This window comes from Sphaerodactylus townsendi, linkage group LG01, assembly GCF_021028975.2.
Source record: "Sphaerodactylus townsendi isolate TG3544 linkage group LG01, MPM_Stown_v2.3, whole genome shotgun sequence".
Lineage (NCBI taxonomy): Eukaryota > Metazoa > Chordata > Lepidosauria > Squamata > Sphaerodactylidae > Sphaerodactylus > Sphaerodactylus townsendi.
In genome coordinates, this window is record NC_059425.1 from 33932116 (window position 1) to 34066794 (window position 134679).

Sequence of the window (134679 nt, forward strand, 5' to 3'; positions counted from 1 at the left end):
CCTGGTAGTCAATTGCAAACAGAATGTCTTTGATGATCAGTATGAAAGTTTGTTGATCTGTTTATGAGAGTTCAACAGGTTGTTTCACTATATCCTAATTCACCATTCAGGGCAGCTTTTTGCATGCGTGGCTTCTCAGACAAGCCAACTGAGCTCTATTACCTCCCCATCTGGATTGCAGAAACTGCTCCGCTCAGCAGGCAGTTGTTTAAATAAACAGCTAGATCAGTCACAAATCATATTAGCCAATCATCAAAAAATGCTGCTTCCATACAATTCTGCAGTGTTCAGTTAAGCAGTCTTTAGTGATGCCAATCAGCATTAATCAGCAGCATCTTTGTGATGGTGACGGAAAGGCCGCTTTGATTTTCACTGTTAACACCAGATAGATTCCATCATTGCATCTCCTGAAAGGAGACAGCTTGCGGTAGGCAACTGTCCTCTATACAAAGCAGAAGTCATTGGTCTTCCGCTCTCTAAAAAATGGAAACCCCCCATTTTGGGTGTTTATGAGTCAATATGAGAAAAGATTCAGGTCTCTCAATGTGGCAGGGCCCCCTTCTTCAGCTAGCAGCAACCAGGAGGGACAGTTTGCATATATCCATTAGAGTATGTATAAGGATCTATTGTTGTTATGTATTAGGATCCATTAGTGAAGGATCTATTGTTTTTTTAATATAAAAAACAGGACATAAAAAATATGTCAGACTGAAGCACAGCATTTTGGAAGCTGTCCAAATCAATTTAGCCAATGTGTAATCATGTCCCTCCCCGCCTCCTCCCAGTGCTAGCATTTGCCTTATGTGCACAATTAGTCCATGTTTTTCGAGCTATGTGGTCTTTAAAGGGCTTTTGAATCTTTCCTTTTATCATTCTATTATACATGCTATTTTATTATTGTTAAGGTGAGGTTGACATTTCTGCTTTCGTCGATCATTAAGGTTATTATCCATTTAATCGATGTAATAGGATAGTTCATCCATCACCTACGCCCAAGCTCCTCCCCTGCTGTTTACTAAGTCCTCCATAAATACTGAGCTCCATACCAAACCACTCATCAGAACTTCCAGGTGATTCCTCCTTCTCTGAATCAGCTGCCAGTTTGACTTGCTTGAGTTCCAAAACACCATGAAGACCTTCGTTGTTGCTGTTGCTTTACTTTTCCTGGTCTCTGCTGTTTCTGCAGGTAATGATGAGGGGAAATCTGGTGGTGTGAGTATGGGGAGGCCGGCTCAGTGACTCCTAAGATCCCTTTGGACACTGAGCTTTCTTATTTCCCAGTGTCCTCTGGGAATTATGTTCCTGCAAAGGGGAATGGAGGTTTTGTTCAAGTCTTCTATCACCTTAAAATGTATTGGATCTGCCATTGTTAAAGCCTTTATATTTTTTAAAAAATAATCCTGACTCCCAAAGAATTCTCCTCTCCATAAGGGTTATATTATTTATTTATTCATTTATCTTATCAAATTTATATACCGCCCTCCCCCATAGGGCTCAGGGCGGTGTCCAACATCAATAATAAAACATTAAAATCAGCTAAAACAATCACTCCCCCATAATTAAAAGAACCGTATATAAATTGCAGGCGGCTTCAAACTCCCACCCCTCCCCCTTTCTTGTGCCCACAAGAGGCCAGATGTTTACTATATAGCGGAATATAGATGTTACCCCGGCTGGCCAAATGCCTGGTGGAACAGGTCCATTTTACAGGCCCTGTGGAAACTCTGTATGTCCCCCAGGGCCCTGATGTCACTTGGGAGCCTGTTCCACCAAGTAGGGGCCAGGACTGTAAAAGCCCTGGCCCTTGTAGAGGCCAGCTGGACTGCTTTGGAGGTGGGGATCACCAGCAGGTCCACCTCTGAAGAGTGGAAGGGCCTAGAGGGGTGATACAGGGAGAGACGGTCCCTTAGATATGCAGGTCCGAGATCGCGAACCATCTCTAACCATGGAAGGCCCGGACCTGGATGGCCCAGGCTAGCCTGATTTTGTCAGATCTCAGAAATTAAACAGGTCAGTACTGGCTACTACTTGGATGGGAGACTACCAAGGAATTCCTGAGTTGCTATGCAGAAGAAGGAAATGGCAAACCACCTCTGTTAGCCTCTTGCCTTAAAAACCCTACTGGGTTGCCATAAGTCAGCTGCGAATTAACTGCGCTTTCCACACACGCAACCATGGAAGACACTGAATTTTATCTACAAAAGATTCTGGTAGGGAGGAAGTCATTTTGAATCCTGAAGTAAAGCTGTACTGGAGAATATATATTGGCTAGGTTGGTGATTTGCTAAGCAGAGAAAAATGTTTGAATGGGGATCACAGGGAGCTGTCCAGCACCAATAATCAAGAATGATGTTTTGGTTGTCGAAGGCTTTCACGGCCGGAATCACTGGGGTGTTGTGTGGTTTCCGGGCTGTATGGCCGTATTCTACTAGCATTTTCTCCTGATGTTTCCCCTGCATCTGTGGCTGGCATCTTCAGAGGATCATTGTTTTGGTTTCCAGAGAGCTGGATTGGGACCATTTGTGAAAGCAAGTTCTTCTGGCTCTTGGAGAGGTCCCAAGGCAGATTGATGTTAACAGTTCTTTATATTCAGTAAAGGCCTCCATAGCTTGGCAGCCCCGGTCAACATTTAAGTCTCATCATTTAGCTAAGACCTAGCAAGAATGTAAAGGTGGAGAGTCATGGCTTGGAATTTGTCACTGCTAGACATCCTCCTTGTATGGTTTCCTTAACAGGAGCTTATAGACAAATCAGGCCCCATCAGCAGTTGAGAGACATCAAGCTAGTCATCTATTCTTCCCCCTGTACAATGCAGGAAATTCACAGCGGCCTTCCCCGAGTAGGTGGAGCTACAGACAGAGGCGTAGCTAGGAAAAATGGAGCCTGGGGCAAAATCTGGGTTTTGCACCCCCACCATGACAAAACAATAATTGTTTGCGCTAGGTCATTTCAAAGGGGATTGGGGTGGGGGCTAGGAGAGTTGGCTCTACCCATAGATTCTGTGGTCCATAGGCAAAGCAGGCTGGCTGAGGGTGGGGTGGGCTGGAGAGCTGGCTCTCCCCATGGATTCTGTGATCATGGGCAGAGCAGGCTGGAGCACCCCCCTCTCTCTGAGAGTGAGCCTCTCAGAGAGAGGAGAGCTCCAGCGTCAGCATTTGTTTGTTTTTTTAAGTTGAGAAAGTGACCCTTTCTGAAATCCCCCCCCCCCCCACTGAGGCTGGAGTGCTGGAGGCATCTGCTGCGGGAGGGAAGGCTTCTGTCGAACCCCTGCAGGCCCGGCTGGGCTTTTGGGGTGGCGAGGGGAAGGAGGCTTCTGCCAGGCCCAGGCCGCACCCCCTCCCCCACATGTCACTTACCTTTGGTGCTTTGGTGGTCTCAGGCAGCCTGGCAGGGCCAGGCCTCCTTCCCTCCTTGGCCTAGCCCCTCCCCAACAGACTGCTCCTTCAGCTGGTTCTGTCAGGAGCAGTCTGTTGGTGTGGGGCCAGGCCAAGGGAAGAATGGGGAGGGGCGTGGGGGTGATTTTGCGCCCCCACATGACTTAACTGGGGGATGCCTGAGTCAATTGTCCCCAGATATCCCCATCGTAGCTCTGCCAGTGGCTACAGATTCAGTTCTTTGCTTGAGGACTCAGGAGCAGCATGAGCTATTAATCCCTCTTCCTTTAAGTACCCAGTAGAGCATAGGTGTCAAACTCGCGGCCCTCCAGATGTTATGGACTACAGTTCCCATCATCCCCTGCCAGCATCATGCTGGCAGGGGATGATGGGAATTGTAGTCCATAACATCTGGAGGGCCGCGAGTTTGACACCTGTGCAGTAGAGGGTTTATTCTCTGACTACATATTGTGTGAGCTAGGAATATGGTAGATTTCTGGGACAGGCTCAAACAGGCCGTGTCGGTAGACAGACAATCAGTATCACTCCCTACTGGCTCGGATACAGCAATTGAGGAACCTCACCAGTGAATCAATTAAAGGTCATGATATAATTATGGATTTTGAGATACTCTCATCATCTCCTAATTCTGGACTTTCCCTCATGCAGGCTGCAAAGACTATTGCGACTCCTACATGTGCAGAGATCACAAAAAAGGTTGTGATAAAGGCTACTACCCGAGAGAAAGCTGCCACTGCAGCAGTCTGAAAAAACCTAAGCGATATTGCTGTGTTAAATACAAAAAAGCATACGTCTATGAAGGATACAGTTCCGAAGAATGAGCTGTCAGAGAAGCTAAGAAGAGGATCTTCGAGGGCACAAGTCATCTCCCCAGCCCTTGGCAAAGCCGTTTTGGATGCTTCCTCTCACCAAATAAAGAAGTGATCTTCTAAACAGTCATTTTGCATTTCATTCTTTAGAGTTCTGCTACTGGTTTGTCTGCGAAGTTGGTTTTCAACTGAATAATTTATTGTGTGCTGTTAAAAGATCATAAATACTTCTTCCACTCACTCTAAATTTTATTCTTTGGCAACCTTGCTAAGGACACTCAAGCAGAAGGTTGATGTTAAAACCCTCTGTTGACACATTTAAAATAATAACAGTATATTCATAACAAAACAACTTCATCTTTCTCCCCACCCAAGCTTGCTATTTTCCACAACAACCACGTCCCCTTTGCTGCAAATGTCCCCTTTGTTGGGGGGAGGGATGGTGACAAACGAGAGGAAGATATTGCTGGGTGATACACTGGCATAACTGCAGGACCACCTGGAGAGTGATGTCAGTGTGTCCCTAGTTATGTCACCAAGTCGCCGAGAAGGGCCCCTGTTGCTGGTAATCCACACCCTGCCCCACTGTTTGCCAGGCCATGCCTAGCAATCCTATTGCCATGCCAGAAAACACAAGTATGTCTCCTTTGTAACTAACTCCCCCATGAATAAAGCTAGCTACGGCTTATAATCAAAATATATCAAATCAATGTATTGTTCAGGCAAGGGCTCCGAATGGAAGTCCATGGCCCTGGGCAGGCTCTGTGAAATTGAGCAATATTACTCATTGGTGTTTCAAATCCATGTTCTTTTTTAATAGGTTCCAGGTTTTGTGGGTTTGTTATTTTCAATGGTGGACTAATTAAAGGATCTGGGGCAGCTGCTTTTAAAAATAATGACAACAAATTTGCACAGAACAGAATCATCCCTGTAATCTAAAGACCTCCTCAATTTCAAGAATGTCAAGGGATCCAGTTCTACTGGATTCCCCAGCCATACTACTCACAGATTTAAAAAAGGGTTCTACCCCAAAAAAGGGACGGAGGGAAGGAGAAGCAGTTGGCCAGAATGGCTGCTCTACCATTATTCCCTATGGAGTATGAGGTGGAGTGGTGGCAGTTTTTCAACCAAATGGCACAAAAATTGCAAGGAAGTTAGTGCTACCTGTCAACTAAAGACCACCCAGGTTTCGAGTGAACTGAATCAAGGGTTCCAGTTCCACAGGCCCCCAGCCATCCTCCTTTTGGCTGAAAAATTAGCCTCCACAAAAGAGGGCAGGAAGTAGGAGCCAGCCCCACTCACTGCTCTGCTGCACCCTGTGGCAGCCTGGAACTGCTTCCACCAGCCCTAAGCCTTTCCAGGAGCCTATCAGAGAGTGGGGGGAGTGGGGCTCCTGAGTGGGGGGAGGTCTGCTGTGAGCTGGTGCCCTGTGTGGCTGGGGAGGAGTGAGCCCTTTAAATGGAGCAATTTGTTTGCCATGAGTCAGAAGTGATTTGATGGCACTTAATGCACACACACACACATATAAACTATCCACCAGTTCTCCTCTGATTTGACACTTTTTTTGCTTTCATGTTGCAGCAAACCTATGATGATGACCTTATAGAGTTTTCAAGGCAAGAGACATTTTTATTTATTTATTTATTTATTTATTTCGATTTATTATACTGCCCCATCCCCGTAGGGCTCTGGGCGGTGTACAATACAATGCACATATACAGATAAAATGCACGTATACAAGTAAAATAACTAAAACCATTAAAAGCAGCAGTAAAATAAAACTTCATTGAAAAGATTAAAACTAACATAGTAGTCCATGACAGATCCATTTCAAAACCCTCTTTCAGGGGAGATCAGCAAACCCAGTGTGGCGAGGCACTGATGCTGAAAGGCCATGGAGGCACTAATCAGCGGCTGGATCCTCCAAAGACAAGCGGAACAACTCAAAGTCTTACAGGCCTCTGCGAATTTGAAATGGAGTCCCATGATTGGTTCTTAACTGGTGGGAGAGTGTTCCACACCAGGCTGGGGCCAGGAAGCTGTAAAAGCCCACAGCCCGTGTAAAAGGCCAACCCATTATCATCGAGGGGCGAGGGACCACCAGTAGATTGGCCTCGGCCGAAGAGAGAGAGCATTATAGGGCTGTAGAGGCGATCACGGTCCCGAAATCTGAAGGTCCCAGGCAGCGTAAAGGCGCTAAAAGGTCAGCACCAACACCTTGAAGATGGTCGAACTCTACTGGGGCAATGCAGCTGGCGGAGCAGAGGCTGAATATGATCCCAGGTGCCACAGCCTGTAAGCAGACTGGCGCAGCTGCATTTTGGACCAGTTTTAACCTCGAGATCAGGCAGGCGCCGAGGCGTAGAAGCCGAGTTACAATAGTCTAGTCTGGAATGACCGTTGCATGGATCACTGTGGCCAGATGGGTCTGGGAGAGGGCCAGCAGCGGGCCTGGCGAAGGTGGAAGAAAGCAACCCGAAGGTTATATGGGCCACCTGGATCTCCATTGATAGAGACGAATCCAGGTGGACCCCCAGGTTAGCGTCACCGGAGGGTGGTGCCAGTGAGCCCCCCACCCGGCGGCTGAAACATCCCCTCTCCCCTCCGCGGCCCAGCCAAGGATCTCCGTCTTGATGGATTTGAAGTTTAACCTACTCTGTAAGCCAACCAGCGACGCCTCCAAACAATGCTGTAGAGCTGCGGTGGCTGTTCCCTATCCATCAGCAGAATGAGCTGAGTGTCATCTGCATACTGATGACAAGACACAGCCCCAAACTCCGTACCAGCTGAGCAAGGGAATTCAGATGTTAAACAACAGCGGGGATAATAATGCCCCTGGGGTACGCGAAATCAGCGGGCACTTCCGGAGGCCTCATCCCTGCACCTCACTTGCTGGAGTCCACCCGGGCAGAGGCAATCCACTGAAGAATTGATTGCCCACGCGCCAGAGGCAGCCAGGCGTTTACGGTCAAAAGGTCATGAGTGGAGCCATCAGCGCTGCGGTAAGATCTAGCAATAATACCAGCAGCGCCCGATCGCGCCAGTCGTCAAGCTGCATGCAGTGTATCTGTGGCGGCGAGAACAGTCTCCGTCCATGCCCAGCCGCAGGAAGCGGACTGGAAGGGGAGTCGAAACCCGATGTGTCATCCAGGGAAGCCTTGAGCTGCTCAGCACCGCTCTCTCAATTACCTTCCCAGAAGCGACAGATTGAAATGCGGTAGGTGGCCCGAATCCCCTAGGATCTAATGATGAGATGCTTTTAAGGTGGGTGGACCACTGCCTCCCTTCAACCCATCTGGGAAAACTCCTTGCTCAAGGGAGTTATTGATGATACTCAACAGATGGGGTCGTAGCTCCGCCTGGCAGGCTTTCACAAGCCAAAGAAGGCAGACGCGGATCAGAGGACAGGTAGTAGGTCTAACAGCAGCTGGGTCCTGTCTACAGCGGCTTCATAGAGTAGAAAACTGGGGCCAAACGGGCCAAGCTGGCAAGGGAGTCTCGATTCACTAATTGCCTTATGCGTGGGTGGGAAGGTCATGAAGCTGACGGCAGCTGCTTATCCGCAAAGAAGCTCATAAATGCCTCACAGCTGATATCAATTGGAGTTTGATGACCTCTCACATGACGAGGTCAATGACAATTATCGAAACAATTAGCAGGCTGCAGAGCTAAGCGGGCCAGCGATGGAGGAGAGAAAAGGCCACCGGCTTCCTTGCGTCGCCATCTCCTCAAACTTTCATAGCGTCCTATAAGATGTTGGCGCAGCTTAAACCATTGAGATTTTCCCTCCTGCCTAAACCTGGAAAATTCTAAAGACCCACTTCGATTTAGCCTTAGCAACTCCTCCGTATACCATGGAGCGTCGGCTTGAACAGAGGGCGCGAGGGCAACAACATGGGCCATCGGAGAGCGGGCATTCCAGTCCTCCACCTGCTCATCGGAAGTGTGCGGCGGGTTCGGGGTCGAAAAGAGCATTCAAAGGAAACCAAAGTGGATCCATAAGTCTCGAGCGTGTAAAAAATGGAAGCCGTCGCCCTGGAACCCGGTGTTAGCGGCAAAGTCCATCCGGTTCGAGGCATAGTGGTGGACCATGGCACTCTATTGATAGAGGATGCGACCAGGTTCATCCCTGAGCCAGAGAGACCAAAATCCAGCGTGGTAGGCCTCATGGGTGGGGCCAAAGTTGATTAAGGAGGGCTAAGCGTCATGCATGGATGATGACACTAGGTCGGCATAGAGGCGGCGTCGGCGATGAATGTTGAAGTCACAAAACAATAAGTTTGGGAACATAGCCTTGCGATCGACACCTCAACGTGATGGGCTGCCTCCCACGATCGCTAAATGACGGTACACCAAGAGAACAACCAACCTCTCGAAGACCCAGCCACTCTAGGCCGACACTCCATGCCAGCGTGATCAGGACAGGGACTGCCCTAAAGTTAGACTCACGGATGAACAAATGCCACCCACCCGGCCCTGTGTTGCATTGATGTCGGTGAAGGCCACGAAACCGGTAGCGACAAGCGGCAGTCTCACCAGCGCAGGTTTGGTGACACCTACCAGATCCACCTGCGCGGGCACCAAAATCTCGAAGATACCATGGTCTTGTTGTTGATGGACCTGGCATTGATTAGCACCAATGACAAAGCAGAGTATCCCTGATCCCAACCACCATCGTTTCTTGGGATAGGTCGGAGGTCAGAAGGTGAAGTGACATAACTGTATCACCGTGCATCGCTTCTATCATATGGCGCGCCTACACTTCAGTATCTGCCCGTCCCATCAAAGCGGGGATCCCAGCCCAAAGTTGGTGCCCCCATAATTATGCAACTTCCCTTTATCTAAAACCTAACTAGTCTCAGCCTAACCAACCCTGGTTAGAGGTGGTTTGACATTCCATAAAAACCCTGGACTTCCGTAGGGGTCTCCCATGAACGTATTAACCGGAGCTGACCTGTTTAGCATTTGAGATCTAATGAAATCAGGAATAACCTAGACTATCCAGGTCAGTCCTGTAAAAGGACCTAGCCAATTACTTGTCTCTTCATTGGAAAATTGGGTTTCAGCAATCCAAGAGCTGTGGAGTACCTTACTTTTCCATGACTATCTCAGCCTTTTCCTTTTCCTTTCTCTCTCCCTCACCACCACTTAGATTTTCCTTCTTTCAGGGATTATGCAGGTAAGCAAACAGTAAGGATGTAAACATGTACTTATTCTTTCCCTTGTTTATTTATTTTTGCTATTTGCATGGTCATGCTTTTTTTACAGTAGTATGACAAACATCTGAACCTTTGTTTGCCACTGTTCTAGCTGAGTGCCCAGCTATTTATTCCCATTGTAAAATGGAACTGGTGCTTGACTTCCCTCCTTTCAGGGGCAGGAGGTCCAGTGTCAGACCAATCCTAGGGCCTGCAACATCAGCATCCTGCTAATGACGACATAACTGTGGAAGGGCTGGCATCAACAAACTCTGACATTGGGGCAGATGCTGGCACCTGGTCTGTTAAGGCATTTGCAATCTCAGATCAAAGAGGATCAAGATTGGTAGCCATAAATGGACTTCTCCTCCATAAATCTGTCCAAGCCCCTTTTAAAGCTAAAATAGTGTAATAGTTCCAGCTCTCCTCGGTGGCCTGTCACAATCCTCTGTAATGATGCCTGTAATGGTTGCTTTTGGCTCTTCCCTTACCCTGGTTTGTGCATGAGGTGGGTCATACTAACATCCTGATGAAATTCTGATATTGATTGGGTACTTCCAGTGATGAGATTCAAATAATTTAACAACCGGTTCCATTGGTGGGATTGAAATAATTTAACAACTGGTTGTTTAACAAGCACCATTTTAATAACCAGTTCTGCTGAACTGATGCAAACCTGTTGAATCCCACCACTGGGTACTTCCATGTATGGCAAACATGGAGTCATTGTTATCACACTGATTTGTGATTGGTGGTTGTTAGTGAGGAGAGGAATCAGTAGGGCTTGTAGAAGATCACAAAAACGATTTAAGATCTTGCAGTCAAAGATTAAAGAGGAGGAGGAGGAGGCATCAGTCTGACTCTCTTTCAGACTGAGAGAAATAGAGGAAGAATTAGAGCAGCATGGAGGGGGGAGGAGGATCAGAGTGAAGGCCTTGATGAGGGGAGGATATAAATATAACAAAATGAATAAATGAATAATGTAAAAAAACCTCTTCTTCTAAATAATACCTCCAGAATTGGATGAGACAGGAATAGTGTTCTTACAAGGAGTGAAATTTCTTTTTCTGAAATTCAAAATTTTGGATTTGTCCATTGATTCCTCTTATTCTGCTTTTTCTCTTAAAGAAGAGAGACTCCTCACGTTTGACTTTCATTTTTCCTTGAAGAGAAATCAGTGCATCGCTTTGTAACTTAAGCCTATACATATTACTGTCACACACCACAGGGTGGTGCTGTAGCAGAATAGGAAAGTTTTGGAAGACATTGCTTGCCTCTCAGCGCTCATTTTTGAAATTTTGCAGAATTTCCATTCCTGCCCTTCTCCAAATTTTTCTTTGATAAAAACTGGTTAAAAACTGATTCCAAATTCCTAAAAAGAGGACTAGAAAAGGATTGTTACATAAGAACATAAGAACAAGCCAGCTGGATCAGACCAAAATCCATCTAGTCCAGCTCTCTGCTACTCGCAGTGGCCCACCAGGTGCCTTTGGGAGCTCACATGTAGGATGTGAACGCAATGGCCTTCTGGGGCTGTTGCTCCCGATCACCTGGTCTGTTAAGGCATTTACAATCTCAGATCAAGGAGGATCAAGATTGGTAGCCATAAATCGACTTCTCCTCCGTAAATCGGTCCAAGCCCCTTTTAAAGCTAATAAATCAGTCCAAGCCCCTTTTAAAGCTATTGTTGGATTTCAGGGAGAAATTGGGTAAAGGATAATTAAGGAAATCGACTTCTTACCAATTTCTCTTACCTCTAGCTAGGAAGCATCCTGAGGGAAGATGGCAGAGTTAGACTACACCACAGTTCCATACAGATACTATTAGAAAGATATTTGGCTACAAAACTCAACCGCTGTGTGAATTAATGTCATTGGGAAAGAAAGATGGTTAACAATTTGTAGCAGTGACTGAGTATGGTTAATGTCATAGGATTTATATTAGAATAGTGCAAGGTCAGCATACAGGATAGAAAAGAAGACCTTGATTCCCAAGGATTCCCAATTAAATAATTTATCCATCATGTGAGATTATAAAAGGAAAATCTTGTTGGTGGCTTCCACCAATTATCTTTCTAAAATATTGAAGAACCAAGTTAAGACTTGAGAAGATTATCATAAGCAATTAAAAGGATAATGCTGTTAAGGTCTGCCAGGCAACTGAAGGAAGGGTGGAGGCATGTGGGGCATGTGGTGCTGTATGCCATCATACCACTTCCATGTAAACCTGGAAGTGACATCAGGTAGCTCTAGGGAACTAGGTAAATTCTATCATAAAACCATAGAGTTTCCAGGAAATGCTCTAAAAGGGCACCTTAACATTTATCTGGGTTCTTACCCTCTGTAGCTAATATCCTGGTCACACACACACCAATTTTTTAAAATTATCCTGCTCCCATTCGGAGCATTGGCAGAGACAAACGCTGCTGGCAAAAGGCCTTTTGCCAAGTTGGAGGCCTGGCACCTCTATGCTATTTGCTTTAAACTATCATGCGGATGGATGATGAAAAAAAGAGTGGTGGTTTATTCAATTAAAGCTTGACAGAGCACCACTGGTGTTCAATGGTGTATGCATGTTTTTTTAATAGTGTAACATACCAGCAGGTGAAGGGGGTATTCATGGGCTGAAGGCTCTCAGGAAGTGGACTAAAGTTGGCCACACCCCCTAGGAATGCCCCAGAAGAATGCTGGCACACTGGCAGCTTCCATAATCAGGTGGCACAGGGCTGCATAGCACCCCACCACTGGCTTTAGTGCCCCTCTAAACAATGTAGGCACCACTTACATGCTCTAGACTGCCACCCCCATCAGCAGTGGAGTCACACCGCTTCCACTGACCACTCTCCCTCCCATGGATTGCACTCTAAAAGAGATACATTTCTTTGTAAGTACTATCTGTCCACATGATATTATTGATTATTGATAAGAAAACAGAAAGTAAACAAGGGCAGGTTTTAAGCACTACGTAGATCAATTAAGATAGGAAATGGAAAACAAACAGCGCTTTTTTCCAAGCAAGTAATGAATCTGCACCTGAGGTTCTGGTAATTAACAGGTTACTCCTATGCAGAGTTACTCCAGTCTAAACCCACTGACTTCAGTGAACTTAGGCAGGAATAACTGTTCCGGGGTTTCCCTGTAATCACTTTCTTATAAATCCACCCTTAGGAAAATGTCAGAATGATCAGGAAAGTATGAAGAATTCTAGTTTTAGGACAGGAAACTACTCCATAAGATTCTGAATTACCTTGGCTGGAATCTTCCATTAGCAGAAACTCCAGAAAAGAGATGTTAGCTCATCAGTTTGGCAGGGACTATGGTTCCAACTCCAGGTAGAAACATTTCTCAAGATTTGGGGGTGGCGCCTGGGGAGTAAGCTCATTGGGGCATGGTGCCATGGAATCTGCCCTCACAAACGCCAATTTCCTCCAAGGTATAATTACGGTATGTGAACATCAGTTGTAATTCTCAGAAAATTCCAGGCCCCACCTGCAGGTTGGTAACTCTACCAGAAACCCTTTAAGGAGTGGTGCTAGTTTCTCAAGGATTTCCAGTGCTATCTCTGCCCGGTTTAACCTCTATGATGGTGAAGCAAGGCAGGAGAATTTAGGGAACTGAAAGGATGATTTGGCAGCTGACTTCAGCCCCAGAGGGAACTGTTGGAACGACATTTACTTCCTTGCTTCAGTGCAGCTGACAGAGCATAGCAGGGAGAGAGCTTGCTCAGAAGGGAGGAAGCCAGGGCCACTGAGTCTCTCTGTAATCATGTTTTACAGGAGGGGAATTTTCCTGTGGGATGGAGAGCTGCAGATGTTTATATGGAGATCTACTAGAAAGAAAACACCTCCCAAGCTCCATAGGAATGTAATTTACATCTCATTGTTCACCATGTTCCTTAACTAGGGCAGCAGCCTCTTCATTTTCACTGTTACCAGATTGTTAACAGGATGGGTGCTGTGTGGTTTCCGGGCTGTATGGCCGTGTTCTAGCAGCATTCTCTCCTGACGTTTCGCCTGCATCTGTGGCTGGCATCTTCAGAGGATCTGATGTAGGGAAAGCAAGTGGAGTATATATCTGTTGGAGTGTCCAGGGTGGGTGGGGAAACCTTGTCTGTGAGTCACAAAGGAGGCAACCAGGTCAATAGTTGAGGGCATCTGAATAGAAGTATGAGTAACAATGAAGACTATAGCCTGGGAGTAACCCTGTAGATAGCAAGGTCACTGGGTAGAAGCATCTGAATAGAAGTATCCACAGCCTTTGTTTCCTCTTCTTGTCTATGAAATGGTAAATCCTGTGTTTGTGGTGGAGCTGGTTTGACACAGTGCTTGACCCTAGTATTTTTTCAACACTGGCAGCCAAGTTCTTGTTCATTTTCATAGTTTTCTTCCTTCCTGTTAAAATTGGTCCAATGTGCTTATGGATTTCAATTGCTTCTCTGCAGCCCAGTCTGACGTGAGTGGCTTTCAGAGTGGTCCAGGATTTCTGTTTTTTCAAATAATATTCCTATGTCCAGGTGGGGTTTTGTAAGCCTGTGATTTCTGCTATTGCTGATTTTTTCTGGCTGAAATAGTCTGCAGTGCCTTCGTGTTCCTTTTTGTCACGATGTCACCAATGCGCTCGCGTTTGAGTGGATTCCTATGTAAGACTTTGTCCACAGCTGCATGGTATCGCGATAGAGCTCCTGCAGTAGCTAAAGGATCCCTCTTATCCTTTGCTGAGCATTAGCATCCTGTTGAATTTTCCTAGTGGGTCTGTAGATTGTTTGTAGAGTTGTGCTTCTTCATCGAAAGTTTTTCCTATCACGATCAGTGGTTCCCTTTGATGTATGGTAAGAACACCTTCCCTCTAGATGGCTCTCTTTATCTTTTGTTCATGTGGCTTTGTTCTTCCCAGTCTTGCAGCCCCTTCTGATTTCTGTATTAGGAGTAGCCATTAGCCTGTAGAGCCCTGTTTAGGTGGATTCAATTCATCTTGTAGGAGGTGAGGTTCTACCAGATTTACTGTTTTAGCGATATTGCCAAAGTTTTTTTATGGTGCACTCCTTTTTTTGCCCTAGTGGATGGTGGATTGGAGTTTTTTTGTGTAGATATCTGTCTTGTGTGAGTGGGTTTCGCAGTATACTTGTGTTGTCCCAATCTTGCGGGTGTCCCATAGCCAAACCAAATAGCAATTATTGGGACGCACTGGTATGCGAAAACGAACCGACTCTACACAAACTCATCAGAAACACCATAAAACTTTGATCGCGCGAACCTCAGGACTCGAATTAACGAGCTCTGGTAATATTACTCTAACTTCTACGAAAATCGAAGAACTGCAATTCAAGGGCTAGAACAATATTTCAAGACAAAAAATCTAGAAAAAATTCTTTACTTATCAAGAACCACTGATGCGTAAATGAAACAGATCTGAACCACTATGGCAATCGCCGGCAAAATACAGAGGATCACAACTTCAGAAGTCTGCTCGCCTACGTAACAATCTAGCGCATGGACAATTTTAACAGGAAGGAACAAACTATGAAACGGCATCGGCAACAGCGAAACACTTGTCTGCCAGTGTTGAGCAAATACTAGGGTCAAGACTGTGTCAAACCAGCTCCACACAAATCATAAGCTATGGTTAATTGCTTTGAAAATATAATCAACAGAACAATGATAACTTCTATTCAGATTGTCAAATCCCTATACCAGAGATGACCTCCTGCTATCTACAGGCTTGAAACCCAGACGCCTATAGTCCCCAACTCTGAGGGTTACTCATACTTCTATTCAGATGCTTCCTCAACTATTCGACCTGGTTGCCTCCTTTGTATTCGAACAAGGTTTCCCACCCACCCTGACACTCCAACAGATAGCATATACCTTACTTCGCTTTCCCTACATCAGATCCTCTGAAGATGCCAGCCACAGATGCAGGCGAAACGTCAGGAGAGAATGCTGCTAGAACACGGCCATATATCCGGAAACCACACAGCACCCAAGTGATTCCGGCCGTGAAAGCCTTCGACAATACATTGTTAACAGAATATTTTCAAATTTATTTTTCCCAGGGCTATCAAGAAGGTCCTTGTTTTCACTGGTCAATTTGTATCTGTGCTTTACCATTTCAGTCTGCAGGTGGGGATTCACGTAACTGAAAATCTCTTCAGACAACAAATCCCCATCCTTTTAAATATCTACAAAGGATGTGGCCTAGCCTCCCTCCTATCATGATAGTTTACTAAGTTGAATCATGTGTTGTCAAAGGCTTTCACGGCCAGAATCGCTGTGGTGTTGTGTGGTTTCTGGGCTCTATGGTCATGTTCTAGTAGCAGTTTCTCCTGACGTTTCGCCTGTACCCTCTGAAGATGCCAGCCACAGATGCAGGCGAAACGTCAGAACAAAATGCTACTAAAACACGGCCATACAGCCCGGAAACCACACAACACCCCAAGTTGAATAATGTTTTCCCTTATGAGAAAATATCCTATCCTGTGGGGCATGACATACTGGGCTCCATTTCATCAAGCAGTTTAGATTGAGGCAAACATGCACATTACTGGTTAGACTTACAATTCCTGATGGATTATTAGGCATGGTTGAATACTAATGTACGTACATAAGGGCCATCAAAATACAACTGATGTTTGGCAATCCCAGCAAGGAGCTTTCAAGCAAGTGAGTAGAGGTACTTTGCCATTGACTTTCCCTGAAGAGACTTCCTTGATGGTCTCCCATCCAAGTACTGATCCTACTTAGTTTCAGAGATCTCACAAGATCAGGCTATACTATGCTATCCCCCTTCTCATAAATACTATTGTAGCAGTGGCAAATAATTAAGTAAAGTGCATACAGATCCATTACATCACCTCACCCATGGTGGTTAATACAGTTCCTCTGAAAGTCTATTCAGTGGACATAGATCTCGATGGGTAACCCAGTAGCACCTTAAAGACTAAAAAGGATCCCAATTCTGGCAGAGTGTGAGCTTTCTTGAGTCACAGCTCCCTTCTTCAGATACCAACTTGTCAGTGGACAGTCATTTAATATTAGCAGAAGAGAATTTAGTCACACTGGATCTTTCCAAGGGTGACATGCATGACTGTGCTCTTGCTGAGCTGATAAATAACCTTTCACAAGATGACTTCTTTGTAGTATTGCCAGCTCTGGGCTGAGAAATATCTGGAGATTCTGTGGTAGAGTCTGAGGAGGCTGGGGTTTGGGGAGGGTATAGCACTACAGAGTCCACCTTTTAAAGTAGCCATTTTCTCTAGGTGAACTGGAGATCAGTTGTTGTAGCAGATCTCCAGTCACCACCTGGGGACGGGCAACCCTACTTCTTTTTCTGAGATTGAGAGAGCTCTGAGGGTTCTGATATTATGAAATGCCCAGATTAAAAAGGAAAATGGCTCTGCAGCTTTCAGTGAGATCAGTTGCACCATCCTCCAGAAATGCAGCCTTCTGCACATGATCAGGTGTAGCTTAAACAAGCCTGACAGATTATTTGTAGCAGCTGAAGCCTTTTCACGGTCCAAAGCTGATATATAGAAAAAATGATGACAGAATGTCTAAATTAGGAGCAAGTGACTGAAAGATCATGTAACATACCATTTTACCCCAGATAAACTTTAAAAACTTGTAAATGGGGATGGTAGCATATTGTTTATTATGAAAAATCACCAGTCCTGTAAAGTAGTCCAGAACTGGGGGGGGGGGGGAATTAGAGCATGCTTAATCTCATCTGTTGTGGTCACTGCCTTCCATGCCCATACTGGATAAAGAAAGGATTATTCCCTGGTGGGCAGGTGAGGAAAGAGCTTTAAAAAGGTGTTGTTTTCAATAACTCTTGCTTCGTCTTCCCAGATAGTTTCCTCAGCACCATGCAGAGAGACCTCGAAAGAATGGACTCTGATCAATTTAAGTATAAATCTCTTCTCATCAAACTGGCCTTTTATAACTAGGTATTTTCCATTTCAGATGCAATCTCTCAGCTTTTAATTCCTTAGCCAAGCTCAGGAGTTCCAAACTCCCTAAATATTTACAGTCAGACTTACATGAGCTTTCTTTGGAGGTGCCTCTGGTGGCTCCATTGTCTTCTGATTCTAGGTATGTGTCAAGAAAATTGCTCTTGTTTAATCTAATGCACTCCCTGTTAACTATTTTTGACACCTTATAATATTTCCCAGGGTTCCCTGGTATCAGCCTCCAGTCTGCAGTTGCAGGTTGTACAGTGTTCAGTGAGAATTAGAACTCAAGAATCAAAAATGTTTACAGAGCAACAAAAGCAAGATTTTTCTTGATAACAGAAAATATTCAAGTTCTTTATACGTATAAGAGAAAAACTTCAATCAGATCAGACCAAACATGCAGCTAGACACACATTCTGTTTCCAGCTGCTGCCAGCCAGATGTTCTGAGTGTCTACTAACAGGAAGCCAACAGCCTACTATTGTTGTATGTCCCTGTATGTTGTATGTCAAGAATAATTTTGCATTTCATATCTTTGCATACAGAACCAAAAATTTCCTCTTGCTTCTTCTTTGCCCAAATCTTTGTGATTCTTCATTTTGTGCAATTTTCTATTTCCCCATACAACCCACCTCCGCAATAAAATGGACACATTTTAGTTCTGTTTATGTAGGAGTAACTTTGTTGTCATGGGCAAAGGGACTCATGAGGACTTTTACCAAGTACCAATCCAATTTACCTTCCAAGATCTGATCACATGGGGCTACACCATGCTGCCATCCCTCTTTGTGAAGACTTTTAGGAAAGGGGGACTCTCCCTTCTTGCCCAGATTCCATTTGCCCATCTTGTCACCTCTATTTCCTCCTTCCCTCCCCAGTCAACTACTCACCAGGTCTTATTTCTGGCTCCTTGGTCCCTCTGCCTTCTCAGTGTTTCTGTTCACAGCTGCTCATCCCAACTACCTGCTTTCCCTCCCTACCTCTGCTTTCATCCCCCCTGCAGGCCCTGTAGTTTCTCCTCCCTCCTCCTCCCCTCTCCTCCTCCCCTTCCCCCCTCCTCCTCCCCTTCCCCCTTCCCTCCTCCCCCAACTCCAAAACACTCCTTTTCTCTTTTTCCCGTTGGTTGTCCAACTCCATTTTGGCATGTTCTAAATAACCCTGAATCCCACCTGAAATTCTGGTTTTTACCATGATGCATGTATTTGGGGGTGACATGTTATTACTATTGGGAGTTTCTTTTAGCTCGCCATTTTAAACAAATTGAATACTTTGCCAGATTTATAGAAACATATTTTTAATCCACAATAGGGTCTGTGTGCATATTTAGCTATTGAATATATGGCACTTATAAATTACATACATTGATGCTGTACACATTGATGCTGTATATATTAATTGCATACAAAGCCTATGCAAAATATTTATTTATTATTTATATATCTATATATTAAAAAATCTATAAAGCCCACAGTGAAAGCCAGATAATTGAAACAAATTATTATAAGAAGGAGTGAAAGAGGAAACATTTACTGAACCTGGTAATTTCCCTGGATTCTATTCAGTTGGCATGCCTAATAGTCACGGATTGACCTTTAGCCCTGTCTTCCATGAATTTGTCTAATCTTGCACATCGGGTATAGGGAGTTGGAGGAAACTAATGCAAAATAGATGTGGGCAGTGTTGGGATTCAAATAATTTAACAACCGGTTCCGGTGGTGGGATTCAAATAATTTAACAACTGGTTGTTTACAAGCATCATTTTAACAACTTGTTCTGCCAAAGTGGTGCGAACCTGCTGAATCCCACCACTGGATTGGGGGGGGGGGGGTAGGACTGTGTCCCACTGATGCAATGGAGAGCAAAGTTGTAGAGCAGGATTATGGGTCGGAGTTTATTGTGGCAAATTTTTACAGATTTGTCTTTCAACATTAAACTGCCTCGTCCACCTGTTCTGCTCTGGCTTGTCTTGTCTGCATTCTGCTCTTGAACTGTCTTGAAATGAAGGGCTTGGCAGCAACTCTGAGCTCTGGAGCCACCACAAGAGGAAAGGTGTCCTCCATCTCCCTCTGAGCTGGTGCACTGGGGCAGAACGACACCCAGAAAACAAAGGCATAAGGATCAGGTGACAGGAGATGGATGGTTTACCATCCCTTCAGCCAGATTCTGTGCTTTGTTAGGAAACTGCTTATAAACCAAATAATGATTCTGTCTTTTCATTCAGTTGCTTTCTTGCCTCACTTCAGGTCTCTCTTCATCTTGCTGCTGCCACCCATGGGGCTTCCTGTCTTCCTTTTCTCTGGATTCTTCTTGCTCTCCATTGTTGTTTCAGGTGAGAACAGCTTATTTTTGCCTTAGCATGGTTTTAGTTCATTATTAAGTCTTCTAAGGGAGGGTATTTTAGTTAGTCCCTGTCTCTTTAAGACATTTCCCAATAGGCAGTTTCCCTCTTTACCCAGCAATCCCCTGTTTTAGCTCTTGCCAGTCAGTCAGAGCGAGGTGCCAAGGGTAGCTGGAGACTGGAATATTCATGACGTATATGGTGGTCCATAGAGAGCAAGTTAAGGTTAACAGCAATTAGAACCAGACAAAGACTGAAAGAACTAAAAGGAAGCAACACACAGTGGACTTTCTTGAAAGCAACCAAGAGAAGACACTCAAGATCAAGACAAGCACATACTCTGATTTAGATAGACCCAAGGGAGGAGTTAGGATCTTGATTCTCTTAAGTAATAAGCATTGTTGAACCTGGCTTGTGTCTCCCCCACTCTGTCCTAGCCAAGTACAGGGCACCAAAAACATATTCACTTGGGGGGCAGAACAAGCTGTGTAGTCATTAAAGTTGCTCCAGGTTGGCAAATTCCTGGAGACTTGGGAGTGAAGCCTGGGGAGGGTATTGTTTGGGGAGGAACATTAGTGGATTATCTTTTCATAGTGTCTACTCTCCATTTGCTCCAGGGGAACCGATTTCTACATTCTAGAGACCAATTGTAATTCCAGAAGCTCCCAGACCTCACCTAGAGATTGGCATCCCTAATAGCCATGCTATATCAAATGCAGCTGGACTGGACCAGGGAGTCCTATAGAAAAAGAACTGGAGCTTTGGCAGGCAGTGGGGCAGGGGAGAGAGAATGACAGGGAATGCTAGCTGGGACATTCATAGCACCGTCCACAACCTGCATAGCAGGTGGCACTAACTGGGTGCCACTGACTGACATAAAGCTCCAGATTTGCTTCCTTTCCTCAGTCTAGTGTGGAGGAAGGTCACTTTCCCCCATATATGTAATGACAGTTGCAAGAGTATTTGTTTCCTGGCACAGGGCACAGGAAGTATTCAGACACACAGGCTTGTATCCGGCGTGATGGCTACTGTAAAACGAACTGCACCGAGACAGAGGCTCTACTGGAATTAGATCTCGGAACCTGTGCAAATGGAAATAAGAGGTGTTGCCGACCTCAGGACCTGGTAAGGAAAAGAGCAGGGTATCTTGTTCAAAATATCGCACCTAATAAGAACTTGTGAAACTTGAAGGGGGGTCAATATTTGCCCAACCCGACTATTAAATGCAGTGTAATATTGTGGCAGTAATATTGGGCAAATATTCTCAAAATAATGCCACATAACATATTTTTCTCTTCAGTTTGGACAACAGAGACATGCTTTTAGGGTGATAGGTAAAAAAGCAGACAGTGACTTGCTCTAATAGCATTGCTCACATTGGCTTGGGAAATTCCTGGCCATTTGGGGGCAGTGCCTAAGGAGGACAGAGTTTGGAGAATGGGCTAACCCTAACCCTGCTTTTCTCCTCAGTGGGGATCCCATTCTTTCCTCATGCAGTTTTTCTTCAGAATAACCCTGGGAGGTAGATTAGGGTGAGAGTCACCAGCTCTCTTCTATGGCATAAGAACATAAGAACATAAGAACAAGCCAGCTGAATCAGACCAAAGTCCATCTAGTCCAGCTCTCTGCTACTCGCAGTGGCCCACCAGGTGCCTTTGGGAGCTCACATGTAGGATGTGAACGCAATGGCCTTCTGCGGCTGTTGCTCCCGATCACCTGGTCTGCTAAGGCATTTGCAATCTCAGATCAAGGAGGATCAAGATTGGTAGCCATAAATCAACTTCTCCTCCATAAATATGTCCAAGCCCCTTTTAAAGCTATCCAGGTTAGTGGCCATCACCACCTCCTGTGGCAGCATATTCCAAACACCAATCACACGTTGCGTGAAGAAGTGTTTCCTTTTATTAGTCCTAATTCTTCCCCCCAGCATTTTCAATGAATGCCCCCTGGTTCTAGTATTGTGAGAAAAAGAGAAAAATTTCTCTCTGTCAACATTTTCTACCCCATGCATAATTTTGTAGACTTCAATCATATCCCCCCTCAGCTGTCTCCTCTCCAAACTAAAGAGTCCCAAACGTTGCAGCCTCTCCTCATAGGGAAGGTGCTCCAGTCCCTCAATCATCCTTGTTGCCCTTCTCTGCACTTTTTCTATCTCCTCAATATCCTTTTTGAGATGCGGCGACCAGAACTGGACACAGTACTCCAAGTGCAGACGCACCACTGCTTTATATAAGGGCATGACAATCTTTGCAGTTTTATTATCAATTCCTTTTCTAATGATCCCCAGCATAGAGTTTGCCTTTTTCACAGCTGCCATGCATTGAGTTGACATTCCCATGGAACTATCGACTAAGACGCCTAAATCCCTTTCCTGGTCTGTGACTGATAGCACTGACCCCTGTAGCGTGTATGTGAAGTTTGGATTTTTTGCCCCTATGTGCATCACTTTACATTTTGCTACATTGAACTGCATTTGCCATTTCTGAGCCCACTCACCTAATTTATCAAGGTCCGCTTGGAGCTCTTCGCAATCCTTTGTGGTTCTCACCACCCTACATAATTTGGTATCATATATGGATTTAGCCTGATGCTCTGTACAAGCACAAAGGATGCTGCTCAAGCCCTGCTTTGACAGAAGGGTAAAGGTGTCTTTGAGGTTTTCCTAAAACCAGCCATTAAGCAAAGGGAGCAAGAGTGCAGTGGGGCAGCTCTGAGTACAAATACTCAAATACCTGCTCACATCTTGATTACCATTTGCTACCAGGCTGCTGACTTATTAATGGGCGGTTTATCAGTTCATGACCTTGCAGGGATGTGGTCAGTTTGGCAGGATCAGAAGTCAACTTCTAGCTAGTCCAGTGGTGGGATTCAGCAGGTTCGCACCACTTCAGCAGAACCAGTTTTTTAAATGGTGCCGGTAAACAACCAGTTGTTAAATTATTTGAATTCCACCACTGGCTAGTCCCTCTGCTCAGCTGAGAGTTGACTCCTGATCTCCACGCAAACCTGTTCAGCAGCTGCTCAAGTTGTGTGGTGCCCAACCGAACAAATCCAGGATCAGGTCATGTTTCAACCTGACAGTTGAAACTGTGTGTTTGGATGTCACTGCAAATTCTGAAGCACCCCAAGCTATGACAGGAAGCTCTCAGGTCTATTTTTGCTGGCAGTTTGATTCTATGAAGCTCTGATTCAAATAAACTGTGCTCCTCCTTTGTCTCTTATAGGAATGATAGGAGAGTCTTTATACCATCCTGATATTACTGCTAATGTTGTTTCTTAGCTTCCCAGGCCCCAGGAAATCCCAGGCCAAGATCAGCCTTGAAGATTCTCACACTTTCCTTTGGTGTCCTCATCAAATAGGCCATGGTTGTTCCAGGTAAGCAGTGAAAGGGTAAGCTTGTGTGCCTTATTCCTTCTCAGCCCATTAATGGAATCTACATGTCACAAGACACAAAGGAGTCCAACAGTACTTTGAAAAAGGGTTAGACAAAACAATGAAGAAGAGGACAGGTCTTTCTAGCATGGCTACTAGTCAGAATAGCTAATTTCCAAGCATGGGGCAGTATATACAGAGGTTCTGTTCCCATCTTGTCCTGTCTTTCCAGGATGATCTAACTGTCCATGGTTGGCATGATGGCAAAATAACCTTGCTATGCCTCAGAACGTTCCCAAGCAATGGGTTTGGCCAGAAACTCAAGACAGTTAATATAAAAATAAAGCTTTGTTGAAAAGAATGCAAAAGTTTACTTCAACAAACAAAATTACAGCTTGGCAAAACAGGGATATGCTAAAACAAGAAAGCTAGCTTAATACATACTCACTGATTCACAGCAGTAAAGAGGTTCAGCATTACAAAGTTATAAGGCACGTAAAAAATCTCTCCTTCAGTATCTTGGACAAGGAGGAAAAGATAAGTGGGATGATTACTGATACATTGCAAAGGCTTTAAGGAACAGGCAGGTTATAATCTGGTGAACCCCTACTAACCAAACCACAGGGTGTTTTTACTGAACCTCCAGACCACATAAGCAATACTCCTCCCTTTCAAAAGGAGCAAAAGAACCCTTGCCTCACCAGACACTCCACAGCTGTAAAGAATCTCCCCAAAAATCAGATCAGGGTAGTCCATTGGTAAGCCACTTCAAAAGAACATAATCATTTTCCGGACTCACTACGGTTTCCACTGCTGCTGTCTGTTGAAAGTGCTGAATCTCATATTAACTTCCCTCGAAAATTACAACTGAAGGCATATTATATATTTGCCTCAATACAGTGGAGCCACAAGGTTTGAACTATAATTTGGAGTTGGTGGCATTCCTATAAGTTTACTCAGCATCATACCCTTGATTAATTAGAATCTCCTGTAGATGGCAATGTCTTGCTTAAACTGTGAAATAGCTAACTATAAGGACATTAGGAGGCTTCATGGGGAACACAGGCAAAACAATGTCCCAGGTGGTTTTTTTACTGTTTCTCTTGTTTTTAAAAGTAATACAACTGGTGAGCCTGTATAGTTGTACATGAAAGTCTTGTTGTTTTTATGTCTTGCAGAATGTAAACATGGTGGTGTGGAAAAATATTTGCTCTGTGTAGAGGCCGAGAGCTTGTAAGTGGTGCAATTCGTTGTTTTCAGTAGCAAGTTTTTGCAAGTGGCACACAATTGATTCTATGTTAGTCATTGTCTATGTATTTATTATAGAACTTTTTTGGGCCAAGAGGGCTTTGAGATCATGTCTTAAACTGGCAACTGGTTAGCCTGAAGCACCAATCATTGAAAAACTATGTATATGAATATGGACTCATTTAGAGCACATGTTTAGACATCGTTGAGACTACTGCGATTGTAAGGTGCAGTTTATGTGAAGGACAAGATTGAGTCATATAGAGCGTAATCCTGGTGGAGAGCTAAGGTTGCCTTTAGATAGGGTGTGGAGAGCCATCAGAATTATAAATGCTCTCCAGTCAACAAAGTTCAGTTCCCCTGGGGGAAAAATGGTTGTTTTGGAGGGTGGTGTTTATGCCACTAAGGCTGTATCCCCAGATCTTCAGAAATTTCTCAACTTGGGACTTGGCAAGCAGAGAATTCACATGAACATCTTAGACCAACCAGCACCAATGGAACTAGAAGGAATGTAAGAAAGCATGCTTTGCACCTTCAGTATAGCCACAGTTGGTTGCATGTATGTGAAGAAGTGTGATAAAATGCCTGATGGACACATGATGCCCAAAGTCCATATACACCTGCAGTCATTCCTGAGCTCAGCATTCCCTTGTACTCAGATTTGGAGGAGAGGACAAAATGCTACTTACAGATGTTTTAACAGGTATAGAATCACAGCATTCTCCTCTCACCTAATTTGGCCCCCCGTTTGGCTCTACGTATCTTTCTGCTGCACTTTACTGCGTGTCTTCCTTTCTTTTCTCTTATTGTTCCTCTGATCCTGGCTGTCTCCTTTCTACTTTCTCCCAGAAATGTATGAAATGGCTTGTAGTAATTACCATCACCTTGTATAAAGAAATGGTTTAGGGTGACAATACGATTAATTAAATTAATATTCTCCTTTATTGTTGTTTTCAATTAAAATATTTGAATACTGTTTGGAAGCCAATAATTCAATAAACAAAATTATTGACTGGATGATAAATATTCGTCATATTGGTTGTTGTGGGTTTTCCGGGCTGTTTGGCCATGGTCCGGAAGATCTTGTTCCTAACGTTTCGTCTGCATCTGTGGCTGGCTTCTTCAGAGGTGTATCACAGAAGGGTGTCTGTTACACACTGTGTAACAGACAGTTAGTAGGTCCTATCACAGGTGGGATGGGTATATTTATATATATTAGAAGAGTAGAACAGAAGAGACAGATTCTCAGTTGCTTTTTATATATGACTTTACTAACTATAAAGGAAGGGTTACATGGAGATAAAATAAGAAATCTTTTCTTTCCTATTACACATCTACATTACTGTACATTTGGTTACATCTTGGTACCTATCTGTTGTCTTGTGCTCGTGGTGATGATGTCATGTCTGCTCAAACAAAGAAACAAAGTTAACTTTATAACTTCAGGCGTACCTGCTCACTAACATGTAAGCAATGGTTATCTGACTGACTAAGGCAGGTCATAAACAGTGACTTCAGCAACTTTACATACAAACAGTTAATCTTTTATGACTGAGTTGTGACAGACACTTACAAAATCTCAACATAGAGGGTTAAAAGTATTTATTAATTTGGGAAGAGAATTAGAGCTCAAGTTATAAGCAGGCAGAAAAACAGTGTAAAAATGTAGAGGGGTATAACATGATCAGACTAGCAAGGCTGTTGAATTATTTTAGCAGCAGAGTACTAGATAAGGGGACCAATGTGCATAATTCCAGATTTCCAGCTCATGTTGAGTTTAGCAACTCGGTTTAATGACCACATAGAAAAGGGCTCTGAGAGATGTGTAAAAAGAGAGAATTTTGCCAGTTTGTGAAGTAGGCATGAAAAAAACATTCTCCTCCCCATAGCTGTGAATGTTGCTAATTCTATTTCAGAAGACTTTGATGAGCTAAGCATTTTATTTAATGTAATAATTATAATTATGCCATTACAGATTGTCTTGTCTCTGTACTTGAGAAGAAAGTTGAGAAGAATAATTTAGAAATGTAGAGGAGGTTTATGACCATCTGGCCATCCCCGTACGCTGCATGTTGTAGATCTATTGAGACCCTTTAGGACCGGAATTCTACCTAGCTCGGTGTTTGAAGCAAAACTACAGTTCCCAGCATTCCCTGCGCGAGTCATGTAGTCTACCTGTATTTTAAAGGTGACGGAGGTTACGTTGCAATCTTATGATCTTTGGCTCAAATTAAGGCCAGACACTAATTCCCTCTTTATTTCGTATGGCTTGTCCACATCAGAATGAATACAGGAAGGTTAAACAAAACAGCAGTCTTGCAGCATCCTCCTGTGTGAAAAAGCGCTATCAAGTCACAGTCGACTTACAGTAACCAGAGGTGTTTTGCCATTGCCTCCCTCTGCGGAGTCTTCCAAGGACCCACCCTGAAATTTTTCTGAAATCTGACGAGATATGGCTGTATCACGCTATGGCATCAAACAGACTAACAGAGATGTTTTCTAAAGTTTGGGAGGCAGTTATCGCAGAAAAAAATAAATAAAGAAGTCCCCATATTAAAAATAAAGAAGTCCCCTGTCGTGATGGTTTTGCTTCTAAAAAGACTACTGTGAAGGAACAGAAGTGGCCGTAAATTTATTTGATAGTAAAGTCATATATAAAAACCCACCACAACCAATTTATTTGTTTGCTTCGCGGGGTGGTGGGATTTGGTTGCAGAACCTTTGGGTTCGCGAATGTGTACCCAGCCGGCAGTATTTTCTACACGATGTTTCCGGTAAGGGAAAAAAGCGACGGCTCAGAGGCGGGCGCGTTTTCCCTCCTGGCTCCTCCCCTCCCGTCTGCATTTCTATTTCCGCCCTCATTTGCCGGAGGAGCAGACGAAGGAAGTGGATTGGGCGCCGAAACAATCACGTGGATTTGGCGGGAGTGGATTGGTCAACGTTTTCTTCGCTTGTGGGTATCTCAACATCCGGGGTACAGATTGGGATTTTTTTTGCCCCCGACGGCTGGATCTTTCATAGAGATGCTGAGGGGAGTTCCTTTTGGCTGGCAGAGGGGGATAGAAACGGGGGGGCGTTGATTTATGGTCTGATTGAGCCCCGCTTTTAATGCAGCTAAGGGTTAACCCCTTTGCTGCCAGACTATTCTGACAGCCCGCCTAGCACCTCTGCCTCTCATGGACCCTGCAACCCCTCCTCCGCCAGCTGGGGGTTGAGCCCCTTAATCTGTTCTCTTCGTCCCTGATTTTTCCCCCCAGAGGTGGGTATTGGCCTTTTTTTTTTTGCCCCATTTGCATAAAATGTTATTTCCCATCCCACATTCATGGGATAACTATCCCTATTACTGCCCCACTTCTAGCTACCCTGCCTTTTCCAATGTAGCTCCTTAGTGGGAAGGGGAGTTAGGGTATTAGACACCTCCTCCCTCTGCCAGACATAAAAAGGTAGTTAATTCCCTGTGATTCTAGCAAAAAAAGAAAGAGATAAAGAAAATGTTACTCTCTTTCTTCCTTATCCTTCATCCTGTTACAATTGGGTGTTGGAAACTCATGCGCCCCCTTCCCTCCAGCAATACCAGTTGATAATCTCCTATCGTCGTACCTCAAATTTAATTCAGAACAGGGGTAACTTTTCCAGTTAGGCTGTGTTCAGTTCAGCTCTTCCTTCTGGGTCAGAAGACTGAGATTTATACTACACCTGCTGTCAGGAACTGGCTCATAGTCCAGCCTCGATGCTGGTTTGTGGGATTGGTTAAACTCACCACACGGGCAGCCAGTGGTTTAGCCTTTTCCTTCCCCTTTGCAGAGATTGAAAGAGGGAATGAGAACAACATACCACCTTTAAATCTTCTCTGAAGTTCTTCAGCCTTTTAGGGGTTTAAAAAAGGCAAATGGCTCGGAATTGGGGGACAAGAGATGTTTCCCTCTCACCCCTTATCACACCAGGAGACAGATAGGATTGTGACATCGTAAAACCGCAGCTTCACTGAACCCTGGATTGTGACATCTCACCTTTCCCCTTTCCTCCCTTGAAAGTCACTTTGCCAATCCTCTCCTTACCTGTAGGTTATTCTCTTTGAAACTCCATGAATATTAATACATTCATTGTTTTTTTCCAAGCAACAGATTTCAAGATCTTCTCCTCCTGACCAGCAAGAACTGGGATCTTGCAGCGATGATCCCTGCTAAATGGTTGACTCACAGCTAGTACGGTAATCTCAAGGGTTGTGGCCTGCGTGGAAGCTGCTAAGAACTTGAGTTGAGTCTCTCTGGAAAATTAAGATTTGTACTGATTGGCTGCAGAGACATTGTGCCAATTCTGGAAGAAAGCATGGAGTTTGCAGAGCTTATCAAGACGCCTCGAGCTGATAATGTCATCCTTCACCGTCCCTTTTATCCATTGGTGGAGGGGACACTCTGCTTGACGGGACATCACCTGATTTTCTCATCGCGTCGGCAGGACAATGTAGAGGAACTCTGGCTTCTTCATTCCAACATTGATTCCATTGAAAAGCGGTGAGAATGCTGCTGTTTCCATCTGGGGACAGGGTGGGAGAACTGGATGCAGCCTGCAGAAGGTATCCTATTTCCCCCAAGGTCTAGGTTGAAATATTTGGGTAGGATAATGTCACTAAAAATACACAATTTAAAAAATAAGGGTTCGGATCCTATGTTCACTCTGGAATCATGAAGGCTACCCTGCAAGGTAGACTGGGATCAATAAATTACAACGTTGAAGAAGAATGGCTCACTTGGGGTTCTAAATGAATTTGTGGCAGAACTGGCATTACGGAGTGCCAGTCTCTACAGTCGATGCCTTAGAATACTATTGCAATAAGTATAGCTGTAAAATGCCTGCTATTCTACTGTGTTTTTTGGCCAAGGAAGTTTTGTGACATGGTCTTTGGCACCTTCAATAATACTTTTCTTTCTCCAACAATATTTTCCTTCACTGAATGGAGGAATTGTTCTTTCCTGCACACAGTCTGATTTCTGCAGATAATGTCAGAGAGAACTTCCCCATCAGACTAGCTAAAGCCCTGTTTTTATTTTACCCTGTTCTGCAGGTTCTTTTTAAAAATAGAGATAAGATTTCTGATTTTGACAAGCAGAAATCCACAGGGGTTCCTGTCCCCTACTCCTGCATCTTTACGCTTCATGTTTTTTTTTCTATTTTCAGGCCCGGTGTCTGACATGGCTTGCTTATCTTGGTTTTAGGGTGTACCTCCTTTCCTCCTGTTTTTCTTCTTCCCCTCCTGGTGTTGCACACTCTGGATTAATAACCTAAGTACTGTGCTCTTGGCTGAGACCAAAGTGTAATCTTGTCCAGCGTTCTGTTTCCAAGAACAGCCAACCAAAGGCCATTGGGTGCTCACAAGGAGGGTGTGACTGTCTTCTGCCCCTCACATTTTGAATTCAAAGGTATACTTCCTGTGAACATGAATGCTCTGCTTAGCACTTATGGCTAGTATTGTAACCATTTAAAAAAACTAGCAGCCATCTCCTTGTCTTGTGGCAGTCATTTCAATAAGCTAATTATGTGTTGAATGAAGGAGTTGTCTTTCTGTCTGTGCTGAATTTCTGCAAGAACATCGTTCTAGTGGAGGAGACCTATTTTGGCAAAAGGTTTCATAACCTTCTGATCCTTCCCTGATTTCATGAACTCCCCCTGTTATTTCAACTCCCCAGGCAAGCATTTGTAGGGTTGAAGGATTTCTTGGCTTTGAATGATTTGGTGGAACAAATGAATCATAACCTGCTGGGCTTTCAGTTTGTTCCTGGCATCCTGTGTTCTCACATACATTTCTTTCTTCTCTGCTAAAGAGCAGCAAGCAGTTTGGAACAGTGTTGAAACAGGACAATAAGCCTATTCACCACACCCATGCCAGGCCATTTTGTAATTTCCTTGGGTGTGAAAAAAAAAGAGGAAATGGCCCTGGTTCCCCTTGTGAGGGCATCAACTGGTTAGTTTGTTTAAAACCTTCCCAGTACAGCTTGGCTGATGAGTCTGGCTCTGTTGAAAAAATCTTGCCTGGGAGTGTGTTGGCAGGATGAACAAAGGCAGAGGAGACGGAATAATGTGAGTTAGTCTAGTCAGAGTGTTGCACTAGGGTGACCTTTAGACTTGTCACTCACTCCCAGTGGGTAGCCTTCATGCTCTTTCATCTTAACCTACCTCACAGGGTTATTAGAATAAACTACAAAGCAGAGGACAGTGACTGCCACCTTGAATTTCTGAGAGGAAGGATGAAATAAAAGCATGACCTTGGATTTGAGGGGTTTATTAAAAAACACATTTTTATATTGGTGGTTGTGGGTTTTCCAGGCTGTGTGGCTGTGGTCTGGTAGATCTTGTTCCTAACATTTCGCCTGCATCTGTGGCTGGCATCTTCAGAGGTGTATCACCGAGAGGAGTCTGTTACACACTGTGTCCAGACTTCTCTTATAACAGACTTCTCTCAGTGATACACCTCTGAAGATGCCAGCCACAGATGCAGGTGAAACAAGATCTACCGGACCACGGCCACACAGCCCAGAAAACCCACAACAACCAGTTGAATCTGGCTGTGAAAGCCTTCGACAATATATTTTTATACCTTTAATTCATTGCTTCCATTTCTGTCTCATCCCTTAATTCTGTCTCATCCCATAATTATTGTAAATAAATAACCAATTAAAGTAAAGAATCCTGCGCATTGCATATGACAGTTGAAGGAGGAAAGTAGGGTTTTTCTCTCTACAGTTCCTTTGGAAAGTATGCAGCCTTAGATTCTGACAGACCGCTAGAGGAAGCTAAAGATGTGGGGCAGTTACTTTTGCTCTTGGTTCATGTATGGTACAAGCAGTAAAGTGCTCTCTTGTTGGGTTGGAATGCTATAAAGAGAAGAAGGTAGATCACAGCATTGGTATCCTGAATGGTACCCAGATGATGACGGGGTGGAGTTAGTAGGACTCAGTGATGGTATGTGAACATAAGATCCCAAGTTCGTAGCTCAGTCATTCCTGCAAAGCAGGAACACCGTATGGCCCCAGCTCAGAGGTCAAATGCATACTTTTCTACCAATGTGGTGTAGTGGTTATAGTGCCAGACTGAGATCTGGAATCCATTGGGCCAAGGAAACCTTCTGGGTGACCTTGGGCTAATCAGCCTAGACTACCTCACAAAAGTGGTTATCCTTCACAAAGGGGGTTATTGAGGAGAAGACAGAAGACTGATGTGTCAAAGAAGAAGAGTTTGGATTTATACCCTCCCTTTCTCTCCTGTAAAGAGTTCCAAAACAACTTGCAAACTTTTCTCCCCCCAACAGACACCTTGTGAGGTAGGCAGGGCTGAGAGAGTTCTGAAGAACTGTGACTAGCCCAAGGCCACCCAGCAGACTACATAATTAGGATAGGGGAAACAAATCCAGTTCACCAGATGAGAGTTCACTACTCGTGTGGAGGAGTGTGGAATCAAACCTGGGTCTTCAGATTAGACCATGCTGTTCTTAACCACTACACCATGCTGGCTCTCTCTTCTTGCTCGAGAAGAACTGGTTACAAGCTTGGCCTGGCCCTTGAACATAAGTGGAAAGGTCCCAGTGGCCACTGCTTCCTCTCCCCCCAACAAACACCTTGTGAGGTAGATGGGGCTGAGAGTGTTCTGAAAGAACTGTGACTAGCCCAAGTTTACTCAGCAGACTTTATGTGGAGGAGCGGAGAAATAAATCCATTCCACTACTCTTACACCACACCACACCACCACTTTAGATCCTCGTTGAGGAGAATAGCAGTGTATAAAAACAGCTAATACCCTGTTTCCCTGAAAATAAGACCTAGCATGATTTTTCCGGATTTTTGGAGGATGCTTGACGGATCTTTTGGAGCAAAAAATAATATCTGTCTTATTTTGGGGGAAACAGGGTATGCTAGAGATTGGTTCCTTTAATTAGTATTTATCTTAATGTCATTAAAGGATATGGAAGGGGGGATTTGTTTGTTTGTAGGGGTGTACGTTGAGCAGTCTTATGGTAAAGTTTTAGGCAGTTCTTGCATAACAGCAAAAAGGGTCTGTTGGCCTGGCAGCACTCAGTGTAAATCCCCAGATCCCAGGCTGACCTCAGCCGCTTTGCTGATCTGCTGTGTCTAGTCCACTCCCTCACCATGGAAACTGGCCCTGCAGGTCTAAACTCTTCCTAGGCTCCGTGAGTGGCTTCATCCAGCTTAAAGTGATCATAGCCATGATCTGCTTTGCTGTTCAGGTCGATTCCACTTTCTTCATCTAACCCAGGGGTAGGGAACCTGCGGCTCTCCAGATGTTCAGGAACTGCAATTCCCATCAGCCTCTGTCAGCATTGGCCATGCTGGTAGGGGCTGATGGGAATTGTAGTTCCTGAACATCTGGAGAGCCGCAGGTTCCCTACCCCTGATCTAACCCATTCAACTCAGAAGGGATCAGCATCAGTCTCTGGGCTCCTTTATCCAGCATTCCATGTTGTTTATTTAATGTACTTCTAAGTTAACTGTCTTGAAAAGAAAGATATTATCTTCTCCCAAAGCAGCTCACATTGACAAAGAAAGGCATATATTAGGTACTTATCTTGCCTGCATTCTGAGTAATATAGAATTCAACACGATCTCTCTTTTTCTCTCTTCTCATTTCCTGTCTTTTTCTTTTCCGCATTATGATAGCATGTTCCTAACGTTTATAATTTTGGAGAAAAGGTTAGATGTGTGAACTGACTGTTGTGACGGTTAGAGATGTAAAGTTTTTTCCCCTATTTTTTTTCCTCTGGGGGAAAAATTACTCTTGGGAGGAAATTGGAATATGTACAGTACTTTACTACCAAAACGAAACTTTCTGATTGGACCACATAGCACGTGGCAATTATAACTTCACATATAAAATTGTAGAGTCTGGCATCTTTATAAAATATAAAGGTATAAATGTCTTTGTTTTCAATAACAAATGGCTAATATAGCCATTACTTGAGAAAGAGTTGTGAAAACCGTTGCACCCTATGCTGCCTTACCATATGTATCTTAAATTGTAACTCGCTGTACGCCGGCCTTCCCTTGCGTTTGATTCGGAAGTTAAAACTGGTCCAACATGCGGCAGCACGCCTGCTCACAGGAGAGCATGCCTTTCACAGAGAACATACATCCCAGCCTCTGGTGTTGCAACTGCTTAGCTGCATTGGCTCCCTCAAGCTGAATTCTAATCATCTTCAAGGTGTGGGTTTTGACCTTTAAGGCTTTTATGCGGCCCTGGGACTCCCTCGTGAGCTGGACCGGGTGATCACCCCATATATGTCCCAACTTTCGGCCCTCTCTCCTGCAGAGGCCAACTTACTGGTGGCCCCCGGCCCCTCTATGATGCGCGCGTAAGGCTGGAGCCTCCACGAGGGCCAGGACTCTTTACGCATCATTGGCCCCTCAAGCCTGAGTGGGAACACCCTTCCTTCCAGTTAGGTCCGGGTCCCCTGCGGGACCTGGGAGTGCAAGGTTCCGGTTAGGGCCTGTAAGACTGTGTTGTTCCACCGGAGCCTTTGGAGTGCCGTCCATAGCTGGCTGACATGGTGCCCCCTTACCTGCCCTCCTGCCCCTAGGGCAGTTACATCAGGGTCCCCTCATTATTGAGGGGCTCCCACCGCCCCCCCCCTCATGGGGGTAGGTTTTAGAATTCGTGGAGTCGGACTGCCTTTATTATGTATTATGGTTTTTTGCTGTTTTATGAGTTTTAAGCTATTTTATGGACTAATATTAATGTTTGTTACCGCTGTTTTAAAGATTTTAGTGACTTGTTTTACCATGTTTTATGCTGTACTCCGCCCAGAGCCCCTGGAGGATGGGGCGGCATAAAAGTTTAATAAATAAAAAAAATAATAAAAAAAATAAATTTTTGCCATCTAAATGGCAGGGGGAAAAAGTTGGAGGTAGAAAGGAAAATAAGTTATAAATAAAATTAAGTGTATGCTTAAGACAGAAACATATATAGTCATAATAGGTAGGGCTCCCAGTGTACGTGTATGATTAAGACAGAAACACTATCATATAGTCACAATAAGTGGGGCTACCAGTGTATGTAGATATTAAGTTAAATTTGATAACAATTAAAACACTGAACTCTTTAGTAATGTATTATCATAAAACACATTGCAGCATATTGATTGTTGCCAAAATTGTTTAAATTTAAAGAACTCTTCTAGAAAATTGTGTATCTGTACAGTATACATAGAGATGGCTGTTATCTAATTATACCTAGGTTTGCATAAACATGCTTACTACACCTTTTGAGTAAAACTTGGTCCTCCATTCCAGATATACTGAAAGTGCGGGAAAAGGAGTTTTTCAGTTCTCTTCAAATTTCCCAGTTTTTTCCTTTGGAGAAATGATGCACGTCCTTGGACATTTTCATTCTGTATGTTTGCAATGAATGAATGAAATGTCTTTTAAGATGAGGCTTTTCTCATTCAGAAAGAGAAAGTATTTTGTAGGAGTCTGTGCTTCATAGAGTCTGTGCTTCATAAACGCCATGGAGGCCTTGACATGCCTAAAGAAGTAAAGAAATCAGAGGCATTGAGAGAGACTGCAGATGGATCTTTATTGCCTAGTATAGTTCTGTATAGTTCCGGAGAGTCATCTTTCTCTTTTCTCACTTTCAGCTTTCCTCCCCCTAGGTCAGGGTTGTCCAATTCTGGTGCTTCTGATGTTCATGGACTACAATTCCCATCAGTGCCTGCTGGCATGGCCAGTTGACTGATGGGAATTGTAGTCCATGAACATCTGAAGTTCCAGAGTTGGACACCTCCACCCTAGTTGTTCTGTGCCTCTTCTCTGCCAGCTGTGAAAGAAAGGAAATAAACAGCTAGGAGATCATTGAGGGAAACAAGTTTATATATAGCGTTCATGTTCTGTGCTGCATATGTTCCTCCCCATCACCTTTTCTGTTATCCTTGAGAACTTCTACTCCATCCATTTTTATCCCTCTAGAGAACTAGGGGCTGCTTAACATGGGTCTTGATACCTCTCCTCACAACAGCCCTATAGGATATAAGTTAGAAAGAGAGAGAGTTCCTGGTCACGATCACTTCATAGTGAACTTCATAGTAAATTGAGCTAAGGTGACCTCGGTCTTAGTCCAGCATTCTATTTGGGTTTGCTGAGGTAACTTGTAGCTCCTCCCTTTCTTTAGTGTTTCTCAGTCATCTGCTCCTGCCTATGAATTAAGGGTTTTTTCAGCTAAATTGTGTGGCTTCCCCCCCCCCCCCCATTGCATCATATTCCCCATTGAATGCCATGGGATGCTGTAGATGGCTGCATTTGAAGGCTCTCAGAGATGCTTCTTTGCCTTCCTCCTGAGTGTTCCTACCTTTCATCACTACAGGTTTCTGGGCTCCTTGGGCTCCATCGTTATCAAATGCAAAGACCTGCGGATTATTCAGCTTGACATTCCCGGCATGGAGGAGTCTCTGAACATAGCTGGCTCCATTGAGGTAAGGTGATTCGAAGGAGCTGGCATGATGGATCAACGGTCTCCTTTCTTCCAGTGGGGTTTTTTGGAGGCTAGAGTCATGCTCAGTTTGCGAGTGGAATGTGTCTGAAATGGGAAGCTTGACCAAGAATATAGTCAAGCGTTCTCATTTCCTCTTTTGATTCTTAAAGTGGGGGTATCAGTGCAATTGGTTGCATATATTTGGGGTATTCCATTTATTTATATGTAGAACACTCCTTGGTCCATATACACAAATACAGGTTCCCTTGCTTGTAAAGGTAGTTTTATATGCAGTGGGCTGAAGCCTGGTCACACTGAGTCATCCGTTAAAATGCTGTGATGATGTGGGAAGTTCACCAGCTTCCTGCATGCTTGGAGAAAGCTGTCACTAGCAGAACACTGACAAATACTGTAGCTTCATTAAAGGATTTGAAAAGAACATGTGGACCAGGACAATTCATGTGGGGCCTAGAAAAAGGACCGAAAGAGAATCACCTGGAGCTTCTGCTGCAAAATTCATCTATCTCCCTATGTCAGTTTTAAGAGTGGGTTCTGTGCAGCCTTGATCTTGGTCACATGCTCTTGAGGTTATTTCTACTGTTCCTAGTAGCTGTACCGTGCCCAGTTACTGTGCTCCCATAGCCAACTTCCCATATGAAGTTGAAGTTTTCATTGAAAACCTTGGCTGTGTCTTCAAAGCTTAGATAGGTAGAGATCATTATCATGGAGGGACTTGTTTTAAATATTAAAATAGTCAGAAATATTTGGCACACAAGATGCTTCTGGAAGTACAATTTTAAAATAGTTTTAGAGCTGTTTTCCCTAAGCATGTTATGGATCCTGCCCTTAACCAAAAGCCCAAAATGTGTTCCTTATCACTCCTGAGCAGAATCCTGGACCAGACAGCTTACAGCTGTTTCCAAGCTCTCTTTGTTAACTTCTCTCCCAGTAATAAGAACATAAGAAAGAGCCTGCTGGATCAGACCAGAGTCCATCTAGTACAGACTCTGCTACTCGCAGGGGCCCACCAGATGCCTTTGGGAGCTCACTTGCAGGAGGTGAAAGCAATGGGCTGCTGCTGCTGCTGCTCCCGAGCACCTGGTCTGCTAAGGCATTTGCAATCTCAGATCAAAGAGGATCAAGATAGCCATACATCGACTTCTCCTCCATAAATCTGTCCAAGCCCTTTTTAAAGCTATCCAGGTTAGTGGCCATCACCACCTCCTGTGGCAGCATATTCCAAACACCAATCACACGTTGCGTGAAGAAGTGTTTCCTTTTATTAGTCCTAATTCTTCCCCCCAGCATTTTCAATATATGCCCCCTGGTTCTAGTATTGTGAGAAAGAGAGAAAAATTTCTCTCTGTCAACATTTTCTACCCCATGCATATTTTTATAGACTTCAATCATATCCCCCCTCAGACGTCTCCTCTCCAAACTAAAGAGTCCCAAACGCTGCAGCCTCTCCTCATAAGGAAGGTGCTCCAATCCCTCAATCATCCTTGTTGCCCTTCTCTGCACTTTTTCTATCTCATCCTTTTTGAGATGTGGTGACCAGAACTGAACACAGTACTCCAACAGTCAACTGTCAGATCTCTCCAATTACCATTTTCAGAACTTTATGTGAGCTCCTTTTCAACCATAGGGGTTCTGTGAATGGGGCAGCTCTGTGGAATGCAGCTGTGTGTCACAATCATAGACAGGACCTTTTCTGTGGAGGCATGTCATGCTGGTTTTATTAGGGAATTTATCATATAATGTTATAATGTAACTAATACTTCCTAATATAACTAATGTTCTGGAAAGCTTATCCCATCAGATACAAACCACAATTTCTACAGTTTTTTAGGATGTTTACATTGATTGCCTGCTTGTTTCCATGCTCAATTTAGAGGTGGGGCTGTGGGTCAGTAGTAGAGCACCCGCTCCCTCCCATCCTTTGCAAGCCACCCCTCACTACCCTTCCCTTGCATGCCATCCCTTCCCCTCCCTCCCCTCCCTTCGCTAGGGTGGGTGGACCATGTCCAGATGCCGGGCCCCCTCCCTTCCCTCTCTTGAATGCCACCCCTCCCTCCCTCCCCTTCCTTTGCATTCCACCTGTCCCTTTTTGGCATACAAATGGTTCCAGGGACAGATCCCAATCTGTCCAGTACTATGTAATAGGTCATTTTCTCCAACATTTCCAACTCTCTGCCTCCCCTCCCATGACTTCAGAATTTCTGACCATTTTATATTTTTAGTTCTTAAGAGAACATAGCTGTCAGGAGATGTGTGTTGACGGACATTGTAGCCAGTAAAGATTGTGGAAAGAGTAATAATAGGCTAAGGGAAGAAGATGAAGCAGAGCTTTAGAATGTCTGGTGGGATCATTGTCCTCTTGAGGAAAAGAGCATTCAGCAAACACGGCAAATGTTTCTCTTTCTCCCTGCAGGCCCTGTCCACCTTAGATTCCATCACCCTGATGTATCCTTTCTTTTACCGACCCATGTTTGAAGTCACTGAAGATGGTTGGCACTCCTTTTTACCTGAGCAAGAATTTGAGTTTCTCAGTTCAGTCGTAAGTCCTGTTTGAAATAGGCGGGCACCCCTCCACTGTGCATGGAGCCTGTTCAGTTGAGGACTCACCCCTTAAAGAACTTTTCTGCCTTGACCGTTATAATTTGTTATTAGGTTGGTTCTAGGAGCTTTCTGAGAACAGGCATTCTGCATCTGGCTTGTATCAGCGTGGCTTGCTTTTATGCATCAGGTGTGTTTAAGGTCAAGTGTGACCTTCTTGTAATTGACTCAATATCTAACAGTACGTAAAACTGGAAAGGGGCATGTGCAAAACAATCTCAAGAGGACATTTAAAAAAGATTAGAACCGTGGAAAAATGAACAGCTCAGGAGGGTTCCTTCATAATGGAATAATCTATTGCATGAATATTGTAGGTGTGATCTGCTTTTATTGCATTATCTTTATTTTGTAATTCATTCTTTATGGTTTATTATGTTCTAATTCTGTAATCCTAGTCCTGTTGCACAGTGCGTGGGTTGTCTTGTGCTGCCTGATTGCACTGTTTAATCCTGTAACCTGCCTCGAGTTTCTGCCAGAAAGGTGGGCTATAAATAATAATTATGAGCGAGCTTAGCAAGTGGGCCCTTGTGAAACTGGAAAAGCAAACGAGGTTGAAGAGGGGTCCTTGTTGGAAGAGTAATAATTCCAAGTTTTGTGGTGCCTCTACATCTCAAACGTGATGGTTTAAAATGGCACTCGTTCTCCTTTGTTGATCCACCAGGGAACCATTATCTTGTGAGTTATCATATTTTGCAAATTATTTTTATCCCGCAGACAAATGAATGGAGGTTGAGTTATGTCAACAAAGACTTCTCTGTGTGTCCCTCTTACCCACCGATTGTCACTGTCCCTAAATCAATTGATGATGAAACTCTTTGCAAAGTTGCCATGTTTCGCCATGGCGGACGTTTTCCAGTCCTCAGCTACTACCACAAGAAAAACGGGATGGTAAGTTGCTGCTTGAATATATCGTGTGCCAAGACACTTGTGATTTCCTAGGATGACCCCAGATTTTATTTGTCAAGAAACGGAGTTCCACCGCAGTTTTTGTTCTTTCAAAGGCCCCTTCCGCACACGCGAAATAATGCGTTTTCAAACCACTTTCACAACTGTTTGCAAGTGGATTTTGCCATTCCGCACAGCTTCAAAGAGCACTGAAAGCAGTTTGAAATTGCATTATTCTGCATGTGCGGAATGAGCCAAAGTTTGGTTGAGGCTGAGATCTGTTCTAAAATAATAAGCGAGAATTTAACTGTGCTGCATGTTAGCAAAATACCAGAGCTTTGGCCTTTACCAATTAATAAGACACTCAGGTGCTAGAAATTATGGTCCCTTGTTTCACTCCCTGGGACCTCAAGGTCATAAAAACTGGCACTGCATTTCAGGCAGTTAATCTGATTAAATTATTACAGTGTCATTGTGAGAAGGGAGGGTTTATGACTGCAGAATAAATCTTGCCTTACTATCTCATTCTGACCCTTAAGGTCACCACATCAGTAACAGGATGCGTAACTGTCTTAGATCATCAGGCAGTGATTTGATTGGTCATTGACTGGCCACCACAAATCTTTTGCTGTAAACATGGCTAACCAGACCTAGTAAATTGTGCTTCTTTGGGAAGCTTACAACAGGTCCCAAGAAACTGCTCTGATACCTCAAGTGAACATAAATTTGGCCTTTGCAGCCAGCACAGTCATTTTGAGAGGTGCCAGGAAGCATGTACACCTGGATCAACCTTGAATGTAGATATCACATTGCAGTGGAGTTTTTTTTGTGTGAAAATATACACATAAAGCTGACTTGTTCTGGGTTAGACCTTTGATTTGTCAAGGTCAGTATTATCTTTTCTGACCAGAGGTGGCTCTCCAGGGTCTCAGGCAGAGGTTAGACACAACAGTGGCTGCCTAATCCTTTTTAAAAGTGAAGATGCTGTGGATTGACCTGGAACCTTGCACAACCTCTGAACCAGAACCCTTTCCCTTAGGCCCCTTCCGCACACACAAAATAATGTGTTTTCAAACCACTTTCACAACTGTTTGCAAGTGGATTTTGCCATTCCGCACAGCTTCAAAGAGCACTGAAAGCAGTTTGAACATGCATTATTCTGCATGTGCGGAATGAGCCTTAGAGATCAATCTAGCGTTTAACTGGTATTTGACCTTTAAATCTAGGATTATGTCCTCAGCTTGTGACTTGGCTTCCATTTTGACACCTCGGTGTTCAAGGTAAGTGTCAGACTACACGCAAACATGAAGTCACTCAGAAAATAACTGGTGCCAACTGGTTCAGCCAGTGTTTTTGCCTTTGCTGCTGCCATGTTGAGCTGATGTTTTTATGCCAGTGCTGAAAGTGTGATTCCTCCGCCACAGAAGTCAGAGTAAAGTGCAGCCACTTACACGATTCCGCTCCTGTCTCAGGTGATGATGCGCAGCAGCCAGCCACTCACGGGCACTAACGCGAGGCGCTGCAAGGAGGACGAGAAGCTGATCAATGCCACCCTTCGGGCTGGCAAGCGTGGCTACATCATCGACACCCGTTCCTTGACCATCGCCCAGCAAGCCCGGGCCAAAGGGGGAGGCTTTGAGCAGGAGGCCCATTATCCGCAATGGAGGAGGATTCACAAATCCATTGAGAGGTGAGTGTGAGAAGCAACCCGCTACCAGGCACACCACTCCAGCTGTCTCAGGATCAGAATTTGGGGTGTGTGGAATCGGAAGAGTAAAACAAGATCACGGACAGTAAGCACATTGTTGCAGTTACTAGCCTACTTTTTATAAACATCCCCTAAAAAGAGCCCATGTGATGAATTGACTGGAGTGCTGGACTTAGTCCTGGGGGGACCCATTTTCACATCCCTGCTCAGCCACTAGTCAACCTAGGGTGGTCACACACCCTTTGGCTACCTTTCCTCAGGGCTACTGCAAAGCTAAGATGAGCATGGACATAGGGAAACCACGTAAGCCAGGCTGGGCTATTTCAGAGACATGTAATAATCGGTCACGGGGGAGGAGGTGTTCTGCAAGACGTGCTTGGATATGGCACACCTGAGGACAAACATGCTTGCCCAGCTTCACACTGCTGCTGTGGCTGAAAAGAAATTGTTAGGTTACCCAAGGATACTAAACTGGAACTCTCCTATCCTGCCACGCCCTCTCACCCTGCCATCAACTTTCTCCCTAACGTCTTGAGGGATTTGGTCAAGGAAGGTTAAATCTCCTAAACCTTGGTGGCCTGTGAATAGAAGGCAGCCAGGTGATCTTTGGAGGTCACAATCCCATCATGCCATGGATTTTTGTGAATGACCATGGGCTAAGCAGTCTAACCCCCCTCTCCCACCCTATACACACTGCACCAAGAATTGCTGAGTTGTCTGTCAGTACTGATTAAACGTGCTTAGTGTTGCATAACTTGGCCCGAAGAACAGTGACAAAAGTAACCTACATTTCTTACTGGTATTTTTCTATTGAGGAGCTCAGTGCAGAAGGTGAGAGGAACTAATGTTTTACTGGTTCTCCATACTGGCCTGTACATGCTGAGGAAATGGCTACAAAAGTCTCTGGGGTCTTGCGGTGCTTCTACTGGATATCTTGCTTAGCTCCCTTCTAGCATTTGAAATGTCACAATTTACAAACTTTCCAGCTTGCTTTTGTAGCCTTGCAGTGTGCTAACTCTGTGCTCAAATCCTCATCTGCGTAAGAAATGTACTTCACTGATCTGATGGGGGAAGGGTGTGTGCGAATGTATCCCAAAGTAAGTTGCAGAAATGTAAAAAAAAATCATATGGGATTTGCTGAACATGACACTGGCTGCATGGGCCAGGGAATCTATACTTTAGCAATGATTTTTTTGTTGTTGTGTACAAAAGTAGAACGGCAGCAAAAGTGCAAAGGAGAAAATGTAATTTTGACAGACAAAACTATGTGCACATTTCCCATTCAGTGTAGCGGCAGGGGGATGATTTAGCACCATTGATTATACAGAAAATACAACAAAGCAACTGACTTCATTAAGGTTGAGGGACTTACGGAGTATAGAGTTCTGGAAGATAGCAAACAATTGTTTTATCATTTCTCCCCTTTTTCACTTATTGGGGTCAATTTGTCCCCCTTTTAGGACTTACTGTATTATGGTTATTGTGGTGTCATTATAAAATATGCTTAGTCCTAGTAGGTTTGTAGTACTCAGTGGTGTTCTTAATAGGAATTTTCTCAGGGCCTATGTAATGTGCTTCAAATTTGCAAAACAAGTGGCCTATTCAGGCTCTCTTAAGAGTTAACACGTAACAAATGTGTGGGAAATTATCCTGAATGTTTTCCCCTTGCTAAGTACATAAGAGTTGATCCAGCCCTGAGCTCTGTGATGCAGTTCCTTGGCCTTTCCATTTAAAAGGCTGGGCTGGCAAGAAACAACCCTGTTTCCTGGAAACCTTTGGCATCTGTTGCCAGCTGGTGTCAGTACCAGGGGTAATGCAGTGATTCACTGTAGTGTGGCTTGATATGTTCATTTCGGTTTCAATTTGGCAGACCTAAGTAACAGGTTTACTTTTTTAAAAAATCCTTCTTTCTGCTCCATTGTCTGTTTAAAATATTTAGGACTCTGCTTTTCTACTGTGCATCCTAGCACCTCAGGTGGGTGATCCCTGCCAAAAAAAACTCTGCCAAGAAAGAAACCCCACAACATTAGAGCGACGCATTAAAAATAAAGTATTGTCTCACAAGGTGGCTTTTAGAATGCATCGTGCATGGCATGTGCAATGCTGAATAGAAATTTTGTAGTTGGAGTTAAGGTGGAGGCTTCAGTCATGAGTAGCAAGGGAAGGGGCCCTGTGGCAAAGCCCCCTCCGTTCCTCATTAATGCTGACTCTGCTTGAGGAGCTCTTATTTTGAAGCTGTTTCTGGTTGGCCATGCCAGTAATTCTGCTGGCTCTCCTGCCACCCTGGAATCCAGTTTGCCCTTATCTCTGGCTGTGTCGTGCTGGCAAGAGTGAAAAGAGACAGACAGATAAGACAGTATTGCATGAGGTAGCAGACAAATTCCACATAGAGCTTGGTTCGTAGTTATTTTCCGTTGCCCCTGAAGGCTGGACCGGGACCAGTGGACTGAAATAAAATCAAAAGGGTTTTCGGCTGAACCCAAGGAAGAACGTCCCAGCAGTAAGAGCAGTTCCTCAGTGGAACGGGCTTCCTCATGGTGTGGTGGGTTCTCCTTTGGGGATTTTCCAACAGAGGCTAGACGGCCACCTGACAGCAGTGCTGATTCTGTGAACTTAAGTGAACTTCAGTAGATGATGAGAGGGAGCGCAGGAAAGGTTGTGTCACTGCTTGGTTCTCACGACTCTTTGTTACATGCCCAGGAAAATGCCAATTGCCACTTTGGGGTCAGGAAGTGATTTCCATCCAGACGAGATTGGCCAGGGATTCTAGAAGTTTCTTTTGCCATCTTCTCGGTATGGAGAAGGGGGTATGGAGGGGTATGGGGTCACTGGGGGTATGGAGGGGGAAGGTAGTTGTGAATTTCCTGCATTGTGCAGGGAAATGGATTAGATGACCCTGGAGGTACCTTGCAACGTTTATGTGTCTGTGGTTCTATGAAAAAGCCTCACAGTGTTGCTCAAGCATATTGCAAAGAAAAAAAAGACTGGGGGAGAGGTAGAGGTGCTCTTTTTCACAAATACCATGGATACAACTCTAGAAGTATAGTCACTTTGTTATTGACAACTGGGTATCTGGAGGTCTGGGTAGTGTTTCAGCCCCGTTTCTTCAAACCACTTTGGCTCCCTGTCTTCCCTGTTAACGCCTTCTACTCTATTCCAAGTACCTATAACAGTGATGGTGAACCTTTTAGAGACCTAGTGCCGGGGCGGAGCAAGGGGAAACTGCACCCGGGGCAAGCATGCGCCCTGAGTCCCTGCCATGCCCCTGTCCGCCCCGTCCTGCCCTGGATCGGCCTGAAACACCGCCACCATGCCCCTGGAATACCCTTGCCACACCCCCACAGGGATGCACCCCTCACCCTTTTGGCGTTATGCCACTGCCAAGTGCCCAGTCGCGGAGCTACCAGGGGACAGGAGGGTGCGCCACGCACTGGGCGCACAGCTTTGGGTCACGTGGGGGCAGAAAATCCCCCCTCCCTCCCACGGCGCTTCCCCCACACATTTACTTTAGCAACCCAAGCAGACTGGAGAATAGTCCTGCCTGTTCTGCTGGGAACTACATTTCCCAGGGTCTCCTGGAAAATGTAGTTCCCACACAGGCAGGCCTGTTCTCCAGCCTGCTCGGTTTGCTAAAGTAGAGTCAATGAACAGTGGTCAGCGATGGGGGGGGGGTGATTCCTCTCCAGCACCCCCCCCCCCCCCACACACACACATTCCTCACTTAGCTTTAGCAAACCCGAGGCAGACCCGGGAAGAAAACAGGCCTGCCTGTCACCTTCCAGGCTTCAAAGGAGACCCTGGGAAACGTAATTCCCACCAGAACAGGCAGGTCTGTTCTCCAGCCTTGCACTTGGTTTTGCTTAAAAGTACCGGTGGTACGGCTGGGGGTACGCCGCGAGGGGGGTGGGAGATGCGATGAAAAAAGCCAGCAGGGGGGAGTGCGCACTGGAGGCACCACTCTGTCCTAACTTCTCACAGCCTCTGCAAAATTTGCTCCAAAACTGGGGCGACAGCATGCGTGCCCACAAAGAGGGCTCTGAGTGCCACATCTGGCACACATGCCATAGGTTCGCCACCACTGACCTATAACAATGGGTAGTGGAGAGGCTATTGAACAACCCCCTTTCCTCCATGAGTCCTTCTTCTAGGATACCAATTTCCACTCATTTTTGCCCCCTTTCCTTCCCCTGTGCTTCTCCCATCCCACAATCGCACATGCTTTTAGATCGCCCTGTAGTGAGCATTGGGTCTTTGTATCTAACATCCCATTGCAGCCTTTGCAAAATCTCATATATTTTAATTCTGATGTTTAGGCAGGTTTCTGCTGACCCCTCTCTTGTGCTAACTGCAGTTGTCATTGGCCTTTCACTGTCCCTGTGTTGGTTATCAGTTCCTTGGTCCATCTTTCTGTTTCCCTAGATGGGGAAGCACTTCAAGACCTGCCTTATCTACAGATTGCCTTTGCTCTCCTCCCCTGGCATGGATCACATTTTTTGTGACCCAGGAAGCCTCCAGGCAGTGAGGGCGGAGTGCCTATCAGTACATGATGGGAGATGTTAAAATGTTCATTTATAACTAAATTAATTCTTGCTCTTTTTTCCCCCACAGGTACAATATCCTTCAGGAAAGCCTCATCAAGCTGGTGGAGGCCTGTAATGACCAGTCGCATAATATGGACCGCTGGCTGAGCAAACTGGAGGCGTCCAATTGGTTGACCCACGTCAAGGAGATTCTGACCACTGCCTGCTTGGCTGCTCAGTGCATTGATAGGTATGGCATTTCTTTCTTTGCTCCATCAGGCTTTTCAGTTCAGCAAGTTTAGTAAGAGCATTAAATTCTGGAGCCAGGATTGATCTACTCCAGCACTGTATGTTCTGCTGGTCAACCAGTTGCTTCTGGAAGCCTCCAAGCAAGGCATGAAGGCAACAGCTCTTGGAAATACTTTGGCATCTGCTGGTGAAGCATTCTGCCTTTGACCCCAAGGGGTTTCACTTAGCTCTCATGGTTAAGTGCCTTTTGTGACTTTGTGGTAACAAGCCTTGTAAGATAGTTTCATAGGGTAGCTATGTTTGTCTGCAGCTGATGCAGGGAACTCTGGCTCTTGAAAGCTCATACCCCAAAAGCACTGTAAGGTAACTCTGCCTTGCATTGAAAAGGCATTTTGTGTAAATATATATGTGTCTCTTCTGTACATTTACATACACGTGTGCATGTACACACACTTGTGTGCATATATGTGTGTGTGCAGGGACGGAGCAAGGGGGAAGTGTGCCCGGTGTGCGTGCATGCTGTGCACCCCTCCAAGCCTTCAGAATCCCCCGTCCCACCCCAGAATGCTCCGTCCCACCCCCAGAACGCCTCCGCCGGAGCGTCTGCCCGGTGCTCCCCGCCCCCACCCCCAACACCTTGGCGCTACGTGCCTGTGTTTGTGTTCATATTTATGTATGTATGTACATATCCAGGCAGAGCTTGGGAGCTTTTGTGGATCTGCTCTTTCATGGTATTCGTGATATTTCAGATAAGTGTTCTATATGGTTCTAAGTGTTCTATAAATATTGGGGAAGGGTAAATGGTTCCTGGTGCAAAGTCACTCAGCTGAGCTTTTATCCGCATCTTCATGGTTCAAGTGTGCTGCCTCTTGGTATGCGGCATATCTACTGCTGTACGTTTCTCCCTCCGAAATGTTGCTCTTTTCCCCCTGCAGAGAGGGAGCATCCGTCTTGGTTCATGGGACTGAAGGAACCGACTCCACACTACAGGTGACTTCTCTGGCCCAGATTATTTTAGATCCGAGATGCAGGACCATACATGGCTTTGAAGCTCTGATTGAGCGGGAATGGCTGCAGGTGAGAACTGTGGGATCCTTGTTCATGCTAGGGAAGCCCGTGCATAAAGCAATAAACCTTTTGGGATGAAAGAATGAAATAAAATATGCTAAATAAGAGCTGGAGCTCTTCCATAGGCTTGGAAGCAGTGGTGGGATTCAGATGATTTAATCAACCGGTTCCGGTGGTGGGATTCAAATAATTTAACCACTGGTTGTTGACAAGCACCATTTTAACAAGCGGTTCTGCCGAAGTGGTGCGAACCTGCTGAATCCCACCACTGCTTGGAAGGAATATTAAAACTCCAGGCAGAGTGAAATATTTGTCTGTTCAGAATCCAGGCAGAAGTGTAAGTGGGGGAGGAAAGAGTGACCAGCAAAAAAATGATATGATTTAACTTTGTATCCAAATATCCTACTAGTCCTCTTGAGACTGTATTAGACTGTTTCTGTTCAATAGCACACTTTTTTGTTTATTACAAAAGCAGTGTTCTGCTTTCAACTTTTATTTTATTTTCCCCAGCTTCTCAAATGGCAAACAGTAAGATGCAGGTGCTGAGATAGGTTGCAGCAGTTTACAGCTCTCTTAGTCAAATATTGGGTATATTCACCATTCTGCTTGTAGAGAATAAAAAGCAATTTACAGATCAAAATTCCATTAATACGCCAAGTAGTATTCTACATTATGGATTATGCATCTCATGCTGCTAATGCAAGTTCAGGTTTGTAAGAGGAAGTACTGCATATATTTAGATTTTCTTACGATTTCTGTGGTGGAGGGTGTTTTGTATGCCTGAGACTTTGGAGAGCTGCTGTGTAATACGCCCAAAGCAAGCTGGAATTTGGAAACAGAATCTGGTCAAGGCAAACTCAGCTCCATTTCTTTATTGTCGTGTTGTTTGCAAAGATTTAGGTTGTTACTCTGCATAATCTTAACTCTTTCCTTTCCTTTGGTTGCATCTTTAACGTGCATCATGAAATATTCTTTCCCCTGCTCCCACAGGCTGGTCACCCATTTCAGCTGCGCTGTGCCCAGTCGGCCTACTCGAATAGCAAGCAGAAATGGGAGGCCCCAGTCTTCCTGCTGTTCTTGGACTGCATTTGGCAAATTCTTCGTCAGTTTCCTTGTTCTTTTGAGTTCAACTATCACTTCCTCATCATGCTCTTTGAACATTCCTATGCCTCCCAGTTTGGCACTTTCCTGGGCAGCAATGAAAATGAAAGGTAGGTGAATGTCTTGGAGGCTGAGAAAAAGGGATATTGGAAAGCGGGCATTCACCGTTGCACTATGCATCATGGATGAGGAACTGAACACTGCATTTTATTTGGTTATGAATCCTGATTTTGAACCTTTAAACTGCATTTGAGATGGTTTTGGACACACAAGTCTGCCTCAATATGGATAGGTATAGCTTGCCCAGTGTTGTCAATTTTAGTTGATTGACAGTGACTTTCTACAGTTGTGTGCATAAGTCTTTTTCCAGCAGCTGCTACCTGACATACATGCCAGGGCTGAAACATGGGACCTGTTGAAGGAAAAAAATGTGTTCCTCAGACCTATAGGGAGCCTGTTTCAGTAGTGACCATCCTTTAATACCAAATGATGCTACAGGTTCTGTACTAACAGTTTATGTGCAGAGCAGCACCTCCACATGCCCTGTTCTAACAGGAAGTTCAACCTGGGCTCCTTTATAGCCGCAGCTCAAGTTTTCATGTTCTTGTGCAGGTGTACCACAAACCTTTCTGCTAACTATTCTAGCTGTTATACAGGTTGGGCACCCGTGATGTGGACTTTGCTTGTAGATTTAGAAACAGAATAAGTTTGTGTTCTTTGCTGGTTCTTTATTTCTTTTCCAACAGAAAGCAAACAGAATATCATACACGCCCATATTACGTTTTCCAACACATAGCAAACAAAACATCCTACACGCCCATAGCAACTGCAAAAGAATATGCCAAGCAAAACAGGATCCCTGCGATCTAGCTTTAGAACTGCAGTCCTTTTGGTGCTCAGTATTGCCACAGTGGCCTTTCCCGGGTCAAGCAAGTGGAAGATCCTTTGCAAGGATGAGTAGACAGGTGGACCATTTTGTTCGTCCTGTTCACCCTGGTTTTTAACTTGTAAGGGAGAAAATCCAAGGACCTGGGCATATAAATCCAACTCCCTGCTGAACAGAGCTCTGTACACCACTCCCAACTACCATGTGATTGATATTTGCTTCCATCCAGTCTGTTCTGTTTTGCAATGCAAATTGAATAGAACCCTCTTCAGCAAATACCTGTTAAGCAGAAGGTTGACTTTAGAAAGAAGTACTCCATTGATGGATGTCTCTGGGTTCTATCTTAAACAGGCATCAATGAAGAAGTTCCCCTTTAAATTTTATTTGAATTCTTTAGAGGTCATGTGTATTTGGAAAAACTCCAGTAAGTTTTTCTGAGCCCATGGCTACAGCAAGATAGCAGTCTAAATCAGTAAAGAGAGCAGGGTGAGGTCATACGACGATACACTGGAAATGGGTATTCCTATTCACTGACGGCAGTCCACATCCTGGAATTTACATAACAATTTGTTTTTAAGAAAGGCACTGCCCAAATTTTTATTCAAGGCAAAAATCTATTTTGGCTTTTGTGGGTTTTCTGTGTTTGTCACAGTAAGACGTGTTTCAGAGTCACGAAGAGAAATGCACCTCACTATGGCCGTTTCCGCACGGGCATTTAATGGCGGCCTGGAGACGGCAAAAACGCCGTCTCCAGGCCGCCATTCGCAAAGGGGGCGCAGCTGAATCGCAGCCGCGCCGCCCTCGTGCCGCCCGACCGCCGCGAAGCCGGCGTTTCCCCAGAGCGCTCGGAAGCGCTCTTGTTGGGGAAACGCCGCCTCGAAGCCGCTGCCAAGCGAACGGCAGCGGCTTCGAGACGCCTCCCCCACCCGGCACTTACCTTGTCCCCGGGCCTCCGGCGCGTTGCCGAGGCCTGGGGATACACACCCCTGCCCTGCGCCGCTGGAGCAGGCGCGCAGGGCCAGGGGAGCGTGTCCCCAGGCCTCAGCGACGCGCTGGAGGCCCGGGGTCATGCCGGGTTGGCCAGGCGCCGGCGCTCCGCGGCGCCGCCTGCCCGGCTCTTTCCAGGACCGTCCGTGCGGACGGTCGCAGCATCGTCGGGTCGGCGTCAGAAACGCCGACCCGGCCGCTTCCGCATTCGTGCGGAAACGGCCTATGATATGCCTCCGAAGAGGCCAGCCATAGATGCGGGCATAATGTTAGGAGCAAAAACTACCAGATCACAACTACACAGCCTGGAAAACCCAGAACAGCCAGTTGATTCCGACCGTGAAAGCGTTTGACAAAACAAAATCAATTTTCTTTTCTACTTATTGGTTTCCTCCCTCCCTCCCTCCCTCCCTCCCTTTGTTGTTATTGTTTTTTTTAATATCAATAAAGAGTGGTGGCCAGGGCTATCTTGAGAGAGTCTGTACAGGGTTGTCTTGAAACAATGTCATAAAACACCAGTTTGAGGAGTCAAGGAATCCACATCCTTTCAATGAGAAGCACTCTTGTTCTCTTGTTTGGTCCTTGCTGGAAGAAAAAATAGCAACTGACACGTAAAACGGGAATCTCGTATTTCATTTGCTGTATTAAAACTCCTGTCTTATCTTGAAGCTCTATAGTTGTTCGCTGAAGTTCACCTTGAATTTCAGTGTTGATTAAATTTGGTAGCTACCCTGTTCAAGAGTTTACAAAGGACTAACTGTGATCTGCCTGCCTTCCCTCTTTTTAATAATCAGCAGACTTTGGTGCCTTTCAGGCTCCTTGGGATTCACATAATGAATGGAGGGGATGACTTAGGTGATTTTTGTCAGAAGACCAGATGAGTAATACTGATTTCTCTGCCAGGTGTAAACTCAAGCTGCCCCAGAAGACCATGTCCTTGTGGTCCTGGGTGAATCGGCCTGAAGAACTCAACCGGTTCAAGAACCCTCTCTTTGAGGCCAACAGTCTGGTCATCTGGCCCTCGGTTGCACCACAGAGTCTTCAGCTCTGGGAAGGTATGATGACCCGACTCTGTGAGTCTAGCATAGAGTCGAGTGAGTCTAGCATAGAGGCTAAGATTCACATGTTGTATGATGGCACATGTAACTTTCCTGTGTTTTGTGGGTGGTGGTGGAGAATGGTCGGAGACAGAGCAGACAAAGGAGTCTTTTAGCATTAACTGCGGGTTATTTTTCCACTCCTGACCACACCCCAGCTGATTTTCTTCCTTGGAGGAAAAGATATGGGGGCTTTTCTTCTGAGGGGCGGGGAGCAGCTTGGATGAGCAGGTTTTGAATGGAGCTGGGGTGGAGAAGCCAAGATTGAACCTGGAGCTGCAGGCCAAAAGGTTTCCTGGATTTCGTTCTTGTTTCTGCCATGAACTTAGTAGGTCGCTTAAGGTAAGCCGTTGTCTCTTGGCCTCAGATCCCTGTCCGCACTGTGGGATTACAAATCCGTTGTGAGAATGATATCATGTGTGTGGATTATAGGACGGCTAGCTGCTGTTCCCATGGCCATTCTGTGTGGTATCACCTGGGAAACAGCATGGCTGTGTTTAGAGCAGTTCCATTCACATGAACCTGCCTCATACTGAGCCAGACCTTTGGTTTAGGAAGATTAATACTGTCTACTCTGAGGGGCCACAGCTCTCCAGGATCTCAGGTCAAGGTCTTTCACATCATCGCCATCTGAATCTTCTTCAGTTTTTTAATGGAGATACCAAGGATGCTTACTGTACTTATAATAACCAGGCTTTTTTTATCATGGTAAGTATAACATGTAGCTCACCCCTGACATCATACCTGGATGTACAGCCCAATGCTTCCTGTACGGTCAGCGGCTTTGTGGAGCTGCCTGTTCTCCCAATGCGAAATGCCAGATGCACCCCCTGACATTAAGGTTTGATGCGGTCAGGACCTCTTATGTCTGAGAAGGCTTGAGGCGGGCTCCTTCCGCATACAAGAAACAGATCGAGTCCACTGTATTCCCATGCCTTTTTGTGGTGCTTAGGAGAAGAGAGCGTGTGCCTGTTGCTGTTCGTTTGAGAATACTGTTTCTCTGTTGCTCCAGGCGTCTTCCTTCGTTGGAACCGATCCTCCAGATTTCTGGATGAATCCTATGAAGAAATGATCAATATCATCAAATATAACAAGGAACTCCAAGTAAAAGTGAATATGCTGAGGAGGCAGCTGGCAGAGCTGGAGACAGATGACAGCACACAGGACGATGACATGCTGGAGAGCCCCTGATGTTGCACTGGGCTCACCGCCAAGTTGTCCCTGCTCAGCCAGTTGAGTTACACTACACTAAACACTCAACACAAGGCTTGCATGCGCTCAAGCTCCTTTGTGGTGCAATTGATTTTGAACCCTTTTGTTTCTCAGTCCCTCTCTTGGCACTACAGTCATTCGCACCCTAACGACATTGTTTCTTTTGTGTTGTTCACAGTAGCAAAAGTCTCCCAACTGGATTCTTCCAACTGTCCTCGTCTGGCAAATTCTGCCACTGGTAGTAAATTGTGTACAGTTTCGAGGTCAACACTGGCTCTTAAAATGCTGTTGAACATCATCAATGTGGTGGCCAATATAGGAGTTCCTTGGTTCTCTCCCCATCCCCGCAACCTGCCTTTGTTTCCACGTTAGACAGTGTTCATTAGTTTGTTCCTGAAAACCAGAAACAAATAGGGGCTTCATCAGGATTGCACTTCATCACTGCGATTGCACTTGGTCCTGGAAATGGGCAGATTCTTCACTGTCCCCTCCTCTGTTGCACTTAAACATTATTATAAGCTTGGCCCAGACTACAGTCTGAACACCTGGCTTTGAGTTAATTCAGACACTCCTAGTAAAGCACATAGCAGACCTCTCCCAGGTACCACTTCACACTGCGTTTTAGACACTTCTCATAAGGGAGACCAGTAGAGCCGGGGAATCTTGCATGTTGAGAGCTAGCGTACAAAGCTGTCGTGATTCCTTGCTGGCTCACGGCTTTTCCACCAGTAGGGAGTTTTTATTAAGGAAGAAGCTTTCAGCCATGTAATCCTGCAGACAAGAAGTGTATAATCTCAGAAAGGTCTGTACCAGATGTTTTTTTCCTCTGTACCTTTGAATTGACTGTTGGCTGTGTGTGCTGGGAAAGACCAGTGAAGGCAGAATTGCCCTGGAGATGGACACTAAAACAATTTGCTGGTCCATCTGGAGTTACATACATTCTGCCCTGGACAGATAATTTGGATTAATCCATGGATGCAAGTATTGATGCATCTGCTGCCAACATTATGAAATGTAAGCAGTTTTGCTGCTGCTACTGAGACAAAGAAGTTGCTTTGCTATGAATGCAGAGCCTGGAATGGGAAGTTTCTAAGGCAGGGGTGTGCAACTCTGGCCCTCCAGATGCCCATGGACTATGATTACCTAGCTGGCAGGGGCTGATGGGAATTGTAGTCCATGGACATCTGGAGGGCCAGAGCTGCACACCCCTGTTCTAAGGGAAGTTAAGAATTTCAATTGTACATGTTTAACTTAAAGCCCACCAAGGCAGCCCACCTGCCTGTATTATGGTGCACGGGTTCACAGTTCCTTTCAGCCATAGGAGTAATATCCCAATCCTGCCATTCCACAGTTCTTGTCTGGTGACTGACATTAATTTTGGTTCACTAGTTGATGCAAGTCCAGCCAAAGGGCTCATCTCCCTTCCCTTATGCTAGAACTGTCACTTTCTTGTGAAACTATCAAGGGATCTCCAGGGGGGATAGGAAACTTTTCCACATCCCACCTTGTAAATAATCTTGTCGTTTATTGCTAATGGAGGCATCAGTTTTGACGTGCTACTGTCGAAGGATCTGCTGCTCATGGTCTGACCTTTGCCCAAGTCAAGTTGAGGGTGATCCTGCTTGGAAAGAGCTTTCTGTTTCTTTGTAAACGTGGTGCCAGTTTTTGATTGTGGTTAATTTGACTAAAGCACTGCCTTTTGTAATGCATGAGCAAAGACCTACCCAGACTTAGGAAATATTGATTAATGCTTCGTATCGCTGTTTGATTAAGGAAGCTTTTAGTGAATCAAAGACTTTGGGAAGGTTGTGTTGGGGGGGATGGGTTTTTTTTAAAGCTGCAGTCTTTACAAGTAAGAGGTCTTTTCCATGTTCTGGTGACCGTTGTCTCTGATTCTGTGGCTGCCGTCTGTGTTTCTCAGCAACTTCTGTACCACTTCATAGTAGCCATTTCCCTGGCATTGGCCCACTTCCCTCAGAGGTCTGCAACCTGCGGCTCTCTGAATGTTCATGGACTACAATTGCCATCAGTCCCTGCCACCATGGCCAATTGGGAATTGTAGTCCATGAACATCCGGAGAGCCACAGGTTGCAGACCCCTGCCTTAGCTACTCCTTTTCTTCTCTTCCAGGCTTATAGCAGACGCCACCCCACCTTCTTTTTAATTAAATTCTTATCTTGCTCTCCAATCTGTCTTTCTCCTCACCCAATCCATTGGCTACTCTGGACCTTTTCTTTATACCCCGACTTGCCTCGGCCTCCTTTCCCTTTAGTCATTTTATGTCTCAGGAACCTCTTCCCAGTTCCCAGCCTGCCTTTGGATGATGTTTTAAATCCAACCAGCCTCACAAGGTCTGCTCCTGGTCAGAAACTGGACTGCAGATGATTGTGTTGGCTGTGCACTGTCGACTACTGCACTGTTTCAGCCACTTGGTGTTCACCCCACAAGGACAACACAGTAGAGATGATTGGTTAGAGCAGGAAGGCAACCAGAGTTATGTTTTAATGCAGAATTACTAATTCCACTATCCCCTTTGCAGCTTGTGAGTTTTTTTAGATAGGTACAGCCAGTACAGTTTTAAAATCCCCCTCCCCCAGTATTAAGGAGGTGTTCTAAATCCAGAGAGGACAGTATACAATTTGGTCTGCTAATGTATCTATTCTCCCTTTCTTCCTCATACACAAACACCCAACTGTTTAATAGGGCAAAGAATCCCTGCATTTATGTCACGGAGTGGCATGAAGGGTGAGTAGCTCTGCTGCCAGTAAGATGTCTCCTTTGCAGTCCTATGATAATGCTGAGCTACGCAGAGTCAGTTCGAAGTTGCTGCATGCTTTGCCTCTGTGTTAATGTTATCTTGTGGCATGAAGGCACGGAGCTGGCAAGATGTCACCCTGTGCCCAGAATTCTTGGTCTTGGTATGTGGAAGTGTAAGCAAAGAAGCTCTCATTTCAGAGCGACTTTCTCTGTCCCGCCTCTGGAGCATGCATCACAGAAGGGATGAGACCCTTCCACCTTAACTCACCCTTGCTTCAAAATAGATCCCTGTTTAAGGGCCGAATCCTAAAGGCCTTTATGTACCATGGTGAAAAGGCGGTTTGTGTGTCATCTTTGAAGGCTGGCTGTTGTGATTCATGACCTTAGTTGCTCTGTGTAGGAGTTATTTTGGGTGCTTTTTTATGTTGAATGGGTTTGGGTCCAAAGGGACTTGTAAATACTTTATTTATATTTTTCACAAGTTCTTTGCATGGTGTAGAAATTGCATTATTAGTGTGTGTGGAGGCTGTCACTAATTGCAAGCCCAAGTTAAGTTCTATTCAAACAGCATTGAAAGTGCTTAACATGAGAAACTTCCAGCCACCAAGACCAGAGATGGGTTAGAGTAACTTAGTGAGTAGTTGGGACTATGCACAAGGCTCCTCTCAAGAACCATGGTACAATACTGATAATTCTGAGAATTAATCTTTGGCTGTATGTATGGAGTTTTCGTTGAACTACTTTTCCCAGATCCTGTCAGCTTGGGGGACGTGACCCTGTTTGAACAGGGTTAAACCTGTAGGGTAAACCTGTCCTAAGCGGTATCCTTATTCTCCCTTTGACCCCCAGTGTTAACATTCCGATCCAACTGGATGCTGTGTGGTTGGTTAAATGAATGTTGCTGATTACTCTGAACATACACATTATTTCCATGCACTTACCCAAAGCTGCCGTGTCACTTCTGAAACTTCGTGCAAAGGATATGAGAAAATGATACCCTCCATTTTTCTTTTTTTAAACAAAACTTCTCTAAAATACTGAACCTTCAGTCTGTTTCTGAAGGATATCTTTTCGAATGAATGAGTTATGAACTTGTGGAGTTGAACACTATGCAGAGTAATTGAGAAGTTCTATTGGGGCAAGCAAACTGACCTCACTGTTAATTTCTTGCTCAGTTTCTCTGATAACAAATATCCCCCCCCCCCCCAAGATCTGCACATCTGGGGAATCTGAAGAGCCTGATTGGGCTGATTAATATGCTTCGAGCATGTGATTTTCTGAGTATCTCTATACACTACCAGATTGTGGCCAATTTCTCGTTCTTCAAAATACTTGTGGGTTTTGAAAAAAAAACAGTGTGATAATGTAGGATACTAATTCTTGCTTACAAATGGTACTTAGTAGACATCCACATTGAATTTTAGCCTCAACTATATTGCCAAGGCTGTATCCATAGTATATATAGTTGGTGTCAAGAAAATGCCAAGGATTTATAGTTGGTGGGGAGCTTGTTGAGCTGTGTACCCCCTAGCGCTTTGTGCTGGGGGCCCTGGAATGTTAGAAGAGAGGCAGCATCTCATCTTACACTTTGGTTTGGAACCAAGTGAATATGGGAATGGACAGGAGGGATGTGAAGATGGGGGCCATGTAGAAGCACTCTGCTGGCTCACAGATCTTGCCCGTCCATTGTTAGCTGAAGAGACCCACCAATGACTTTTACCTTAAGGAGACACAGATTCCTAAGCTGCTGTTGTCAGTTTCCCAGAATCCTGTGAGTTCGTATAACTTTAAAAATACAAAGTCTTACATAAACAATCTCTGTCCTGGCCCACAGAGTTCTGCTGATAGGTCTCCCTGAAAGTGATCCAGCAGAAACGTCAGGCGTCCCGTTACTGAGATCTCCAACCTGTAGTGCTGGTATCTAAATTGTTTTATGGTTAATTAGCTGTGTGGGATCATTTGGAGAAGAATGTAAAAAGTCATGGCTGCCCTGCCAAAGGAAGAGCTATTATAATAGTCTTATCTTGTACATCTGCTTTGAACTTCAGAATTATGCTATTATTCTAGTTGTACTCTTAGCATAGCAGCACCTACCCGTTCATTTCCACAGTGCAACATGCTGTGGACAGACCCACCTAATTTACAACTTGGATATTGTGTCCCTGCATCCAGGAGAATATATAGGATACTCCCCCCACACCCTCCCAAGGATATGCTCAGTGATAAAAAAAAATAACATGAGCATTGCAAAAAGGAGTTCAGCACCTTTGCGGAGGAAGCGGGGGGGGGGGTGAACTACATTTTGATTGTATTTGGGATTGAATGTTTCTTTTAATGTTGCAATCAGTTTTAAGTGCACTGTTGTCTGTGTCTACATCTCCAATGTTTAACTTAGATATTGGTGTCTTCATTGCTGTATTAAGCCTTGCAAACAAAATAACTTCTCTGTAAAGCAGGACAATGCCAGTCTGTTAGTTCGTCTGTGTACAGCTGAGTAGCACCTTTCATATTTTACCATAGACCACTGTATTCATTAACTATTTACAAGCTATGTGGTGACTATATCTCAGTCCAAAATTTTTAAATTAACCAAGCTGGCAGCACTAGGGGATGGGGGGAAATTTGTGCACTACCAGGATGGAATTTGCTGTTCTTCTGGATTGCAATCCTGAATACTGCTACACAGTCTTTATCAAAAAGAGATTAATAAAGAAATACAAGGAGAAAAATGTGTCATCTGTTTGTTTTGTTAATATTTTATATCCTGCTTTTCAGACCCAATGAGATTGTCTCTAAAAGGGCTCCATGTCAAGTGAAATCTAGAAGAATACTATGAAGCTAGAAAGAGACAAGGTAGCCAATGCTTGGGGAAGAGGTAGGCATGAGATGCAGGTCAGTCTGCTTGGCAGAAAATTATAATTTATCTCAGATTTAGAGGATAGGCTTAGTCCTTCTTAACTGATATTCTTGGTAAGCAGAAAGTGGAGATCCCTAGGATATATTGAACACTGACATTGACAGCAGCTGGAATATCTTTCATCTTGTCTGCTGTGTTGGTAGCAATCTTCTTTTTGGTAGGGAGGAGGTAGCAAATTTCTTCCAACATCTCATTTTCTTGCCAACGGCTGGAGTTGGGGGGGGGGGGGAATCTTGAGATGGTACCTTCCTTTAGGCCTTGGACTTCTGACTAGGGGCAAGAGCTGGAGTGTCATCATCATTTCTGCAGCCCCCTGTCGACAGCAAAGAGAATGCTGTAATGATAAGTAACTGCAGACTTTGTTGGTGTAGTATTATAAAATCTCAGTTAAAACTCAGGATTATGTGAAACTGCTGTATTTCCAGTTCTTGCCAGTATTTCAAGATAATTTGCTTTGCTTATGAATAGGTTCTCAAAGTAGTATATTTGGATTAAGTTGATATCCCCCCTTTTTTTTTAGTTTAGAGTTGGTCCCCATAAATGTATGCAGCCTCCTAGGGCCCCTGAACCCAGCACCAGCCATGTGTTCCACATGTGTGAGCATGCAGTCTACTGCCATTGCAAAAATCTGGATTAATGCACAAATCTAATATTGGCCATAGAAAAGGGGAATAGAAAAAGATGTCACAGAGAATATCCTAAATTCACACATGGGACAGAGAGTTTCAACAGATGCTAGAGGAAGCTAATAAAACCTGTTCCCCGATCTCTCTGGGAATACCTGTGGATAGATTAATTGTAGCCCAGTACTTTTATCTCCTGGTTGAGGCCCGGTGGCATAGAGCAATCACCTTAGCTCGGTGTAATGCCCTGCCTTCTTCCTTTAGCCTTGGACGCCACCTTGGAATCCCACATAAAGAAAGGAAATGCCCGTGTGGCATGGATTCTGTGGAAACAGTATCTCATATGCTGTTGAATTGTCCTTTTTATGAGATAGGTAGGAAGGAAGCACATAATCCCCTTCCTGCTTAGAAGTGAAGAGCATTACAGATAAACAGAAGGGTTATATATCTTTTAAGCAATACAACTTCACAGGCAGGATTTAGAGCCGGTGGCTAAATTTTTAAATGGTGTTATTTTAACTCGTCAGAAGTTGTAAAGTTGTAAAGGCTGTTATTATCTTGCTAAGTTAATCTTAAACTATTTATATGCCATTAAAGGTATTCGAAATCGAATTCACACATGGGTGATTTTAAAACAATTCTTTTTGAACTTCCTTTTTGAACTTCCTTCCAAACAATTCTTTTTTAAGACTTTATTTAGAAACCACATTTTAGGAATTAGAAGAGTAGAATGAGGTATATACTTCCCTCCACAAATCTTATATATATGTCACCTACAGAGACCTCCAATGGCCCAGACAGTTCAGCCATGGCTTTGCTGAAAAAAGGTTGGTTGATGGAGGAAATCCTTTCCTGGATCTTTGCCCATACTTTCACATGTCTGTGCCTCACAAACAGTTTTGGAAGCACTGGATTTAATCATTGCATTATACTTCCTCAGTATGGTTGACATTTCCTTGGGGGAGACTTATAACCTGTGCTTCACTTCACTCTGAATGCAACTTCCCATACTCTTCTACATATGCAACTGCAGCAGGGGACAACCGGTTATCTACTTCTTTCCATTCCTGCAACGTCTAGTTTAAGTTCTCGGCTGTTGTGACTTCACCACTGCCTATTCACCCCCAGGCCTACTTTGCATCACTGGCTGTGGATGGTTGGGTGACAAGTGCAGAGGTAAAATCAGTCATACAAACTCAACAGACACAATTTCCTCATCTTGCCGTAATGGTGACGTTATCTAAAACAAAATGAATCTAAGCAGATTGGGCTGTGTGACAGCTCCATACTGCATGATCTAAAAAGGTAATGGATAGGTGACTGGATTTTTCTTTTTAAAAGTTTTTGTTTACTCATTTTTTGTAGATTTTATATGTAAAGAGCCGTTTTAATTTAGAGACAATGCATTTAAATGTTCACCTTGCTTGGCCATGAGGGCTTTTGCCGGTAGTCACTCTGTACCAGGGTTGAGTGTTGCTGTCCCATGGGATGGCAGCCTGCTCCCATAGGATCACATTGCGATTAGACTATGCTCATGGGGTTTGCCATTGCCTTCCTAGATGCATACACTTTTTCTCCTGCCAGCTGGGTAATTTTACTAACCTCAGAAGGATGGAAAGCTGAATCAAGCTTGAGCCAGCTTCCTGAAACCAACTTCCATCAGGATTACACTCAGGTCCTGAGCACACCTTGGACTACAGTACTGCAGATTGCCACTGTGTGCCATGGGGTTCCCCCTTTTTATACTAAAAAAATGGAGGGGGTCTGTGAGAAACCACAGCAAGGTAGGGGGTATAAACAGTTGAGACTTCCCTTTCTCTATGGAGCACAAATGACAGATTTTCAGGACTAAATGAGCTTCTACACCGCAGCAGTCTCATGCTATGGTGCAAATCCCTTGTAGCACTGATTGCTGAAACTTACCACTAAATGAGAATATGAAGCTGCTCTTCTTATTCCATACTTGACCAATTCGGTATGGTGCTTCATTTGCACGGTGAACATGCATTGACATATGTGTACAGGCGAAGGAAGGGTTACATGCATTCACTGCAGCATGTGAACAGGGCTTTTATAAATGTATTGTGCCAATTGTGTTGTATATTTTCAGCTTTGCAAATGGGCTTTCTTATACAGGCTATTTGTTGATCTCTCTTGCTGTGGCTTTTAATGTAATTTACATCTTTAATTGCAAGAAGATGCCGATCTCCGACCAAAGCATATCTGTATCTTCCTTTTGTTTGATTCAAAAGTTTCCTGGAGCTAAGTGCCACTGCATTGCTATACTGCTTGGACCATACAAACAAGAACTGCACTGGAAGGAAGGAAGGAAGGAAGGAAGGAAGGAAGGAAGGAAGGAAGGAAGGAAGGAAGGAAGGAAGGAAGGAAGGAAGGAAGGAAGGAAGGAAGGAAGGAAGGAAGGAAGGAAGGAAGGAGTTTCCCTCCTAAATTTCTGGGCATTATATATCAGAATTTAGCAAATTTCCTGTACAACCATATAGTGAGTGACATCTTTTGAAGTCAATTGAAATCCATAAATTTAGAAGGATGTGACTGTTTGAGATCATGATGTGGGAATACTGTATTTTATTTTTTCTCACCAGTTCATAGCAATTTATGGTAACCCCACAGCAAAAGACTTTAGAGACGGTTTGCCATTCTCTGCCTCTGTGTAGCAATCCAGAACTTCCTTGGTAGTCTCCTATCACAACACTAACTAGAGCTAGCCATGCTTAGCTTCTGACAGCCAATATGATTCGTCAAAAAGCAGGCCACAAATCAGGACAATTATGCCCAGTATCCAATGGAAAAATATAAGTTTACAATGTTAGAAGCTGGAGTTTTCAAAAAGGAGACAACTATTTTCTAGAACGTTATGCACATGCACACACGGGCAAAATACTGCCATATCGATATGAATATCTCAAAAACCACATTCCTCGCAACAGATATGCCGTCAGAGGAGACACTCCCCGCCAGGTATGACGTCTCCTCTCCGTTCTTTCTGCGCCAAAATGGTCCACCCCGCCACCAGCCGAGCGGTTGGAGTAAGAGGTTTCCATGGTAACCGCCGCGAGCTCCACAGCCGCCAATCACCGTTTTGCATGCCGCGTTCATCCTCTCCCCGGTTAGGCGGGTGTGTGGGGAGGGAGGGAAGAAGAAACATCGCAGTGCAAAATCATCCTTCTCTCTTACCCTATCAGAAGCTGAGGTGCGTGTGGGCGTGGCTTGCTGCTGGGAGCCGGTGCAGCGAGTACAAGCAGTCAGGTGCCAGTGTGCCACGCAGAGACTGCCATTTGTCTGGCGGGATGCTCCAGCGGGTGGGTTTATCCTGCCAGTTGGGTCACAACGCAACCTAGCTGGAGGTAAGTAAGGGAGGAAAACCATGCCTTCTTTTCCCGCTAAAGGATGCTTCTAGCTTTTCATGCGTTGTATGGTCAATTTTCCAATTGTGGATGTACTGCTGGACTTTCTCCTTCAAGCTTTTTTTGGGGGGTGGGTGGGTGATGGATTGGCTAGTCATGATTATTTAGGCTATTCTAGTCCTTGAAATTGTGCCTAGGCTGCATTGGTGATCGGTGCTTCCAAGAAATCCCCCTGCGCCCCCCCCCCCCTCCTTAGTTGATTTTATTCTGTCACTTTTCTGCTTTGGCTTGATATTTATCATTTTCAATAAAACTTTTTTTTTTCTGAATGGGCCTTCTTATATCTCTTCCCACCCTCATTTTCAGTTGGTTAATAATTTATATTTTCAGGTATTTGGTTGCCTTGTTTTTATGACTTACATTACATTGGCATTTTGAAGGGCCTGTTTAATTAGCACCCTCACAGAGAAGAAGTAGTGATGATAAAAGAAAGAAATAGAAAAGGCTGAGGAGAGAGAACTTTGCTGACATGGGCAATATGCAGAGAACTATTTCCAAGCAGTTGGTATCAAGGCTAGTTCATAAAATTATTATACACATCTTTCCAAGACTTCCTAACAAGCAAAGAAGATAATTCGGAATTTCTCATGACTTCCTTCATGCCCCTTTATCCATCCTCCTGGTGTTATATAACTCTGTATGACTTGCTTCCCATCTCCAGATGGTACTTGCTTCTAGGACTGCCTGCCTTAATAACCCTTTGAAACCCCCTTTCCTTGCCTCTTGCTGTACTGGAAAAAAAACCCTGCCCCTCTTAAAACATGCTTTTCATGCCCTACTTCTCCAACAGTAATTACTGCTCTTTTGCACAGAGTGTGCCCCAGACTTTCTGATGTCCAGCCCTGTTCCTTATTCACTGCCTCTTTTCCAGTGATGCTCTGCCTGATGCACACTCCTGCACTAGATTGTGCCTTTTATTATTCTTTAAATAGCATCTTTGATGGTGCCTCCTCCTACTTGTTCTCCACTTCAAAGCCCTATGTTGCTCTGCCTCTGGTCTTTCAGGTTCCGTGCCAGCATATTTTAGGCTATGCTCCTCTAAAAAAACCTCTTCATTACTTCCTGCTCTGTCTTCTTCTGCAGTTTATTCCAGGTTGGCATGCAACCTATTGACGCCTTCTGCTTGGTATAGACCATTCTATCCTTACTAGAAGTAATAGTTTCCTTTGCTGAGTGGAGAGCGGGGTCTGGTTTGATTTCTACTTGTCCCATCAATGCCTTTCTGATTAGTTTGTTGTCATCCCCAGTATTCGTTGCCCCAAAATAGATCCCAGTACACCTACACCTGTTGCAAACACCTTTTTTCTCTGCCTGTTAATTGTCACTCTGCTTAATTGCCTCTTTGAAGTTCTGTTTAAGATCATCCCAGCTTTTCAGTGTTGTGCCTCTGATTTTCCCATTCAACAAAGAACTATAAAGAGTTGCTTCCAAAGGAGTTTCTCTACATCACCCTCCATCCCTTCTCCCTGCACCACATGCATCTTTACTGTAGCCACTGACAAACTGCCTAGCCTTCACGTTCTGCTTGGGAAATCACTGATTATCACTAACCAGGCTCATTCAGGCAATGTCCTATTGTTTTGTCGAAGGCTTTCATGGCCAGATTCAACTGGCTGTGGTGGGTTTTCGGGCTGTGTGGCCGTGGTCTGGTAGATCTTGTTCCTAACATTTCACCTGCATCTGTGCCTGGCATCTTCAGAGGCGTATCACAGAGAGAAGTCTGTTACACACTGCGTCTAGATGTGGCCTGCAGCCACAGATGCAGGCGAAATGTTAGGAACAAGATCTACCAGACCACAATCACACAGCCCGGAAAACCCACCACAACCAGTCCTACTGTTTGTTTGTTTGCCAGGTTGCAGTCTCCTTTCTTCTTTGTAATCTTCTCTGCCTCTTCTGCTGGGCACAGGGAATCATAATAATGTCTTTCGGAACCATTTCTTTTGTATTTTATTGGCCTGTTACTGAATTGAAGTTGACAAGTTCTGCAGTCCTTGCCTCTGCCCCCTTTGTTCGATATTTCACTTTCTTGTTTCATTTCTCTGATTTTTATGCCTTCTGTTCATGCAGGATAATTGTGCGTGACCAACAGATCTTCCTTTGCAGAACTAGCAGAAATCTGATCAAGCACAAAGACACCTACAGGTTATCAGCTGTGTTAGCAGGGTATGGACAGATGCATGTCTCTGAATGTGTATTTGCTTCTGCATTATTTGACAGATGGATGCGTTGGGGGTTATCAAGGAAGCAATGCTCAAACTTTTACTTTCGCAACTTCCTACTGCTAGCCTTTCTGTCTCTTCCATGCTTCCTATTGCCATGGAACAAATTTGGAGGGCAGCCTCTGCCTTTTACACCATTTTAAACCATTTTACACCGTTTTCACACCACTGTTTTTCGGCCCATGCGGAATCTGCCCTTGTGTGGAAATGTCACAAACCATATATAATAGAACAAAGGGTTAGGGAGAGAAACAATTCTCCCCACCCACTTCCTTCTGTCCTGTTCTGCTTGGCAGAAACTGTTCCATTATCTGAATAGTATATCTGAGAACTCTGTGGCAGAGTGGCAACAGACTTCTCAAGATACTCCCTTGACCCCCATTCTTGGGTTGCATGGTATTTTAAAGCCTGCTGTTGTCATGAGTATTGCATGGGAAGAGGCTGAAACACTCGCCCAAGATCAGAAATGCTGGAGAGCACTTGTTGCCCAATATTCTACTTAGCATGATGGATTTGATGCTGCTGCTGTTGTCATTCCCTCCCCCACCTTTATATATATATTCTGTTGGTATGTGTAAAGGATGAGGTTTGAAGGCTGGTGACTCAGCAACCTTGAAGAAGCTAAGCCGGTCTGAGCAGTGCCTACATGGGGTACTGTCGAGAATCCTAGGTGTGTTTGCCTTGTTCTCCCTGGAGGCAAGCTGGGGTATCAATTATGTATTATTTATTTTAAATATTTATACCCTGCACCCCAGCAGAAATCTCTCCAGGCAGCATCCACAGAAAAAAACATTAACAGTAAAACAGCAAATACAGATAGTTAATTCTTCATTACTTTTGTCTTCTTAATGTCCAGCTGTAGTCCTGCTTTGGAACTTTTTCCTTTAACCTTCAGCAGTAATAGTTTCAGAAATTCGCTGTTTTCTTCCAGTACTGTAGTACCATTGGCCTATCTCAGATTAATATTCCTCCCCACCAAATTTCACAGCAGCTTCATGAAAATCCAATCCAGCTTTCCTTGTGATATATTCTGCATACAGATTGGAGAGACAGGGAGATAAAATACATCTTTGTCTTAATGCCTTTGCCAATTAGAAGCCATTCTGTTTCTCCATATTCTGTCGTAATAGTAACCTCTTGTCCAGAGTACAGACTGCGCATCAATCATGCTGTGGCACCCGCATTTCTTTTAAAACCATAGCTTTTCATGATTGACACAGTCAGAAGTTTTGTGGAATCTGTGACTACAATCTATGATTTTCTTCTGAAATTCTCTCTAGTAGCAAACATAAATTGGTAACAGTCTTTACTGTAAAATTTTGAGCATCACTGAACTTGTGTGAGAAATTATACAATGGTCCACTAGTTGCTGCAGACTTTGGCATCTCCTTTTTGGGGAATCGGAATGTCAGTGAACTGTTTTCAATCTACTGGCCATTGTTTTGTTTTCAATGTTTGTTGGCCTATTCTTGTCGATATTTTGATGGATTCCATTTCCGTGGCTTGGAATAACTGTATTGATGCCCCATCTGTTCCTGATGATTTGTTTCTCCCAATTGCTATCGGTGCAGCATTTACTTCACATTCTAAAAATGGAGGCTCTTCTTCAAAAGTTTCTTTTGTTGTTGTCAAGTCACAGCTGACATACAGTGACCCCGTAGGGTTTCCAAGGCAAGAGATGCTTGAAGATGGTTTGCCATTGCTTGCCTCCTTGTCAAGACCCTGGTATTCTGTAAAGATCTCCCGTCCAAATCCTAGAAAGAATCAAGGGGAGAAGAGAGACCTCAACAGGGAATAATGCTGAACTGTCCACCCTCCAAAAATTGCCATTTTCTCCAGAGTGATCTCTGCCATCTGGCAATCAGTTGTAATTCTGGAACACCTTCATGTTCCACTTGGTGGTTGGCAGCCATAGATCCACATAAATGAATCTTGCATTGGCCTGCAGAATTTCAGCCTGCTTGTAATGAACTGATTGTAGTCACAGGTTTGTAAACCACAAATACTGCAAAAAGCACCCTTTGTAGATGGGAAAGCAGTGGGTGGAGGAAACAGCTTTGTACAATGATTTCCTCCCACTTTCTTAAGATAAAATGGTGTGATTTCACATCTGCTGGCTCAGTTCCCGGGAAGAAGGTAGACAACAGATTATTTGGAAATACAAATACCTACTGATATCCTGATTAGCCTCATGAGATTACTGGACTCGAATCTAGCTGTTCTTACACTAGGTCTCTCCTGTGCATGACACTCCACAAAGACTAAACTTTGTCTCTGAACCTCTCATTTTCTGTGCCCTTTTAATAAGTTTCAGGTAGCCAGTTCAAGGTTCGTTGTGCCTTCCATCCTTCTGAGGGCAGTAAAATGAGTATCCAGTTTGCTGGGAATAAAGTGTAAAAACCCTGTGGAATGCAATGGCCAACCACCCCATAAACACAGAGCATTTATTTTTATTTTTTATTTATTCGTTCCACTTTTATACCGCCCTCCCCCTGCACTTGTGATCTCCTTTGCATTGAGCATTCATTCCCTTTGGGTTGGATTCTTGGATATGCCCATATTTTCCCCCTCCCAAATTCACCTCACCTCAGATCAGAGACTCGCCCATTTTTTCATACTTGTATGGGGGCTCTTAAACTTGACATAATGTAGAGCCTTGATGTGTCTTAGTGGGGCACTGTCAGTCCTGTATGTCCTTTGACGCTGCTGCATGGAACAGCTGATTTTGACTGTGATATGTAGGGAACAGAGTCTTGAACTAGAATGTGAGAGACCTGGGTTCTAATCTCCACTCTGCCATGGAAGTTCCCTAAATGACCTTGGGCCAGTCACTCTCTCACAGCTAATTTTATTGATTTGTTTGTTGTTAGTTTACTTGATTCATTTGTATCCCACATTTTTCTCCAATGGGGGCCCAAAGTGGCTTACCTTGTTCTTCTCTCCTCCATTTTTCCTCATTTCTGGAATTTCTGTCATTCCTGGAAACATTTGAGTCTGGAGTGTCCACCTTTTTTCTCCTGGGCAGACATTCCCTCTTTTCCTGCCTATGGCAGGACAGCTCTCCATTGTTCTGCAAGCACTGCTTCTTGAAGAATAATCTCCATTACACTGCTTGTGCATGGTGAAGTCCTCCTCTTGCAGTTCCTGTAACTTCTTGACTCTTTTCCTTCAGCTTTTTAGAGCTGAGTAGCCCTTTTTGGCAGAATTTTTGTGGTTTTCTGCAAACTTCCTCCTGTAGAGATAGTGGTAGGAAAAGGTCTGTGGGATTGACAACTGCCTAGAATTCTTTCGTAGTGGTGCAATAGCTTATTTCTGAAACATTTCAATTCCTAATTGAGTCTCATGTTTACTGGATGGGCGCTTTTGTGGATTCAGGGATGTATGCAAGTATGGGGGGGAGTTTGCCCATGGAAGGATACATTCCTTCGACGACAAAGCACCTCTCAAGGTAATGCTAATATTATTGTCAAACGGGGGCATTTGCACGTGTTTTCAGTTTTCACTCCATCCCTCTTAAGTATTTGCAATGCATATGGATAAGAAAGAAGTCTAGGAGGCTTCCTTAGACTTGGCTGCCGATGGTCCATGAAAATACTTGTTTTAATGCAAGCTGACTCCCTTTGTCTTGCATTCTTTGGTTTTCATTCCCAGTCCATTTCTAGTTCATAAAGATCTTTGTGCCACTTTCAAGCTAGTCAAAGCTGGTTGATTATCTGTTACTGAGTGAAATATTTATGAGTCCAAGCCTGCTGCTGCCCATCTTGTTCTTGATCTCTGTCAACTCTCATTGGAAGCACCGTAATGGAGCTTCAAGGTCAGTTAACCTGTTGTGGCTTTTGAGCTAACAAGAGCCTCATCTTCCAAAGCAAAGAAGAAGAAGAGTTGGGTTTATATTCCCCTTTCTCTCCTGTAAGGAGACTCAAAGGGGCTAACAAACTCCTTTCCCTTCTCTCCCCCCCACCCCCAACAAACACCCTGTGAGATAGGCGGGGCTGAGAGAGATCAGAAGAACTGTGACTAGCCCAGTGGTGGGATTCAAATAATTTAACAACTGGTTGTTTACAAGCACCATTTTAACAACCGGTTCTGCCGAAGTGGTGCAAACCTGCTGAATCCCACCACTGGACTAGCCCCAAGGTCACCCAGATGGTGTGTGTTGGAGTGCAAAGGTTAATCTGAATTCCCTACCAGTAGATTGGCCTCTACAGAATGCAGTACATCTAAAGCAGAAATATCTCTCTCTACAATTTAACTTACATTTAGGTAACTTAGCTGCACATTTGGTACTGTAGCTTAACAAAAGAATAGTTGCCGATAGCATTGTTATTGTTTTAGAATCACAGAGTGAGAAGGGACCATGTAGGCCATCTAGTCCAACCCCAGGCTGAATGGAGGATCAGCCTCAGGGGCATATCTTGGGGAGGGTGGGAGGGGTCTTGCAACCCAGGCACCACATGCCTAAGTCACATGGGGGACGCACTGGACCATTACTCCCCCCTGCCCTCCACCCCAGGAGCAAGCAGTAGCTCACCTGCTGGCTACCCACTTGCATGCCACCTGCCCACCATTTTTCCTCCTTCCATGCTGCCTGCATGCCCACTGCACACCTGCCCACTTTCCGCCACTTCCCCCAACCCCTGCACACCGTTTGCACACCAGCCCACTGCACACCACTTCCACACCCCCCCCCCCCCACAAGCTGCTTGCACTCCAGCTGGCCACCCACTTGCTCCCTGCTGCTTCCCTACCTCCCCAAATGCCACTTGCATGCCTGCAAGCCACCAACCCAGTCCCCACCACTTCCCCCACTCTCTGCATACTGCTTGCATGACAGCCAGCTGCCCACTTGCTCCCCACTGCTTCCCTCAGACCATCTGCCCGCCTGGACTTTCTCAGGTAAATGCCACTGGGCAGGGGGCAGGGGGATTTCAGCCAAGGTTGGGTGTGGGGGGGAGGGGTTTTGTGAAGATATGCCACTGATCCGCCTGCAGCATCCCTGACAAATTGTCCAACTTCTGCTTAAAGACTGCCAGTGAGGGGAAACTCACTACTTCCCTGGGTAGCTAATTTCACTGTTGAACAACTTTCTGTAAAATATATATATTCCTAATATATAGCCAGCACCTTTCCGCCCATAATTTAAACCCATCATTGTGAGTCCTATCCTCTTTTGCCAACAGAAGCAGTTCCGTGTCCTCCTCTAAGTAACAGCCCTTCCAATACTTATGTAACCACCTTTGAAACCAAAGCTGAAAAAGTTTCATATTACCAGAAATCATTAACTCTCCATAAATAACTCTGTTGATTCTGACGAAAGTCAAAGGCCTGCCAAATTCAAAAACCTGTTTTGCATTCTTATGTGGGGAGTCAGTACTGCAACTACTTTATCGGTATAATAACCTGCCATATTCCCCCCAAGGTTAATCTCCTTTGTTAGGTACCTTCCTGTGAAGATGTTTATATAATTTTGTTTTTGTGGTTGCTAATCTCTATTTCCTACTGCTTTGGAAGGGATCGCTGAAACATTAAGGGCCTTTAAGGGCCTTTTCGTTGCTTGCTCACTTAGTCTTGATTTCATTTTCATTAACAGCATAGTTGTTGGTTTTTTTCGTATGAACTACTGGGGTATCTTAGAGTAAAGGGAAACTGAAATAGTATTTCACTTTAGCATATTATTTGTATTGCTCAAGATCTGTGCTAATGCCTAAATGGTTTGTTCTCGGAATTGCTGAACTGATGAACCCTCTTGTTCACATAGCAAGTTCCTACCTGTCTATGTCACACAGTTAAAATCTGAATTATTTTAACCAGATTTTATTCAAATTGTGCCCTTTCATGTTACAGTCCAATGACTGTCAAGAAACATAACTGAACTGAATCAACTTCTGCCAGATTTGATGATTCTGTGACTTTGGTGGTAAATTTTAAGTATTTTATCTATTTGAAATATTTATATCCCACCTTATCTTCTCCCTAGGCCCAAGGCAACAACAACAAATTGCAAGGAGCCAACACAACACAACAGTATAAATGCAACCAGATCTGCCAAAGCAATTTCCCTTTTACCCAATGCCCTTTTAATTGAAACTGTTTTGCCTTCCTATATATAGCAGGTAAAGGTGCTGTCCATACCGATTTGGCAGGCCAGTTCAGAGGCCTGAGACTACCCCCCCCCCCCCACTCACACAGCTATTAGCTTTGCTACACAGGCACTCTTAAAAGAGTACACCACAAGGAGAGGGTTTTTAAAGAAATTAACGTGCATGTGAGATATCCTGGGAGATGTGCTTTGACCAATATGAGCTCCCTAAACTGGGGAGAGCTTCAAAGGGAATAGCTGGCACTATATTAACAATTATAATTAATAAATATAAATATCTATCTATCTATCTATCTATCTATCTATCTATCTATCTATCTATCTATCTATCTATCTATCTATCTATCTATCTATCTATCTATCTATCTATCTATCTATCTATCTATCTATCTATCTATCTATCTATCTATCTATCTATCTATCTATCTATCTAAATCCCAAAAAAGCATTGCAAGTGCTATAGGAGTGAGTATGCACTCAGTTGTGCCCAGATAGAAAGAATCTTGAATACCTAAAAGCATAAATGGAGCTACAACGGGGTGGTGGGCCACCGTGCTCCAGCTGCGTGCCATTGGGGTCATGTGGGGGTGGAAAATCACCCCACACCCCTCCCCCATGCCCGCCCCCACTTACCTTAGTTCAGCCTGAACTTGTTCAGTGGAGGGGGGGTAGGGGAGCTGCGGGTGGCGTAGGGGGGTGGGGCCAGGTGCCATTTTGCCCCGGCACCATTTTCTCCCTCTACGCCACTGCCTAAATTGAACCCATCCATATGATCATGAATCAGTTAAGATGTAACATTCTTTAGAAGTGGAAATATGATTCAATTGTCTTTCTCAGAAGCTATTTTGCAGTTCTATTTCTGAGAAAACCTTTGTTTGTCTGGGTCACATGTAACCACAAGCCATGATTTGGTGAAAGAGAAATGGGGAAAATCTGAGTAACTAAGATAGGAACAAACCCAAAACCAAGGATTACAAGGAAGATAATACTGACATTTGCTCAGTCTGACAAAACACGACCTAGTATGTAGTTAGGAGATCTGTTTGGTAGGCATGTGGCAGGCATTTGGCACTGCTCTATCACGTCCTCTGATTCCCAGCTAGGGGCTGCCACCGCTGTTCTTAGTCATGTCACCAAGGGCAGAATAACAATGTCAGGGGAAACTGTTTCATGAAACAGCCCTATGGCATAAGCATCAGGCATAAACAGGGATGTGAAAATTTGGGGGAGGGGATAGACAACTTGGAAAGGGGACTTCTTTTTTTCCAAGGACTCTTTCAGTTCCCTCCCCATCTTCATACCTATGTTGAAAGGTGTGGAACTGTGTTTGTGGAGAGACTGAATTGTGTGGTGTTCACTTTTGCTAGACTCTGGCTGGGCATTGCAAGGAGGGCTTCTCTAAATGGTGGTCTGGCCAGCATATATCTTTTGCCTGTCTGTTGGTGTCGCTCATTCAGTTTAAGATGTGTCCATTTTGCAGATCATGTAGGTTTGTCCATGCTCATATGCATAAGAACTAGCCTACTGGATCAGACCAGAGTCCCTCTAGTCCAGCACTCTGCTACTCGCAGTGGCCCACCAGGTACCTTTGGGAGCTCACGTGCAGGATGTGAAAGCAATGGCCTTCTGCTGCTGCTGCTCCTGAGCACCTGGTCTGCTAAGGCATTTGCAATCTGAGATCAAGGAAGATCAAGATTGGTAGCCATAGATCGACTTCTCCTCCATAAATCTGTCCAAGCCCCTTTTAAAGCTATCCAGGTTAGTGGCCATCACCACCTCCAGTGGCAGCATATTCCAAACACCAATCACAGGTTGCGTGAAGAAGTGTTTCCTTTTATTAGTCCTAATTCTTCCCCCCAGCATTTTCAGAAAGATAGTCCTGTTCTGTTGCAATAGGTGGTGGTGTTTGGTCTTTCAGATGGTTAATTCCAGCCCCAGCTTGTTGTTCTGAAATCTTATTACCTTTTGATGCTACTACAATAGCCACAGAGGGAGCACCCAATCAGTGAAAGTCAGTTTAGCCCCTGAGGCCATCATGTGACTTGGACTGTCTGAGAGAAACAGCAGGCTGCACGCTGTCTGCAGAATTCCCCACCTGTGCTGTGGTGACGTTATTTTAAGTCAAACAAACCGGGCTGTGATGTGACTGCCTTATGCTGATGTCATGTGGTTTTGCATAAAGCCTAGTGGACAACTCCCACTCCCTCCAGACTCCTGATTGGCCTAGCAGGGAGGCTGTGCCTTATAAAGGCCCATCTGACTCATCTCTCTTTCTGCTTTTCAGAGCCACTGGCAGGAGAGGAGGTAAGCTGAACAAGGAAAGTGAGACGTGCCTGGTTCTGTTGGCTCATATTACTGCTCTGGAGGGAGTGTGGGGAGGAACGCGAAGCCTTTTTAAGCCATTAAGAAATAGATTATTATTTTAAGGAAATGAATTGTCTGTAACATTAGTTTCTCCTCCAGGAAGCCACAAACGACAGGAGAAGATTCTGCTTCTGCGGAATTGTAGTCACCAAGGTTATTTTTCATCACAAGGGCTGATAGCTTTTCCTTATCATTGATGACTTTTTGTATTAGGTCAGATTGTGGCCCTTCTATCAATTAGTCAGTTTTCTAACCAGCATTCTAATTTGGGAGCGCCTGTGGAAGGATTGTGTTAAAGCTACGGGCGTTGTCATTTCTCTCTTTCTTCATTCCGCAGCCCTATAAAAGCTGCTGTCACTTCCATCAGTAGTTTGAATCAGCAGCCTGAACTCTTCACCCTTGCATCAGATTTACAGCCGACAGGTGTACTCTTGCTTGCTTTGGCTGACTCTTGAGAGCTAGTAAGTTGGGCCATATTCCAGCAGATATGGCAAAGGATAAAGAATTGCGCTTTTTAAAAATGCTTATCACAAGTGACTGCTAAAATATTATTCACTTGCTTTAAAAAGTGCTTTATTCTTTTGATCCCGCAAGGCTGTGTAACATTTCCCATCAATCAAGTTAATTGCGCCAGTTCGGATCCAGGTGGCGTGTGGTGGTGACTGGTTTCTATCCACTCTCTTGCATAAGGCCTATTCGTTTCAGTGAACCTTGTGCAAGAGAATATCCGGTGTCTGTCAACAAGAAAAGTGTGCCATTTGGGTTTTCCACCAGCTGTCTTGAGCAGGCTCTACAGTGGCTTGCAGGGGACAACTGGAAGACTTTCAAAATGGCTTTAGTGTATGGATGTTGGATGCAATCCAATTTACAACTAAATGCTACTTTATACAAATGGTTGTTGGCAGGGTAATCCTAAAGCAAATAACATTATCAGGTCAGAGTGTTCCAGAGTGATATCCATTGCCGGTTTGTATGTTACTTCTGGCACCGTCCAATCTGTCAGTCTTATGCAGAGATTGTCCCCTTTCCCTTACACATGGTACTGGGTAATTAGACAAGTCTGGATTTTCTGAAGCAGTAAATGGATATAAATTTTACCATATGGAATTTTTTTTTGACAGCTAGCAAAATGGGCTATAAGCGGCTGTAACTTCCTGTTTTTCTTCCAGTGCACTTGAAGTGTGAACAATGCCAGTCATCAAGCGCCTAAGTCAAGCTGTCAAACAGGTGTTGCAGAGACCTGGCTGTGGCTGTCAGGTTACTGTGGTGCCGGTGAGGTGTCTTGGTTTCTCACCCCGGCAGGTAACGTCAGATGCCAACTTTCATTCTGTATCTTTCTCAGAAGCAGATCATCCCAGAGTATTAATTACAGGTCAGTGTGCTTTACTACTGCTGCAGACTGTTTTTCTGTGAGATGATTGAATGTCCTTATTTCATTTCATTTTCATTTCAATTATATTTGTACCCTGCCCTATCCCCGAGGGGCTCAGAGCGGCTAACAACACGATAAGCAACACATTTCAGCAATATAACAAAGATACACCATAACAATAGTAAAATACATATAACTAAATAACCTCAGATGGCGTCTTGATATTACAGGCTATACAGCTTCTAAGACCTAAACAGCAGCATGAACAATAAGATACAGCTAAACCCATACAATATCTAGTACTTTAAAAATAAAGCAATACATACAGTGAATCAATAGATTAACAACATCAGAGTAGCAATACAGCAGTCAATAGGATTATATTGATATATCAAGCCATCTTAATTTGTATCTGGTTTGTATGAAAATGTAGGGTTAGGGAAGCAGTGATGGTCTCATGGGCCGCTCTCTTATCACAAAGTAGACCATGTGCATAGCCCAAAGTATAAGACAGGGATAGCAGGAGTGGAGAGTAGAAGTAAACAAGGAATGTTGTTCCAAGTAGCTCACTTGGTGGATAGATCTTCCATCATCCTTATCTGTATACATAGGTCTAGTCTCTCACCAACATAGTATAGAATTTGTTTGATTTTTGGTCCTATGTATAGTTATATTGCCATTTTTATCAGAAGGAATAGAACCACTAGGAATGTATAATTTTTGAGCTGGTATCTTAGGTTGGATTATGAGTTGTTCACCATAAAATAGGGCATTAATTATGTTACTGTCTGTGAGCACACTGTTCTTTGACACACGGTAGTAGGATGAATAAAATTCTGGATCTGATCCATTAAAATGTCCATTCCAAGTGGTAGGTAGAAGCTGCCAGTCCTGGCTGGAGGAACACAAGGTGTTGTGCTGCTCGCTGTGTTTCCCTGAGAGCAAATGCTGAAATTCGAACCATGCCAAGTTTGATCCTGATTGTATAAATACATCAGAAAGGACCTCAAGACAGTGGCGTCAGGGCCTCAAAACAGAACTTCAGTAGTGCCCTGAAGTATTCTTAACTATTTAGTCACCTTTTCCATAGAGTAGTAATCTTTCTTCTGGGGCTATTTATGCAACAACCCCCACCCCCTTTTTAAAGTTCTGGCAAGGACTAAATTAATTCCTTTTGATTTATCTCCTCTCATCCTTGACTTTTAGGGGGTCTAGGTCAGCTTGGAGTAGGACTTTCTAAACTCTTGAGGTAAGCTGTAATTTTTAAAAAAATCTTCTTATGTAGTGTACTTATTTACAGTATATGATTTGTTTAAGACGGAGACCAAGATTTCCATGAACCTTCACAATCAGTTTTTTATGTTAAAAAGTGCAGGCAAATCATTGCCTTATTGTTTCATGTGTTCCAATCCCTTTTGTGCCACCAGTGGCAGGAAGCAAGCTGAATTCCTGTGGAACATTAATGCCCTCATCATCATGTCACTCCAAGCAACCACTTGGGTGGCTTGTCTGGACTGATCTGTGTTGACACAGTAATTTTTGTAATGAATTATACTTAGCCCTCTCATATTTTCTGTTGAGGGGTCTAATGGGAGCTTTCATATCTAAATGTCTTTTGAAAAGGATTTGTCTGATGGAAATGGATGTTTTGAGAAGTGTCCTGAAGTGACTAATGGTATCATCTTCTTTAGAAAACGCTTTGGGAAGAACAATGTGATCCTGTCAGACATTAGAAAGCCACCTGACAATGTCTTCTATAGTGGTAAGTGACCAGATTATGAGCAGGCCCCTTGTCTTTACAGACCAGGAAAGATGGCCATCTTATGCAAGAGAGAATTCCCTTTGTGAAGCAGTCTGGGTAGTATCCCTCATGATAATCTTATAGAGGAGTCCTTAGGAGGTGTCATGGCATCACCTTTGCAAGTGGAAAGTTCCAGTTCAATCCATAGCATCTCCAGTTAGAAGGATCAAGTTGTACATGAAGTGAACAACCTCTGCTAGGAGAGGAGAGCCACTGGAGAGCCACTGCCAGTTAGGGTAGGCACTGGAGAGCCACTGCCAGTTAGGGTAGGCAAGACTGAGTATGAATACACCATGGGTCTGGCTCAGGTTAAGGCAGCCTCAGGTGTTCATGTGTGCAGACTTGGGGGGTTGTGAACTGTTTTTCTCTGTCCCTAATCATTCCTTCACCATAGGAAGAAATTAACACCTGCACCAAGAAACACATGGATAAGTAACTTACAAGATTACTCCTGTCTTGTGAAGAGGGTTTAATGCACCCATCTCCTGGTTTAATTGCTTAATTTTCGTTGTTATGATGAGACTACAGGGTAGAGATTTCTCCCTAAGCATATTTGAACATGTTCTTCTTCTTAGTCCTTCTTCTTGAAAAAGTGAGGTTATTTATCTCCCTGCCTCTTCTAATTCATTTGAACATCACCAAAGTCTAATGTTAGTTTAGCATTAGCTACTTAACTTCCTAAAGAGAGGATCTTTCATAATAGAGGCTTGACATTTAAATCTTATTTGTTTCTCCAATTAAATAGTGTGTGATGACATAAAACATCAAAATGGACGTAGGTAGCCAGATCAGGTTTCTTCTGATGGTAGTTCAATGTCAACTGAGTTACATAAATGATAAACCAGTCAAAGAAAATCTGGAGGACAAGTATGCTGTCTTGATTGCATTTAATCTTCCTTTGCCATGGAAGACAACAAGATCAAGAGCTTGAGAGGAGCAACAGTATGTGGACATGAATTGTTTTGGGCTTTTGAAAGCTGCTCACTCATCACATTATTACTTTTCATTCTCAGCACAGCTTCAAAAACATATTTGATCAGTGGGTTGGATCCAACCTGCTTTTCGATTGGTGGAAAAAGGGATTAAGGGGTCGCCTATGACCACCATAAAGGCTATGCTGTGGACAATGGCTGTAAGAACAAGGGTTTTTTCCCAAGATTGAGCAGAGAAGTTGGTTGGATGCAACCCAGTAATATGTATGTGAATAGTTTGTTACTCAAGGGAAACAGTGATCTTGTCATCTCCTCTGACAGCTGTTGTTTGCCATTAGCCTATATCACAAGTGAATCTATGCCGCAGGGGCTTGAATTGAACATGATTTCAGAAATATGAGGCCCAATTTGTGCAAATTTCCTACACTTGAAAATGAGTCCTTCTGCTGGCACTCTCCCCACAGTGTTAACAACCAACATGGTCCCACTCAAGCCATACATCTCTTGCTTGAGTATGTGGGATCTGACTTAAATGAACATCAGCTGCATGGAACGTTCCTCTGGTGTGTGTGTTTTTACATGCCCAGGATCATGTTTAAATCTGGCCCAAATAATCCACATTTTTAGAATTTCCTTGCCAGTTCAGAACGAAATCAAAATGAAGGGTAAAAGAGCATTCTTTAAAATTGTTCAGGCAGGTACTCTGAGGGACAAAATGCTACCATAAAATGCCTGGTTTTGTGGGCTGCCTAGTACTTTCAGTACTGTCAATACCTAGTACTGTCAATATCATTTTAGTGAGCTGAAGACACCCCTGCTGTGTAGTTATTATTGTTTACTGTATATGCATTTATTTTTCTATTGTGCCATGGTCTTGGATGAAACCAATTTTCATGGCATTTTGAACTGGAAAAGATGTAACAAGAGCTAGAAAAATGTCTCAACCTGCCTTCAAAATAGACTGTGTTAGGCATATCATGGGCACCTTTTTGTTACTGCCCCTGATCTGGATAGCCCAGGCTAGTCTGATCTCATGACATCTCAGAAGCCAACCAGGGTTGGCTATTATTTGGATGGGAGACCTCCAAGGCATACCAGGATAGTGACATGGAAGCAGGCAATGGCAAACTACCTCTGAACATCTTTTGTCTTGAAAAACCCCACCAGGGTATAAGTCCCATGTGACTTGACTGCAAAAAAAATCATTAATATCACAAAAACACACAGAGCTTGGTACAGTTTTTGAACTGTTTACAATATTATAATTGTATGGAAAGAGATTGCTACAAATGTTATAGTAAAGAACTCTTCCACGACCACCAGTGGTAATTGCTGAGTCGCTGATTCAGTCAACACATTCTTCCCTGCAAGTTATTTCATGCGCTTTCTCCTAAATCATCTTCACCTCTTCTTTTCAGGTCCTTTTATCTATTCTGACATTTTGGACTACAAGAACCTGCGTGAGATAGTAGTGAACAACCGGATTACATGGCTGTTTCATTATAGTGCTTTGCTCAGTGCTGTTGGAGAAGCCAATGTCCCTTTGGCAAGATCTGTCAATATCACTGGTGGGTAGTGTCAGCAGGCTTAGTATAGTTTGGATAACTGTTTATGTTGCCCAAGGGAACTGAAGATCTAGGGTAAGAGGCTGTTATCTCTATTTTGCGATTCCCAGGATTGCATAACATTCTTGACATCGCTGCAGAACACAAATTGCGACTCTTTGTACCTAGCACAATTGGAGCATTTGGACCCACCTCCCCTAGAAATCCAACCCCTGATCTCTGCATCCAAAGGCCAAGGACAATCTATGGTGTCTCCAAAGTTCATGCTGAGCTCATGGGAGAGGTAAGTATCTATGTGGTTGTTTTCCTGCTTCAACATGTGGAGAAGCTTTATCTGTCATGAATGCAATTTAGTATCAGTTTCATAAGGGCTCAGTAACCTGAAACTCAATCCAGACCAGATGGAGATACTGTTGGGAGGAGGGAAAGTCAACATGGAATTTGTCTTTGTCTTTCCCATACTGAGCTGCAACCTCCTGTGGGATCAGATTTGCAGCTTAAAGTTGCATTTGCATCTCAAAGTGCTTTTCATTGACTTGAGTTGGTTCATCAACTACAGCCTTAAATGAGAAAACCTAATCTTGCCACAGTTATCCATGCCTTACAGTGTAGTCCTAAAGCAAATATATATCCTTCTAAGTCAGTTGTACTTAGAGAGGTATAATTTTTCTTTGAGTTGCCCTGTTCATAATGTACTAGTTAGGGCACTTTCGCACATGCAGAATAATGCACTTTCAATCCACTTTCACAGTTTATTGTTGAAGGCTTTCACGGCCGGAATCACTGGGGTGCTGTGTGGTTTCCAGGCTAAATGGCTGTGTTCTAGCAGCATTCTCTCCTGACGTTTCACCTGCATCTGTGGCTGGCATCTTCAGAAGTGTATCACAGAGAGAAGTCTGTTACACACTGTGTCTAGTGAGAAAAGAATGTTTAGTGGGGTATATATTGTCCAAGTCCCAGGGTGGGAAACCAATCAGTGGTTGTTGTTTCCACAATTGTTTCCACAAACCCACAATTGTTTGCAAGTGGGTTTTGCTATTTTGCACAGTAAAATCCAGCTGCAAAGTGCACTGAAAGTGTGTTATTCTGCATGTACAAAAGTGCCCTTAGACTACTGCAATAAGTTTGATGAGAGACTGCCCACCAAAGCATTTGGAAACTTTACGTGGTTTAAAATATAGTGGCCCAATTAACTGCATCTTTGGTAACATCTTGACAATGGTGGAAGAGTGCCTTCCAGTTCAAATGGCATGCTGAAACAAAGTGTTGTCTTTGATATTTAGAGTTCCTAAATGTCAGGGACCTGGGGTATATCGGGCCTGCCCATGTTCTAAGGGCAGCTGCCCCTCCAGAAGTGAGGTAGATGGGTACCAGAGAGGGGACATTTGCAGTGGGATAGCCTGGATTGTAGAATGCCCTCCTTATGTACATGGGCAGATGCCTTCTTTATTGACTTCTAAGCATTTGTTAAAGAACTTTTTATTTACTTAAGCTTTGGTAACGTGACTTTCTGCAGTATCTGGTTTCGTTTGGGAGTGTTTGGATGGAGTGGCTGTTTCTTGCTGGTTCCTTTCCTCTTTTCTAGTTTAATACCTTCAGGGTTTTTATGATTCCTTTAAACCTGAATATAGTCACTTCAAATGAAGCCTAAAAATAAGAATGCTGATTGCCAATATATGTGTTTGGATGCCACTTATGAAAGCCTTAATGTTTATGCAGACCTTTTTATTGTTTTCTGTAATAATGAAAAGTTGTAAATATTGGCTCAAAAGATCATCCCCTGTGGAACCTTGAGTACTGTTTCTCCAGTGCAAGTCGGATTGGCGCACCTTATTCCCTTTACAGGACTCCATTGGTCCTCTTTCAATTAAGAGGAACACACTGCAGACAATTCAAAATACTTGTTTCAATATGGAAAACGGTCAGTCTGCCCAGTTTTCTGTAGGATGTGTTTAAAATCCATTCACATAGAATTGGCGTCAAAGATTGTCTTGCAGCCATGGACGTACATTTCCCCAGGCAGAGGAGGGCAGGGAAATTTCCACCAGTTATTCCATCCTCCCAAGAACTGTTGAACCTAGAACAGTTTTTGGGGGTTCTCTGACTTCTAAGGGCAACATTTGAGGGGAGTTCATTTGGCTTCAGTGGGAGAGTAGAAGGTCATTCTGCTTATGATACTTTGGATACTTTGAACATTTTATCATAGGTAGCCAGAGTACTCCTCAGGTATAGCTATTGACTGCATATTATGTTCTTCTTTTCAGTATTACCACTACAGGTATGGGTTGGACTTCCGGTGCCTGAGATATCCTGGCATTATTTCAGCTGACTCCCAGCCTGGTGGGGGAACAACTGGTAAGAGAGCAACCAAATTGTTATACATGTATTGTCAAAGACTTTCACAGCCAGAATCAACTGGCCGTTCTAGGCTTTTGGGGCTGTGTGGCTGTGGTTTGGTGGTTTCAGCTCTTAATGTTTCACCTGCATCTGTGGCTGGCATCTTCAGAGGCACGTCACGGTAAGATGTGTTTCTTTTCATGGCACAGTGTGACTGCATGGCATGCTTGCCGGAGAGCTATGCTTGTTGGGAATTCTGAAGTCTCCACTCAAGGCAGAGGAAGGTGGAAAGAATCGAAATCAAATGCTTAATAGAGGGACCACTATTGACTGCCTCTGGCAGTTGCTCCTTTTCCCTTATGCACTTAATTGTTATTATTTATTTATTTATTATTTTATTATATATCCCGCTCATCCGTGGCCGTAGCCAGGCATGGGTCAGCTTACATTCAATAAAACAATACACAAGTTAGCATTAAAACAGAAACAAAAAATGAATCAAACCTTTATCAAAGATGGTGATAATGTTCCATCAGCCTATAAAATTTCCAATTTGAGTCATTAAAGGATAGCTGGGAGACAGGAGCTAATCGAGGAGAGGCAGACAATAAATATACATAACAATACACGTGTGTGGTATTCAGTCCGATGGACTAATTAATTGTCGATTGTAAGTGGTTGAGAGGCCAGTAAGATGGTACTGTAACAGTGGAAGGCCTCAACGCAAAGCCCACGAGGACATCTCTGTCCCTCAGGCCCTGAAGAATTGAGAAAGATCCTGCTGGGCCTTGGTGTCAGCTGACAGAGAGTTCCATCAGCTGAAGCCAGGGCTGAGAAAGCACTGGCTCTGCTTGAGGGCAACCTAATGTCCTTAGGACCTGGGACCGCCAGTAAATTCCCGTCAGAGGAACGGAGTAACCTCAGTGGGCAATATGGGGATATGCAGTTCCTAAGATATGAGGGTCCCAGAACTCTTTGGTCCTGCATCTGAACCATAACCAGAGCAATTGAAAGTCATCAGACAAGGTGCCATAAGGAGAATGTTCCATGAGTACTTCTGTTGTTGCTTGCACTAAGAAGGAGAGAGTTGAAGAGGTCTTTGTCTTGCGTAGGAGAGGGCAGTAGAGCTAAAGTTGCTGACCCATTCAGTTCTTAGATTGAAATCTGGCATTCAACTGTCCTGAGATGGCAAGAAGATTCAACACACTCTTCATCTTCAGCCAGTGCATGTACAGCTGATTTGACAAGGGCTGTTTCCACATAACAATGATTCTCTATGTATCTGTACACATACAAAGGTCAAAGGTCATGAAAGAAAATGCACATAGTAGTTTTCAAACAATTTCTTATGGGATGAGCTGTATTTGTTTCTTAGCCACAACTCCATTTTCCAGACAGACTTTTCTGGCTCAAGACATTTCCTTTATCAAGCTAGACACATCCAGCTCCTTAAAAGAGACCAAACAAGCCTTACGAAACAAAACAAGTGAACTGTTTGGTACTTTTGGTAGGAGTTGTGATATTTTCAGCAGGTGCTTTATTCTTGTAGTTGATACTGAGGGACAGGGCATTGCAGTTATGTTGAAAACTTTTCATTCCTCTAGACTATGCTGTCCAAATCTTCCACGATGCTGTGAAGACTGGCAAATTCCAATGCAACCTAAAACCAGACACGCGCCTCCCAATGATGTACATCAGTGACTGCCTGAGAGCTACTTTGGAGATCATGGAGGCGCCTGCTGAGTTGCTTAGCATGAGGACCTACAACATTGGAGCCATGAGTTTTACTCCTGAGGAGCTGGTTCAAGAGGTCCAGAAGCATATTCCAGAACTTGAAGTTTCTTACAACGTGGATGCAGTCAGACAAGCCATCGGTTAGTTCCTGCCTATTACTTTGTGGCTATATATTAAAGTATCTTGAGTGTTGGAAAAAGGGAACCTCCAGTTGATACTTGTTTATGCTTCACATGCTATGCCTCCTTCTTTAATATTAACTGTTTAGAGCCAGGGTCTTAGGCTGATATAAGATTGTCCTTTTTTTTTACATTGAATAATGGTAGTTGACAAGTAGAAGGTAAAAACTCAAGGAGCAGAGCTAGAAAGACAAAGGCCGTTTCCGCACGGCCAGGATGCGCCCCCACGCCGCCAAGAGTTCTGGAGCCGCCTCTTCCCCCGTCCCCTCCCCACTCACGGTGTCCTCGTCGTCGCCTGCTGGGCGTCGCAGCCCCGCCCACACTGTCCTCCGACCTCCAGGGGTCGGAGGGCAGCGTGAAGCAGCTCTGCGACGCTCACAGGCGACGGCGAGCCTACCGTGAGTGAAGCGAACGAGAGACAACGTCTTCCAGTGGTTAGCACCAGCGCCTCCAGGAAGAGCGCTTCCTCCCCAACAACAACCCTTTAAAGGGTTGTTGTTTAGAAGCACCCTGGCGCCGCCCTGGGGGGAGGGAAGCGCGTCCAGATCACCCGCTGCTGCGTTGCAGCAGCTTGGCGCCCTATCTTGACAGCTGGCCTGGGGGCGGCGTTTTTACCGCCCCCAGGCCGTCGTTAATGGGCCGTGCGGAAACGGCCAAAGAGAACCTCATGAGACTCTACCAGGTACTGCTGGCAATACTAGACTGTATGGCCCAGAAGTCTGATTTACACAAGGCAAGGTCATCTTGTCATAAGAAAGCAGTGGCACTTTTGCTACCTTGCTCATAGCCAAAACATCCAATTTGGTATAAGAAAAGAGAGTGTTAGAGCATCCATCAGAAAGGAGTTCAGACACTACATCTCTAAGTGAATGAAGTGTGTAGGTTGTTAACTGCCTTTCTGAGTCCTGGCCCAGGATTTACCCTTCCTTGAAACCTACAAGCAGGGAAGCACTCCACTGGCATCTGGGACTGGATTTCCTGATGCTTATTTTGACATAATAAAAACAGTAAGGGGTGATTAGGATCAGTTCCACAGAATTGTTGGGGGAGGATAAGAACTCTCTATTCTGTTTCCCTACACAAATTGCTTTCACCCCTGAGAATTGCCAATAAAGGAGCAGGTGTTGTAGTGGGAACCTTCAGCCTGCTCTTGGAGGAACAAGGATGAGTGGAGATGTCCCCCAGACTTCTGCTGCTTCTTGCACTTCGCAAACTATTTAAGAGTTCATGCTGGCAGAAAGAGTACTGCAGTTACACTTAAATGTTATGTTTCATTTCAGTCTCTGTGTTTCATTTCAGACAGCCCCTCGTTGTAATGAAAGCAGCTTTGCAAGGGTAGAACTTTCATTGGACAAGCGTGCAGAGGGTTTTAAACTTTGCTTACCTGTTGTCACTTCATCATTCACTCTCACACATAGGACTTTAAACATGCTTTCTGCTCTTGCAAACACTGATCTTGAAATCCAGAGAGCCCAGATTTCCAAGTGGGGAAAGTTAGGCATCCCTTCCCCTCTTTTCCACTGAAAAATGGTCACTTCCCACGTAGCTTTGTTTAAAGGAAAAACAGCCAGTGGGGTATAAATATATACACACACCTGCTAAAATATGTGCCTTAGCCCCCAGCTTCAACTTAAATCTTTCTCTTTATAATTATTTTCCACAGCTGACAGCTGGCCCATGATTTTTGATGACAGCAACGCCCGCCAAGATTGGGGATGGAAACATGATTATGACCTTCCGGACCTGGTGAACACAATGTTCAACTTCCTTGGCTCTGCATCCTCTACTACCCAGATTGCCCGGGCCAACTGACCCTCCTTTCATGCTATAATAAATGCAACTGGACCAAGGCCAAATAAAAAATTCTTCGGTTTTTAAGTCTTGAAGCAGTCAAGTGACTGCCTTCTCTGGGTTCACCTTTCTTGCAGTTTTTATCATGCTAGCTAAATATTCCTGGTTGCAGTCTAGCTATTAGGCTTGTGGGCCAACATAATTTTGATTTCTGTATGGTATATCCTGTTCATCGTTGCATCTTCCCCCTACCAAAGCAAAAACCTTCACATGATACCTGAGATGTTCTCATTTTCTTGTTGCCTGGTGCCTCTTCCATGTCTTTTTGTTGGCTACTGGATTTAAGAGCCAAGCTGACATTAGCAAATGCAGAATTGGGATGACATATCTGCTGAGATAATGGTGATGTGGGAACCAGGGGTCGTTTATAAGAGGATCAGCAGATAGGAAACAGGGGTGTTAAACATTCCTACATCAACCAGTTCTCTCCCGGAAACGTCACTCAGGTCCTTGGTATTAGTATTTTTCTCATAACAGTCCATTGGAGCTGGATATGCTAAAGAACCAACTGGCCCAAGAGAACTCACACCTAGTCCAAGCTTAGTGTTGTAACCATGACATTAGCTCTTTCTACTAAGTCCTTTAAGGTGTAGCTTGCAATATACAAAATCAAACCAGAGGCATATGGCAGATTCATTCTATCAATGCAATCTGTTGCTTCAAACCCAGATCAATTTTTGTCTCACCTATTTTGGATGTGCATGATAGTGTTACTTCCATATAATGGAACGCGACAGCCCACCTGCATCTCAGGTATGCACCTCTTAAACAAGACACTGATGAGGTGGCTTTTTGGTGCTGCATTTCTTAAAGAAGGTGCTATGTTTCCTTGTAATATACAAGTGCACTAGGATCTGGCAGCAGGAGCCCAACATAGCAAAAAGGAGAAAACATGGCAGAAGGGGCCAGTTGGAGATACAGAAGACTTGATAGGTCCTTGTTTTGCCAGGGAAGAACTGCATGGTAAACTTGTCATTGGAGATGGGCACCAACCCCAAGGATATCTTGCCAAGCAGATAAGCTTTCACTGAGGTTTTGTACAGTGTGCAGTTAGGTTTTCAACCCACTGTTTAGTCACTTAGAGCAGCAGTGGCATAGTGGTTAAGAGCAGGTGTACTCTAATCTGGAGGAACCTGGTTTGATACCCCGCTCTGCCACTTGAGCTGTGGAGGCTTATCTGGGGAATTCAGATTAGCCTGTGCACTCCAACACATGCCAGCTGGGTGACCTTGGGCAAGGCCCAGTTCTCCTGAGCTCTCTCAGCCCCACCTACCTCACAGAGTGTTTGTTGTGAGGGGGAAAGGAAAGGAGTTTGTAAGCCCCTTTGAGGAGAGAAAGGGGGGGCTATAAATCCAACTCTTCTTCTTCCAGTGGTGTAGTCATGCTGCCCAATGGAATGAGGAAAGAAAAGGGGGTCAATAGATAGGTCTGAAGACAGAGATAGAAACAAAAACTGGATAATTGACAGGAAGCTACCACCATATAGGGAGTACAGAGAGCCTGTTGCTACAAGGCTCCACTTTAACTTACAAACTTGAGCACTTTTGGGAGCTTCCACATTGCATCATGCTCCAGTTCTCCCATTTCGAGACATTCCCTGTCCTCAATTCTTTTCCTTCAGTCATTTTGGAAAGAATGCAATCCAAATCCAAGTGCATTTAGGGCTCAATCTGCAAAGAATGGTCCACATTGTCTTGGTCTACAAAGATTCTGCCTACAGGGCACTGGTTTCCCAATATTTTTTTTCTGTTGTCCCATCGAAGGACTTTTCTTAAGTAGTTTTATTTACACTGTAACAATCTATTGGCATTTAGGAATTTACTCTAAAATTTAATAGAACTGTTGTGGTGCTTTAGTGCAAGTGTGAAGAAAAGATCAAAAAGGGGGTAATGATGAACAGACACACGCCAGCACCACCATCTCAATTGAACGTAGGGTACCTGCAGAACACAGCCACAAAGGAAAAGTCAGAAAAAAAGATAGGAGAAAGTGTAGGGAGAACTCCCCTTACAAACTGCATTGGCAACATCATACCTGCACATTCATAATGGTCATGAAAGCAATGTGAAGAATTCTAGCCATGTGGAAGCTGGCAAAGAGTTCAAAAGCAAAAAATTGAACTGCAAGCAAGTATTATTATTTTTTGCCAATCCACTTGGATGAATAAAAATGTAAAAGGCCCCTTCCGTACATGCAGAATAATGCACTTTCAATCCACTTTCAATGCACGTTGCAGCTGGATTTTACTCTGCGGAATAGCAAGATCCACTTTCAAACAATTGTGAAAGTGGATTGAAAGTGCATTATTCTGCATGTGCGGAAGGAGCCTTGGAGTGATTAAAGTGGTACATATTTATGGTTCACTATTAGTGAAAGGGGACAGGAAGGCACTGGCTATGATCTGCATATGTTCCATTTGTCTTCCCCATTGTAATATATGTCCTACACCTTTATTCTGAATGTATGTAACTTGTACTAAGATCCATGAACTGAGCAGGGGTACTGTTTGCTGCCTCATAGTCTCCCTGACTTGGCTGATGAAAGTAAAATTGGTGGTGGTCCTTAGTCCTCGAGAACTTCAGTATTCACACCATGTCTCTTACAGCTCAGGATTTCATGGTCACAAAATCAGTTTCTTTTATCACACTTATAGCACTTGAACAATGCACACCTGCCCACGGTCTCTCACTCAAGGATACTATAAATTAATAGAATGTCCATAACTAGTCTTTTGATAGAACAACTGTCTTAAAACAGGGAAATGACTTGAATAGCTGACACTATAGCACTGACGTACCCTCTGCAAGTGGTACAGCTGGATATTTCTAATAACACAATTGTATTCTGACATCTTTACAGATTTAAGACATTTATGAAACATTTTCAGTGCACGGTATCTTGTAATCCTGTAAGGAAGGCCATTATTACCCCATCAGTGTAGCTACGGATCTCCTGGATCAAAAGATCCTAGCTTCTCCAAACCTTGCACCATCTCTTGTCTTGACAGGTATTTTTTTTTCCTCAGGGAAGCATAGAAACTATTTTTTGAAGGGTCTAGGATTTCTCACAGAATTTCATGTCATGTCATGAAATTGCAAATTCCAGAATTAATGAGGCCAGCTATAATGAAGTGACATATCCTACCGTGGGATGCTTTTGAAGATGCCAGCCATAGATAAGGTTGAAATGTTAGGAGACAAAACTACCAGACCATGGGCACACAGCTGAGACAACTCACAACAGCCTGTTGATTCCAGTTGTGAAAGATTTCAACAATACATTGACCTAAGGGAGTTGCCTCAAACTAGGCTTTGGGATGCAGCAACCCCCACATCTTGCCCACTACCAGCCAGATGCCTACCTTCCCCCTTCAGCCCAGGAGCCAAAAAGTGAGAATTTCCCCCCTGGCTCCTTAAAAGCAATGTGATGAGCTGTGTATTGTTGCCAACTGCACTGTGTCTGCCCTTCTTGGTGCCTAAGCAGTCAAGATGACTGAACTAGTTCAAGAAGCCCTTTTAAGGCCATATGTAGATTGTCTGGCTATTTTAAAGGGGAAAAGGGCAAAAAATAGGATTATCTCTGGATCAGAGTTATGGTGGATGGCTGTCACCTCAAGCCACAAAATGCATTAATCCACCAATAGCTGATCTTGATCAAATAAGCACAAGACCTCATGAATCTCTTTTACATGCATCCCTTTGTCTTCACATTCAAGTCACTCCTGCCTTATCAAGTAATCTTATATCCTCCTCCTTAACCGTAGAATTGTGGTCTATAACAGTCCTGCTACAGTGTTTAAACACCAACTCTTTCTTTTAAAAAAAACTGGACAGTAAGTCATGAGGGGAAATAATGCTGTGGTGGAGGGGAATGAATGAAACAGCCCAGGGCAGCAGCAACAAATGTACCAGAATTGTTAGTGAATATTCAGAAGTACTTACTGAATATCAGAGCCTTCCTGCCAAACATAAAATGCACCTGAATTTGGAGGCTTGTCAGCTGTAGTGTGTATTAATTTGCCTAAAATCAATGGTACTTCAAGTAAGTATTTAGAAGGTCATTTGGATTACAGTTGAGAACCAACTTGACAGAGTTCCAGATGCTAATTGCTTTGTTTAACAGGAAATAATATTCTCCTCTAGAGCTGAGGGGAGGCACTTAGTGTATCAGTTCTGTTTCAGTGTACAGAGAGACGACTCTGGGATATCTTTCCGCCCTCCAGTACTGGAAATCATCAATTATTGCTACTTGAATAAAATTGTAAATGACATGCATTCTGTGTTTTTCATTCTTGTTTACATGCAATACAAAGAAGGGCTGGCACACTAGTTAATTAACTATTCATGTACAAACAACGGACTGCCTCTTGTTAGACTGTGGTCAAGTATTCATTGCACAGGTGGTATCTTAGGTTTTGTTTTCTTGTTAAATCTGTGCTGCTGTAACTATTAGTAAGGGCAGAAGACAGCCTGGCCCCTAGCCCTGCAGCAAAGCAAAGCTTTTCCTTTTATGTACTGCTATGACTGTAGACAGACATTTCCAAATAGACATTTTGTCAGGCTCTCGAACGTGGAAATAACAGAGACTGTAGGAAAGTTCTAAAGCAGTTTATTTCTACAACGCGTAGAGTAACAAAGAAAGCTGAATCTAAGCTTCCCAGCTTAGATTCAGAGATTATATCCTTCAATCCCCTCCCCCATTTCTCCTACCCCCAATATGTCTTTACAAATTCTACAGCATTAGCACTACAGAGCTTCAAAGGACCCAAAATTGTAACAAAATAAATTAAATTAACATATTAGGTTAGGGTTAGGGTTAAGGCAAGGGCACGGGCTCAGGCTTGCCTTAGTGTTACGTGGAGTTCTAGAAGACAGACGAAGAAGAGAGCTATGGTCAATTTTAGGTTTCGGGTTTTTGGTACAATTTTGGGAACAATTTATGACTGAATAAATTAAATAAAAATAATAAATTAGAGTTAGGGTTCAGGCAAGAGCAAGGGTTAAGGCATAACCCCAAAACTTGAATCAGACCATAACCCTATTCTCGGACTGCGCCCTAGAACTCAATGTAACACTAAAGGAAGCCTGACCCCCTGCTCTTGCGTTAACCCTAACCCTAACTTATTCTTTTTATTTAATTTATTCTGTCATAAATTGTTCCCAAATTGTAACAAAAACTCAAAACCTGAAACTGACCATAGACCAGGAGTCTGCAACCTGTGGCTCTCCAGATGTTCATGAACTACAATTCCCATCAGCCCCTGCTAGCATGGCCAGTTGGCCATGGTGGCAGGGGCTGATGGGAATTGTAGTTCATGAACATGTGGAGAGCCGCAGGTTGCAGACCCCTGCCATAGACCTATTCTCAAATTGTGCCCTAGAACTCAACCTAACACTAAGGGAAGCCCGAGCCCCTGCTCTTTCCGTAACCCTAACCCTAACTTATTATTTTTATTTAATTTTTTTCAGTCATAAATTGTTCCCAAGATTGTAACAAAAATAAATGAAATAAAAATAATAAGTTAGGGTTAGGGTTAAAACTAGGATAGGGGCTCAGGTTTGCCTTAGTTTTATGTTGAGTTCTATGGCACAGTCCAAGAATAGGGCTTTGATCAGTTTTAGGTTTCGGGTTTTTGTTACAATTTTGGGAACAATTTAAGATTGAATAAATTAAATAAAAATAATAAGTTAGGGTTAGGGTTAACGGACCCTAGTAACAAGTCTGTCTCCCTGACACTCATTTACTAACCATCCTGAATCTACTGCCCATTCGCTCCAGGGTCTAGTATTCTGGGAGAGGAGGAAAGGTTCTCTCTGGCAACACTTTCTTCTCTATGAATCATTTTATAAACTTATTTTATATCTCCCTTTAGGCACCGCTATTCTTAACTGAAAATGTCCCACAATCTTCATTCTTTCCCCCTAGGGAAGATCCTCAACCCTACCTCTGATCACCTTGATGGCCCTCTTCTATACTTTTTTTCAGTTATGCAACGTCCGTTTTGAGATACAGTGACTGGAACTGACACAGCATTCCCAATAAGGACACACTATAGATCTATATGGGGGCACGATAATATTGGCTGTTTTCTTTTCAATCCCTTTCCTAATCATTCCTGCCATAGAGCTTGCCTTTTCCCACTGCTGTGGGACACTGGGTCAACACTTTGAGTATTGTCCTGAATTTTCTTTCTCTCTAAATCTTCATTTGTTCAGACCTCAGTAGCATATCCATGAAGTTGCCGGTGTCTGTGTGTGTGTGTGTGTGTGTGGAGGGGGAAGTGTTGTTCCAATTTGCATCATCTTACACTTATTCTGTTTGAATTGCACTGTAAATCAGAACAGGATACAGGAAGAAGCATAGGCCAGTGAACGGCATTCAGTTTTGGAATGTCATGATTTATACAAGTCTGGGCCACCTGTGAAAACTTGCCTGGTGCCAAATTAGCCCACTGTTGTCTTCAGAATTGTTACACCCATTGTCAACACTCCATGGGCGAGTCAGTTATGGGCCTGGTCTACACAGTGGACAGAACCATGTGGGAAGGAGGTGGCAGACTGGACAGTACCACTTCAGAAAGAAGGGTGAGGGTTTTATAAAAATTCCCATGCGCAATAAAACACCCTATAAACTGAAAATGAATGCAGCAAGAAGTAGGCTGGGAGATAAACTTTCCACCTGCCTTATTTGATCTTAATTTACTTTTTATTTAAGAAATTAACATATGCAATACTCTAGTTCACATACAAAGGATCCATACAAAGGACTGAGAAAAGTTCTACTCTGCCTGCAGTATTTGTTTACTCTGTGATAACTGGTGAGTTAAGGGCCATAATGGTATTTGTTCTCTTGGTTAAAGATATAGTCAGAAAACATAATTTTCAGAAACATAATTTTCAGAAACTCAAGAACAGCAGTGCAGATAACCACAGTGGCTGCAAAATATGAGTCAACAAGTTTCTGTACATTATTATTATTATTATTATTATTATTATTATTATTATTATTATTATTATTATTATTAATTATATTTATAGACCGCCCTCCCCCGAAGGGCTCATGTACTGATACCAGAAACATTAAGTTTCTCCACCCCAGAGATCACAGTGCAATCTCAGACAGAGCTGCACCCTTATAAGTCCATTTAGGTCAATGGACTTAGAAGAGTGTCCCTGTGTTTAGGGCTGCACTTTAAGGCTTCCGATCAAGTAGTAAATTGGTATTTGCTGTTGTGAAATCATGGGCACTTTCCCTGAAGAATTTAGTAACTCATTCCCCAAACATTATGCTGACAAAAATTACGAAATCAACCAGCCAAGCCCTGAAGCCAACCAGCCAAGCCCTGAAGCCAATTGCAACAAGAGTTGCAATTTAAAATCAAGGCTGCTAGGTGGTTCCTCTTCCTCTCCCCTTTGATCTGTATTTTTTCAAAGTGTTGCATCCTGGAAGCTACCGTAATTTATCTGGTATTTTAAAAATTTAGGCATCTTCTGATTAAAGCCACACAATTTATCAAGATATACTACAGACAAATCATTGTAAGAACAAGTTTTCTAAGTGGTATTCTTATTTCTATTGTCCTACATCACATCCCCCAAATTTTCTGGATTGCGGGACTTGGAATACAGAGAGACACAAATCTCTGGCTCATGTGAATCTTCTCCAGGTTTCTGGATTCTCTTCAAGTGGTGTAGTGGTTACAAGTGATGGACTCTAATATGCAGAACAAGGTTTGATACCCCTCTCCTCCATATGAGCAGAGGACTCTAATCTGGAGAACTGTGTTTGTTTCCCTGCTCCTCCACATGATGTCTGCTAGTCACAGTTCTGTCAGAACTCTCTCAGCATCACCTGCCTCACAATGTGTCTGTTGTGGGGAGAGGAAGGGAAAGGAATTTGTAAGGTGCTTTGGGACTTCTTGTGGTAGATAAAAATGAGGTATAAATCCAACTCTTCAATTTAGAAATGTTGTATTCTATACTGCCCTGGGGCAAACACTGATGCAACAACAGCAGCCAGGATAACAGTATAAATCGAAATTCTTCTTCGGTTGCCTTTCCTTGCCCTAGTGAGGAGACTACTTCACCAGAGCATCCTTCCAAAATATTTTCCTGATAGTCCAGATCCTGCTTCGGCCTCTCATCTTCAGAAGGCCACAGTTTGACACCAGTATATTGATTCACAGGTACATGAAATGGTGGTGAAGGCAATCATTGAAAGGCACTCCACACATGCTTGGGAACACTTTCTGTATTTTGAATCCACAGATTTGAGGATTGAACCTTGAAAACAGGAGCCGAGTCTGGCTGAACTTGGATTGCCAACCTCCTGGTGAGGCCTGGATTTCTCTCAGAATTACATCTGTTCTCTAGAAAACACTGAGATGACTTCCAGAGGAAATGGCAGCTTCAGAGGGTGGATTCTATGGTATCACATCCCGACTGAGCTGCTTTCCTTCTTCAAACAGGACTCTCTCCAGGCAACACATTCAAGTCTCCAGGAATTACCCAACCTGGAGATAGCAACCCTTGAGAGTGAGCTAAAAACTATGCTATTAAAGCAAAGGCTAACAGTACAAATGCAACAACAAAGCCATACAACATGTACTGTGTTTACTGGCACAGACCAGCAAAAATTAGTAAGGTACCATGTTGCAAATTATTATGATTTCATTGTTAGCCACATATAAAACCAGCAGTTTACAAATATATGTAATGTGTTATAAACAACAAACATACATAGTCCGTATCTAAAACAAAACTGCAAGGTAGTATAAATCAGAACATGAACCTCAAAACAGAGGACGTAACAAGAAAGGAATCAATTGCAACAAGAATAATATTACAGACAAATTCCTTAAAGGCAACATTGCCTAACAGTGTGAGCCAAACACGAAGTCAAGAAGAAAAAAGGCCTGCCTTCAGGAGGTCAATTGAAAGGGCTGTAAATCTGTTTTACTCATACTGTGCTTCTTCAAGACTTTTCCCAAATTCATTCCATAATCACACTATGTCTATAGACAAACCACTATAAATAACGGCACTAGAGTCAACTAGGCCCATAATTGAGACAGGGGGCAAGGTACGTGGTAAGAGCTCCAGAGGAGGAGCATGTGTGTTCATGGGTAGCCAAAAGGCAGCACCTTACCACCCAGCAATAGGTGTGCTGACGCACGCGGACATTAGGGTGGAGCAAGCTCCCTATATAAAGGAGCACGCGGTGGCTTCAGCCTCTTTCAACACCTTGAAGCAAACTGACCCACCCTCCCTGTTTTAGTTTTTGTCGCAGTCCTTTGAGGGCAGTTTGGGCAGAGGAGCACATCATTTTGGGAGAGGACTGAGCTTGCATGCCGGACCTCCCTGCTTATGGGGGTCTTCTTAAGAGGCATGAAGCGGAGCGGGCTCGGGGAGCATACCTCTGAGGGCCTCTGCAGGTGAGCCCGACACCCCAGCTGGGTGGACCACAAAGAATGGGGTGGATGCCCAGTGGCCCAGGACCTCTGTCCTCCCCAATAGAATGGGGTGAAGCCGGGATCAGCCAGGGCGGCTGTCCAGCTGAGGAGATGCGCTCCTCCTTTGGTTCAAGATTATGTAAATAAAGAGGGCTGCGGCCCTATTTCAATCCAAGCTGAGTCTGTGGTTCTTCATGTAGCCTCTGCACATCTGGCCACAATTAGTTGTCATATATATATTATATACAATGCTTCTACTTGTTGAAGCTACCACTATCATATCTTACCACTATCTTCTAAAGTAAAGATGAACTGTGGTGTTCTGTTCCTCCTAATGTTCTGAAACAACGATAAAAATGAATAACATGAATTATATATTGTAACGTAACAATACATAGAAAAATTTACACTAAATTGAATTATAATACAAAGTCTTACTCACCATAACACAATAGAAAAATCTGAAAGTCTCTCTGACAGACAGATTCACATGTGTGCCACACTTAACATCAGCAGCTGCAACTCTACCTATTTTTTTTAAGATCCTCTGAAGATGCCAGCCACAGATGCAGGCGAAACGTCAAGAGAGAATGCTGCTAGAACACGGCCATACAGCCCGGAAACCACACAGCACCCAAGTGATTCCAGTCATGAAAGCCTTCGACAATACATCTACCTATTTTATCGACAGCATTGTCCAACAAGATACCACTTCTGCAAATACCATCTAGCCTATAGAAAACAGGAAAAAATCACTTCAATTCTCCAAGATGTAATGTGTCCAGCTGAAAAATTAGTCGACTTTCTTGTAGTAGATTTTTTTGTATGTTGACGTGATCGTACTGATGTGCATGGACCTTTTCTAGAACTAAACATTGGAAGTCATTTTCAGTGTGTCCTTTCTTAGCTAATGGCGATTCGAGATGGCTGTGTTTAATGCATGATCTGTTCTCAGGTATGTACAATTTAATGGGTCTTATTGTTTGTCCCACATATGATAACTTGTATTTGCATATGATTAATTACACCACTTGCTTGCTATTGCAATTAAAGAATTGTGTCAACAGTCTTCTAAATGTAGGTTGTTCCCGTTCAAATAACTTAATTTCATGAGCACTCTGAACATAAACCACATTTATTTATTTATTTATTTTTATTTATAATTAATTTTATATACCGCCCCTCCCCTGAAGGGCTCTGGGCGGTGAACAACAGAATAATAACAGCAATAATATTAAAACCCCAATTAAAACAGCAGGTTAAATAAAATTACAGCGGCATCCGACAAAACTTCATAAAACTCCACCCACCCTGGAAAACAAACCCAAAAAGCTGAGGGCCCCATATGAGCTAAGGGCCCAGAGCGTAGAAAAGGAGGGGAGGAGGAGGAGGGGGAGGGCGCACATCAGCGGTCGGCCCCCCCAAACGCCCGGCGGAACAATTCGGTCTTACAGGCCCTGCGGAACTCTCCAAGGTCCCGCAGGGCCCGAATTTGTAAAAACCAACTCCCTGGATGTTCTCCAACTTCTTATGCATTATATCTGCATGGACCAATTTATTCTTTAGTGATCAAGTCTTCTTATATCCAATCTAAGGTAGCTCCTTACAACCAGGTATAAATAAAAAATTATGCTTTGCCAAACAAACAAACCCAGTCATGTCCTTCTTTTCAATTGCTCAGAAAAAAGTAGACTTTACCTCAGCTATTATATTAATATTTCAGATTGCATTAAATAAATACACTTAAAAAATTATATTTTGTACCATACTTGCAACAAAGGAAGATGGATCTCTGGCTCCGCCTGCTGGTGCAACATCAATAAAGCATTCTTATTACAGTGAAGTCACACACTGTTTCTCCAACAGTTCACAAATAAAACTGGGAACACGTTTATGTACTCAACACCACATTCTGTATTTGCTGAACTGCTGCCCACATTTATTCTGCAACAGTAATGCAGTGTATACATGACATCCTATGAACATAAGGGCTATGAATGGGGGAAATTTTTTGCAGAAGTGAGAGCATTGGCCTGGGACTGCAGGGTTGACAACTGACCTAGAGAAGAAAGTCCTATCCCTTCCATCAAGGCTTATTTACCAGATGATATTATTTCCATCTGTGGCAGGAAAAGCTTCAGCTGTCCTTTCCCACACATTAAGCCTTTGTTAAAGGGACAAGGGCATTTTTCTCCAAGCCTGCTAGCAAAGCCCATCATGAAGAAATAAGGCAATAATCTTGAGATACCAGAAGTGCCTGATACTCAGTCTGGGAAACTGAGAAAAATGTATGAAGGAAAAGGCCTGAAATAGTTTCTTGGATGATAGCACCTAAGGGCTCTATTGCCCTTCACCACCCCTGAAAGAATGTAACTCGCCTGCCTCATCTCTGAGCAGTGCATTTGTGTTTCAAAGTCAGTTGGCTGGGACTGCTTTCTTGTCAGGTTCATGTAGGGTTGCCATTGCCAACTCTTGTCTGGGAAACCCCTGGCATTTTGGGGATGGAATCTGGGGAAGGCCGGGTCAGGGATGAAAGAAACCTCAGTAAAGTACAATGTCATAAAGGTTCATCTTCCAAAACAGCCATTTTCCCCAGGGGAACTGATTTTTATCTTCTGGGGGGTCTGTTGTAATTCCTGGAGGTGTCTAGGCCCCATCTGGAGGTTCACCATGATGTAAAATATAGCAGGAAAGTATACCAATAGATACAAAACAACCCACTCTGCACCAGCAGTTATGAGTACCATTGCACTGTTTATCTCTACATATTTCAACTGATCATCAATAAAACAATATTTAAACCAAAATATTTTGTATGGTGAAATATATCAAAATACATCTTAATATAAACATTTTTTCTTCAAATACTGCAACTAAATGTTACACTCTTATACAATTCCATGTAGTTTCACGAATTACATGAATGTTCCAGTATAATTTCATACAGTACAAACAATTTAAATAAAGGGCTGTACATCACAAGTAATTCAAGTGTAATCCATAAATGAAATTCAATAATTGAGCTATTTGGGGTCTGCCACTGGTATGGTATGACCTCGAGTGGTACTTATTGGCTTAATTACCTATGAATGACAAAAAAACGCCCCCCTCATAATCAGATTATTTCCCCTCATTACTATTGAATAGATGAATAAATTCATATCCCAGGGAAGTAAACCAACACTCACAAGTATTACAATATAGTATTTCCCACTTCTTGTGAGATTCTCTGTTTTGATGTTACTTTGTAAATCTTTTGGTAGTTTGGGACTTTATGTATATTAACAACAGAAGAGGAATATTTTACTTATTTTGAAGGGAAGCAATATTAAGACTAAATCTCACAAGAAGTAGGAAAGACTTTGGAACCTATTGGAGTCTCCCTTGAGACGGGCTGTAGTCAGGCTGCTGGAGCCTAGCTCTCTCCACAGCTACTCGGCTGTCCCTGGTCCACTATCCTCTCAGCTGTTAAGCATCTTCCATGGCCTAGGGGAACTATCTGCTGCAGGTATCCAGACTTCAGCTCTGCCCCAGTTTCCTTAAGTCCTTCAGAGCTCTTTCTCTGAGTGATGTAGCTAGTGCTACTTATACTTTGAAGGGGGGGGGGGAGTTTAAAAAACCCCCAACCAGTTGGGCCCTAATCACCGCTTTTCCAAGGGGACCACACAGGGACTGTTAATGCTGGCCAATAGGATTGCCAATAGGATTGTCCCAGTTTGTCTGATTGGTTCTTCACTTTCCAGGCACAATAAGTGATACATGTGAGGCATAAGGGTATTTCTGGAAAGCTTCCATCGATAAGTTTGCTTCATTTTATTTGTTGGTTTTGGAAAGCTCACTTTTTGGAAAGCCCTTAGTCTCCCATCCCCCATACTGAAAGGGTCAAATGATCTCAGTTGTATCATTAAAGCTCTTGCTTTAAACAAGCTGGGATAGAGAAAACACAGCATTCCCTTTTTCTATGCTGGTCTATGCATGTTACACTGCATGGTGTCTATACTAGATGCAGAAGACACATACACCTTTCAGGCAGTGGTAGGGGGGTGATGTTTAGCTCAAAAAGGTGAATCTCAAGTACATTTTTGCAGTGGCAGAATGGAACTTTGCTGCCCCTCCCTTTCCACTGCAGCCCACTCATCTCCATGACTTGCTGCTCCTGAGGGAGAAGGGACCCTGGGAAACAACGTGAGGAGGTCTGTAGTGGGAAAAGGGAAAACAGCAGAAATTGCCTGTTTAGTCTGGATTTAACCCATGGGCTGGAGTCTCTGATTCATAAAACTCCTTACTGTTTTTGCTATAGCCATCACCAAGTGCAATCCCTCAGCAATGTTACAACCTTCTAAATCAATGAATTTCAATGAATTTAGAAGGGTATAGCTAGGTTTAGGATTGTACTATAATAATACTATTGTTCCCATAGTTGAATTCAGCATTCCTGATTGTGAATATGTGAATTTTTGCAAGCTATGTCAGATTGGGAAGGTTTGATTGAGCATTTCAACCCTGTCACTCATCTGCCGAAGCACTTTAGCCCATGCAAAAGACTTGAAAACTATGGGCTTAAGCAGGCTTACATCTACATAAATGAGACTTGTGCATTTTGACTTTCTGTCCATTGAGAACTGAGGCCTCAAGTGTGGGACGTCACAGCTGTACTCGACAGTTTGCGGTGGAAAAAGCTGTTACTGAGCTGCTTCCCTTAACAAAAGTAGTGTGGACAGAAGAGCTTCCTGTTTTTCACAATTTCCTGAGAAGCGACGTCAAAAAATGCTCATTACTGAAGTGAATAATACTAATGGAATACCAATAAGCAATCACCAAAATACACTGCCAAAAGCAGCTAGTTGGACACAAGAAGCTAGCCCACTGGTCTGATCTAGCAGACTTTTCATATTCTCTTATGCTCATTTGTATCCCAGACATACATCCCATTGCTGCCAGTCTACGGAAATCTACTTTTCTGAGGATAAAATCATTGGACTTCCCCTGGACAGTGAAATGAATTCACCAATATTTCCATTATTTTGAATTACACCATAACAATGTAAGCTCAATGAAGATGAGACAGTTAGAGATCTTTCCCCTTATTTAAAAAAAAGTAAATTTAAGGAGTCAATTTCCACAGGTGAGGAAAGTTCTTAACCCAAGAGTCCCCGTCATTTTTGAGTCTGTAGGCACCTTCAGAATTTTGACACAAAGTGGTGAGTGCATTCACAAAGAGGTTACTGCAGGAAGCAGAAGCCAACCGCAAAATGATTACCACAAGAGGGGCAGGCACACATAGGAAAGAGGAGTGAAGCCAACACTGTGGTGGAGCAGCCACCACCTGACCAAAACCACTTTCTAAAAATAGAAGAAGAGTTGGTTTTTATATCCCCCTTTTCTCTATTGAAAGGAGTCTCACAGCAGCTTACAATCACCTTTCTTTCCGTGCCTCCACAACAGACACCTTTTGAGGTAGGTGGGGCTGGCAGAGTTTAGAGAGAATTGTGACTGGCCCAAGGTCACTCAGCAGGATACGTGGAATCAAACCCGGTTCTCCAGATCAGTCCTCCACTCTTTACCACTGCACCATTCTGGCTTAGGTGCCATGTTGGAGACCCCTGGTCCTTTCACACCCAAAATGTTTTCACCTATTCCTGTACTTTTTAATCATATTCAGTTTGGATCCAAGTCAGATAGTAAAAAAAGACTAGCAAAGAAAATAGTGTTTAAACAATCTGAAAAGGTGTATATTTAACTGGCAGGTGCAACATGCTAGCTTTATTTTTGATAAAGTTAATGAATGGATCCCATTTAGTAAACTAACTATCAGAATTGGTGAGGTACCTCGAGAGAGGAATCGAGAATGCTAACCATTATTGCCTCATCCCATACTCTGAAGGAAACCTCCCCATCTTTAAATGTATACCAGGAAGCATGGAGAGTTTTTCAGAACCCCTCTCTTTCAAATGCCCCAGACAGTTTGCAAAATATTTATATTCTGCCCTCCCTCTTGTGGACTTAGGGTAGCTTCCAACATTTAAAATACAATCAAAATATAAATCCATAAACAACAACAATGAAAACCAAGATGGTGAATAAAATCAGATTCCATTAAAATACACCATTTAACTCTGCCAGTATAAAAAAAAATAGAGAGGAGAACAGAGAGGCCATTTGGATGGTACAACCATAGCTGCCTCAACCATACACCTGGTGAAACAGCTTTGTCTTACAGGCTTTGTGGAACTGCATCAGGTCCTGCAGAGCCGAGGTCTCAGTAACTAGAACAGTGGTGGTGAACCTATGGCATTCCAGATGTTCATGGACTACAACTCCCACCAGCCTCTGCCAGCATGGCCAATTTGCCATGCTGGCAGGGGCTCATAGGAATTGTAGTCCTTGAACATCTGGAGTGCCATAGGTTCACCATCACTGAACTAGAACATTCCACCAGGCTGGGGCCAGGGCTGAGAATGCCCTAGTCCTGGTCACGGCTAGCTGCACATCTTTCAGGCCAGGGACCACCACTAGATTCTTAGCCAAAGGACAGCAGAGTGTTGAAGAGCCAGTGAATATGTGAGAATCAGGAAGTTGACCCGGAGGAGATGTCAGTCCTAATAACTGGGGAGGATGTGGTTACCTTTGAAGATACAAAGAAGCTGCTTTCCACAAGGAAAACGGTTGAAATCTCTCTATGTGGTCAAGGTGCTATCCCTCAGACAGGTCTCTCTTATCGCCAGGACATGCTGTAACAGGGTGTCAGCATCACAAATTTGGCATCAGCTGAGCACAACTGGCACCGAAAAGAGTACCCAGATAATGGTGTCTGCTGTTTCCATTGCTTTTGAATTATTGATGCCCTTGGATTTATTCTTCTATAATTAGGTTGCCAGCAACATCTCCAAAGCTGGGATCAAATTTGGAGAGCTTTCTTTTCTTTTGCAGAGATTTTCCAGAACGATGTGAGAGGGAGGAAGAGGAGGAAAAAGGAAAGACCTGGGTACGTGGATTACATTGGAGCCACTGCTGACTAGGAATCAGCCCAGGAACCCTGTAATACCCTTAGAATGTCAGAGCTTCATTCTGGTGATACTAGAAAAAGTGGCTCCTAGAATGTATATATGAGGTTAGATCCAAATTTCCTGCTTGTCTTGGCCAATTATGCTTCTCCATACAGCTTCCATCCTGTATGCAGGCCCTATGATCACTGGCACAATTTTCTGAATGGTCCTTACTCCTTTCACCAATGGAAAAGCTGGTTGGATCCAAGCATTGGTATGCCTCTTATGACTGAAAGATCTAACAATGGGCTATCATAGTTTTCTAGTATGGAATTGCCACAGTTTGTTCAGTCTAATTTTAAACACAATTCAGACAACTTGGTAGTTAAGCATTTTGTTGGGAAAAATATACTTATAGAGTTAGTGCAATAAGGAGGCAGAGACAGTTGCTTTGCTGAAATAAAGTTTACTTACTTACAGGGAAGGGTAACTTGGAAGAAAACAAGAAATATCTTTCTAACTAGCTAGCTCCAACAGCCAGTTTTCTGCTTGACTATTACATGGCTACTACTCACACAGAGAGAGTTAGACTGAGCACGTGCAGAGAGCAACAAAGAATATACATCTAAAGCCCATGTGCAGACTGGCATGTAGTCCATGCCAGAACTACTTGACCAATAGGTATCAATTATCTGACCTCACTAACTAATTAGCATGCATCAATTAACTCCTTCATTACTGGATTGTGTGACTGGCACTTGCCAAATCCCATCACATTTGTATTCCAGATTTTCCGCCACCTGGTTTCCCCCCCTGGTTCTAGCACCAGCCTGTCCCATGTAGACCATCAAAGTACTATTGCTATCTGTTCATAATTGCCCTTCCATCCTCCTGGCATTAATTTATTTTCTACTCTCTCCCATGTTCTAAGTTTCCTATTCTCTTCCAGGTTCTTTCACCTCCCATTCTGCTAGAGTTTTAGTGGCTTTGGTGGGTTTTCCAGGCTGTGTGGTTGTGGTCTGGTAGTTTTTGCTCCTAACATTTCATCCACATCAACGGCTGGCCTCTTCGGAGGCATGCCATGGTGAGATGTGTTTGAGTACATTTTGCACATTATATTCAACCAAAGCCAGTACTCATTTTTATTAAACCTGTGATTGTTATTTCATATCACTACAAACAGCAAAGAAAATTAGTCTGACCCCCCCCCCCCCGGCCGCCACCTCCTTTCCCAAGGGAAACAGACCTGGGGGGGGGGGGGAGAGACCAAAGCACAGTGGCAGAGCATAGGCCTGGCATGTAGAAGGTCCCAGGTTCAAACCATGGCATCTCCAGCTAGAAGGATCAGGCAGTGCGGAAGGCCTCTGCCTGAGACTTTGAAGAGCTGCTGCTGCCAATCTGAGCAGACAATGCTGGCCATGATGGACCAAAGGTCTGGTTTGGTACAAGGCAGCTTCCTGTCTGCTCATGTGTGTTCCACTGCTAATTAAACATTTGTTTTTGAGTGGAGTGAGAAAACCATTCAGTTCAGACAGAAGAAGAAGAAGAAGACTTTATTTACAGTCAATGACCAGATATATTACAAAACTCCAAAATATCTACAACAAAACAAGAATGCAGATCTCTCTCCCGTATTCCAGCACTATCCATCTATATATCATTATACTTTGTAAACACACCAAACAGCATAAAAATACTAGACAAAATAAAAATATCTAAGGGGGATACCATATTCAGATCATTTTTTCTTTTTCATAATGTATAGACAGAATTTTGCTACCCATTTAGTAATATTCTCCTTCTTATCTTGTAATAGTTTTTCACAACAAACTTTATCAGAACAATATGTCATTTTGTGTAGTAGATGTGACAGGCATTTTTTCCTTGCCTCCTCATAAAGGGGACACTTTAATAACATATGCTCTATAGTTGCTACAGACTTCAGAGAGCAAGAACATAACCTTGAAGCCTAAGATACCTTTTGATATTTCCCTTCTAAGACTGCAGAAGGTAAATGTGCACTTCTTGCAAGAGTAAAAGCTCTCCTTAGATCTTTGTTATCCAGATAAGTTAAATAAGGAGCAGGGGCAGTGATATATTTCTGTGTATAGCATAGAGGAAAATCTGAATATCTTGCCCAGTTCAGACAGAGAAATAATGCATTAATTAGGTGGAAAACAAAGGAACGAAAGAAAAAAAGGTGTCTTCCACAACAGGCCAAATAACTCCTTCCCTGGACTGATTTTGTTCAGGGTTAACAGCGTGCAAGGGGAAAGCCTGAAGCTTCTTCTGCATGTACACCACGACCCAATCCAGAACAGGAACTTGTTTCCATTGGGTGCCCAGTTTTGTTTTTTTGGCTCCTCTATGCCCAACTGTCTATCCCCAGGCCACACTGGTATAACTGTTCCCTTACCTTGTTAAATAGGGTGTGGTTTCTCTTCCTTCCTCCTGTAATAAAGTGGGTTTCTCATAGCACTCATAAAAACAGCAAATGCTGGCCACCCACAGACTTAAGGTGGGGCTGCCTGAATACTGCCAGGTATGCAGAAAGATATAACTTTGCAAAAGAAAGGCACTCCCAGAGGAGCCTGATGGGAACCAAGCATGCTCCAGGGGCCAACAAATTTCAAGAACAGTTGAGAGGGTAGTTGAATGGAGAAAGTGGGGAGGAATCCAGGTGGAGAATCCAGGTAAAATGGGCTACTCTAGTATTGAATCCAGGAGGGGAGAATTTTGGATCTACATGGCAGAAAACTGCAGGGGTGCAGGGTGCAGTTTCTTCTTGCTCCACCTCTGCCCCCTAGCACCCTCAGAGAGAGAGAGAGAGAGAGAAAGAGAGAGAAAGAGAGAGAGAGAGGGGGGGTGCCTTCTTGATGATACTGTCACTTTGACACTAAACAAAATAAATCTGTTGCTTCAATATAGTTGTTACGGAGTTCTGTTTGGCTAGCTAGCCCTTTTTCTAAAAATCATACTTTTTACCCTCACGTAAGTACTACACACACATAGTTCTTTGGACACTAAAACTGGTGGATTCTGAATTGCAGTCATGAGAAAGGAGCCCATTTTTCTTTTTCCTGTTCACATGTGTGTCCTTCACTCACTTTACATTTTGCTACATTGAACTGCATTTGCCATTTCCTAGCCCACTCACCTAATTTATCAAGGTCCGCTTGGAGCTCTTTTGTAAAGGATTCAATGGTGTTGATGAGCGGGTCAGCCGCCTGGCCTTGACTACATTCCACAGCCCGGGCGATGGGCCAACTTCTCCGGCGGAGACCTTATCTCTGCGAGGGAGATGAGACCTCCGTTCCCATGGGAATCCGGGAGGGGGGATGGGATGGACAGAGTTATAACCTGTGCTTCTGGCGGGAGATCTTATTCCTGCCACTGCGTGTACGTGGAGCTTTCTAGGGATGTCTGAATAAAACGGCCTTTTACACCCAAAAAGCTCCTTTTATTTCTTCGCTTCTATGGAATTCCCTTACATTGTGGCAGGAATCAATCGCTCATCTATTTTCTTAGTGCAGTGGACCTCTGGTGTCTCGGCATGGAGAGGTTGAATGTTCCTGTGGAAGGTTCGGTAGCCCCCAAAGAGGGCTCCGAGCTCTCCCTTCTGGATTTAGAGGAACCGGCGGAGAGCTGGTCTCGGGCTTGGTGACTCTTTCCCGCCCCTCGTATCAGCACGAAGTCTGCTCCGTTACTCCGCTGGAACGAGGGACGAAGACGCACTCATGGGGACTTACATGAGTCGCTTTTGGGGCGCTTGTCTATGGATCGAGCGCTTCGTGGATCGGGTATCTACTCCGTTTTCGTGATGGGATTACAAACCTCGTGATGCAACTCTGTCACGGAGGAGACGGGCCTGACCACCTTTCATGCGGCAACACAGGAGTCCATTGAATCGCATTCCTGGACTCAGATTTTGGTGATGTCTCCCAAAGATCCACCGTGGCATAGCACCGGGCCTGTCCAAGACCACCGTGAAACTGGGACTATACCAGTGGGATTGGGAGGGGTATCCGTACCGCCCTTCTCGATCGGACCCCTTAGATCCCGGACCAGCGGGTTGCACTCTGAGATGCCCTGCGCGGAGCCACCGGGTGGGCACGCACGCCCCATGCTCAGGATGAAGAGGAGTCCGAGAAGCATGCACTCCCAGCCGGATCGCTCCATTCCCTCTCCCATCGAAAGAGAGCTGGGATGTGAGGGAAGTGGGCCGACTCAAGCGTAGATGCCCAAGAAGCATGTGGGCCCGTGGAACGCCAGCTATGGGGAAGAGGAACGAACAGCTGCAGCAAGAGCTGAAAACCTGCAAAGAGACCGGGAACAGCAGCGCGAAAGAAATCCAACTCGAATTGGACCGGCAGCCAAGGACGCTACATTGCAACGGCAATATGTGCAGAACCTATCAGTCCATGATAAAGTCCTGAAACACCTAAAACTGGACTTACAGCGCCAACGCTGAAAGCGCTCGTAGGTCTTTACGTGACGCAAAGTGAACTAACTGCAGCTGTTCAACGAGACGAATTGGCCAAATTGGAACGAGAGAAAGCAGCTTTGCATGCGCGACTCAGGATGCGCTGACACGCAAGGAGAGAGAGCTGGCTGCCTTTGGAGAGGGAACTGAAGAAGCAGCAGAACAGGACAACCCAAGTTGGAGTCTACGCTGTCACTGGTACAGCCGGGCGCCAGAGGGGCGAATACGCTGCTGGGTCCTGCCACCTCTCCAAGGACCAGAGAGATCCTTACCCAGAACGCTTCAGCGGCAATTCAGCGTTGGTACTCTCCACCTCCACCGATCTCCGCCCCCCCCTGCGCTAACCGGCTGCCTTCTAACCTTGGCGAATTCCTGGCGCATAACCGCTTCACCTGCGGGCTTGCCAAGGGCTGCGCGGGAGTAGGGGATATTACAGACCTCCAATACCTGCCTTCGCTTCGATGGGACCGCTTCCAAACTTCCTTTGTACTTCATCTTGCAACCTCGATGCCTTACATGGAGGACTATGACGATTTATACCGGGTCTGAGCGCTGAAAATACGTGGGACATCGGCTCAGTCCTGATGGGGCAGCAAGCCGACTGGTTTGTGACTCTTCTTTGAACTCTGCAAGATGAAGATACCTTCGCGACGGGTGCCCGCCAAGGCTCCTCCAAGCCTTACATGGGTCCTCGCTTCCAAGATCCGGTATGCTGAAAAATGAAGCTTTTCATCCTCGCATCTATCAACTCTATTCCAGCAAGGCAACCGGCCGCTTGCAGAATTTGCCCGTGAATTTTCGCGCGGCGGCTGCCCGACTTCTCCTGGAGTGTAGGCCTGGAGCGCATTAAGGGGAAATGTGAATACTTCTCGGATGCTGTTGACGGCAAGCCATGCGTGAAACGGTGTTTTTAATTCGGATCCCCCGCATCTATTGCTGGATTGGATCGCATTGGGATCCCAGGTGGCGTCTCCGTTTGAGTACGCTGCGTGCCGGAGGTCAGCCCACCAAAACCCGCCACCACTACGACCACCAAGCCAAGCCCAGCCAGCCTCTCTACCGAGACCACCTCCGAGCGCCGTGCGCCACGTGACTGGGATTGTGTGCTTTACTTCGCGGGAGGACTCAGGGTCATCTGGCCGCCAACTGCCCGAAAAAGCAGAAGCCAACGGCGCTCCGCCGTAGCATCCCATCTCGCCAAGCCACTCATCGCAAATCCGGGCCGCCTCTAACAGGCTCGCTCTTTAAGGCAGTTGGTCGAAGGCGCACTCCAGAGGAGGGGGAAGCAGCTGTTTGCCTTTCTTCAGCCCCCCCATGGACATGGGTTCGAGCTCCAGATCGCGGTGAGTGAAGGCAGCGCTTCCTGCATTACAATCCAAGCCGCTTCTGGCCAACCCCGCTAAGCATTACTTTCAGATTATAGCCTCAGCCCTTGGCAATGGATCTAGGCTGCTCCCATTGCTTAATCGCGGCCCCCAGGTGGCGGAGGAGCTAAGAGGTCTCAGACCAAGTCCCCCTGGCTAAGCTTCCATACCATTCACTCCAAATGGACCGATTTTGCAGTCCTTCCCTCGGGAAGCTGAAGCGACCGGCCCAGTTCAAAACGCAACCGGTTCTCCTCCGCTAAGCAACCGACTCATTGGGAGAAAATTAGTTTTATCTCTGGCGCCAGTGGTATCAAACACTCCATAGTTCTGGGCATGCCATGGTTGTTGTTGCATGAACCAAAATTCATTTTGGAAAAGAAAGGATCTTAGAATTCACTGACCCTCCCTCGCTCATGGGTGAACACATGAATTGGGGAAAAACTCGGCTTCCTTCCCTGACACACACCCCTGGCTTCACTTCACAGCGACATTTGCTCCCGATTCTACCGACATTCCACCGGCTTACCAAGATTTTAGCCAGAGTATTTCAGGGACGTTAAAGAATGCCATCAGTTGCCACCCCTATAGAGACACTGACTGCGAAGTAATCGAATTACAGCCAGGGGCGAACTGCCCAAAGGGAGAATCTTACCGCGATGAGTCCCAATGAGGAGAAGGAACTTCGTGCCTTCTTAGACAGATAGAACCTCGCCCGCGAGGTTCATACGGCGGGCTACCAGAAACACACGCATGCTGCTCCTGGGTATTGTTTGTAAAAAAAGAAAGATGGGTCTTTACTGGCTCTGCACAGATTACCGAGGACTCCAATGCAGTCTCCTGTCCAATAAATACCGCTTTGCCATTAATCAAGGATCTTTTAGACGATTGGGCAAGTGGGACGCATCTTTACTAAGTTGGACTTGAGAGAAGCTTACTACATGGGTCAGAATTGCTGGAAGAAGGCTATAGAACACTCTTGACCGTGCATTTTAAATGGCCACAAAGTTTGGACAGTTTAGCGAATACTTTAATAATGCCATTCGAGTTAAAGTGGGGCCCCCGGAGCTTTTATGGCCCTTTATCAACGAAGTTCTCCAATGATTTCCATTGTACAAGGGAGTAGTGGTGTACTTAGATGACGCTTTTAATTCTACATTCTACAGAAACCATGTGGAGGAGCATGAAGCCATTGGTTCAGGAAGTATTGGAAACGCTTGCTCAACAACTCCCTCTTTGCCAAACTTTCCAAAATGCTGTTTCCACAATTCAAACTCCTCTCTAATATTGACTATTTGGGTTACCGGATCCTTCGCCTGCAGGGGCCTAAAAATGGATCCTGCTAAAGTTGATGCAGTCCTCCAATGGTTCCTGCTCCCTACCAGTTGAAAAGAACTCCCAATCTTTTTCTGGAGTTTTTTGCTAATTTCTATCGTGCGGACTTTATACCCCAATTACTGGCTGAACTGGACTCCTCCCACTCCACAGACCTCTTACGCATCTTTTAGCGGTTAAAGATCCACTGACTGCCAAGCCCGGGCCCCCCCTTTCCTCTGGTCTTTCGGAAGAATGTCAGACAGCCTTTTTCAGCTTTTAAAATCCGCTTTTACTACCGAACCTATCCTGAAGCACCCTGACCCAGATCTCCCATTTGTGGTTCACGTGGATGCCTCGGACAAAGCGCTTGGGGCAGCCCTGTTGCAGAGAAATAAAGATGGTAGGCTGGTTCCGTAGTGCTTATTTATCAAAGAAATTCTCCGGTGCTGAACTTAACTGGACTGTAGGGGATAAAGAAACTGCGGCCATCAAAGTAGCACTCTCCACTTGGCGCCACTGGCTGGAGGGGCTAAACACCCCTTTCAAGTTTGGTCGGATCACAAGAACTTGGCAGCCCTCTCCACCTCAAGATGTCCGCGAAGCAACTTCGTTGGGCGATTTCTTTTCTCGTTTCTCTTTCACGGTCCATTTTTTCCCCGGAAAAACCAATAAACTGGCTGATGCGCTTTCGCCTACCCGGGGAGGTGGAGCTGCCTTACGGGACATTCGGCGACTGTTCTCTCCCCCTCCCAATTGGGGCTGGCTGTCACCCGATCTCAGACATCCGCTCCTCCTTCTCCGCCCATTCCCAGCCTTGTCTCTCCTTTCCTACCGGAACTTCGAGGAGTATGGGCTGAAGCCTCCGGCGGAGGAAGGTGACTCCCAATTGCGTTTGGAGAATGGCGTTTGGCGGCTGAGGGGGGGATTGTTGGATGCGATGCCTCCCCTCCGTAAGCAGGTTCTCGAGGCCTGTCATGATGCCCGCTCGGCTGGACATTTTGGCTTTCTAAAAACTCTGCATTTGGCCGCCCGTCAGTTCTGGTGGCGCATGCGCAAGGACATTGAGACGTATATTAAAGGTTGCTCTGTTTGTGCAGAAGCCAAGAACGTTCTGGGAAAACCCCATGGTCTGTTGAAACCTCTCCCGGTGGCCTCCCGCCCCTGGGAAGTCATCTCCATGGATTTTATTACGGATTTACCAGAAAGTCATGGCAACACGGTCTTGTGGGTGGTGGTGGACTTATTTTCTAAACAAGCCCATTTCATCCCATGTGCTTCCATCCCTCCGCTCCTAAGTTAGCTGGGTCTGTTCATTCAGCATGTTTACCGTCTACACTCCGCCCGTTAAGGTGGTCTCCGACCCGCGCCCCCAATTCATTTCAAAGTTCTGGAAAGCTTTTCTAGGGTTGTTAGGGGCCGCCCCGGTGCCGCCTCTACCACGTTCAAAGTGACGGTGAGACAGAGAGAACGAACAGAACCCTAGAGCAGTATTTACGTTGTTACACCAACTACCACCAAGACAATTGGTGCGAGCTAATTCCGTTTGCAGAATCGCCTATAATAATGCGGTTCATAGCAGTACAAAACCTTCGAAATTGTGTCCGGTCGCTCCTTCCGCCGTTGCCGCAACTACCTCGCGGATGCTTTGGATCCTCCTCGAGTTTCAGCAGTGGATTTCATCTCTGGCCGAGGGTGGAAAATGGTCCAGACTGCCTTACAACAGGCTAAAGACTCCCCAAAGCTGCAAGCGGATAAGCACCGCTCGGATTTCCCTCTTCGTGTGGTAAGAGCCTGGGTGTATTTGTCTACCAAAATCTCAAGAGGCGTGCATAAATTTTCAAAACTAGGCAAAGATTAAGTAGGGACCTTTTCAGATTTCTAAAGTGTTTAATGATGTCACTGCCCGATTTGTTTTGCCTAACTCTCTTAGTAATATCCATCCTCTATTCCATTCTAGATTTCTCAATGAGGCTACCGTTTACGATGCCTGTGCACGACCATGGAGAGACCCCCACCGACTATTATTGATGGCCCACAAGCATTCTGAGAATTGACGCCTATCCTGGACTCTCGCTTTTAATCGCAAGCGGCTTACAATATTTAGTCTCTTGGGTGGGGTATTCCTCTGGGTATAATCAATGGGTTTATTCCGAAAATATTGACGCCCCCGCCCTCATTTCTGCTTTCCACTGCGCCTTTCCGCTTTAAAACCTACCTGGGGAGAGGTCTTTTAAGAGGAGGCAGAGTGTAAAAGGATTCAATGGTGTTGATGAGCGGGTCAGCCGCCTGGCCTTGACTACATTCCACAGCCCGGGCGATGGGCCAACTTCTCCGGCGGAGACCTTATCTCTGCGAGGGAGATGAGACCTCCGTTCCCATGGGAATCCGGGAGGGGGGATGGGATGGACAGAGTTATAACCTGTGCTTCTGGCGGGAGATCTTATTCCTGCCACTGCGTGTACGTGAGCTTTCTAGGATGTCTGAATAAACGGTCTTTTACACCCAAAAAGCCTTTTATTTCTGCTTCTATGGAATTCCTTACATCTTTGCAATCCTTTGTGTTTCTCACCACCCTACCTAATTTGGTATCATCTGCAAACTTGGCCACCACGCTACCCACCCCTACTTCCAGGTCATTTATGAATAGGTTAAAGAGCACTGGTCCCAAAACAGATCCTTGGGGGACACCACTCCCTACATCTCTCCATTGTGAGAATTTCCCATTTATACCCACCCTTTGCTTCCTGTTCCTCAACCAGTTTTTAATCCATAGGAGGACTTCCCCTCTTATTCCTTCATTGCTGAGTTTTTTCAATAGTCTCTGGTGAGGAACTTTATCAAAAGCCTTTTGGAAATCCAAGTAGGCAATGTCCACTGGTTCCCCCTTATCCACATGCCTGTTTACATCCTCAAAGAACTCTAGTAAGTTTGTAAGACAGGACTTGCCCCTGCAAAAGCCATGCTGACTTTTCCTCAGCAGGTCTTGCTTTTTGACATGTTTTATAATTTTATCTTTAATGATAGATTCGACCAATTTACCAGGAACAGATGTCAAACTGACTGGCCTGTAATTTCCCGGGTCCCCCCTAGATCCTTTCTTAAAGATTGGTGTGACATTGGCCATCTTCCAGTCTTCAGGGATGGAGGCTGATTTCAGGGATAAGTTGCATATTAAAGTGAGAAGATCAGCAATTTCATGCTTGAGCTCTTTAAGAACTCTTGGATGAATGCAATCTGGGCCATGGGTGGGCTGGTACATCCCTCATGCTCCCTATAAACTTGGAAGGAATTGACCCTTGAACTACACGAGGCAATCTGTAACATCGACCTCAAGTGAATGCCTCTGGAGACATGAACTGGAAATTAAGTACCATCCCTGGTAAATAGGAACAGTTGGAATTTATGGCTCTAACATTTAGGTAAGCTATCCTGCTTGGTAGTAGCAGTCTATATGAATACAATGCCTAGAAGGAAGGCAGTGCAGTGCCCCAGAACTTTATACAGACCTATTGATTGAGACATGTGGAAATTGCTGAGCCAGGTATAGAAGAGGGGAAAAGAAGCTGCCTATCCCTGCTTGTTAGAAAGGCATGATCTGTGTCTATACAGCCTGAGGCACCCAGTGGTTGCTTTCATTTCTGTGCTGTTCAGGGACTTCTATAAATCAGACCCGGTCAACAGCCACAAATGACCTGAAACAGGAAGCTCTGGATAATTTTAGCTCTGCTTGCATGCTTGTGTAATATACCCTAAAAGGACTTGTTTACATGAAATGTGAGTTGCTGATGTGAACCAATGGCTTCAAATGTAAAAATATAGTATTGGCCTTGTTGGACCGGACCAAAGGTCTAGCTAGTTCAGCACTGTCTCCTAGAGTTGTGTAGCAGCCAGTCACATGCCCTCGGGAATCTGAAAAGCAGACTATGACCGTCATCTGCTGATGGTTCTAGTCTCCGTTGATAAGCAGAGACTAGGACTGGAGAGTGATGGTGGAAAGTGCTTTCCAGTCCACTCATAGCCAACTTGCGGTGACCCGACAGGGTTTTCAAAGCAAGAGACATTCAGAAGTGGTTTGCCATTGCCTACCTCAGACCTAACAAGATATGACTAGCCTGGGCCATCCAAGTTAGACTGAAAAAAATGCCCTACCTCTTTAACAGAGGTTTTAAGCTTGTAGGGTTGCCAGGTCCCCTCTGGCCACCAGTGGGGGGGGGGGTGTTTCCAGCTCCAGGCTGAAAAATTCCTGGAGATTCAGGGATGAGCCTGGGGAGGACAGAGACCTCGGCAGGGTACAAAGCCATTCAGTGCACCCTCCATTGGGGGAACTGATCTCTGTAGACTGGAGATGAGCTATAATTCCCCTGGTCCCACCTGGAGACTAACATCTCTGACTACATGCTATGTTGAAGGTCCTTGATTGGGTTTCCAGAGATATTCTCAACCTGGAAAAACAGCCATGAAGAAGAAACAATTTGGGCTAAGTGCCACAGTGCTGTGGGAGGATGATACCCACTCCTACTGCCAGGTCATTTATGAATAGGTTAAAGAGCACTGGTCCCAAAACGGATCCTTGGGGGACACCACTCTTTACATCTCTCCATTGTGAGAACTTCCCATTTGCACCCACCCTTTGCTTCCCGTTCCTCAACCAGTTTTTAATCCATAGGAGGACTTCCTCTCTTATTCCTTGATGCTAATGTAAATGTGACTATACTCCAACAGAGAACTTTAAAAGACTCCAGAGTAAAACTACTTAACTAGAAGTCATCAAGAAGTTTGATGTCATCTCCTGAGTTCTTAATGATAACTTAATGATGACTTAGCCACTACAGTTAGCAAAACTTAGGAAACTGCCACTTTCTGCTACTGCGAATGGTGTCTGTTAGGGCTGCCAAGGAAGCTCTTTTACAATAGAGATCCTGTAGATTGCTAGAGCTATCTAAAAGTTGCCAAGATTGGCTCTAGGAATCATCAGAAATTCTATGGTAAGAACTTCTGGTTTTACCATACAGTCACTGGCAATTCCTAGATTTCCTTTGTCATTTCTAGGTAGCTCTACTAACTAACTTTAGTAACAGCCTGGAACTCTATGGTAAGAACTGTCTGTGAAAAAAAAACCCTCCTGAGACAGCTAGGGAAAAATTGCCCAATCTAGCTGTTAATAAGCAGTCCAGCTTATAGAGGGAGAATTCCCATGGTTCTAGGAAGCTGCAAGTGAATCATACTTACATTAGTGTGTGAATGGGTGTGTGTGTGTGTGATGCAGCTTGGTATCTTTCGGTACAAGTTGGTGTGCAGGCAAGGGAAAGCAAGAAAAAGAAAGCAATGATAGGGCAAGACTGGGGACAGGGTGGGATTCTCAGACTCATCCAGCGGAGGCTGCCCTTTAGAAGGTAATCTGCTCTAGACCAGGACTGTAAAGCTCTGCAGAGCAGACATTCACAAAATCTCAGTTTAATGCACATTTTGGTATCTCAGTCTTCAATCTGAAAAGCAGAGGGGTGTTACTATTAAGTCCTGTATCATTCATACTACTAGTTGTTGCAAGGATCCATTTTGTCCCCCATAATCTGTACCATCTACATGAAAGAACTGGGAGAGATCACATGGGAGCTGGGAGTAAAGTGACACCTATAGGTGGAAAGCACCTCTGGAATTGCTGGGCCTGGAGAAGATAATGGCATGGATGAAAGCCAACAAACTAAACATCAGCTCAGGTAAGAATGAAGTGCAGTTTGCCAAAGCTTTTCCGGACATTCTGTTCAAAGGTTAAGGAATCAACCCATCTTGTAGAGGGTTGCACTCCCAACCAGGAGTAGGTTCACACTGTGTAGGTGAATTCTGATTTAGACGTTGTCTGTGGCACCTAACACATTGATCGGGATTGGCGAATATACCCACTAAGGACTGTTCTGAGAAAACATGATCGAGGCGCAGGAATCTCACGCACCTTAGAATACTGCAACATGGTATTTATGACGTGGCCTTTGAAAAATATGTAGCTCATTCCCTGTTTTTGATCTTGCAGATTTATTTAATCCTGTGTATAACTAGCTCACCAGGATCAGCACTATTTCACGGGCCCAGCTGCACCCTCTCATTCTGCAGAAAAACCTGGTACAGGCAAAATAATTTAACTGGTATCTTTTTTGCCATCCAGGAACAGATACAGTTCAGACAGAGTTGCATGGCAATTGAATTTTATTTAGGCAGAGTTGCTAGATTTCTTCCCACAACCAAATTTCGTCTTCTGATGGATCAGCAAGTAGTAGACAGTAATGCATGTTGGATCTGCTGCAGTACAGTTATGCTGTCATTCTTCATCTGATTTCCTGTATAATAAGAGATAAGGTCAGATATTTATCTTCACTTACAGAAATAGAACATCCTTATACAAAGTGTATTTGACGTGAATTCAATCTAAATCTTTGCATCACCCTGAACACCTGAATATTCTGAAGCCTGCCTGAGTGCAGATAGGCTTGCGTTGGGAACCTGTTCATCAGGTGTTCAAACAAATAAAAGCATTACTGCTGCAATATTGAAGCAGCAAATGTACAATCGTACTCATCTATGCAGCTCCTTGAGCACTAGCACCTGGCATATGATTCTCTTAAGACATTGTGAGCAATCCTGAACAGGTTTTCTCATAATCATATTCAGATCTATTTGAATTGGATACAAAATATTTATATAAAATAACATGCAAACATTTTGAATAAATGGAGTCTTAACAGATGGATTTCAAATTTTCAGTGGAGAAAGTCAGGGATATCCATTATCAGTACTTTTATTTATTTTTGTCCTAGAAGGGCTAGCCAAGAAGATCAGACAAGACCCTAGAACTAAGTGATTGAAAGCGGATGGAGAAGAGTTTAGAATGAAAAACTGTGCTGACGACATTGTACTGACAATCTCAACCCCACAAATGTTGCTGTAATACATAATATATATTATGTAATACATAATAAAACAAATTTACAAAACTGGATCCCTCTTGGGCTATAAAATTAATTGGAATAAGACAAAAATCATGTCATATAGTTTATCTTCCAAAACAGTCATTTTCTTATTTCCTTCACCTAGAGATCAGTTACAAATGAATGAGATCTCTGGGCCCCACCTGGAGGTTGGCAAATCTATGGAGGACGGCAGCAGAATGAGAGGAGAAAGACCTAGGGTGCGGTTAATGTTGGAATGAGCGACTTCTGCATGCCTGGACACTGTGGGGTGCTGTGTATCTCACACTAACTGTGTTGTTGCCTCTCTTTTATGCCCTCCATGTTTGGGCCAGGAGACCGTCCACTAACTTCCTTTCTTCCGCATGCTGGTCTCACTTCTTACCTGGCCTTTGCCCTGAGCGCATGGGCAATGGCTACCTGCCTCAGTGGGGCTTTTCCACTGAAGCAGTTTCTCACTTGCACACATGTGATGGTGTGTTAGAAAGCCCACTTGTCGTAAGGAAAGTATTACTTAGATTAGGGTTTCTTTCTATCTACCTTTTTCCTGGAACAAAGCTGTGAACTGGAGATGCTTGAATAAATGTAAGTTTTATCTTTTACCTTTATCTCTTGAGAAGTTTCTATAAACTGCACTCACACACACTATTGGGCTGACCCATAATTCAACTAAATCTGACAGTTAACCCCTTCTCCTCTCTAGTCTGTGACCTGTCAAGGTCTCCACAAAGAGGCTTTGGAGGGTGTGACACCCATGTCCACAACTGACAGAATAGCAGATGCTCACACAAAAACATCATGGTAGACGCTTATACAAACAATACTATCCCTTTGTGCGATGCTGCCTTTTTCTGCAGTATCTATTCTTACTTTTTGCAGCAAAGAACCTTCCTGGAACACTTTCCAATGCTCTCATAATCCCGAGGACATCTTTTCTTTATGCATTTCCCCTGCTCTTCTTCGCACTGCTCAGCATCACGTATTTCTCCAGCAAATCCTGTATGCACACAAGAAGGACAGCTTCAGCAAAACCCAGACAGGAAGGGCTTGACTCTTCATATTAACATTTCTGCGTTCCTCTTAACTGGCAAGCTAGCTGCTTTCTCTAATGCCCCAACATGAAGGTGCCACAGACAAGGGAACTGGTTAAACTGGGGTTTCTTTATTATTGGCAGAGCTCCACAATTGATTAATGCTCCTCCCTCTGTGTGGATTTCCTAGAATGAGGTTTCCAACATTTGGGAAATCTGACATTGTCATTTCAGATGTGAAAGTCCTTCCTTGTATCCTCTTAGGACAAGAAACTGTGTTCTCCATTCAGCATCGATTAGTTTGCGCTCTACAAGGAATGCTCATGCATCAGAAGATGAAAGCGTGTATAGCTGATTTCCCCCAGCTTTTTTCTGATGTTGTGAACATTCATCCTGAATGAACATACAGATGTCAGGAACCCTATAGAACAGAGTGGGTTGGGGATAGGGTCTCGCGACTCCAGTCGCTTCTCCTCCAGATACTCCGGGACCATCTGAATTCCCATCAGTTTCTAGCATGGCCAGCGTGGCCATGCTGACAAGGCCATAGAGGCTGATGGGAATTGTAGTTCCTGAACATCTGGAGAGCCGCAGGTTCCCTACCCCTGCCCTAGAATATGCAAAGACAGGCTTCAATAGAGTTCTATCCTGGAGAGTCCAAAGTTAAGTGGACGAGCAGCACATCTTTGTCATGAGGAAGACATTCTCAAGCAACAGCCAATTAAAAATATAGCACATATGGGACAGACTTCAACCTGAAATGCTGGCAGTCCTTTTCAACTGGAGAGGACAGGATGTGGCTGGTAGAGCCAGTGGCCTTGGTCCCTATGTCAGCTTTGTAGGTTCATGATTAAAAAACAATGGTCCAAATTTGACATAAAGGCATCGTGCATGCCTCTCACTGATTTGGTTCCTTTTCCCTTTTGATCCTTATGTTTGGACTGGAACTTGGATTTCAAGCAAAATTTCAAGTTATTGTAGAAATGGCAATTTTCAAGACGGGATTGAAGAGGGGATTAGCATGGAAAGTCTACTCCTGCAAAACATCCCCAGCTGATAAGCCATTTTGCCATCCTGTTGCTTCCTTGTTTTTCCAAATAACCTCCATTGTGGAAGTTGCCTGCCACTTTCAGTGTCTCTCTCTCTGTGTGTTTGTGTGTGTGTTTTGTCTTTGCACTAGCATTATTTTACTAGACCATGTCAATTTCTGGTTAATTTCACCGGTCAATCATTTCATCACTAGAACTTTAGCATTAAAATTGGGGGAAACTACTGTGGTGCGGCCGGGGAGGTGGGGGGAGGTAGAGTGGATGGAGAAACCAGGAAGACGAGCTTTGCTGCATTTGGGATCTCCTTCACTTTTGCTGCATAGGAAGAGAAAAAGTCACACTTAAAGAGGTTTTGGAAACTGTGGGGATTCTCTGATCTGAGGGTGGAGTGGCTGCCAAAGAGGGGAAAACATGTGTGTAAGCGATAATGAAATCCGAAGGGAATGTACACTCAATGTGAAGGAGAGCGCACATGTCAAAGCCCACAGAAATTCAGCGGTGGCTTTTAAGAAAAGAAGTGCTCTGTGAGGTTAAACACTCGATCTGGGTGTTCAGTTCCCACCAATGGCAAGCTTGATGCTGCCAGGGAGCTGACAAGCCCGGTGCAGAGCCTGCAACTCTTCCCCTCACTCTGTTTCCCTCCAAAAACTCATACTCAAAGAAACGTTTCACCATCAGAGTTCATATTCTTTCCCCACTTCTTTTTTAAAGCCACCAAACTAAAGGTCATCACAACATGTCTTGGTAGCAAAGTTTGTTTGTTCAGTGATGGTCTTGAAGCTGCTTTTATAGTCTGTAATCTATTCTGTTGCCTGTCTTCTGACCACAACTTCTAAACTCAAGGGAGACCAGGGGAAAGGGGGGGGGGGTCTTTGTGTCCTTTCTTGATGCTAGGAGTCTTTTTGTTAAGCTTTACCTTGTGCCCCCACACACACACACACAATTTGGCTTTCTTCTAAACTAAAAATCCAAAAACATTTTTACGTTTCTTCATATGGAAGGGTGTGCCATTCTCTTATTCATCTTAAATGCTTTTTCCTCCACCCTTTCCAGATCTTCCACAACCTTTCTGATGGCCGACCTTAACTGCACAAAGCATTTCCCACAACTATTTTTCTATGAGGAACAACTTCCCTTACTGTATTTGTGCACTTCAAATGTATATCCCCATGGCCATTGGCCTGCGCTTTTACTCAGCAGTTCTGCTTTCAGAATATGTGAGATTTCTTTGGGTCTCATTGTCCTCAAGTCCTCCCTATGTCAGTGTATCCTGATGGATACTTCTGATGGCTTCAGCTCCCCTTCCAACTAAGGATTTTCCACCTCATCCCATTTCACTGAGAGTCACAATATCGTATCAAAGCTAAGAGCATATTACCTCCTTCAAACAGCAGTGCAAAGGAGAGAACTGCAACGAGAAGATAAAGGAGCTTCATGGTCGGAGGTCCAACTTGAACTCAGAAGCAGCACTCTTCTGTGTCTCTTCAGGTGTTTCTTCTGTGTTTGTTCAGGTGCAGTGCTCCTGTATTTATCTGGAGTTCTCACTGCCTCTGGGGATGTTGCAAAATGGCAAAACCCAGATCTTCAATGAGGATTTGCATGATTTGCCCTTTGTATTACTACTGTCTAGGGAACAGTTCAGAATCACACAATCACACAGTTCTTTCCCTGGAAATTATACCAAGTACCCTTTATCTTTAATGTCTAGTAAAATGTAACACAGAGAGAGAGCCAGCATGGTGCAATAGTTATGAGTGGGGACTGTAGTCTGGAGAACCGGGTTCAATTCCCTATTGCTCCCCATGAAGCCTCCTGGGTGACCTTGGACCAGTCACAGTTCTCTCTGAACTCTCTCAGCCCACGGGGAGGCAGGAAGTGGGAAACCACCTCCCAACATCTCTTGCCTTGAAAACCCTGCAGGTTGGCCAAAAGTCAACTGTGACTTTACAATTATTTTGCCTGTATCAGGTCCTTCCTGCAGAATGAGAGGATGTTGTTGGGCCTGTGATATAGTGCTGATTCTGCTGAATTAGACATATGGATGATTTAAAAAATTTGCAAAATCAAAAACAGGGAATAAAGTACATATTTTTCAAAGGCAGCTCCCTAAAAATCATATTGCAGTATTCTAAGCCAGTGGCATAGTGGTTAAGAGCAGGTGCACTCTAATCTGGAGAATTGGGTTTGATTCCCTGCTCCACCCCTTGAGCTGTGGAGGCTTATCTGGGGCACTAGATTAGCCTGTGCACTCCAACACATATTTGATGACCTTGGGCAAGTTACAGCTCATCGGAACTCTCTCATCCCCACCCACTTCTCAAGGCAGAGGCATATCTCCAAGGGGGCAGGGTGTGTGTGTGTGTGCGCATGGCCCTGTGGGGGTGTGGCGAGGGCATTCTGAGGCATTCCGGGGGTGGACGGGGGCATGGCAGGGGCAGAGGATGCACCAGTGCACTGGGTGCTTTCCCCCCTCGCTCTGTCCCTGTCACAGGGTGTTTGTTATGGGAGGGGGGAAGGGAAAGAAGATTGTAAGCCCCTTTGAGTCTCCTTATAGAGAGACGAGGGGCATACATCCAAACTCCTCCTCCCCCTTCTTCTTCAATAATTATATGCACACCATAGATCTGGCCAATGGCCTGCTGTGGCAAATTGAAGGTGGACCCGCTGCCATTTCCGCCATTCATACATGTTGGAGCCTTTAAGTTTCCACTAACACTTCCTCCTTGAACAAACAACCCATGGGTAGAGCAATTCCCCAATGCTTTCATTGCTTCAAAAAAGGTTTGAGTCAAGGACTAGGCAGAAAACAGAAGTGTAAGAGACGCCCCTGTCCTCTGAGGGAAAAGACACACACACACCCTCTGTAAAAGCCATACAAATACTCCTCAGAAGCAAAAGCTGGAATTGGAAAAACCATTGAGAAACTCCTGCAGTGGGACATCATTATTCCAATGCAATCCATCTGTAATACTGCCTTGTAGCCAGTCCACAAGGCCAACGGGAAAACAGGGAGAATGATGGTCAACTTCAGAGCTCTAAGTCCAGTCATCCCAAAATAGCTGGTTTTGATAATGTTAAGGAAAACCCAATTCCTAAGTATCTCACAGTGATAGTGGCCCTTTTAAGTCCAGATAGACTACTGAATTTGCAATCAGTTCATTTCCCCTCTTACTGCAACTGAAAACATTACCCTTACACACAGCATATGAACATAAAAAGTAAATGAAGTATAAATGTTCTTAACAAAACCATCAATAAAGAACAGGGAATGGAATCTATTTGCAAACATGCTTGGGGCAGCATGCCTCTTTATCTATTTGCTTTAATTGTTATATGTCCAGCACCTTCTGTGACGGGCAGTAGATGTTGCTGCCATCCACCTTCTTTGGCTCCCCTGTGTCCCTGGCCAGTCAGCCAGCCCTGCTTGTTTGACTTCTAAGGTCTGGTGAGCTTTGGCTAGCTTGATCCATCCAGGTCAGGAATTGTTACAACGTGGTGGTGGGTGAAAAGTGCTGTTAAGTCACAGTTGGCTTTTGACCACCCCACAGGGTTTCCAAGGCAAAGATGTTTTTGGATTTTTAGTTGAGAAGAAAGCCAAATGCAACATTTTCTCTGCCCGTGCAGGAAAAGCAATTGCATTAAGCTTTCTTCTGGTTTTCTCACTCCTCTCTGATTTTTCTCCCCTCCTCACCCCCCATACCACAGTAGTTCCTCTCACTCTTCAAGTCTTCATGTCAGAACAATCAGAAGAAGATTAATTTTTTGTTTTAATGCTAAAAGTCTATTGCTGGAGTGATAGACCTTGTGACATGGTCAAGCAAAGCAAACTGATTCTAGTCCAGAGACAGCACATGCACACACAAAGTGGGATGCAACCTCCACTATGGAGGTTGTATAGGAAGAATAAGGAAGTCATTTGTTTGGCTTTTGCAGAGAGGGTCTTATCCCTCTATCAGGACAGGAAAATTTCTTATACTTCCGCATTCTTAAAGGCTTAGAGACAGCTTCTACTCTAGAGCTGTGGCTATGCTAAACTCCGCCGCTTCATATTGATGTATTTGGGGCTGTGTAGGGATGGGTGGAGGATGTTGTATGAGTCTGAAACTGTGTGCATCGAGGAATGCTGCTGTAAATTTCGTTGTGCGTGCACAATGACAATAAAATGCTTATGCTTATGCTTCTGCCTAAACTTTGACCAACATCTTGGGGAATTTGTTCTACCCATAGGTCGTTTGTTAAAGGAGGAAGTGGTAGTGCCACCTTAAGGGCACAAACATCTATAAATAGCTAAAATGGCCATGGGTCCGCCTTCAATTTGCTATAGTAGGCTATCGGCCATCTAGGGTGTGCCGAAGCTCTTTGAAGAAGGGGATCTCTAGAATTCTTGAATCCTTGCCTTGGTTTGAGCAAAGGGTGAAAGATAGGTGAAAGGTACCTCTGGAAATGCTGGGCTGAAGCCTGGAGGAGATAATGGCATGGATGAAAGCCAATAAACTAAACATCATAAGAATAAGAATGAAGTGCAGATAAGAATTTTGTTCAAAGGTTGAGGAATCAACCCCTCTTGGAGAGAGTTGCACTCCCAACAAGGAGTAGGTTCACATTGTATTGTCGAAGGCTTCCACAGCCAGATTCAAATGGTTGTGGTGGGTTTTCCGGGCTGTGTGGCCGTGGTCTGGTGGATCTTGTTCCTAACGTTTCGCCTGCATCTGGGGCTGGCATCTTCAGAGGTGTATCATAGAGGGAAGTCTGATACACACTGACTTCTCTCTGTGATACACTTCTGAAGATGCCAGCCACAGATGCAGATGAAACGTTAGGAACAAGATCTACCAGACCACAGCCTCACAGCCCGGAAAACCCACCACAACCAGTAGCTTCACAATCAGCTGAATTCTGATTTAAATGTCGTCTCTGGCACCTGAGCCCACCGGGGGAGGGCAGTATACAAGCCTAGATTGATTGATTGATTGATTGATTGATTGATTGATTGATTGATTGATTGATTGATTGATAGATATTCATTTATGTATGTATGTATGTATGTATGTATGTATGTATGTATGTATGTATGTATGTATGTATGTATGTATGGGATTTCTATACCGCCCAATCCCCAAAGGGCTCTGGGCAGTGTACAACATGGATTCCACATACAGTATATAAACAAAACCCCATTAAATTAAAATGTAAAGTTTAAAAGTTTAAATATTTAAAAGCGCAGCAGTAATTCCAAGTAAAATGCGTCAACAATACCCAGGATTAAACCCTCCCAAAAGGGGAACAAGACAGTAACAAAAGTCGTCCCTAGATGACAGGGGACTCCGAAAACCGGAGGAAATAGAGTAGAAGGGGCACCTAATCAGCGGTTGAGGCACTCCGAGAAAGCCCGGTGGAACAACTCAGTCTTACAGGCCCTGCGGGATTCACCAAGATCCCTTGCAGGGCGGGACAGCTTTGGAGGGAGAGTGTTCCACCAGGCAGGGCCAAGGCTGAAAAGGCCCTGGCGAGTGGAGGCTAGCGGCATCATTGAGGGGCCAGGGAACCACTAAATTGGCCTCTGCTGAAGGCAGCAGAGGTCGAGTAGGTAAGACATATATGGGGTGTCACGGTCGAACCCGGATCGCAGGAGGTCCCCAGGTCGCGGTTAGAGCCTTAAAGGTTACCACCCACACCTCTTGAAGATGATTGAACTCAACTGGGAGCCAGTGCAGACTGCGCGAAAGCACAGGTTGGATGTTGATCACGATAGAAGCTCTGTGAGCAGAGGCGAGCGCCCGCATGCTGGATAGCTTCAGCTTGCCTTCCGATCAAACGCATGAGGAAGGCCAGCGTAGAGCGAAGTTACAATAGTCTAACCTGGAGGTGACCGCTTGCATGGACTCACAGTGGCCCAGATCCCTGCGTGGGAGAGGAAGGAGCTAGCGGGCCTGAGCGAAGATGTGGAAGAACGCGAACCCCGGGTTATATGGGCCACCTGGGTCTCCATTGAAAGAGATCGAGATCCAGGTACGTGGACCCCAGGCTCGCTTAATGGAGGGTCCCGGCCAATGAGATCCCCTCCCACACCGGGCGGCTTCGAAAGTTCCCAACCTTCAGCCCACGCCGCTTTTCAAAGCGATCTCTCCGTCTCGAGTGGATTCAGTTTTAACCTGCTCTGCTTGCAACCAACCAGACAACCGCTTCCAAACAATGCTGTAGAGAGCGCGGGAAGCGGCGACCGCCTTCCTATCCATCAACAGAATGAGCTGGAGTGTCATCAGCATACCATTTGGCAGATCGAAGCCCAAAGCTCTGCTACCAGCTGAGGCAAGTCGCATGTAGATGTTAAACAGCCCAACAGCCCGGGGATAAATAACGCTCTGGGGCACTTTCCGCGCCAATGAAGCCCGGAGCACTTCCGGGAAGGCTTTATCCCTACTAACCACACTTTGCTGATCTCCGGTCCCGGAGAAACGAGAGACAATCCATTGAAGGACAGTGCCTGCGCGACTCCGGAAGCTGCCATAGGCGGTGGGCCGTGCTGGTCGTAGTCGAAGCCACTATCAAGCAGCTGCAGTCAGATCCTAACAAACCACCTTGGCAAACGATCCGCCTTCAGTCCAAGCTGTATAATGGAAGCTTACATTATCTATGACAGCGACGAGAACAGTCTCTGTCCCAAGGAAAGAATCTAGCTGTGGAAGCCGGACTGGAAGGGATCGAAGGCCGATGTGTCATCCAGGAAACCCTGAAGCTGCTCCAACACCACTCTCTCAATTACCTTCCCCAGAAACGCAAAGATCTCGGAGACGGGCGGTAATTGGCCAGATCTCCTGGATCTAACGATGGTCTTTTAGATAGATCGATAGATCGATAGATCGATCACAGGCCCAACTATATCATCTCATTCTGCAGCGAGGACTGATACAGGCAAAATAATTGTTGACTTTTGGCCACCCCCCAGGGTTGCCAGTTGACTTTTGACCACCCCCCAGGGTTTTTAAGACAACAGACGTTTGGAGGTGGTTTCCCATTTCCTGCCTCCCTGTGGGCTGAGAGAGTTCAGAGAGAACTGTTACTTGTCAAAGATCACCCAGCAGGGTTAATATGGAGGAGCAGGGAATTGAACCTGGTTCTCCAGATTGTAGCCCACAACTCATAACTACTACACAATGCTGCCTTGGCAGTGCCTACTAAGCATATTAAAGATAGAAGGGTACTTGAAAGGATTTTCAGAGGAAAGAACTGTGTGATTGTGTGGGATTCTTGAACTGTTCCCTAGACAGTAGTGAATAATACAATACGAGGCAAATCCATTACGAAATCCCTCATTTAGAAGATCTAAGGTTTTACAGTATTTTGCAACATCCCCAGAGGCAAATGAGGAAACCCAGATAAATACAAGAGCATTGCACCTGAAAGAGACACAGAGGAAACACCTGAAGAGACACAGAAAAGATTGCTCGCTTCTGAGTTCAAGTTGGACCTCGGATCACGAGAGCCTCCTTTATCTTCTACCGTTGCAGTTCTCTCCCTTTGCACTGCTGTTTGAGGAAGTGTAATATGCTCTTAGCTTTGACACGATATTGTGACTCTCAGTGAAATGGGATGAGGTGGAAACTTCTAAGTTGGAAGGGGAGCTGAAGCCATCAGAAGTATCCATAGGGATACACTGACATAGGGAGGACTTGAGGATGAGATGACCAAAATAAATCTCACATATTCCGAAAGCAGAACAGAACTGTTGACTAAGAGCGCAGGCCAATGGCCATGGGGATATAGATTTGAAGCGCAAAAAATAGTGATGGGAAATGCTTTGTGCAGTTAAGGTCAGCCATCAGAAAGGTTGTTGAAGAGCTGGAAAGGGTGGAGGAAAAACATTTAAAAAGAACAAGAGAATGGCACGCCGTTCCATATGAAGAAAAGTGAAAATGTATTGTCAAAGGCAATTCGACTGGTTGTGGATGCAACTGGTTGTGGTTGGTTTTCCGGGCTGTGTGGCTGTGGTCTAGTAGATCTTGTTCCTAATGTTCTCTGTGATACACCTCTGAAGATGCCAGCCATAGATGCAGGATTAAAACGGTATTGGAGTGTCCAAGATCTATCAGTCTACTCACAGCTGGAAAACCAACCACAACTGTCAATTGGTAGAGAGCTCAAAAGCTGTCAGGTTACCATCTGTGATGAACTTTCTACTCAATGGGTCCTGTGATCTTGTATGTGAAAAATGTTGCAAGTTTTTTGAGGCACTATTTTTAGTACTTAGAAGAAAGTCACCACAAAAGTGTGCGATTTAATTAATGTGTGTGTGGGGAGTTTTACACAGGCGTGGTAGTGAAGCTCTTTACATTGTTTTAATGTATTTAGCCTTATTTAATGTTTTTTTTAATGCATTTAATGTTTTAATGTCTCCAGTTGAAGTAAGATAAATGCCTCTTTCTGCACTATACTAACTCTGTAGTTTATAGTACCAAAAAAAGACTTCTGGTATTGGAATTAGAATCTAAAAAAGCCTACACACACCTCTGAAGAGTCCCCCCCCCTGAATCCTGGTCTCCTTTGGGAACAAGTTTAGAATCCAGGTGTCAGGTCTGGGGTGGGTCAGAAGACAGGCAACATAATAGATTACAGTCTATAAAAGCAGCTTCAAGACCATCACTCAACAAACGAACTTTGCTGCCAAGAGATATCATGGTGACCTTTAGTTTTGGTGGCTTTAAGAGGGAAGTGGAGAAAGTTCATAGTCCCAAACACCTCCGTTGAGTATGAGTTTTTGGAGGAAAACAGAGTGAGGAGTAGAGTTCTAGGTTCTGCACCTGGCTTGTCAGATTTGGATCAAGGCCACAGGTTCTACCCAGAGGCGTAGCTGGGCCAAACTGTGCCCAGTGCCCAGCCTATATTTTTTTGCCTCTTCCCAGGCAGCATCCCATCAAGCAGCATTAGACTCTGCGTACTCCTCCTTCTTATCCCAATATCTTCTACTTTTGGGTTCCTTTCTTTTTTTCCTAGAACTTTTCAGGAGGCTGAAAAAAAAGACCTATTCACAGTTCAGGCTTTAAAATGGCCTGATGGGAACTATACTTCCCAGGAGACTTGTAAGTCCCAAGGTCTCCTGGGAACTGTAGTTTCTCAGGTCATTTTTAGCCTGTAGTGCGAACAGGCCTTTTTTTTAGCCACAGAAAAGGAGTTATAGGGAAAAGGAAAGAACACTAAGGAATATAATGGAAAGAGAGTGGGGGGGTGCCGCAAGGGGGGTGCCGTGGGGGATGCTGTAGGAGGGAGGAGGCTTCGAGGGGAGGAAAATTTTCTGTCTCTCAAGGCGCATGCCCGGTGCACTACGCACTCTTATCCCACTTGTGAGCTCCACCACTAGTCTCTACCCAAGCCGTGATCCACCAATGTCATTCCAGTTGAAAGGGCCTCCACCATTTCAGCTTGAAGTCTGTCCAAGATGTGCTATACTTTTTAATGGGCTGTTTTTGAAAATGTCTTTAGAACTTTTCTCAAGACAAAAGATGTGCTGTTCGTCCTCTTAACTTTGGACTCTCCATGATAGAAACTCATTGGAAGCCTGTCTCTTTGCATATTCCAGGGTTTGACATCTGTATAAATCTCATTCCAGGATGAATAATGCTCACAATACATCAGAAAAAAGCTGAGGGAAATCAGCCTATACATGCTTTTAATCTTCTGGATGCATTGAGCATTCCTTGTAGAGTGCAAACTAATCGATGCTGCATGGAGAACACAGTTTCTTGTCCTAAGAGGATACAAGAAGGACATCTGAAAGGACAATGTCAGATTTCCCAAATGTTGGAAACCTCATTCTAGGAAACCAACACTCGGTGCTATTAATAAATTGTGGAGCTCTGCCACAATAAAGAAACCCCCAGTTTAACCCAGTTCCCTGTTGTGTGGCACCTTCATGTTGGGGCATTTAGAGAAAGCAAGCCTATTTGCCAGTTAAAAGAGGAGCATCCAGAAAATGTTAATATGAAGAGGCAAATGGGCTAACATTCATGTCCTACGTTTTTGCTGAAGCTGTCCTTCTTGTGTGCATACAGGATTTGCTGGAGAAATACGTGATGCTGAGCAGTGCGAAGAAGAGCAGGGGAAATGCATAAAGAAAAGATGTCCTCGGGATTATGAGAGCATTGGAAAGTGTTCCAGGAAGGTTCTTTGCTGCAAAAAGTAAGAATAGATACTGCAGAAAAAGACTGCATCGCACAAAGAGATAGAATTGTTTGCATGAGAGTCTGCCATGCCATTTTTGTGTGATTATCTGCTATTCTGTCAGGTTTGGATGTGACTGACACACCCAAGTGGATCCCTTGACAGTCTTTAGACTAGAGAGGAGAAGAGGTTAACAGCACCCTCAGTCTTTCTCCTCTCGTTCTGCTGCCATCCTTCATAGACTTGCCAACCTCCAGAGATCTCGCCAAATTGTAACTGATCTCCAGGTGATGGAGGGAGTTCCCATTGGAGAAAATGGCTGTTTTGGAGATAAACTACATGACATTATTTTGGCCTCATTCCTCAGTTAATTTTATAGCCCAAGAGGGATCCAGATTTGTAAATTTCTTCTACTATGTATTGCATCAACAGTTGTGGGTTTGAGATTGCCAGAACTATGTCATCCGCATAGCTTTTCATTATACAATCTTCTTCATCCATTTTCAGTCCTTTAGTTCTAGGGTCTGATCTTAGTATCCAGCACTCCCATGACAAAAATGAATAAAAGTGATAATGATAATGGACATTTGCTCCTTGAAATTTTGAAATCCACCAGTTAAGACTCCATTCATTAAAATGTTTGCATGTTGTTTTGTATAAATATTTTGTATCCAAATAGGCCTGAATAGGATTATGAGAAGCCCTGTTCAGGATTGCTCTCAGTGTATTAAGTTAATCATATGCCCGATGTCGATGCACAAGCAGCTGCACAGATAAAAAAGATGGTCCATATGCTGTTTTGCTTGCTTGATCACCTGGTGGACAGGTTCCCAACAGAGAGCTATTTGGGCTGAGGCAGGCTTCAGAATATTTAGGTGTTCAGGGTGATGGAAACGTTTACATGAAAGTCACATTAGATACACTTTGTATTAGGATGCTCTACTTCTGTAAGTGAAGAGAAATATCTGACTTTATCCCTTGTTTACACAGGAAATTAGATGAAGAATGACAGTATGTGCTGCAGCAGATCTAACATGCATTACTTCCTGCTTCTTGCTGTTCCACTGGAAGATAAAATTTGGTTCCACTGGAAGATAAAATCTAGCAACTCCCTGCCTAAATAAAATTCAACTGCCATGCAACTCTGTGTCTGAATTGTATCTGCTCTCATATGGCAAAAAAAGATGCCAGTTGGAGTGAAACCCGTTGCCTGTTACAGATGTGTAATGAATGTGTGTGACCTCCCCCCTTGGAAAGAGATGGAAAGAGAGGGGAGTGGGTCTCACATGTCTCTACTGGGGGAATATAATCTTTTGCCTGTAGTCTTCTGATCAGTTCAAACAATACAGTCATAAGCTTCTCCTATACTTGTTACAGAGAACCTCCCTCCAATGGTACCGTGTTTCCCCGAATATAAGACAGTGTCTTATATTAATTTTTGCTCCCAAAGATGCGCTATGTCTTATTTTCAGGGGATGTCTTATTTTTCTGTGTTCTGTTCATCGGGCATGCTTCCAAACAAAAACTTTGCTATGTCTTACTTTCAGGGGATGCCTTATATTTCACACTTCAGCAAAACCTCTACTATGTCTTATTTTTCAGGGATGTCTTATATTAGGGGAAACAGGGTATCACGCCCTGTTGCGGGGTGCTACTTGCAGAGGCAAGTCCTGCTTACAAACTTATTTGAGTTCTTTGAGGATGTAAACAGGCATGTGGATAAGGGGGAAGCAGTGGACATTGTCTGCTTGGATTTCCAAAAGGCTTTTGACAAAGTTCCTCACCAGAGACTACTGAGAAAACTCAGCAATCAAGGAATAAGAGGGGAAGTTTTATGGAGGAGAAGTCAGTCTATGGCTACCAATCTTGATCCTCCTTGATCTGAGATTGCAAATGCCTTAGCAGACCAGGTTCTCGGGAGCAGATGCAGCAGCAGAAGGCCATTGCTTTCACATCCTGCATGTGAGCTCCCAAAGGCATCCCAAAGGCATCTGGTGGGCCACTGTGAGTAGCAGAGTGCTGGACTAGATGGACTCTGGTCTGATCCAGCAAACTCTTTCTTATGTTCTCAGTATCACAGATAGAGAGTGGTGCAGAGATGCTGGGCAATGTCTATAGGAAGAGTGGGCTTTTTATATGGAAAAACATCATCTCCTTAATCTCCATAAACAAAGAGAGTTCCTGCCTTTCCTGGGAAGGACAAAAGAAAGACATCAACCTTAATGGTTGGGTTATTGGCGTAATGGTTTGAGAAATCAGCCTGAGGTCCCGGGCTTGGGAATGTCTCCAAGGGAGACATTAGCTGATGAAATTACAGCTGTGAAACAATGACAATGCAAATATTGTGGTCGTTAACGATATTAGACAGAGGAAGAAACACTTGTTAGTACAACACTGGGTGGGTAAGCACATTAACACATCCATTGTCTTCACCGTGGTATATGGTCCAGGGCTGGACTCTCTCCTAAGCAAGGTCTTTGTGTTGACTTAATCTTCTCAGGAAGGTTGTGAGAGAAGCATTGTGCAGGTGGCTTTCGAGGAAGAGAAGTCGATACATAGTCCTTGGGTGCACTGAGCCAATGCAAGGAATGGCACCTCGTTTTTCCACTGCACTGCTAGGCATCCCAAGGGTTGGCTGAGGTGGTAGAGACGCCATTGTATTCCAAACAGGGTCTTCTTGGTCCACCATAGGTTGGTCTGGAAACAGTCCCATGAAAGTCAGTGTTCTGTGGCAGTTAAATCTTAAGTGTAGGTCTTGGACAGCTTGCTGTGGAAGCACACGGGGTGATTTTGAACCAGTCAAAAACATTCAGCTGAACCTACCTTACAATGTTGTTGTGTGGTGAGGGGTGGAGAGTAATGAAAGCTGGCTTGGTCCCCACTGTGGAGAGAGGTAGGATATAATATTGAATATCGTTGAAGATAGGAGTCAGACATAAATTATGTTAGTGAATGAATGAGAAGGAGAATGAATGAGAAGGAGAAGGAGAATGAAGGAGAAGGAGAATGAAGGAGAAGGAGGAAGGGGAAGAGGAGAGGTTGGGGGCTGGCTGTTGGAGGGAAAGATAAAATAATATGGGGAGGGGGATATAGAGCAAAATGGCCATCCAATAAGTCTTGGTTCCCTGTCCCATTGGCTGGCATCACAAAGCTGGGCCTCAGTTTTCCTATGAAGAAGTTGACAGAGTGGGTGGGGAGCCTCAGATTGAGGGTTAGTTTGGCTGTTTAGTCTGAAGATATGGTTACCAACTTTAGGGTAAGAAACACCTAGAAATTTGGGAGGTGGACTATGGGGAGGGTGGGGGGTTGAAGAGGGAAGGGTCCCCAGAAAGGTATGATGCCAAAAACTCAACCCTCCAAAGCAGTAATTTCCTCCATGGGAACTAAAATTGCAAACTTTCAGGTGAGGACTACAGAGCTCCCAGAATACAAGTGATCTCCAAAATGAAAGAGATCAATTCCCCTGGAGAAAATGACTCCTTGGGAAGGAGTGTTGTAGTTTCCTGCTTCCAAGAAAAACATTTCACTTATTTGTGTTTGTGACAAAAACGGAGCGTAGTGTGATTACCTCAGACACAATGAATACAGATGTGTTGGGACTCAGGAGATGAGATTTGTAATTTTCAGGAAAGAGAGGGAGTTGCTCTTTGGATGATCGGAAGTCTGAAGATGAACTGTAATTCCAGGGGATCCCCAGGTCCCACCTGGAGATTGGCATCCCTACTAGCGAGGTGAGAGGTTTCACCAACTGAACTAAACACTTAATCTTTGTCCCCTTTGCTTGAGCCTCAGGAGAGATCAAACTGTTGACGTGGAAGAGGAAACAGAAAGTAAAAACTGGAAGTGACGGTCCCGAGTTCTGCCACCCAGAGGCTGTAAAGGCAAAGCCAAAAGAGCCTTCCGGGTTCACCAGCTGCTTCCTGATTTTAAAAAAATTAGAATTGACACCTCTCAGGCTTTTACCTTCAGTTTCAGTTTGCCTTGTTCTCAGAGTTTGCCTTGTTCTCAGCGTTAACTGTAGAAGAAGTAAAAGTTTGTGGTAGGGCAAGGATAGCAACCTTTGTTGGCCCGGGTACTCTACCTGTGAAGATGTTGGTGTCCTGGCAAATGAAATACATGGAAATATTAGGGATTCACTTGGCCAGACACTCCTGGAGTAAGCCATGACCCAGTATAATTGCCAGTGTCTCTGGGGTTTGTTTTGGACTTGCCAATGGAAGGTGATGATGGACATCAGCCATCCCTGCTGTCTTCTCCTGCACTGCTGCCCCCAGCAGTACTACCCATGGCTTTGTTGCTTGGGTGGAGATCTGAATATAAGGTATAATCCTGGATACAGTCATGGTTGGGAAATTTCTGGAAATTTGGGGGTAGTGTTCGGGGAGGGGAGGCACCTCAGCAAGTTATAACACCATACAGTAACCCTCCCAAACAGCCATTTTCTCCAGGGGATATGTGTGATCTGGAGCTCTCTACCTGGGTGGCCAAACAGAATGGTCTCATGTACCACTGTCTGTATGGGTGCTGAGGAGTGCCTGTTCCTGGCTTATGGCAAGGAACCAGAGGTAAGGCACCTATCAGAAGAAGTCCATAAGAACATATATCTGATGCCTTCGGCGAGAGATTGCAAGAGCTACTCCTTTAGGAGGACACATGCCCAGAGAAACCTTTTAGGAAAACGCTGCTACGTATGTTATGCTTTACACTGTTGTTGTTACTGCTGGTTGATGTTTTGAAATCACTCAAACGTTCCCTTCAGAGGTAGAAGAGGCTGGATAGAAATTCTTGAACTTAAAAGAAGTCTTCACTGCAGTCTGAGTTCTATATTGAGAAGGCTCCCAAGTGAGCAGGCCAGAGCAGGCAGCATCCCTGACATCAAGGCACTGAAGAATGATTGGCACAGCCAATATCAGGCTTCAGGGTGTGTCAACCAGAGATTATACACCAAGCAGTGCCAAGATCAAGTGAGTGGGTGGATGATCAGAAGAGTTACAGAAGCTGGAATAAAAAGATTATAACTTATTAAGGAGCCTGCCAAAGGCTGTTAATTGGCTTATGCGGCACAAGAAGATTTTCACTGAAGGGGATTTTATTTCAGTCAATATACACGTTCTTACTGAGTAATCCTAGGTCTCTGCAGACTACTGGCTCTAGCTAGCATGCCTCTGAATCCACCTTTGTCCAGCATAGAGTTCCATGTGGGTAGAAAATCAGCACATCAGGGAGAAGAAGGGCAAACGTGACACCCTTCTCTGGCAGCTTGAAGTTGTGTGGCCCATTCTGCCACTTCAGGAGTTCATCACCTCATCCTCCTGCATGTGCAAACTCTTTCAGTTGAAGAATTCACCTCCCCACGTCCTCAAAGAATGCAGACTTCAGCCTTCTGTACTGGTTTGTTTATTTTATTTATTTTTGGATTTATATCCCGCCTTATCCCCAAGGGGCTGCGGGTTTTCTAAGCACTTTTCAAGGATATAGCCCCGCAGACAGTCATCCAGCATGTATCACTGCTAGTGTCTGCAATGTGATAGTGGCCATCTACACCACAAAGATAAAAGGAAATGAATTCCTAGTTTTCCAGTTCCATGACAGTAGGAGATTAGAATGGACATTTAGAAAGTAGGTGCTTACCATGGGAGCACAAATTTCCTTTTAAAATTGACATATGAACACAAGAAGCTGCTGTATGAAGCACTGAGAGGTAGACTCAGCTAGTACAGTAAGGTTTACAGAAATTAAGAAAGCAAAAGACTCTCCATGACCCTACAAATTCATTTTCTAGCAAGCAGTGCCAGGGTCTTAATCTGGGATGCTTGGTAGGCATAGCATATGCAGTGTTCAGTCACCTTTTCAATAGAAGCTGACTGTGGCTAGCACTTACTGGGTGTCCTAGGTCCCCACTTTTCCATCGTTATGGTTTTGGTGGTCCTACATCATATACCAGAAAAGCATGTTACAAGGGAAACCTCTTAATATAGACCAAATTTGTGTGAATAGGGCAAAGTATATATTTTCCAGCTTTGGAGCACACACATACAGAAAAAATTAAGTTTCCTATTGTGGGTGCAGAAGCAGGAAAAAACACACTGTGATGACACTCTGTTTTCTGGACTGTTAACTTGATGCTGTTTTCTGTTTACTTCAGCCCATACTCACTGTATTTCTCCAACTGACTGAGGTCCATTCCACACAGACCATTTAAAACGTTCTGCTAACATGTTAAAAAGAACAATTTTGCCCCTTTTTTCCCCCTTCTGCATAGCACAGGAAAATAAAGCATTGAAATTCAAAATGGTTCTTTTCCCCACCGCTCCATCCTGCCCACCATTTTTAGCCACTTGAGATCCTCTGTGCTGTCCGCCATTTGCTGTGTTGCCCGTGGTTTCCTCTGCTTGCAGGAGAGCAATATGATGCAATAGATCCCGCCCTCTGAAGCTGCCATTTCTTCCATGGAAACTGATCTCTGAAGGCTGGAGTTCAACTGTAATTTCTGGAGGTTGGCAGTTCAAACCAATGCACCCAAAATGGCCACCACACTTACAAGGCAGACAGTAAGTAGTCTACACTTCCAGTATGTAAGTTGGGAGTGCCAAAATTGCAATAAGTTTGTACCATTCCTGGATGTCATGCTCAGATATGCCCCTTTTCTTTCACAGAACATTAACTTGACTGTTATAAAGGGTGTTTGTGTTAGGGGCTTTTTTAAAACAAATGTGATGCTGAGCATGATTCAGTCCTATTCATTTCAGTCAGAGGGCAGCAGGGAGTCTAATTCTGTCTCTTTGAAATCAACGATACCTAAAAATACCCATTTGTCTGAAATGTCTTTTCAGAAGCAGGATCTAATCATGGGCACCATTAATTCCTAGGAAGCAAATAATGCAGGCTTCGTGGAGGAGTCATGCAAACTATATATAATCTGGTGGTTTCCACTGAGGCTGCTACTGGTTCTCCTCTAGCATTAAATGCTATGCAGGGCACGATGTGGAGAGGACCACTCCCAGCAACGCCCTCAATCCTGAAGAGAACAAAAAGGCTAATCTCAAAAGGCTAATCTTTTGCACTGGTGCCAAATGGAGGCAACTGGCAAGGAGGGAGGGAAGCCTGCTCAGACTAGCACACCTAAACTTTCAGAGTTGCATGACTAAGTGTTGTGCAACTGCTTCTCCTAACTGCTTTCATGGTTAGCTAAGATGGTCCGGCCGTTTACTGCCAAATTCAGCTAGAAAAATTGACCTGGATTGAAGACTTTGGAAACCGCTTTTGGGGACGGGCCAATGTTCTTAAAGTACTGCCCATGTAGTGGCTTGCTTAGCCACTGTTCCTTTCGTGTTGTAAACTGTTGGACTCTATACTCTTCTTTGGATTCTTTGGCTTTCAGCATCTCAGCCTTGTGGATTTCTTTCAATGCTGGCTCTTGACTTTCTTGGATGTATTCTTTCAGGCCTCTTTTCTCTTCCTCTACCTGTCAGAGTGGACAATGTCAGGCTTGACAGCTTCATCGTGCATCATATATTGAAGGCATTTCCCCTTGCTTGGACAGCTGGATTCGGTGCAGCAGACATTCGCTAGGTTTTCTAAATGAACAATCAGACA

The 134679-nt window shown here is 44.3% G+C and overlaps 2 protein-coding genes across 5 annotated transcripts; both read left to right on the forward strand.

Annotated features, from left to right (window-relative positions):
* The first annotated feature begins 27295 nt into the window (after positions 1 to 27295).
* Positions 27296 to 54081, forward strand: MTMR9 (myotubularin related protein 9). Of its 2 annotated transcripts, none has more exons than XM_048517399.1 (11): positions 27296 to 27567; positions 28427 to 28822; positions 35673 to 35781; positions 38212 to 38337; positions 39111 to 39284; positions 40754 to 40971; positions 45598 to 45759; positions 46694 to 46835; positions 47817 to 48037; positions 50704 to 50855; positions 51910 to 54081. In XM_048517399.1, the coding sequence occupies exons 2-11, from the start codon at positions 28638 to 28640 to the stop codon at positions 52086 to 52088; spliced, it is 1668 nt and encodes a 555-aa protein (XP_048373356.1). In that variant the 5' UTR covers positions 27296 to 27567; positions 28427 to 28637; the 3' UTR covers positions 52089 to 54081. The 2 variants fall into 2 exon arrangements, with proteins under 2 accessions (XP_048373356.1, XP_048373347.1); XM_048517390.1 differs by having other exon boundaries at positions 28433 to 28822.
* A 7539-nt stretch (positions 54082 to 61620) lies between these two features.
* Positions 61621 to 84315, forward strand: LOC125444769 (L-threonine 3-dehydrogenase, mitochondrial-like). Of its 3 annotated transcripts, XM_048517431.1 has the most exons (11): positions 61639 to 61771; positions 63902 to 63997; positions 72438 to 72457; positions 73687 to 73889; positions 75096 to 75138; positions 75581 to 75651; positions 78041 to 78190; positions 78298 to 78470; positions 80452 to 80542; positions 82129 to 82398; positions 84101 to 84315. In XM_048517431.1, exons 4-11 carry the CDS (start codon positions 73706 to 73708, stop codon positions 84247 to 84249), a joined length of 1131 nt encoding a protein of 376 aa, XP_048373388.1. In that variant the 5' UTR covers positions 61639 to 61771; positions 63902 to 63997; positions 72438 to 72457; positions 73687 to 73705; the 3' UTR covers positions 84250 to 84315. The 3 variants fall into 3 exon arrangements, with proteins under 3 accessions (XP_048373396.1, XP_048373378.1, XP_048373388.1); XM_048517421.1 differs by lacking the exon at positions 63902 to 63997 and having other exon boundaries at positions 61633 to 61771; XM_048517439.1 differs by lacking the exons at positions 63902 to 63997; positions 72438 to 72457 and having other exon boundaries at positions 61621 to 61771.
* The last annotated feature ends 50364 nt before the right edge of the window (positions 84316 to 134679 follow it).

What these genes read in the sequence shown, in the direction of transcription:
- MTMR9 (XM_048517399.1), top strand. Translation starts at nt 28,638, where the DNA reads ATGGAGTTTGCAGAGCTTATCAAGACGCCTCGAGCTGATAATGTCATC. An exon ending in ATTGATTCCATTGAAAAGCG is followed by an intron (nt 28,823 to 35,672) that starts GTGAGAATGCTG and finishes TCATCACTACAG; the next exon opens with GTTTCTGGGCTCCTTGGGCT. An exon ending in ATTCACAAATCCATTGAGAG is followed by an intron (nt 40,972 to 45,597) that starts GTGAGTGTGAGA and finishes TTTCCCCCACAG; the next exon opens with GTACAATATCCTTCAGGAAA.
- LOC125444769 (XM_048517439.1), top strand. Translation starts at nt 73,706, where the DNA reads ATGCCAGTCATCAAGCGCCTAAGTCAAGCTGTCAAACAGGTGTTGCAG. An exon ending in TCCCAGAGTATTAATTACAG is followed by an intron (nt 73,890 to 75,095) that starts GTCAGTGTGCTT and finishes CTTGACTTTTAG; the next exon opens with GGGGTCTAGGTCAGCTTGGA. An exon ending in TGCAGTCAGACAAGCCATCG is followed by an intron (nt 82,399 to 84,100) that starts GTTAGTTCCTGC and finishes TATTTTCCACAG; the next exon opens with CTGACAGCTGGCCCATGATT.